Source organism: Sorex fumeus, unplaced genomic scaffold (genome assembly GCF_029834395.1).
Source record: "Sorex fumeus unplaced genomic scaffold, SorFum_2.1 ptg000034l, whole genome shotgun sequence".
In the NCBI taxonomy this organism is placed as follows: domain Eukaryota; kingdom Metazoa; phylum Chordata; class Mammalia; order Eulipotyphla; family Soricidae; genus Sorex; species Sorex fumeus.
In genome coordinates this window covers 9,268,384-9,409,290 of record NW_026606091.1, presented here as the reverse complement: position 1 = coordinate 9,409,290, position 140,907 = coordinate 9,268,384, and the positions used below count along the sequence as shown (strand labels likewise).

Below are 140,907 nucleotides of genomic sequence, written 5' to 3'. Positions count from 1 at the left end.
TTGTTCTCATACTTTTACCAGTGTACACTGGATTCTTTAGGCTATGTGATCTGTGGGTTTTTTTGCAGAAAAAAAAAAAACATGGGGATTGAACTCAGACCCTTGTACAAGCTCAACATGTGCTCTACCACTTGAACTGCTCCCTGTATTTCTACATTCTTTGACATCAAAGGTCTCTGCTTCAGGGCCAGAGAGCTGACTCAAAGGGTCAGAGCACATGTTTTGCATGCAGTACTCCCATGTACAATCCCCAGCATCCCATAATCCCCCAGAGCACTCAGGGAGTGATCCCAAAAAAGAAAAAAAAAACTCTAATATTTTATATGACAAATAATTGATATTACCACACTGTCACTGTCCTCCCGTTGTTCATCGATTTGCTCGAGCGGGCCCAGTAACGTCTCCATTGTGAGACTTTTTGTTACTGTGTTTGGCATATTGAATACTCTTGGTAGCTTGCCAGGCTCTCCAAGAGGGGTGGAGGAATCGAACACTGGTCAGCCGGGCTGGTTGCGTGCAAGGCAAATGCCCTACCGCTGTGCTATCACTCCAGCCCTGATATTACCACACAAAAAAAAATTTCTTAGGGTCCTCAATAATGTTTAAGTAGATAGGAGAAATCATCAGACTAGAAAAGCTGATAGCTACTTAAAAAAATAGTCTCAGTTGGGTCAGAGTAAAGGGTGTTTGCCTAGCACATGGCTGACTCAGGTTCAATCCCTAGCACCATATATGGTCCCCCAAGCACCACCAGGAGTGATCCTGAGCACAGAGTCAGGAGTAAGCTCTGAGTATTGCTGGGTATGGCCCGAAAAAGCAAAAAAAAAAAAAAAAAAAAAAAAGATGGTCTTCGGTCTGGAGTGATAGCACAGCAGTAGGTAAAGCACTTGTCTTGCCTGTTTTGATCCCCAGGATTCCATATGTTTCCTAGACCCCTGCCAGGAGTAATCCTAGAGCACAAAGCCAGGAGTAAGCTCTGAGTACCACTTAGTGTGGCCCAAAGACAAGAAAAATGCTCTCAATAAAACTATTTGAACTTTTCTGTTTTAAACCACAGAGAATTTTACATGCTTATCAAATGAGTGCTTTTAGACTTAGACACAAGAGTTCAGCAATCAGAAGCACACATCTTGCATGTGTGCAGAGACCTAAGTTCAAACTCTGTCTAACCCCCAAATCATCAACAGCTGTAAGACTGGAAGGTCCCAGCACTGAACTGTTTGGCCCAGTTCACTGAGTATCATTATCAAAGTGTCCTTGGGACCCCCTGAGCACTGTTTGGGAGGCCAAAATATAAAATTTTAAATTAAATTTATAAAATGTAGTAAATAAAAACGCATTGTTACATCATCCTTGCAAATGAAAAGAGAAATTTGGGGATGGAGAGATAGTATAGGGGTTAAGGTACTGCTTTGCACATGGCTAACTTTGGTTGATTCCAGACACTACATTTGATCCCCAGAACACCACCAGGAATAAGCCTGAACACTTCTGAGTGTGGCCCAAACCCCTCACCCCTATCCCAAAAGGAAAATATAAAAAAGATGTAAGAATGCCTATCACTTCTTCACACTCAGATTTTTCTCTTCTTCTGAATCATGTTTCAGGCACCTAGCCATTGGTACCCTCATATCCCTGATCCCTGTGCACTGGTGATGCAGCATTTCCTAATAGTATCCCAGTACCATTTGCTTCCAAGCCACTGTCTCCTTCCTCTTGCACACATTTCCATTGCAAGCACTTTCCGGATGTTATCTGAAGGTGTCAATGGAAGGTTTTTAGACAAGCAGCATACGGTTCTTTTCCAGATGGTTTTGAATATGATTTGTTGACAGAAGTCAATGGAGATTACAGTTGCCAAGTCATTCTTCCAGAAATAACCACCAAGTTTGTGCATGTTCAGACCATGACAAAACAACTCTCCAGCACGAGACCAAAAACAATGATAAAATATCATCCATTGTAAGATGCATCTGGACTTAAGAGATGTTATAATGCAACAAAACAGTGTTTAGTCTTGGCATCAGTAAAAGACGGAACTCACTGGATCTAATTCATTCTTCTTATCTGCTAAGGGAATGGTGGGGCACTGCTCAAGCTGAGGCCTTGGGTGTATAGCTTAAAGAGCACAAACTCCAGTCCTCTAAAGACACAGTAGTAGCATTCTTGTGTTCAAATATAACTGTGTTATATTTGAAAAACTAAAAGTATAACTGTGCTCAAATATCCCTGGTTTTTAAAAATACTTAACTTTTATATTTTATTTTTATTTAATTTATATTGTGTTACAACATTGTTTCAGGTATGCATCGTTGAACGTGTGTATGTATACTATTAATGCTAAACATCCAATTTCATCCTTCACCACACAGTGTGCCCTTTGTCCTTTCCTTGTAATAGCCAATAATGCTCTTATGGGCCAAATATTGTGTGTGTGTGTGTGTGTGTGTGTGTGTGTGTCTGTGTGTGTGCGCGCACATGCTTCATTTGATCCATCTGTTTGTTTCTCTACTTAACATAGGTAAGTGAAATCATACAAGTGTTTGTCATTTTTGGTTTTCTTTTTTCTTTTTTTGCTTTTTGGGTCATACCTGGTGATGCACAGGGGTTACTCCTGGCTCTGCACTCAGGATTTACTCCTGGCGGTGCTCAGGGGACAATATGGGATGCTGGGAATCGAACCTGGGTCGGCCACGTGCAAGGCAAACACCCTACCCGCTGTGCTATCTCTCCAGCCCTCTGTTTGTTTGTTTTTTTTGGTTTGTTTTTTTCTTTTTGGGTCACACCCGGCAATACACAGGGGTTACTCCTGGCTCATGCACTCAGGAATTGCTCCTGGCAGTGCTCAGGGGACCATATGGGATGCTGGGAATTGAACCCGGGTCGGCCACGTGCAAGGCAAGCGCCCTACCCGCTGTGCTATCGCTCCGGCCCCAAGTGTTTGTCATTCATAATTATTTAACATTAGGGCTGGAGCGATAGCACAGTGGTAGGGCGTTCGCCTTACAAGCGGCCAACATGGCCGACCCGAGTTCGATTCCTCCGCCCCTCTCGGAGAGCTCGGCAAGCTACCGAGAGTATTCGATATGCCAGACACAGTAACAACAAAGTCTCCAATGGAGACGTTACTGGGCCCGCTCGAGCAAATCGACGATCAACGGGAGGGCCTTTACCTTTTATTTAACATTGGGATCTCTCATAGCAGTCAACCGCAGAGCTGGTTTCTTTAAGTTTGTTTTTGTTTAGGAGCCACACCCAGCAGTGCTCAGGGCCTGTTCCTGGCTCTGTGCTCAGGAGTGGCTCTGGCCGTGCTTAAGGGACCTTCTGTGGAGCCAGGGATCAAATTGTAATTGGCCGAATATACAAGGCAAGGGTCTTAACTACTAGGCTATCTCTCTGGCTCCCAAAGTGGTTTCGATCAGTAGTGTGGTGGCTCAAAACCTTGTTATCTGGTATGAACAGAGCTGAGAGGCCAGTGGATGAGTGGACATGGTGAGAGCGGACAGCAGCGAACTGTTGAATCCTAGTGATGCGTTGACATGTGCTGTTCTGGCCTAAATAGTGGTACAGATCTAAGAAAGAACAAGTTTGGAGGAACCATTCTCATGGGAAATCAGGATGTCTATTTTCTTTTTTTCTTTTACATAATTCATGGTTATGTTTATTAGGCCTAAGTAAATATCTGACAACCAATATCCAGTTTAACTGGTTCCACGAGTGGAAATCAAGTTACAAAATATTGGGGGCAGGGGATGGAGGAAAGGAGGGAGAAGGGGGTGGCATGCACCTGTGTAAATGCACCTGTGAAGCAAAAAGTGCACGCTCGACAATAAAAGCTTTCCGTATTTTTCAATCAGTCGCATTTTTCCAGGCAGATTTGTTTAAAGCTTCTTATGTAGGCTGGTGACTCTCAAAGTGGAGGTTCCCAGAGAAGCAGCAGCATCGTCACCTAGGAATGTGTTAGAAACGCACCTTCTCCATCCATCCCTCAGACTGTGGAATCAGAAGCCCTAGGAGCAGGGTCCAGAGCAGGCAGCCAGAGCCCTTATTGTAGCCTGTATGTGGAAGATGTGTCCAGATGCTCTGTACATATTACTGTATGCTTTGCTTCTCTGAAAAGCCAAATTTGAGCTCAGAATGCAGCTGCCATCAAGGAAAAGAGGGAGAGGAGAGTTGAGAGAGGAACTCCTCCTTTTCCCCTAGGAAACCTGGGGCCTGGGGTCTGGCCTCTTCTGCAGCAGAGAGGCAAGCAAGAAAAGTGAGCAAAAAATTGTTTTCTCTTTAAACCTATGATTAAAATATCCAGATGTACAAAAGGAAAAAAGGAAAAGGAAAAAGTGCTTACCATAGAGGCAGTCTGAGGAGAAGGAGGAAAACTAGGGACATTGGTGGAGGTATTGGTGTTAGAACTTTGCACACCTGAAACCCAATCATGAATAACTTTACAATTCGAGCGAATTAAATAAAAAATAAAATAAAACTTTAAAGTACATGAAATCAAATCTCCAGACTTAGAATGGTAGGAGATGGCTGTAGGAAGCAGAGCCTCATCAGAGAAACTACTAAAAGAGCACTGCCAAATGCAGAATTGAGAACCTCTCTCCTTGACAGACAGGCAGAAATGGCCTGCAGTGTCCTCAGGGAACTTCAGGAGTCTCCTCTCCTTTCTCTCATCCAGGGAAACCACAGGCTGGATTAGGACTAGGAGGTCAATGGAAGGAAGTAGATTCTGGCTGGAAGTTTTCGAAACACTTTGCATAGGCTTGAAGTGCATGGAACTCGGGAACTTGTTAACATGTGTTCTGAGTGCTGCTTCTGGATACTGAAGGCTCGGCTTTGTTTGATAACTAGCTGGCAAAGAACTAGCAGAGATTTCAACACCAGTTTTGTGTGAGGTTCTGTATTAAGGGTGAGGTAATAAAGACAAAACTGTTTACATGGGTGGAAGAGGTGGCTGGGAGGGGTCCTTGGCACACTGGTAGTGGGAAACATGCACTCTGCTGATGGGTGTGGTCTGGGAATGATGTCTGCATCAAAAATGTGACTGACAGGAGTGCCTGAATGATAGCACAGCAGGCAGGGTGTTGCCTTGCACGCAGCCAACCCAGGTTCAGTCCCCTATATTCCATATAATCCCTGAATCCCAGCCAGAAATGATTGCTGAATGCAGAGCCAGGATTAAGCCCTGAGCATCGCTAGGTGTGCCCCCCACACACACACCAAAAAAAGTATAATTAATGGTATTGTAAATTCCCAGTGCTTCAGTAAAAATGGTATATAAGAAGCTGTTCTATATTCTGATTGTAATAATTACGTGACTGTATGAGCTTATGAAACCTCAATACTGCATACTCTAAAAGTGCCAATCTGCTAAATGTAAATATTCCTTAAGTTACTAAATGAAAATTAAAAATAAGCCACAAAAGAGAGCACTTTTGTTTAAAGTCAGCCTGAAGTATTACACGGAAGAATACCAGAGATTTTCTTTGAAATATCTGAGATTTGGGGCTGGAGAGCTAATGCAACAGATAGGGTGCTTATTCTTTGTGTTTTTAATTTTTAATTTTTTGATTGAATCACCATGAGGTAGAGCATTACGAAGCTGCTCATGATTGGGTTTCAGTCATACAGTTCCAATACCCATCCCTTCACCAGTGGACATTTCCTACCACTAGTGTCCCCAGTTTCCCTTCCATCCCCCCCAGCCACTTTTCTTCTCTCTGTTTGTCTCTGTCTGTCTGTCTCCATCTCTCTGTCTGTCTCTGTCTGTCTCTGTCTCTCTGTCTCTCTGTCTCTTTCTCTCTTTCTCTCTCTCCCCCTTCCTCCCTCTCTCCCCTCTCCTTTGGGGCATTGTGGTTTGCAACACAGATACTGAAAGGTTATCATACATATCCCTTTACCTATTTTCAACACTCAGTTTTTATCCAGCATGTATATTTCCAGCTATTACTGTCATACTGGTCCCTTCTCTATCTTACCTATCCTCTGCCCCCTGCACACACACACAAGGTAGATTCCAACCACTGACCCATCCACCTGCTCCCTATTTTCCTTGGCCTTGGATATTAGTCTCATACCTTTTTTTTTTAAATATAAAGATTGCTTGTTTTGCACATGACCAACCCAGGTTCAATGGCCCGTATCCCATATGGGTCCCCAAGCCTGACTTTACATTCAGGAATAATTCCTGAGTGCAGAGCAAGGAGTGACCCCTGAGTACTGCCTGTGTGGTGTGTCTTTCTCCCAACCTCCCACCCCCCACAAAAATCTGATATTTGCCCTGGTGGTGGTTTGAGTATATAGATGGAACAACATTGCCCTTAAGTGGCTCATTGTTGGGACTAGGTGACAAGTACAGTCAATACAACTCTCTAATTTGCATATGCTTAAATATTCCATAATTTGGGGGCTTGTGAGACAGCATAGCAGGTAGGGCACTTGCCTTGCACATGGCTGACCCTACTTCAATCCCGGGCATTTCATATGGTTCCTTGGCCCCACCAAGAATAATTCCTGATGGCAGAGCCAGCAGTAACCTCTGAGCATCACGATGTGTGGCCCAAAACCCCAAAATAAAATGAAACATTCTGTATTTTAGTGAATGTTTTATTCACTAAAATAAAATTATAAAGTATCATAAAATAAGTTGATTCCCGAAAAACAACCGCATAGCAAAGAGCACCTGAAAGATAGCTGGAGACTGAATCTAGAGAGTTTGACTTTTTTTTTTTGGCAGGGCAACCAGTGTTGCACAGTGGTTACTCCTGGCTTGTGCATTCAGAAATGACTCCTGGCAGTGCCAGGAGACCATATGGGATGTTGGGAATCAAACCCGGGTTGGTCACGTGCAAGGCAAATGTCCTACCCGCTGTGCTCCAGCCCCTGGAGGGCTTGACTTTTAGCAGTGGTTGCACTTAAAGAGAGCACCAAATAAAGGGTATTGTGAGGACCCTTCCAGGGTGGGAGAAGCATGCTAAAAGTAGTCTGTAGACCAAACATGATTGCCACTCAATGCCTCTCTGGCAAAACACAGTACCCAAAAGAAGAGAGAGAGAACAAGGGGGAATACCCTGCCACAGAGGCAGGGTGGGATGGGGGGGATGGGGGGTGGGAGGGATGCTGGGACCCGTGGTGGTGGATGATGGGCACTGGTGGAGGGATGGGTACTTGATCATTGTATAACTGAAACCCAAGCACAAAATTTGTAAGTCTATAACTGTACCTCATGGTGTTTCACTAAAAACAAAAAATAATAAAAACAAATAAATAAATTACTGTGAACAACTTAAAAAAAAAAAAAAGAAGCTCTGGTCCAGCCCAAGAGAGAGTATAGCAGGTATGGCACTTGCTTTGCATGTATTTGACCTAGATTTGATCCCCTGTACTGCATATGGTTCCCTGAGCACCACCAGGAATAATCCCTTAGTACAGAGTAAACCCTGAGCACATCTGGGTATGACCACCCCTCCGCCAAAAATAAAAATTTTAAAAATAATAATAAAATTCTGTTACCTGTCTCTTTCACTCGAGAGAGAACAGCTCAGGTGGAAACTGTGCTCTCTCTTTTGCCTAGGGAGTGTGGCTGATTAACACGCTAACTCTCAGCAACCTGGGTGGGGTCCAGGTGGCCATAGCCTCTCTGGAATCAGGAAGCTAGAAAGGGCAGAGACTGGTCAGTGACATGCCCTGCAATCCAAAGCTCTGTGGGGCAGAACTGTGGTCTGAGGGAACCATTCCTGGCACTGTGGAGATGTCACACCCACTGGAGGGGCTGTATCACAGTGACACATAAGCTGCCTTCACTCCGCCCTCTCTCGGCCTCTCAAAGACCAAGCCATGCTGTAGGGAAATGAAAAGAGTGAGAGTTGGGAGGAAGGAGAGTTTGGGGTAAACTCTGAATTAGGGACAAATGACATTTTTTTTTTTTGGAGAAGAAAGATATTCAGGGGCCACAGCGACAGTACAGTGGTTAGGGTGCTTGTCTTGCATGTGACTGACTTGGGTTCAACCCCCAGCACCCCATATGGTCCACCAACCACCAGGAGTAGTTACTGAGCGCAGAGCCAAGTATAAGTCCTGAGCACTGCTGGATGTACCCCCACCCCAACCCCCACAAAGAAGAAGAAAGAAAGGTAATCAAGCAAAGAGCTTAAAGATGGTTTTTACACACAGGATGTTTATATGAAAGGGCCTGGAGCAAAGATGGGACAAGAGAGTAGGGGTGCAGGGAGAAGAGCAGACTTAAATGTGAAGGAAAGAGGACACAGGAAATGAGATGCTGAAGGGGAGGGAAGATGTGGGATTTAAAACCAAAGATAATGGGGTCGATAGTATAGCAGGTAGGGCATTTGCCTTGCCCAAACACATGCAGCCGACTTGTGTTTGATCCCTGGAATCGCATATGGTACCCAAACTCTACCAGGAGTAATTCCTGAGTGCAGAACCAGGAGTAACCCCTAAGCATCAGCAGGTGGTGATCCAAAAAAACCAACCTCCCCTCCCCAAAACCCAAAACTCCAGATGTTGCCATCGAGCCGTCTACTTGGAGAGAAGGGATAGGAGGAAGTAGACACCAATTGCTTTGTCTGCCTTGGGTTCCCTTTCTTTTCTGAAATCCTTTGCAGTGTCTGTGATGGAGACTTGTCCACCTACCACCTTGCCCTTCCCTAACTCCAGTTAGATGGTTACCATAGCAATAGACACAGTACTACACTGTGACTCAACTCTTTGGCTAGAGTTCATTGATAGAGGAGTGGGTTATGACCAGAGAGGGGCCATATGAATATATCATTGGGAATTTGGAATCAGTACTGAGTTTGGGCCAGAGAGATTGTATAATGGGCAAGGCAAGTGTCTTGTAAGCAGCTAACCCAGGTTCAATCCCAGCACTGCATATGATCAGCAAGTGCAGCTAGGATAAGATGCAGGTGTGGATCCCAAACAAACAAAAAATGTAATTTTGCTCTTGTGATTCCATCACTCAATCTGGTTGCCGGAGGGAGCAGAGATATAAACATAGGCATTGCTGACTGGCGATGTGTTCTACCAGGATGGAGAAGCACATTAACTTGTCAACAGTGCAAGAGAATTACAAAGTGTCCGAAGAGAGATAAATCGATAAGGAAGTCTAAATGGCTGGGGGCTAGAGAGACATCATAGTCCCTGGTCTTTTAGTAAAATATTTTTTTTGCTTCAGCTAGATTGATTGAATTGAGGTTTTGTGCTCAAAACCAAATGTCCTCAGCCAAAGCGATAGTACAGAGGGTACTATCTTGCCTTGCATGCAGCTGACCCAGGTTTGATCTTTGGCACCCCTTATGGTCTCTCGAGCAGAGCCAGGAGTAATTTCTGAGAGCAGAGCCAGAAGTAACCCTTTAGCATCAATAACCCCTGAGCAGCACTGGGTGTGGGCCCAAAACAAACAAACAAAACCCAACTGTCCTAACGGAACTCTATACTAAGAAAGAACTCTATAGTAAGAACTCTATACTAAGAGAATTTAGAGAGAATATTTGAATACCTGGATGAATTTTCAGGATTAAGAAGAATTCAAGGGGCTGGAGCAATAGCACAGAAGGTAGGGCATTTGCCTTGCACGTGGCCAACCTGGGTTCGATTCCCAGCATCCCATATGGTCCCCTGAGCACCGCCAGGAGTAATTCCTGAGTGCGTGAACCAGAAGTAACCCCTGTGCAATGCTGGGTGTGACCCCTAAAAAAAGCAAAAAAAAAAAAAGAATTCAAACAGTTTGTACTTCTGAAAGAAGACAAAATTATCAGCTATAACAAAAGGTCCAGTTCTAAAGTCAAGGAAAAGATAGAGATCTATAAGAAAATCATTAGGTCTTTGTTTTTGTGTTTTTACTAAATTCCCTAATCACATCGGCTGGAGGAAAGAATCCAAAATTAGGTGGAGATGGTCATTACCAAGCAGGCAGTGGGCACTAAGAGGAACCACAAATCTTTAATCTTTCCCATCAGCTGTGCAGCCTGAGGAACAAATAACACAGGAACTCCAGTACATTTCTTCCTCCTCTGAAGTGTGGAGATACGATGAGATTTAATCCTACAAATATTTGTGGGTTCTCCAAAAGAACAGACACGCCCATCACAGGAACTCAAGTTTCCTTTCACATGAAAAACTCTCTAGTGCATTTTAGGATAAGCTTTTCACAGAAGCCCCAAGCCAAAACTGTGTAATCTCTGGCACCACATGGCCGAATAGCGCAGCGTCTTTGGGCCCTCTCACTGAACCACAGGTCCAGCTGGCTGAGAACTGTACCACTCAGGAGGCCACCCCATCCCCACAAACTAATAAAAACTAAAAGGTCCGAAAATGTGTGTGTATAATTTATATTATTAATATTAATAATATTAGTTATACACACAGTGACTTATACTAGTCAGGTATAAGAAAAGTTGAAGTCTTGTCATCTGTAGAAAGAAACATGACTGGAACTAAAGGAGTTCATGATAAGGGAAACAAATCAGAAGGAGAAAGACAAACGTTAGATGATCTCATGTCAGGGGGTGTAAAGAATTAAATCACTACGGTAGACAAAGCAAATGAAGAAAAGAAAGATTCTATGTACTCTTGACCACTGAAGTAAGCTGAGATTTTTTTCTTCCTCCATTCCTTCCTTTGTGTGTGTGTGTGTGTGTGTGTGTGTGTGTCATACTCAGTGATGCTCAGAGGTTGAGGTTACTCCTGGCTCTGCTCTCAGAAATTACTTCTAGCTGTGCTTGGGGGACAACCTGGGATGCCAGGGATAGAACCTGGGTCAGTTGTGTGCAAGGCAAATGCCCTACCCTCTGTACTATCTCTCTGGTCCCTACCTTCCTTCTTTTCATTTTTCTTCCTTATTTTTTTTGCAATGTTGTATTTGTTGTTGTTCACAATAATTCATTACATTCAATATTCTAACACCAATCACACCACCATTATTTCAAATTTTCCCATCACCACCCAAGCCTACCCCCAAGCATGTCCTAAATAATTTATTTTGTATTGCTTGTTATACACACACACACACACACACACATATGTGATACATATATTTGATTGGTATAAAATTGACTACCTTCTATTTTACACTCCATCAAACGTGGTAGGCTACTCTTGGTACATCAGTGGTCTAGAGCACGAGATGTCACACAGCGGCAAATGCAGCCACGCACTCCATGAATTCTAAAATTTTAAATAGGGTGATAGAGTTGATGCAGTTAATTTTTTTTCTTTTTTGGGTCACACCCAGCGATGCACAGGGGTTACTCCTGGCTCTTCACTCAGGAATTACTCCTGGCGGTGCTCAGGTGACCATATGGGATGCTGGGAATCAAACCTGGGTCAGCTGCGTGCAAGGCAAACGCCCTACCTGTTGTGCTATCGCTCCAGCTCTGATGCAGTTAAATTTTTAACTGGATGGTGACTTTGGAATGAAGAGGTATTTCTGCAGCTTGTGGCTCTCTTTGTTTGCGAGTCTCTAGATCATGGCCGTTAATGAGGTTATATGGTGCCAGACTCATGACTGCCAGGCACCTGGAAGAACAGTGAGATGGGCAGAGGTTGCCCATTACCTACTCCATGAGAGCCTGAAGATGTCTCCTCCCTTCTTTTTATTTCTTTTTTTCTCTTTCTTTTTTTATTTTGGGTTTTGAGCCACAACCAATGATGCTCAGGAGTTACTCCAGGTTCTGCACTCAGGAATTATTCCTGGCAGTTGCTGGAGGGACCATATGGGATGCTGGGAATCAAATTGATATCTGCTGCATGCAAGGCAAACAACCCTAGGACTATACTATCACCACAGGTCCACTGTTTTGTTGTTTTGTTTTGTGCTACACCCAGTAGTTCTCAGGTCTTACTTCTGGCTCTGCACTCCCTTTTGGCAGGTTTGGGTGACCATGTGAGATGCCAAGGATCAAACCTGGATCAATCTCATGAAAGGCAAACGCCCTACCCACTGAATTATCACTCCAGACCCCAAATTTCTATTTTTCAGTGTTTGCTTTGAAAAATTCTGGGCTGCCTTAAACATTTAGGTTTTTTTTTTTTTTTTTTTTTTTTTTTTTTGCTTTTTGGGTCACACCCGGCAATGCTCAGGGGTTATTTCTGGCTCGTGCACTCAGGAATTACTCCTGGCGGTGCTCGGGGGACCATATGGGATGCTGGGAATTGAACCCGGGTCGGTTGATGCAATACACCCTACCCACTGTGCTATCGCTCCAGCCCCATGCCTTAAACATTTAAAGGATTAATATAATTAACACTTTTACACTCTTTACTAATTTCATAATTTGCTAATAATTTTTATATTGTTCCTACTTTTCCTTTCATGTATGTGGAGAGTTGTCTCAGCATGGTTGTGGCTGGTTTCAGAGGTCTTCGGCTGCCGGGGCTCTGCTCGGGGCGGGGAGGGAAACTCAACCCAGCACCCTCCAAAGGGCGCTGGCGAGGACAGCCAGGCGCAGGGGGCAGAAGACTCTGCGCTGTTCTCTTCTGGGAGCTCGGTTTTATAGTCTCTGGGTCTTGGCTGTTGATGGAATTACATGGCGCCGGGGGGTGGGGGTGGGGGGAGCGGGGCAGTCCCGGGGCTGAGATCTCCAAACTTGCTTGGATTGGGGCTGAGAATTCTCCACCCAGATCATCCATCTTCCAGTAGGCAGGGGTTATACCCACCAACTGCCTCCCCCACCCCCAGCGCTGTATAATCCCATCAATGGCCAAGACCCAGAGATTATAAAACCCAGCTCCCAGAAGCTAGACATCTTATTATCTCATTATTGCTTTGGACAACCTGGCAGGCTACCGAATGTAACCTGCCCACACGGCAGAGTCTGGCAAACTCCCCGTGGCAAATGCCAAATACCAGTAACAATGATGGGTCTCATTCTCCTAACCCTGAAAGATCCTTGAATGTGGCACTTTTTAGAATCTCAGGGCTAGGGCGAAGGAGATGTTACTGGGGCCTGCTCGAGGCAATCGATGAACAACAGGATGATCGTGATCATGATCGTGAGGAAAACAATAATATGAAGGGTAAGAGTGACTGACATTATAGCAGGTAGGGCACTTATCTTGCACATGGCCGTCCCGAGTTTGATTCCTGGCATCCCTATCTGGTTCCCTGAGCCCACCAGAAGTGACTTTTGAGTGAAAAGTGAGGAGTAAGCCCTGAGCACCACCAGGTGTGGCCTAAAAACCAAAAGCAAAAAAGAAAAATACCAAAAACCAGAACAATAATATTAAAGGATATTTACACTGGTATGTTCATCGAAGCATTATTCACAATACCCAAAATAGTGTATCTAAATGTCTATTGATAGATGCATTTATTTACATATAAATCTATACATGCATATGTATACACTTAATTGAGTATTAAATCAGCTCTTAAAAAATGAATTATTCCTTTTGTAATAACATGAGTGAAGCGTGAGTCAGGAAGTAGAAGACAATTGCTGGACGACTTCACACATATGTGCAATATAAATAACCAAAAATAGAGACTGAAGCTATAAGACAGTAGGTTGGGCATTTCCTTGCACGTGGCCAATCCAGTATCGATCCCCAGAATCCCATATGGTCCCCTGGTCCCCTGAGCATCCCCAGAAGTAATTCCTGAGTGCAGAGCCAGGAGTAATCTTTAACCCCTGTGCATCACATCACCGGGTGTGACCCTAAATAAACAAATAAATAAATCACTGTCACTGTCACTGTCCTCCCATTGTTCATCGATTTGCCCGAGCGGGTTCAGTAACGTCTCCATTGTGACACTTGTTACTGTGTTTGGCATATGGAATACGTCATGGGTAGCTTGCCAGGCTTTGCCTTGCGGGCAAGATACTCTCAGTAGCTTGCCAGACTCTCCAAGAGCAGGGAGGAATCGAACCTGGGTCAGCCAGGTTGGACGCGCAAGGCAAATGCCCTCCCAGCTGTGCTCAAACCCAAATAAATAAATAAAAAAATAAACAAACTCAGATATAAGTCCTACTCTGAAAAGTATGGTCACCATATTTCCCCTGGAAAGAAAGGGAAATGAGGATAGGAGGAATGGGTAGAGTGGATCATTTGGATGATTAAGTGGGGGATTATTTAGTTGTCTTTTTTTTTTGTATTTTTGCTTTGAGGCCATATCCAACAATGCTTAGGGGTTACACCTGGCAATCAGTAATTACTTTTGGTGGTGTTTAGGGAACCAGATGGAATGTCAGGGACCGAGGCAGGGTTATTCGCATATAAGGCAAGCACCTTACCCACTGTACTACAGCTCCAGCCACTAAATCTTTGATGATGGGTGTGGCAGGGCTTATACACTTAAAGGTATAAAATTGTCTATGAAATTATATAGTTTAGCATTAATGATAAATACACAAAATTTCTTTAATTACATTTTAAATGTTTAAATACAAATTAAGTACATTTTTTTAAATAAGCATCAAGAAAAAATAGAGACTTGAAGCATAGTTATAGGCATTACTTTGTGGCGATAACCATCATTTTTTAATAAAAATTATCAGAGCTTTAAAAAAAATAGCACACAAGAGCTAAGAGACAGTTCAACAGACTCAGTTCATGCTTTTAATGCTGGAGGTACAGGTTCAATACCCAGTCCAGTACAACAAAGCCCTCTGAATACCACAGCAACCCCTGAGCACAAAGCTGGGAGTAGCACAGCACCCAACCCCTGCCAAGTGTGGTCCCAAAATCAAACTTTTTTTTAAAAAGGTGCAATACTCAAGATATACCAAATGGTCAATTGTTCAATTGTAAGATAACATTGGTTTGTCCTTTCTCCCTTGCCAAAGGGAGTTTAGGTTTATCGGGTATACCCATCACAGTGCTCTCAAGTCACTCCCATTCCTTTGTTTATCTGTAACCTCTTCTCTGTGCTCTCCTCCCCAACCAACCAGTTAATCACCTTTTTCCCTAATCAGATTCTATTAACTTGTAAGATCAGATCCTTCTAAGGACACTGAACTTGTATTATAAGTTAAATATTGCTTTTCTCCTTCTCTTATGTCTTTTGCATAGTTTACTTTAAAGCAATGTACTTTTTGTATGGACACAGGAAGACAGTTAATAGTAAGCTTTTGTAACTTGGGAGTTAATTGAGTCCGAATAATATTCACTCCTGGGCATCTGCTTTCTCTACTTAAACCTCAGTTGCCCTTAGTTCCTAGTACCCCAAAAGCAGGGTCCTGACGAGGAACCGAATGGACCTAGGACAAGCTGTGAGCTACCCTGGCATTGAAATGGGCCAGGCCAAAGTGCCACAATACTCAGCTATAAGTCAAGAGCATGGTCATGGACAAACTCTGTCATGCCCCAAAAGAGGTAACTGAGTAAGGACCCTGCTGGGGTTAGGGAGACCACTGAGGACTGTGGTCTGGAATATATAGAGGGATATCCTCAGGAAGAACCAAACTTTAAGCTTGATATATCTCTTACTGTGCTCATACAAAATGACATTGCTAGAAATATTAGAAGTAAATTTACTACAACTATTTGAGGGGATTACTAGCTGAGGAAAGAAAAAAGCAACACACCCTGGATGGAATCCCACCCTTGAGCGGATCTTCTAGTAATCTGGAGTAATCTCCTTAGATGAGATTTTGTCCTTTAATTAATCTCCTGGAGGAATGTCCTTACCTCTCTTTGTTGATTTGTTAATGTTCAACCCCACCTTTGTATCCCCACCCTACATGATTTCTATATAAACTTAGGTTGTAAGAGTGGGTGGGGGAACCCAGTGAGAGAGAAGCAGAAGGAGAATCAGAGGAGAATGGAGGGGAGATTGGAATAAACTGCAATTGATACCGAACCAGCCTGGCCCTCATTCCTTCCTTCACTTACCCATCACCATCAGCCTCCTCTGGGTGGGGGAAGCAGAGACTGGAGACCACCGAACACGGGCGGCGAGAGAGATAGAGTGCCACTGCTCTTTAGTAAATACACAGTCAATAAACAGGGAAAAACAAATCAAAATCAAATACCATAATTTCACACCCACTAGGACATCTATAATTAAAAAAAAAAAGAAAAGAAACAAAGAAACATGGCCAGCACCATTTCAATCCCTAGTATCTCTTGTACCCTGAGCTCTGCTGGGGGTAACCTGAGAGCATCATCAGCTGGGGTTCATGCCCCCAAAAGAAAAGAATGATCGTCGATTTGCTCGAGCGGGCCCAGTAACGTCTCCATTGGAGACTTTGTTGTTACTGTGTCTGGCATATCGAATTCTCGGTAGCTTGCCGGGCTCTCCGAGAGGGGCGGAGGAATCGAACTCGGGTCGGCCATGTTGGCCGCTTGTAAGGCGAACGCCCTACCCGCTGTGCTAGAGAAGATAAAACAGATGTCTAGAAACTGAAGTGGTAATAAAGTGCATAAGGTGCTTGCCTTACATGCAAATGACCCAGGTTCGATCCCCATATAGCACCCCATATGGTCCTCTGAACCCCACCAGGAGTGATCTCTGAGCACAGAACCAGAAATAAATCCTAAGCACCATAAGCTATGGTCCAAAAAACAAAAATAAATAAGTGAATGAATAAATGTTTACAGGGAGTGAAGGAATTTGAGCCCTCACTGCCAGGGGGAATGTGCTATTGCTATAAAACAATTTGGTGATTTCCCCAAGGAGTTAAATTTGGTAATTTCTTGGGGAATTACCAAATGACCCTGCAATTTCACTCATAGATATACACCCAATATAACTGAAAACAGGTACTCAAGCACACTTGCACTACACATAATAATACAAATTAAAAAAAAATAGGGGCTGGCTGGAGCAATAGCACAGCAATTTGGGTGTTTGCCTTGCATGCGGCCAACCTGGGTTCGATTCCCAACATCCCATACCGTCCCCTGAGTACCGCCAGGGGTAATTTCTGAGTGCAGAGCCAGAAGTAACCCCTGTGCATCACCAGGTGTGACCCAAAAAGCAAAACAAAACTAAAAAAAAATATATATACATATATGTGTACGTATGTATGGATATACATATTAAATGAATTAGTAAAAATTGTGGTTTATATATAACCATCTTATTCAACCATAAAAGTTAAGTATTAAACATTGGGTAGGGCTCTTGCCTGGCCTGTGGCTTAAGGGGATTCATTTCCTAGCACAGCATTTGGTCCTCCAGCCCCACCAGGAGTGATAATCTGAATGCAGACCCTGGAGTAATCCCTGAGCACGTATTTGTGTGGATCTAAAATCAAAAGTAATAATAATAAAATAAAGAACTATTGATACATTACACTGGGAATGAACTTGAAAAGCATTAGATGTTAGATACCAAATGTTACATGATTCCACAGATATGAAATATCAAAACTCCTTAAATCCATAGAGAGGAACACAGATTGGTAGTAGTTTTCAAGGGTGGTATAATAAGTACGGAGAACAACTGCCTGCTGGGGACCATATTTCCTTTTTGGTTATGGAACTAACTAAAGGTAGTGGCTGCATAACGTTATGAAGTAGTAAATGCTGCTGAACTACTCTTTTAAGATATTAATTTTAGGGTCAGAGAGAAGGATTAAGGAACTTTCCTCCTATGTAGTTAACTCTGTTATGATCTCTGGTCAATGCTCTCCTAAGCAGTTTGATTTGCCTCCACCCCAAGATTAATTTTATATGTCAACTTCATCTCAGTACAAATGGAAATACATAGGTTTTATAAATATATAATTTTGTGGTTGGAGAGAGAGTACAGTTTATGGATAAGGCACTTGCCTTGCACCCACTCACCCAGGTTTGATTCCTGGCATTCCATAGTCCCCTGACCACCACCAGGAGTGATTCCTGAGTGCAGAGCCAGGAGTTATTCTGGGTATTGCCAGGCATGGCCCAAAAACCAAATAAATAAATAACATTTAAAAATACACAATTTTTACAATACTGCATTAATGTCAGCTGATTAAAAAAAGATTTATATTTTAACTTGACATGGGAAACAAACCTTAATTCAAAAGACTGATATTAAAATGAAGGCATGGCCAGAGAGATGGTTAATGCATTGGAACCCAGGTTTTATATGCAGGGACCCTGATTCAATACACAGCCTGCATGGTGAAGAAGCACTGTCCAAAGCAATCCCATTCAACACCCATATGGTGAAGTTTCTGAGCACTGCCTTCAAGCATTTCAAAGAAATAATGTAATAATCCTGAAAAGCAAAATTAGTTTTTGCTAAGACAGACTTTTAATTTTTCTTTTCTCCTTTCTCTCTCTCTCTTTCCCTTTCTTTTTTTTTGTCTTTGGTATACACCCATGAGTGCTCAGAACTTTCAGGGATTACTACTGAAAAAGTACTCAGGAGACCACATGGAATGCCTGAAATCAACCTGGGTCAGGTAAGTGCAAGGCAAGGGGCTTACCTGCTATATTCTCTCCAGTCCCCTAGTTTTTTTTAGGAAACAAACAGCAGAAACTATATCTGTCGCTGACAAAATCGCTCCTTCAACGAAGGAAGTGACTGATTGTTGTTTTTAGAGTTAGATTGCCTGGGTTTCCCAAGAAACTGTTTTGGAGGACTATTAAATACAATCTATTTTTTTCCTACCCTATTAAGTGTTGCATCATAGTTGATTCAAGATTTGTCGAAAATAAATTCACTTATTAACACCTCTGCTAGTTGGAGCTACACTACCACACTCCAGCACACCAAGTCATAGTAGAGCTTGGTTATAAGCACCCATATAATCCCTAAACACTAAGCACTTAAATCCCATGCACTTGGCTGCATCCTGAATATATCATAGTGAAGTTAAGATATAAGTCCTGGCCCAATTTATCCATTTAATAAAGGAGACAAACCATAAACAAATTACATCTCATGATTACTAACATAAGGAAAATGTCCTATACTAAAAAGTCATGAGATGCTCTTGGACAACGTAGTGAGGAAAGGCTTTTCCGGAAGTCTCATCCCTGAAAGATCTGCAGGGTGATGGGTGAATATGGAATCGGAGAGTTTGTGAAGCCTGGGAAAAGGAGATTGAAAAGTTTTTTAATGTGCATTTCCAGAGAAAAGGTGATGTGATTTTGCTTTTTAAAAAGACTTGCGGGTTAAAAAACAGAGACTTTTCAGAGGTGAGATAGTAAGGCATCGAGGCCGGGTGGGATAATTTTTTGTTTTGTTTTATTGCATTACAAATGGAGATGCTCAGAGATTACTCTGGGCGGTGTTGTGCACCACGAGTGATACCAAGGATCGATCCAGGTCAACCAAACGGCGAGGTTTTTTGTTTTGTTTTCTTTTCTTTTGGGGCCACACCTGGCAATGCGGTGCTCGGGGAACCATATGGGACGTTGAGAATCGAACCCGGATCGGTCGCGGGCAAGGCAGATGCCCTACCCGCGGTGCTATCGCTCCGGCTCCAAATGCAGTGTTGACCTTGCCTCAAGCCGTCCTACCGTCTCTCCGGCCCTAACGGTTTGGTTTTGAGGGCCGCGCGACAGGACAGCTTAAGGTGCAATATTGTGGCAGAACAACGAGGATTGCTGGAGGGTCAGAGGAGCGTCCGGTACTTGGGACAGAGTCAGGCTTTCAGACGGCGAACGGCCAAAACCAGAACAGGACTGTGCCCCAAAGCGGGTGTTTCTGGAAGCCTGAACACGGATCAAAGCTGACGCAGGCAGTCCTTGTTTGGTACCGTCCTATACAAAGTCCTGGACCGAACGGGATTCCGCCCCGACAAGGAATGGGCGAGAAAAAATAAGCGGTGAAAGGCCCAAGTCTTAGAAATAAACCAGAGGGGCTGGCAGCAGACGCCTCCAGAAACCGGCGATTAAGCCCAGTCGAAATCTACCTCGTCGGCGCCTATTGGTCCCAGCACCGGAAATCCCGCCCAGACACCCTCCCTCACTTCCGCTACCTGAGACGTCCGCTCCTCTCGCGAGAACTGGGAGAGTCTATGAGTCCTGAGCTAAGCGGAAGTGGGGCCTCTTTTTCGTGGCGGATGAGGTGTTGGGCTGTCTGAACATGAAGGTAGGAATGGTGGCGAACATCTGACTAGGCTTTATCCAGCCCTAGACCTCGCCGCTTCGCTCTCTAGAGTTCTTATCTAGGTGGAGAAGGGTCTGAGGCAGGAGGGCACTCGTTCTTCGGGGGCAGGAACAGCTCGGTTAGAGGGGATGGCGGGCGATTGCGGCTCGAGTCGGGCCGGGCCGGGAGCGCCATCGTGGCGTCCTAGCGCCGCGCGGGGACTTGGAAGGCCGTCGGTGCGCCTGGGCAGCGCCTCGTTTGGGCTCGCCCCGACAGGGTGACTGGCTGCAGAGTGCTCTCGACCCCGGAGGAGGGATTTCTCGGAGCTTGGAGTCAAAGACGAGCCCCGGATTTAGCGCGCCGCTTCTTGCGCGTTTAGTGTGCGCACACACGTGTTTGGAGGAGTAAGATCGAGCTCGGCCTTCCTAGTCATTGGTGTAGTGGAATTAGCATTATTGTAGGTCGCTTTTGTCGTCTTTATTACCTGTATTCTCATAAGACTACCCGCCCCACCGTGTCTCCCCATTTCGATCTTAGCTGAACATCTCTTACCCAGCCACTGGCTGCCAGAAACTCATTGAAGTCGACGATGAACGCAAACTTCGTACCTTCTACGAGAAGCGGATGGCAACCGAAGTTGCTGCTGACGCTCTGGGAGAGGAATGGAAGGTAACGTCGGACTTCCCGAGTTGAATTAATTGCGGCTCGTCTAGAGGGACGGCAAACAAATAGCAAAAAAATAAGGGAAAAAAAAAAACGCTCCTGGGAGTTGAGTTGTCGCGGGGCCCCCCACGGCTGACCTTGAGCTGAGTTTTTCCGGAAGGGCGAAGACTTGGCTGTCACGGCTTCTTGGTCCTACAGTCTCCAAAGGGTAACTCGATCGTGCCGCGGGCGGTTTATTGCTGGCTGCCCAGTTTTAGAGCCGCGTCTCTTCTCCAGTCACACAAGTTTAAAATTGATAACGGAGCAGGGCTTGGCCCTTTGAACTCGGGGAAAACTGGGACTACAGTCTTGTGACCTGAGTTTGTAAGCGGGTCGGGCGTTCCCCCTTGCATTGCAGTTCCGCCCCCCGGATTGGATCCTGGCACCCTCTATTGCCCCCTCCTCAACCCCCCAATGCCTGCCAGGAGTATACGCTGAGCATCACCGGCGTGGGACTCCAGAGCAGAAAGAAAGTTCCAAATTGCTCTTAACTCGTTGAATTGAGGGGCCTCTCAGGGAAAGGGCTGCCCTCATGGTTCCTGTGTGATGGTTTTCCCTGCAGGGCTACGTGGTCCGGATCAGCGGCGGGAATGATAAGCAAGGCTTCCCCATGAAGCAGGGGGTCTTGACCCACGGCCGGGTCCGACTGCTGCTGAGTAAGGGGCATTCCTGTTATAGACCACGGAGGACCGGAGAAAGAAAGCGCAAATCTGTGCGTGGTTGCATTGTGGATGCCAATTTGAGCGTTCTCAACTTGGTCATTGTAAAGAAAGGTGAGACTTCCCCTGGGTTCTTGTTGAGTTTGTTGACTAAAAGCTGATTGACCGAGGGGGGTCTCCCCCCACTTAGATTGGGCATGGTTTGACAAAACAACGTTTCCTTAACGATGCAAGGGTTAATCTAGAGTGCTTGATATTTTTCTAAGGGGAGAAGGATATTCCTGGACTCACTGATACCACTGTGCCTCGGCGTCTGGGGCCCAAAAGAGCGAGCAGAATCCGCAAGCTTTTCAATCTTTCTAAAGAAGATGATGTTCGCCAGTATGTTGTGAAGAAGCCCCTAAATAAAGAAGGTGGGAGCCTATCGTGGTTTATAACGTACATGTAATGTCTTGCTATCCGTGTAAGTTGAATATTAGATTGTGTGACCATTTGAAGGAAAAAAGTGTTCAAGACAGAAGAGGGTGTGTATGTATAGTGATGAGTTTTGTATTCCGTGCCTAAGAAATGTATTTTTTTCTTGCTTTTTTTTTTTGAGTCACACCTGGCATGCACAAGGGTTACTCCTGGCTTTGCACTCAGGAATTACTCCTGGCAGTGCTGCGGGGACCATATGGGATGCTGGGAATTGAACCCGGGTCGGCCTCATGCAAGGCAAATGCCCTACCTGCTATGCTCTTGCTCCAGCCCCAAGAGATTGTATTTTTAATTTCATTGAATCACGGTGAGATACAAAGTTGTTTATGATTGGGTTTCAGTTATTTGGTACATTTCCCACCACCAATGTCCCCAGTTCCCCTCCCATGCCCCTCACATCCCCACAAAATACTTCTAATGGAAGGAAATTTAAATGTGTGAGGAGAGGTGCTAAAGAGAGAACACAGGCTTCTCTGGTCCCCCTGCCTCCTTTTTTTTGGCCACAGCTGGTAATGCTTAGGGCTTACTCCTGTACTCTGGCTCAAAGGTGTCATTTTGGGAGTGTTGAATATGCTGTATAGACTAATAACCTCATGAGACTGCTTAAGAAATCGGCAACTGCTTACCCAAGGATTATCATCTTTTGTGGCAGTTGATAGATGGGGAATGGGACAGCACACCATCTCTGAAGGATCATCCCTCTCTGGGTTCTCCATTGGGGTATAGGATCAAATCCGGGCTAGCCATGCACTTAATTCACCGTGCTATATCTTTTGCCCTGATGTATATACCGGGACATCAATTTGTGGCAAGGGGAAAATGAGAGAAAAAGTTGGGAGTATGACTTGACATTAATCGTAAGGAATATAAATGTATTTATGTTGATACCTGAACTATTGGTATGGTTTAATGATCTGATCTACAGGCACAAAGCATAATTACAAGGTAAAAACAGGCGCATCAGAGATAGCTGTTACTTTTCCTTATATTTTGATGATGCTTAAACTGCTGGCAGCTTAAATTATAGAATAATTCGTTTGATTTGAAAAACCTGACATAAACGATTGCTTTCATTGACACCGTTAACTTGATTGGAGTTTTCATCTGTTTAGTGTTGGTAGTGTTTTAAAAATGGAGAAACAGTGCCTAGTGACCTAGATAACTGATAATTGCCTATGAATTCTTAGGTAAGAAACCTAGGACCAAAGCACCCAAGATTCAGCGTCTTGTTACTCCACGTGTTCTGCAACACAAACGCCGACGCATTGCACTGAAGAAACAGCGCACCAAGAAAAACAAGGAAGAGGCTGCAGAGTACGCTAAACTGCTGGCGAAGAGAATGAAGGTAACTAAGATGGTTAGGTTGGGAGGGTCAGACTTTGGACTTTCATTTTCTTAACAAAGACAAGCTTGAATATTTCTTGTTTGATTTATTTAGGAGGCAAAAGAGAAACGCCAGGAGCAGATTGCCAAGAGACGCAGGCTGTCGTCTTTGAGAGCTTCTACCTCCAAGTCTGAATCCAGTCAAAAATGAGTTTTCTGAGCAGTGAATAAATAAGACAAGACAAAACTTTCACTGAAAGATTTGTTTATTATAAACCCCAATCTAATGACGAGTAAAGTCTGAGAGATATTTTGGTTTAGATATGTGCTGCGACATGAACAGATGACCATGGTATTTCTTTTTTTTGCTTTTTTGGGTCACACCCAGCGATGCACAGGGGTTACTCCTGGTTCATGCACTCAGAAATTACTCCTGGCTCCTGGCTGTGCTTGGGGGACCATATGGGATGCTGGGAATCGAACCCGGGTCGGCTGCGTGCAAGGCAAACGCCCTACCCGCTGTGCTATCACTCCAGCCCCCGACCATGATATTTCTTTGAGGGTGAATTTATAGGTGGCTTAGGAAAGGTCCTGAAATGGCAACAAGGTAAAGGGCAGTAATTAATGGACTTTTTTTTTTTTTGGCCTTTTGGGTCACACCCAGCGATGTTCAGGGGGTCACTCCTGGCTCTACACTAAGGAATTACTCCTGGCAGTGTTTGGGGGACTATATGGGATGCTGGGGATCGAACCTGGGTCGGCCACGTGCAGTTCAAACGCTTTACCCGCTCTGCTATCGTTCTGGCCCAGTGGACTACTTTTTTAAATGTATTCCTTGGGGGTGGTCTTGAATCCACACCCAACACTTTTGGGGTCACCTGATATGTGTATTCCCCGTTTGACTTTTGGGGAGGTTTTTTTTTTTTCCTTTTTAAGTAAAAACCAGTTTTATTTGAAGGTTTCTTGAAGGGGGAGAGAGGAAGAGAAGGCTAGAGTAATGTGCTCAAGAGAACATGGGGGTGGGGGGCTTTGGTTTAGGGCCAATACTCTTGATGCTGGCGGTGCTTGGGATCATATGGGATGCTAGGGATCCAGCAGGTACAAGGCAGGTAAAATTTTTCTTAGAGGTGTCAGCACAATTCACGCTGTGAAGTAATGAAATGGAACAAAATGGGGCTGGAGAATAAAGTATAGGTGCTTGCCTTCTATGCTGCCTACCAGTCCAAATCCTGGGTACCGCAGAAGATCCTTAGCTGGTCTAGGAGTGATTACTGAGCACAGCTAGCTGTGGCACTAAAACAAAAACTAGACAAGTAAAAAATAAAGTTTGACAATTTGGAGGGGCGCGGGAGCAAGGTATATTATACAAGCAACTCTTGGGTTTGGGCCACACCTGGCTTTGACTTAGGAATTATCCTGGGGATTCTCCTACGACCATACAAGGATGCAGGGCATCTAACCTGGATCAGCCAAGGTAAGCACCTTAATCTCTGTACCATTGCTCCAACCCCAAATACAAGAGGCTTGCACTCTACTGCTGAGCTGTAGGCTGGGCCTGACAGGCCATGTTTTAATTAGTATGTAAATAGTGTAGATTGGTATTTCAATTCCAGTGAGCATGTAGATGCTGAGGCAAAAAAATTCTACTATAAATGTTACCTGCCTCACCAGGCTTATGACATGCTCAGGAGGGAACAGGGCCAAATGAAGTACTATGTCATTTGAGCCAAATCCTTGGCAACAAACCTTTGAAGAGCCCACACATTCCATAGTAGCCCTAGCACTTCTGATTGTGTTCTAGAAATTCAAACAAGTTGGTGTCCTGTATTAACAGCTGTCACCTGAGGCTGACCAGGGATGGAATTTGTAGTTTCACCAGTTAAGTGCGAGTTTGACAGTGTACAAAAATGAAGTAAATCTAACTAGAATAATTTTGATTTTTTAAAAAAAATTTATTAGTGAGACATCATGAGGTATAGTTGTAGACTTACAAATTTTTGTGTTTGGGTTTAAAGGTTTTATTTTGGGTTGGGCTGTGGTCTAGGGTATACTTAGCAGTGCCCAGGCATTACCATCAATTGTGCTGCAGGGGGTAGGTAGTAATATGTGGTATGAAGGATTGGATCTGGGTTGGCCTTGTTCAGCCTTACTGTATTGTACTGTTCTGCTCTCAATTTGATTTTGGGATGGAAAATGGGAATTCCAGGAGGGAAAAGTTTCATGGAGCCTATTATAAAATTTAGACCTCCAGAGCCGGTCTAAAGGAATGCTAAGCAATCTGGAGTAAATTGCTTTTAGAAGTTGTGGGTTTAAGTTTCATATAGTTGGAAAATGGGAATAGTTTACATCTCCAGTCAGTTTTTCCAAGCCTAATTGATAGTAAGAGCAGTTGGAGCACTTTCCTTGCACCTGGCTGACCAGGATTGATCTCAGGACAACACAATTCTTTATTTCTTGAGCATTATCAGGGATGGTTCCAGCTCCAACTCACCAATCAGAAAACTGATTAAACTGCTGTATCTCATGAGTTTAAAAAATAACACAAGGACAGTTTCTTTTAATTCTTCAGTTTTTATATGCAAGATAATTCCAAACTTTTCAGGAATGAATGTTAAATATTAAAAGTAGTACCAAGTCTTAAATTGCAAAAATATATACTCTGAGACAGTGCAAAAGATCCATTTTGAAGGTACTGAGGATTGTACATAATTTCTGACAAGTTCTTTTTCATTTAGTACTTTCACAAATTGAACACAGAATTCTGCATAGGTCAGCTTAACCCTGAAATGTTGATATTTCATTTTATTTTAAAAAGACCAAGAAGAGAAATTTGTGCTGTTAACTGTACCACTAGGAATATTTTTTTCCTTAACTGATTCAGTTACCTACATAATAGCTAAAAGGTCACACAAATGGATTTTAAACCATGCAAAAAGTTAAGGCAAACTTAACTGTTCCTAAAGGATACTTTGAAAAAAAGGCATGATAAATGTCAGTGAGGCATGTGAGGTCATGATTTTCTTCAACCTACTGGCAACAAAGTTCAAAGCTTTAAAGTTTTAAGACAATTGATTAAATCTAAGAAACTATTTACAAATGCACATTTATACTTATAAGCATACACATCTATTATACAAGAATAAAACTTCTGTGTACAGTGCAAGTTTATCCCACAGGTTTTTAAAAGTGACCAAAAAACGATATGTGTACCTAAACAAGTAGGTTCCAATTTCATAAATTATGAAGCTGGTTTACTTACAACAATGATTGGCTCATTCCAATTTTAAAGCTATTACAAATTAGCATGGTTTTGGGAAGAGGAAGCGTAACTAGATATTCAAGATATAATCTATTATGCAAGGTGTAGGGTGAAAATATATATTAAGTTTAAAGTCAGAGGCAAGGCAATGGTCATCAGACTTTAAAGTAATTTTGAAATTAATGACTACAAACAAGGTTCAGTAGTAGTCATTTAATAGACCCCTTTTAGAAAATTGTATTGCAACATGCAACCTAAGAAATTTAATAAATATATTGTCATGGCTGTAATATACACATACCTAAACAGCCACACATATATGTACATATACACACATGCACAAGACGTAATTGCTCATAATTGATAAAATTTCATTCGGTTTGGAATCAGGCAAATTTACATCAATTTTGCCTTTTCCCAAATCAGTTTCTAGTATAAACAAAATGCCAAGAATGAACATGGCTTCTCATCAAACTACCAACAAATACTGAGAAATCAAGAGTTTTTAGCAGAGGCAGTTTTACAGTTCATAAATTAAAAGTGTTCAACATCAATAAACTGGGGCATTTTAATGGCATTTTTACATTATGAGATGATTCAGTGTGAATTACATTTCATTATATATTGTCCAAAGAACTGCCTAACTTTCCTCAAATCTTAGGATTTAGAAAAAAAAAACACAGATGGATGTTTCCAAAATGAATCTAATTCCTTCAGCTTAGTGTCAAATTTCTAGTGACTTTCTTATTCAAATGAGAGGTGCTCCAAAACACTTCCTGCACCATTCCACACTGACAGTTGGTGGGGCATCAATTTTCTGCAACCTATCAAGAATCTCTGATGACAGACTGTTGTATGCAACTCCATATTCATTGTCAAAAGCCTCTGAAAAACAAAAATGCAGTTGTTATTGTTAATAAAACAAAGCCATGTATTATTAAATGGTAGATTAACATTTCATGTTTTACTGCTAATTAAAATAAGTCTTTATAAAGGCAAATATTTACCCAGGGCTGTTAATTTTTTAATTAGAAAATAAACTCAAGAATCTCCTTTATAAACCAACTTACCAATATTAATATTCTCTCAAGAATCCCCTTTATAAACCAACTTACCAATATCAATATTCTCTCTTCCAAGAGACACTAATGACAAGAAGAGGATCTCCCTGTATAAACTCCTATAAAACAAATATTTTAAAACTTAAATGAATAAAGGACATAAATATCCATATAAAACCTCTTTAATACGGTACCCAAATACTAAGTTTTGTTTATGTATCCAAGTGTATTACTGGTGTTTCATACTGCAGTTAGAAGTTAGGTCACTTTTTGGGGAAGCTGGATGAAGGGTACAACAAACTTGTTTGTTTAGGGGTCATAACTTACTCCTGGCTCTATGCTCAGGGGTCACTCCTGACAGGCTTGGGAGACCATATGGGGTGCCGGGGATCGAACCCGGGTCTGTCACAAGCAAGGAAAAAGGCCTATCTGCCTTTCTAATTTATACAATTTATCTTCCCAGCCCCTACAACAAAGTGTTTACAACTATTACAGCACATTCCTGCACATTCCTATTTCAAATTAAACTTAGAAGGCATAAAGCTTCATACTAAAAATGATCAAAATGACTTTGAACTTTTTGATAAATCATATAAGCAACATGGAATTGCCTTAACTTCAATTTCTAATTAAAAACTATGGAAACCAAACCTTTTTCTGGGGAAATGAACGGGACGACACACTGGTTGTTCTCAGGGATCACGCCTGGTATGTTCAGGGGACTATATGGAGTGCTGGGAATTGAAGCAGGGGCTGCCACATTCAAGGCAAGTGTCTTAGCTGTTGTACTATACCTTCCTGGCCCCAAAAGGTCCAGAAAATATGACATCTGACAAAATATAAGATAAATTTCTAGGTAAATTAGGAGTCTAAAATCACAGGCTACAAGTATATGAATTTGGCCTGTGAATACTAAAAAAAAAAAAAAAGTCACAAGTGAAACCTTAAAAATGACTTGCATGGCTCAGTTTAAAATCAGAGTGAGAATCGGGGCAGAGCAATAGTACAGCGGGTAGGGGTTTTGCCTTGCAGTGGATCCAGGTTCTATCCCCTAGTACGCCATATGGTCCTCTGAACTCGCCACTAGTGATCCCTGAGTGCAGAGCTAGGAGTAAACCTGAGTACCACCGGATGTGGCCCCCAAACAAAAAGATTAATGCTAATCCTGATATTTCATCCACCTTTCTTTAGAGGCGTCAGAAGAAGTATCATTCATTGTCCAATAATCCTTTCCAGCCCTTAAACAATAGGTACTTCTTAGATTGTGAGTCATCGTTTCTTCAACTGTTGATATTATAGGAGGATCCATCCATTTTCATCATCAATTCCTGGCTATCATTCTTAAAATTATCTTCAAAGATGTCCTGAGTGGAGAAACTTAAGGACCTTGGAAAAACTGCTGCTGGTCCATAGTCCCCGTTTTTAAAGCTTCCACGAAAAATTCACTTATGCTGAGATGGGGTGAGCATTTATGCAAGCATGTAAGAGGGGTGAGAAAGCTCCGTATCCTTAGAATTCACTGCTTCCATCATGTATTTAATATTATTTTTTCACATCTTTATGTATGGAGTGCTGGGAATTTAATCAAGAATTGCAAACATGCAAGGCATACATTCTTTTTTTAAATACAAGTTTTTGGTATTTTTTTTGCTTTTTGGGTCAGACCCGGTGACGCACAGGGGTTACTCCTGGCTCTGCACTCAGGAATTACCCCTGGCGGTGCTCAGGGGACCATATGGGATGCTGGGAATTGAACCTGGGTCGGCTGCGTACAAGGTAAACGCCCTACCCGCTGTGCTATTGCTCCAAGCCCCCAAAAATATTTTTATGTGACATAAGGAAAGATGTATTAATGCTACCAAATCTGAGTAAGTAGTACATATATAAATCATTATTATTATTATTATTATTTTTGCTTTTTGGGTCACACCCGGCGATGCACAGGGGTTACTCCTGGCTCTGTGCCCAGGAATTACCCCTGGCGGTGCTCAGGGGACCAGATGGGATGCTGGGAATTGAACTCGAGTCGGCTGCATGCAAGGCAAACGCCCTACCCGCTGTGCTATTGCTCCAGCTCCAAATCATTGTTAATTTTATAAACTTTTAATGCACGGCAGAAATGTTTCCCAAAGACTCAGTATATTTTTGACATCAATGAATTGCACTGTAGCACTGTCCTCCCATTGTTCATCGATTTGCTCGAGCGAGCACCAGTTACGTCTCCATTGTGAGACTTGTTGTTATAGTTTTTGGCATATTGAATACGTCACGGGGAGCTTGCCAGGCTTTGCCGTGTGGGCGGGATACTCTCGGAAGCTTGCTGGACTCTCTGAGAGGGGCAGAGGAATCAAACCCGGGTCGGCCATGTGCAAGGCAAACGCGCAACCCGCTGTGCTATCGCTCTAGCTCACAATAGAGGTCTTCTTTAAAAACATATTTTTAGAAGCACGAATTTTGAGTAGCAACAAGCAAAAAAAAAAGTGTTATTACCTTTGCCTTTTCATGTCTGGCTTCATTTTCTGTGAAAGAAGATTGATAGGTTTAAGAACATCATTATGTTGAATACTTTGCCTGATGGATTCAACTAAAGTGCTTGTTGCTTGTTGTTCCTCTGACAGAAGAGTCAATTTCTTTTCAGAATCTAAAAAGAAAATAGAAATTAACAACATGCTTAACCACCCTAATTACTGAAGACATTTACCTCCCAGCTTTGTAGCATTTTTTAGTTTTCTATTCAACATCTTACTATGTGGCAATGTGGCCTGATAAAACTCATCATTCCTGCTGTCTTCTAATAGGAGAGGCCAATCCCACTGCCCTTCCCTAATTTGCAGCTTTCTGCTTCAACCTAGGAGGTGACTGCTTGCATCCCAGCAGTTATTCTGGAACCATGAAGCAATCTTTAGTGATTGTAAAACAGAAGGATCCAGGGTCCCTGATGACAGAGGCAACACTTGCTTGTCCTGGAATGTCTGCTTCATAAGTTCTCCATCTCTTTACTTGTTCAGGCTTCTGTTACTTTGTTTAAGTATACCAGGAAAAAAAATCCTAATTGATAAGGATTATTATCCTGAACTAGAATTTTTAAAACCAATCATTTATATGGATTTCATAGATTACAAAAGAATTGCAGTGGCATCCTAGAGTTGAATCACCAATGCTAAAAATAAACCTTCAGAAGCCATGGAAATAGCTTAAAGGGATGGAACACATGCCCTGCAAGCTCAAAGCCCCAAGTTCAATTCTCATTATCCTATAACAACTAAAGGATCACATGGCCCCCTGCGCACTGCCAGGTGTAGCCCTGGTGGGCCCCTAGCATCAGCGGAGTAGACTCAATGGCCCAGAATCATTGTACTACTAGATCTACTCATTGTTTGGATCCCTCTTAGAAATATATTTTAAATATAAAAGACTGAGGGAGCCAGAGCAATAGTACAGTGTGAAGGGAATTTACCCTGTACATCGTTGACCCAGGTTTGACCCCTGACACCCCAGATGGTCAAGCCACCAGGAGTGATTTCTGAGTGCAGGAGTAACACATGAGCACAGCCAGATGGGGCCCAAAAACCAAAATAAGCAAACCAAAACAAATCAAACAAAACAAAACCCCAAAAAACCCAATATACTGATATATACTGACATTTTATATATACATATAGTATTGAAAATAAAATCATATTCCTTGAGAGCGATAATCATATAATTCAAACCATGATCACATATCAATATATACAAATCACTCTTGTATTAGTATTAAGAATCCACTCTTAAAATACTCAGCCAAATTGCTATTTGAAAGAAAAATCACATGCACAAAAACAAATCCTCTTCAATTCAGAGACCTAACTCAGTTAAGCAGGTCAGTATATAGCAAAACTATCTGAACCGAAAAGAAATCTAAAGAGGTGAAAAAAAATTTTTTTCAAACAAAGCAGAATACTTTCTCTCTTTAATTAATTTTTCCCCTCAGTGGTCTCCTCTTCCTTATGGCTGAAGAGTATTCTACTATGCACAATAAAAGTATGGGTTATTTTTAGTTTGATTCCTTCATGCCTTTAATTCTATTTTACTTACTGAAATTCCTCCAGGAGATATAGAGAGGTTCTCCTGGTTCCTGATGAAGGTTGACATTATCCCATAACAACTGAATATATACAAGTTTGCTATCCTGGGACAGTGATGACAGAGGAAGCTAAAAGAGATTAAGGGAGATTATTAGTATCACCAGCATAACAACTTCCAATGGACTCAGTAAAGTCTGTATGTATAAAAGGATGGGTTTCTTCAAAATTCTTTGGGTTGAGAAGAGAGCTCAAAGAGCTGGAGCTTATCCCTAGCCGGCATGTGGCTCTAGGTTTGATCCCTGGCCCCATGTGAATTCTCTAGCACCACTGAGTGTAGTCCTGGTGACCTCCCAGCACTTCAGTTCTGAAAAAATTCTGGAGATAAAACATTAGCTAAAAATCTTAATTTTTATCTACTGGGAGGCTAGAGATGTATGATACAGTGGGTAAGTCTTCTTCCTGGAACTCAACCAGCCTAGGTTCAATCTCCAGCATCCCATTTGTTCTCCTGAGCCCACCAGGAGTAATTCTTGAGTGCAGTGCCAGGAGTAACCCCTGAGCATAGCTGGGTGTGGTTCAAAAACAAACAAAATATTGTAATTTTTATTTATTGAGAATGGTTTTCAATTTAAGAAAAAAGTGGGTTTTGCCGGGCTTTTTTTGTTTGTTTGTTTTGGGCCAATCCCAGCTGTGCTCAGTGCTTATGACTGGCTCTGAGCTCAGGGATCACTCCAGGTAGGGTTTGGGAGGACGATATGTAGTGTTGAGGATTGAAGCCAGATAAGCAGGTATCACCCACCGTACTATCTTTCTGACTCCTGGAAAGGTTTCTCATTCTGAACTGAAGTGCTGGAATGGCTACCAGGCAACTGGTACAATGCTCACACGACAGGTTACCCACAATCATATCAAATTTATTTTTTGCTTTTGGGTCATACCTGGCGATGCACAGGGATTACTCCTGGCTTTGCACTCAGGAATCCTGGCGGTGCTCGGGGGACCTTATGGGATGCTGGGGTTCGAACCTGGGACAGTCGTGTGCAAGGCAAATGCCCTACCTGCTGTACTAGATAGCTTCAGCCCCACCATCACATCAAATGTTAAGGTAAAAGAAAGTGCAATGGTCTCTACTTCCTTGTATTACCATTTAAATTAGCCTTTCCAGCCATTTTTCCCCCCCTGCTTGCCAGAACGTGAGACAACTTGTAGGCAGTACCTGCTATTATGAATCAGGTATAGAAATGGGGAATGGAGGTCATGTGCAACTGAGCAAAGCAAACTAAAAAATCGGAAGGATCTCCTCAGATGCCGTACAGTGACCACCTCTGAACCTAAACAGTTCAAGTGAGAGAAAACCACTGTACTTTTTTAGTTAAGTCATGACTGTAACTTTTTGTTATTTGAAATAATGCCTTATCCTAACAAAGCCAATATATTGAAGTATAGAAGATATCCTACCTGCACACCTCCATTACAATGTTCAGATGATAGAATAAGTCCTGGCAAGTTACTTGGAAGATCCAAACGTCTGAAATACCAAACAAGGTTCCAGAAAATGATTGGGTGCTGATTGATGAAAGAGGATGTATGAATCACCTGGTCACCTTCATTTTCTAGCAAAGACTCAAGTTCTTTACGAAGCACTAGTGGACTCAAGTAAGGCACAGAAACAGGGGGAGGATTTGGTCTTTTTCCTAAAGGATCCTTTAAGGAAAAAAAAAGTGAATATTATCTATTTAATTATGCATTTTTATGAGTACTTCTCATTGAGATTATATCCTCTATTCTTTCCAAATCAGTTATTTTAGGGTTTTTGACAGATGTAGTTGATGCAGTGTAATAAAAACATAAAAAAAAAAGTACTTGGGGTTACAAATGTGTTTCAGAGGTAGAACACATGCTTTACACATATGAGGCACTGGACTCAATCCCTGGCACTTAGAAAAATAAAATACTAGAACTTTACAAGAAAAATTACATTTAACCTCATCAAAAATGGGGAGAGGAAATTAACAGAAACGTCCTTAAAGAAGAAATTCAAATGGCCAAAAGACATTACTAATCATCAGGGAAATGCAAATCAAAATAATGAAGTATCATCTCACACCACAGAAGACTGACACTATCAAGAAAAACAAGAACAACTACAGCTGGCATGAATGTGGGGAAAAAGGGATTCTCATCCATTGCGGGTAGGAATGCTGACTGGTCACGCCTTTTTAGAAAGGGCATACCTCAAAAAATCTAGAAATTGGGCTTCCGTATGACCCAGCAATAATACTTCTGGGAACATACTCTGTAGAGCCAAAAACACACAGCAGAAACACCATCTGCACTTCTATGTTCATTGCAGCACTCTTTACAATAGCCAGAATTTGGAAAAAACCCAAGTGTCCAAGAACAGATGACCGGTTAAATAAACTATTTAACCAGGTACCAGGTATGCGGGTTCCAGCACTGAATCTCCAGGCTGCATGGCAGCAGAAGACCTGGGCTCTCCCTCCCCCCTCCCCGCCCACCTAGCAGACTGGCTGTCATGCCTACAACTTGCCTCCGGGATCCATCTTAGCACACCAACAGCCCTGGTCCAGAGACACAGCAGTAAGTCCTGGAAGATCTCTCAGGGCCCCATACTGGGCCAATTTCACCAGGGCACCCCAACGGAGCAGGTGCAGTCTCCCCACCTACTCCGGATGGAATCCCAGGGACCAAGAGCTTCCACAAGCATGGCTCAGGTGTGTGGGTTCCAGGACTAAATCCCAGGCAGAGGACCTGGGCTGTCCCTCCCCGGGTCCCTGCCCTCCCAGCAGACTGGCTGTCATGCCCATGTTGGGTGCTATCTTAGCACACCAACATCCCTAGCCCAGAGACTCCCAACTAAATCCCAAAATGGATTAGTGCCATACAGAGATGTCTCTGGAACGCAACCATTTATTATCTAGAAATTTACATTTACAATTGTGGCTGTGCATGCTCTCATGATATTTAAAACGAGCAATGGAAAATAAATTATCTAGCATCTGCCCTAGGCAGATAGGCTTGAGTGGTGGTGGAAAATTTTGAGCAAAACATAATGCCCAAAATTAGAGACAGTACTGGGGAAACTGTTTGCCATACAGGTAGGGTGAGGACTGGGATGTGGGGTGGAGGGGTGTATACAGATGGGGATACTGGGGACACTGGTGGTGGAAAATGTGCACCGGTGGAGGGATGGGTGTTCCATCACTGTATGGCTGAATCTCAAACACAAAAGCTTTGTAACTCTATCTCACGGTGATATAATTAAAACAAGTAATGTGGAGTTCATATCCAATTCAATGAGCTTAATCAATGGCTGAACAAACAGCAGTACTCCTACATTACTAAAAAACAAAACAAAACAAAAAACCTATGGTAGACCTACACAATGGAACACTGCACAGCCACAGGTAAAATGAAGTCGAAATTTGCATATAAATGTATGGACATGCACTGTCAGCAAGCACTATGCTCCTATTGTTCATCAATTTGCTCGAGCGGGCACCAGTAACGTCTCCATTGTGAGACTTGTTACTGTTTTTGGCATATCGAATACACCATGGGAGCTTGCCAGGCTTTGCCATGCAGGCGGGATACTCTCGGTAGCTTGCCGGGCCCTCTGAGAGGGATGGAGGAATTGAACCCGGGTTGGCCACGTGCAAGGCAATCGCCCTACCCGCTGTGCTATCACTCCAACCCAAATGTATGGACATAAATGTAAATATTTATCCTACCATTCTAGCATAAACTGGGTTATTAGAAAACTAAAATGACATGAGGAAAGATATATTCCATAACAGATATACGCTTAATAGATACATTGCAGTAAGAAATGATAGAATTAATCATTTGAAAGTTTCAAATGAATTCGATTTAAGCACTGATGCATCAATAGTTAAATCATCACAAACACCGATGATGTCTCCTATTAGAGAAACAAAAGACCGCCCGGGTGAAGCAGTCTTCTAAAAATAAGCAAAGAGGGACCAGAGCAATAGTACAGTGGGTAGGGCACTTGCATTGCACAAAGCAGAGCCACGTTCGATTTCTGGCATCCCATATATTCCCCAACCCGACTAGGAGTGATTACTGAGTGTAGAGTCAGAAATAAGCCCTGAGCACTGTCAGGTGTGACTCCAAAACAAACAGCAAAGAAAGGAAGAGCATAACATAAAATATAAAAAACTGACCAAGCTTCTCTTAGATACAATAACCACTTCATAGTTACAAACAACAATTAACTTTCAAGGATAAAAAGGAGAGTCTATAGATTATAAGTTATTAGAAACAAAAATAACCAGATCAAGCAACTGCAATCAATTTTTAGATAACTGGGAATCTAAACAGACTGAATAAATACTGTTATTTTGTCTTTGGTTTGAAAATGATATTGTCTCTTTAAGACTCTTTTATTTTTTATTATTTGGGGGGACGTACACTTGGCAATGCTCAAGGGTTACTCCTGGCTCTGCGCTCAGGAATCACTCCTGGAGGGCTCAGGGAACCATATGGGATTGCTAGGGATCAAACCTGGGTTGACGACTTGTAAGGCAAGCACCTGCCTGTACTATCTCCCCGACTTATAATTCTTTATTTTTTGAGATGTAATCTAAAATATTTACCAAAAAAAAATACAGAGTTAAAAATATGTTTCAAAATAGTATAAGAAAATAAAGAAAAGGAGTGAAAAAAGGAATCATTCAAAAGTAGAGTTCATGCCATACAAGTCTGAGGGTTCGGGATTCAATCCCTGAACTTCAAAAAAGGGAACAATTAGTCAATAGAATAAAAAAGGAAAAGAAGGGGAAAATAAAAATTTTAAAAGGAAAGCAAGAATGAAAAAAAATTCTATAAAAGTAAATGAAGGTACACAAAGAGCATGGTCATAAATTGAAAATCACAGATGCTAGATGACAGGTCAAAGGAATTCATTGTATTCTTTCTGCTTATTCTTGTATATATTTGGAATTCTGAAAAGCTGTTAATAAAAAGAAGACCAGTATTTATGTCAATAAGCCTACCTAAAGAATATAAACTAGTTCAATAAATATTTACATGAATATATAGTACTAATATAATGATATTACATACCACAACTTCTTGAAGACTATTGGGAAGACTAACTGTTGAAATGCCATGAAACGGTCGCTGGGCAAAGTCAATATTCTGCAAGGGCCCTCCTACACTGTGACTTCGAGTAAGAGACACATTCCGCTTTGACAAATTATTAGGCGCAGATGAAATTTTCATAGTTTGGACATCTCCACTGATTTTCTTTATTTCATCACTTAAAAACATAAAGAAGAAATACTATGCTCAGACTGAAGAACAACCAAAATCTACAGAGCTGGAATATTTTCTAAAATGAAGTGAATTTTACTTAATCTATTTTAGAGTCAAGTATTTATTGCCTTGTAAGAATAAATTTTCTTCATACACTTTTTATAAACTAGTCAAAAGAAGACAAGAGTGAATGTCTGGTGGGAGGAGGATCTGGCAAATAACAGTTATTATTTTTGAAAGATAAGTGTTTACTCAAGTGCTTTATTCAAACATTTTTTTATTAAATAAATCATCTAGAAGAATACTGCATGCAAATAGTTATGTATTTATCACAAGCATTTAATCTCTATCAGATTACAGTCTACTTAAACATAGAAACTAGATCTTATTTACTTAAAAGTTATTTTTTAATGAATGTTTGGTGTCAAGGATCAACCCCAGATACATGCAAAGCATGTGTTCTGGCACTGAACTATACTGCTGTCTCCAGATCTCATTCACTGTACTTTCAGTGCGTTAAGGATGGGTTTTTTTTTTTTTTTTTTGCTTTTTGGGTCACACCCAGCAATGCTCAGGGGTTACTCCTGGCTCATGCACTCAGGAATTACTCCTGGCGATGCTCGGGGGACCATATGGGATGCTGGGAATTGAACCAGGGTCAGCCATGTTGGCTGCGTGCAAGGCAAATGCCCTACCCGCTGTGCTGTCGCTCCAGCCCCAACATTAAGGATGTTTATGCAGATACAGGCTCTCAATAAATGTTCACAATAAAGATGTCTCTGGAAACTCGCAATGACAACAATAGGGAAAATTATACTGCCAAGAAATCGTGTTTTTTTGCAAAAGGTAAAGGTAAAGGTAAAGGCCCTCCCGTTGTTCATCGATTTGCTCGAACGGGCCCCGTAACGTCTCCATTGGAGACTTTGTTGTTACTGTGTTTGGCATATCGAATACGTCACAGGGAGCTTGCCAAAACATTAAAGGGTTTCAAAAGTGATTCATCATCAATTTTTTTGTTTGTTTGGTCATATCAAGCAGCTGTTTGTTTGGTTTCTGGGCCACATCAAGCAACTCAGGGCGTACTCCTGACTCTGTGCTCATGGATCACAGTCACTCCTGGTGGTCTCCAGGGACGATATGGGGTACCGGGATTGAATCTGGATTGGCAGCATGCAAGGTAAGCATCCTATCTGCTGTACTATTGCTCTGTCCCCTCTTCAACAATTATTTAAACAATATCTGTTGGCAAAAATTGGGGCGGTGGGGAGAGGTTGCACACATATCAAGCAGTGTTCAGGGCCTCCTACTAGCTCTGACTTGGGAATTGCTTTTCACTGAGCTTGGGGCACCAGGCAGATCAAACCTGAGCCTCCTCCGTGCAAAGCATACGTTCAGTCAGATGAGTTCTATTTCTGGCTCAAGATAAAAATTTGTTAAGTGGCAGAACTGATTCCTCCGTGAGTCAGGTTGTTTAAAAGATAGGACATTTTACAATAATAATTTGTATTATTCTGGATAACCTTGTAAAATTAACTCTGTAATCTAGGGTACCTTGATTCAACTGCAGAGCTTGTTTCTTCAGTTATGGTCTGGTTAAATTTTGGGAAATCCATAAAGTTGATCAAGTCAGGTTCTGCTGAACTGGACACAGGCTTATGCTCCAAAGGTTCACTTGCCAATGGGATGCTTCCACTTTGTAAACTATCACCAGAGGTACTTGGTTTCAGGAAAAAGCTAGATAGGAGCAGAAGGAAAAAAATGCTTTAAAAAAATCACACAGTCCTACAAATTTCAACAAGTTTAGAATCATCTTATAGTATAGCAGTGACAATGAATCATACAATTCATATGTAATATATTGCCTACTTCAAACACGCATATACTTCTACTCTCGTTCTTTCTCCTCTCTCTTACTCCCAGACTTTTCAAACGAAAATGTCTTGAGGAGGTTATTATAGTTCAAATGAAGACCTTTTCTGCTTATGAGAAAGATTTTTAAAAAGCTATGATGATAAAATGCACACGGAGTTAAAAAATTAAGAGCAGGGGCTAGAACAACAGTACACTGGGTAGGGTGCTTGCAGCTGATTCAGGTTTAAGCCTTGGCACCCTATTTGGACACCCAAGCACCACCAGGAGTATTCTCTACGCACAGAGCTAGGAGTAACCCTTGAATACCATTGGGTGTGACCCCCCCAAAACAAAACAAAAATTTAATAATCTCTCTCTAAGGAATTATCAGCAAGAATATTTACCAACTGTCATCTATATGTGGATGACAGGATGACAGGATTTTATACATACTTATATATACATACATATAAAACATCTTAAAAAACACTAAGAAACAAATTCAGTAAACTTGCAGGGTCCAAAATCAGTGTGCAAAAATGTGTTGCAGTTTTATACAACAACAACAATAGGAGAAACACTAAGAATAAAATTCCATTTAAAATTCTGTCACTGTCATTGTCCTTCCGTTGTTCATGGATTTGCTAAAGCAGGCACTAGTAACATCTCACAACAAATTGTGAGACTTGTTGTGAGACTTGTTACTGTTTTTGGAATATCGAATACGCCACAGGGAGCTTGCCAGGCTCTGCCATGTGGGCGGGATATTCTCGGTAGCTTGCAGGCTCTCTGAGAGGGGCGGAGGAATTGAATTTGGGTCGGCTGCGTGCAAAGCAGAAGTCCTACCCGCTGTGCTCTCGCTCCATCAATCAAAAATGAATAAAGTACCTGAGAATAAATTTAATGATAGAGGCAAACAAACTGTACAGTAAAAACTATAACACAGAGATGAAAGAAATAAAGATGATACAACAAACTGAAAGATATTCTGTGGTCAGGGGTTCAAAAGGTTAATATTGTTGAAATGTCTGTCTTATTACAGATTCAATGAAATCCCTACCAAAATCCCAAAGCAGGGTTAACAAACAATTCTACAATTTGTATGGTACCAGCAAAGATATCAAATAACAAAATATTTTAACAAAGAATAACAAAAGCAGGACTCACACTCCCTCACTTAAACTTATACTACGAAGCCAAAGTAATCGATAATAGTTCAGTTCTTTAAAGCCAGTCACAGTGATATCTTTTGGATCTGGCTTCAAAGGAAGGGAAACAAAGGCAAGAATATAGCAGACTACATCAAAAGTGAAGGAAACCACAACATGTAAAGACAAGTCAACTGACTAGGAGAAGGTAAATGCATATGTTCCCAAAAATATTAGTAATCAAGATATCTAAAGATATCATACAATCAATAACATTTTCCTTATCAGCCAGGAAGATAGCTCATGGGCTGGTGAACAGGCTTTATGTAACACAGGGTATACTTACTAACAGAAAAGACTCTAATTCACTAGTATTCAGAAAAAGTACTTGAAATACCATTTAACAGAATGGAGTTTTTTGAAAGTGAAAATACAACGAAATGAGAATTTGTAGGCACTGCTACTGGCAATATAGCTTCTTGTGGGAATGTAAACCTGTAAGGCAATTTTTCAGAGATTACTGAAGTCATGCCTGAAAGCGACTCCATGAGGTTACAAAAACTATTTTTAGTGAGACTATTTTTCTGAAAAAAAATTACCTCACATCCCCCTATGGAGTCATTCATTTCACACTATACCTTATCATTGCAGAAATATATATATATAATATATATATATATTTTAATTTGGGGAAGGGTAATACCTGAAGGTGTTCAGGGGCTACTCCCAGTTCAGTACTCAGAATTAATTCCTGACTGGGCTTGGGGAACAAGCAGTGCTAAGGATCAAACTCAGGCCTCCTATGAGCAATGCATGCACTCAGACATTGTGCAAGCTCTCTGGGGCCTATTTTCTATTCATACACTGAAAGTGAAGGAGAGACAGAACAGAGAAGTCTGAAATTTAATATAAACGTTAACTCATCCTCTAGGCATCTTATTTTTTGTGGGCACTAGCTTCTTAAAGGAGCTTTACAATACTAACCTCGCAGAGCCTCTGAGGTCTTTAAATTCTATATTGAGAAGAGGCAAGAAGTTGCTTTTACAGAATGGACAAGTTGTATTCAGATTTGAATCATCTGCCATCCAGCCAGCCATAATCTCTTCATCATAAACTAAAGCTTCACAAGCTCTGCACTGTGAACAACTTGACATCAAAACCTAGAAAAGCAGAAAAGTACAGATACTGAGACCCTCCACAGTGAAAATTAAATCCCAATAGATCACTCTTTTGAGATATTTAATAGATTCTGTTGATTAGATTTGGAACTAATAGTTCAGATACTTTATAAGGAAGTATTACCAGTTTATAGTCTTGATTACATAAACCATTTAGCCAATTCAACCAAATGACTTACGTTAATATTCTTTCAACTTGGTTATTATAGGATTGCTATATGCCATTTTGAAATACAAAGATAATTGCAGCTGCTTTTATCATGGATGGGATATAGAACTTTTACCTCCATGGCGCAATTCTGATAGATGCTAGACATGCTGGTGTTTTGAGAAGAACCATGGTCTGATTTTTCAAAGTCCTGTCCTTTTATGCCTCTTGGAAATGGAACTTCGCCTAGAAAGAAATAAAACATAATAAAGTTTTCTGGAAACGCATACTGAAGAATTTAGGGGAGAAGTGTTCCAAAGTCTACAGTTGATTTTCAAATAGGACAATCATAAAAATGTAAGTATGTAGTAGAAATATATAGCTAAAAAATAACACTAGTTAAGATAAGGAGATGGTTCAAAGAACTGGAGCACATGCTCTGCATGGCCCCTTGAATATCACTGTTGAGTGGTAAGTGCTCACAAGAACTGTGCCAGGAAAGGCCCCCAGCACCACTGGGAGTAACACTGTAGACTGTCCTCCCATTGTTCATCCATTTGCTTGAGCAGGCACCTGTAACGTCTCACAACAAATTGTGAGACTTCTTGTTACTGTTTTTGGCATATCCAATATGTCACGGTAGCTTGCCAGGCTTTTGACGTGCGGGCGAGATACTCTCGGTAGCTTGCCGGGCTCTCCAAGAGGGGCGGAGGAAATCAAACCCGGGTCGGCCACGTTCAAGGCAAATGCCCTACCCGCTGCGCTATCACTCCAGCACCACTGGGAGTAATCCCTCCAAAAACAGTATTAAGTATGGTGAATTGCTCACTACATGATCCTTTCAAACTTTTTAGAACATTTGAATTTTTTGTAATTTTTTTCATAATAAAAGTTGAAAAAATATGAATGGGGTCACAATTTTTCAATCGTGCTATGTGAGCTAATGACCTTAAAAATAAAAAATATAGTGCTAAACTATTTTGATGATATAGTGTAGGGATCTCAACAACTAGTACAAATCTGATTCACCTATCGATTGTGTTAAAAACCAAAACAAAACACAGTCCTAAAGTTTATCTCTAGGGTTTGAATATTTGTATTTATTTTAAAACAAAATCCATGCACAATTTTAATGCACACAATACTCTGAGAAGTAATGATATAATTGCCAAATGTGTACAAAAATAAACTTGAGCGATTATTACAGAATTGTAGATCTTATAAAAGTGGCAGTATTGGTAAGGCCATATTAAATATCCGTTAATCTAGGGATAAAGGACTTATTCTGTCTATAGTTAGAGGAAGGAAAAGGTCTCTACACACAAATTTTAAAAATGAAAGTCTTTCCCTTACCTGTTAAGTAATGCAGTTTTCCTACATCTCCACTGCTGCTGCTACTGCCAAGGCTTGTGTTGCTCTGGTTAAGTTCACTGGGGACCAGTCCTGAAAGACTTGTGTTAGATGACATGTTTTCCCCCAAAATATGGTCTTCAAGGCCAGCAGGGAAGCTGTAATCTCTATTAGTTTCCTCCTTTATAATAGAAAATAATAAAAATACAACAAATTTAAGTAGTACCTTTTCAACAGGAATATGTTCACTCTACCCTTTATTGAGCGATAGCACAGCAGTAGGGCGTTTGCCTTGCACGCAGCCAACATGGCCGACCCGAGTTCGATTCCTCCGCCCCTCTCGGAGAGCCCAGCAAGCTACCGAGAGTATCTCGCCCGCACGCCAGAGCCTGGCAAGCTCCCCGTGAAGTATTCGATATGCCAAACACAGTAACAACAAAGTCTCCAATGGAGACGTTACTGGGCCCGCTCGAGCAAATCGATGAACAACGGGAGGGCCTTTACCTTTTACCTTTACCCTTTATTGAATTAAATTTCTCTCTCTCTCTCTCTCACTCTCTCTCTCTCTCTCTCTCTTTTGCTTTTTGGGTCACACCCGGCGATGCACATGGATTACCCTGGCTCTGCACTCAGGAATTGCTCCTGATGGTGCTCAGGGAACCGTATGGGATGCTGGGAATCAAACCTGGGTTGTCAAGGGCAAGGCAAATGCCCTACCTGCTGTGCTATCACTCCAGTCCCTAAATTTCTTTCTCCTTAAGTTATTCCCATGTTTTTCAAAATTGTATACTCTTTCTTCTGTTATTTAGATTTTCCCCTTCATATTCAAGTAATGACCCAATACTTTAAGATTATGTGTGCCTCTGGTATTTACTAGGGTGAGGGGTATCTCTCAATATTTATTATCATCTAATGAAGAAACTCGAAGAGTTCATTTTCTCCGGTGGAATCAGGGATAGCAGCAGAATTGATAGGAATCAGCCAGCCAGGGCCAGCGAGATGGCACAGAGATTACAGTCCTTGCCTTGTATGTGGGTAACCATAGTTAGAAAAGGTTCCCCGAGCACTGCCAGCACTGGTCTTTGAGCAGAGACAGAATAAGTCCTGAGAAACACCTGGTATGGCCACAAAACAAAAAACTGAAAAAAAAAAAAATTGACAGACAAACTAATCTCACCTCTCCATTAGTTAATTAGGCATTTGACACTGTAGAAATTATTTAACTTCACTAACTTCTAATCATATCAACTAAAAACATGGATATTATGAGGTCATCAAAATAAGGTTAAAGTTCTATGAATTTTGGTTAGCAACATGATTTTGTTTTGTCTCTGGGTTACACCCCCCAGTGCTCAGGGCTTACACCTGGTTCTGTGTTCAGGGATCACTCCGGGGAGCATATGTAGTGAGCACACTGACTCGGGTCATAGCATGCAAAGCAAGCGCCTTACCCACTGTCCTATCCTCTTTGGCTCATTAGCAACATGGTTTTTCAGAAAAGTCACCATTACCACTGAGGAACAAGACATGACTAAAAGTTTCAAACACTGCAGATCTTAGTCAACTAAATAAGACTGCTCATACTTTAGACAGAAAACACTTCAACAACCAATTTCCTTTTAATTTTCTGCTTTAAATATTATATTAATGGTTGTAAAACCAGGTTAAGTGATATAAAATTAAATACAGATACACAGAACAGTATATAAAAACAATCCTGTGGTGTTCAAGGGTTGCTCCAGGAGGAATTTCTAAGTCAAGATGGAACTATGTGATGGCAGGGATTGAACCAGAGTTTGCAGTATGCAAGGCAAAGTGCCGTAACTATCGCTCTGGTCCAACTCTGTAAATTCTTTAAAACAAAGTGCAGTTAACTTATAATACACATCCTTTAATTGTTTACCTGTAGAATTAAATTGTCCCTTCAATGATACACGAGTCTTAAATTATCCTACTTTTCCCCCTGTGTCTATATATCTGACTCAGAACTTTAGCATTATGAAAAGATACTTTGAATGATACATGTTCTAAGGTTTGAAGTACATTTTTCTCTCAGATAAGCATTCTGCCACTATGTCATTTCAAAGAACCTAAATTTTCAAATTTAAGTATCAAAATCCACTTAGATTCTACTTTGCTTTGCCATTTCTGGAAAGCATCCACTAGAATCTCCACCAAGACATTGCTCCCTTCTTTGTTACAATAATGGTGAAAGGCACTGGACACTACAGTCAATCTCCCAGGTTGATTTAAATTTTAACTGTCACTCATAAATTGATAATAATTAATAATCTGCTAAGGTATTTATCCTCACTGAAATCTCAACTATCTCATCTATAAAATGGGGATAAATATAGAGCCAATTCACGAGGCTGCTACGAAAGTTAAATAAGTATGTGTACACATACATTCAGAAATCAAAGCAGATGTGTAACTCACAATAACATAGTACTATAATAAAAGCAGCAAACACTCATAGCTATCTTTACTACTAAAGTCACTGTCGCTGTCCTCCTGTTGTTCATCGATTCGCTCAAGCAGGCCCAGTAACGTCTCCATTGTGAGACTTGTTACTGTGTTTGGCATATCGAATACGTCAGTACCACCCAGATCACATTATTTGAACACAAAGGGGAAATTTCAAATGTTTTACAAAACATATGAGCAAAATTTCTCCATTAAAAAAATTTCTCCAAAAAAAATTATTATTTTTATTGAAAGTTCTAATGAAAACCCTGAAATGCTGCCCTACCAAGAGAACTGTATCTGCCAACTGGGGCATGAGGGCTGGGCATGGCACGTGGATGGTGAAAAGGGACCTAGGTTCAGTGGTAGAGATACTGGCAATCTTGTGGTGGGCATGGTACAGTAGTTTTATAAATCTAAAATAATATTAATACCTTCATAAACCATAATACTTCAATAAAAAGATATAATGTCTAATTTATCTTTATAATACTTTTAAAGGAATAATTTTTGATATATAGTATAAAAGCTATGGATTAAACTGCAGTATGACTTCTATGTATATTATACTGCATAATATATGAGATGAGAAAATATTACTAAAAAATAAAGTTATGCAAATCTAACATGGCATTATTAAACATTAACCATTAGTGTTTTAAAGAAAGTCAATTTAAACTATGGGATCACAGAATGGCACTGTTATTTCTTCATTAATAATTTACTTACATGTATGTTCTAGTTATTTATAGAAGCAGAGTACCATTTTATAATATAAAAACCAGAGACAAAGGGACTACCCAACAAGCTTAGCACAGGTTTTGCATGCAGAGGTCTGGGTTTGATACCTGACACCCTGTGGTTCCTTGAGCACTGTAGGGTATGGCTCAAATATCAAAAAATTAAAATAATGAAAACCACAGTTGTAAGAAATATCTAAACAAATACTACAAACGAACACTCAGAAATCAATTAGGACATACAATAAAGTGTTCCTACCTCATCATCTGAATAGCTGTAGGCAGATGCTACAGCGACCCACATCTTACTGGCGACTGTTGCTGCTTGTTTCATACCAGATTTCAGCACATCCATCTTGGGGCCCGAGAGTATATTATCCAGCTTTAAACCCGTGGTAAAAGAGTTTACCACAGAGCCTAATGAGCCATGTGGTGAAGAACGCACAAGTGCTGACAGAGACCCTGAACGATCCTTGTGAGCGCGCGAGGGAGTGTGCTGCTTAAAACGCCCCGTGAACGTTTTAGACCTGGACACCGAGGGGGAAGGCTTTTCACTTTCAGGACTCTCCTGTGTTGGTGGACCAGGATCTAAAGGTAGACTTGATCTCCTGTCTACAGCTTGCACAAACTCAGCAGTAGGACTAGAATCTCTGTTCTCCTCTCTGTGCAATTCCACACTAGACGGTTTGTTGCCTACAGGGCTCTTTAGCTTCATATAGCTTTCAATTTCATCAGCCAGATTACGTGCAATAACTGGAGAAAATTTATCTTCAGGGTCAGATTTTTCTCCTAAACATTCAGTAGCTAAAAGAGACAAAGGATCTAGTCCAGTCTCAACATCTTCCCTCTCGACAGCTTTAGCAACACCATATAAACTACCTCTCTTATTCGACTGATCTTTGGATTCAGTCTTTAAGTCTATGGACTGATTACTGCTACTATTACTTTGCAGACTGTCATATGTATCCTTTGTCACCGATGTTTTCACTTCACTGTCATCAATAGCAGCCTCAAGAGGCTCTTGGCTTTCCTCCAGCATCTCTAACATGGCAGATCTGTGCTCGGACTCCCATAAGCTTTCCGACACACGAGTCCTGGAATCAGCCAGATGAGAGCTAACACCCTCAAAGCTATGGGTTCTTGCCATATGAAGTGGAGAAGTCTTGGGACACAAGGCTGCTGTGAGGATCTTGGCATCTGCTCCCATCATGATAGCCATTTCACTGGAGTTCAAATCCAAACTACTCTTCTTCAGCAACATTCCTGCTCGACTTTCAGAACTAAAACTACAACTCCTCTCTGGGAAATGTTTTTGTCTTTTTTCTCCCTTATCACCATTCTTCTTGAGATTAGTGACTTCACCAGGCACTACTTCTTCAACTGGATCTTGAGTAGAAAACAGCACATTCGACGTACTAGCTAAAAGGGAAATTATAATATTAAAAACAGATCTTTAGGGCCTGGAGTGATAGTACAGCAGTAGGGTACTTGCCTTGCATGTAGTCAACCCAAGTTTGATCCCCAGAATCCCACATGTCCCTCAAACTCTATAGTCAGGAGTAATTCCTAAATACAAACCCAGGAGTTTTAGGTGTGGCTCAAAATACAAAAAACACCAAAAAGAAAAAAAATGGATCCTTATTTTTCCCATGTAGCACTGTACTCCCCTTGTTCATCGATTTGCTCGAACGGGCACCAGTATTGTCTCCACTGTGAGACTTCTTGTTACTATTTTTGGCATATTGTCATGGGGAGCTTGCCAGGCTGTGCCGTGCGGGTGGGATACTCTCGGTTGCTTGCCAGGCTCTCCGAGGGATGGAGGAATCAAACCTGGGTCGGCCACGTGCAAGGCAAACGCCCTACCTGCTGTGCTATTGCTTCAGCCCATGTATCTCTTATAAAAATGTTTCTTTTGAAAATAATACATACTGAATAGAAGAGACAAAAAAAACTCAAAAAGTATTATGAAGGTATATAGAAAAAAAGTTTTTTTTTAATTTCTAAAAAAACATATTTAACTTTTCCTTCCAAAGATAATTAAAAAAAATGGTGGGGAACACTCAGCTGTGCTCAGGGTTTATTCCTGGCTCTGCACTCAGGGATCACTGCTGATGGTTCTCAGGAGACCATATGGGTTACTAGGGATCAAAATGGAACTGGCAAGCACCCCAACCACTATACTATCCCTCCAGCCACAAAGTTAACATTTTATGTAAAATCTTTCCTCTTATCCTCTATGTATAAGCACACATATTAAGACAAAAAAAAACTGTCTTTTGATCTTCTATCAACAGAAAAATAAATATACATATGGCTTTTTTAAGTCACACCCAGCAATGCTCAGAGGGTACTCCTGGCTCTGCACTCAGGCACTACTCCTGGCAGTGCTTGGGGATTGAACCTGGGAGTACACTTAAACAGAAACATTTTCTTCTATCAAGTCTTCCACATCTCTAACTCAGTATTTGCCCAGGAATGTACTCGACACTGAGAATGAAAGAATTACCTATCTGCAATAGCCAGAAACTTTCGTCCCAATGTAAAATAATTCACTAAGTGGTGTGCTTAGACTAAGCAAATTCTAAACATGACAAAAATCTCAGTAGCTAAAAAAACTTTCAGATACAGTTATTCCTTCAACAAACATCTAAATGTCTACTAGCACCCACTATGCAAGATGCTAGGAACATAATGTTGAGTAGCACAGACATGATACCTGCCCTCTGATAGGTTAGGTTTCTTTAATAAGTAAAATAAAATTATGCCAATTGCTATAGGAACCTGCCCCAGCTTTAGGGAAAGCAACAGTCATCTACTCTGTTTGGTAAGTACCCATAAAAAAACCGCAAACTTCCAAATAGATTTTATTTATTTATTTTTTTGCTTTTTGGGTCACACCCAGCGATGCTCAGGGGTTACTCCTGGCGGTGGTTGGGGGACCATCTGGGGTGCTGGGACTTGAACCTGCCGCGTGCAAGGCAAACGCCCTACCCGCTGTGCTATTGTTCTAGCCCCCCAAATGGATTTTAAGGTCCTATTTTAGTCTTCCAAATTATGGTACCAACTAACAATCATAATCATACCAGTTAATAGCAGCATTTAGCATTTAATCAGAGAAATTAAAGTACACTACTATACAACTTTGAAAATTTTCCTGCATTGAAATGTTTTACCAATATATAAGAAACAGACCTTTGCAAATTTACTAGTCCTCCTAAGATTTCCATCTATTTTTGTTTGTTCGCTTGTTTTTTTTTTGTTTGTTGGGGAGCCACACCCAGTGGTACTCAGAGTTTACTCCTGGCTCTGTGATCAGGGATCACTCCCGATGGGTTTGAGATGGGATGCTGGGATCTGGGCAAATGCCCAACCTGCTTCATTATTGTTTCAGCCCCCATCCAGAAATTTAGTGGTATGTTTTGTTAAACTTTCAAGCAACTCTATTTCATATAGAAGTATAAGCCCCATTACTACACCCTTTTAACTTAGCTAAATAAATTTTCCAAGCTCAAGATGAAAGATGAGTAAAAAAGGAAAAGAAATACCAGTCTTTAGTTCATGTTATTTTTTTTTTTTAAAAAAGAACCATGATAAAGAAGATTCTGCCTTCATTTTTTTCCCTTCTTTTTTTAAAAAGTCTGCTTGGTAGCTATAAAGTATATGTTTTAAGTATACGTAAAATACACTTAAAAAAAACCTTTAGGGACCAGAGTGATAGTGTAGTGGGGAAGTTGTTTGCTTTGCACACAGCTGACCCAGGTTTGATCCCTGGCATCCCATAAGGACCCCTGAGCACCGCCAGGAGTAATTCCTGTGTGCAGGGCCAGAGTAACCCCTGAGCATTGCCAGGTGTGACCTAAAAAGCCAAATATAAATAATTTTTAAAAAATCCCTTTAGTTCCACTTTTTGAGTATAATGCAAAATACATAATAAAATTTATTATTGCAAATACAAGACATATAAGACTAGGAATAAGGAGTATTTCTATAAGAAGCTGAACAGAGACCTACAGAACTGTGCTTATTATGGGCAAGGGTATAGAAGTGGGTGGTATTGGCAGGGGACTCTTAGACAGTGGTGGTGGTAAGTGAACACTCTGGTGGAGAGTATGGTGTTGGAATGTTGTATGCACAAAACCCTATCATCAATATTGTAAACCACAGTACTTCAAGGGGAAAAAAAGGCAGATAAGCCAGGCCAGGAGAGAAAGGGCTAGTGCACACACTTCTGTGTAGAAAGCCTGGTTGATCCTGGGCACCTATGGTTCTCTACACATTACGCTAGGAGTGGGCAGAGAGTACTTCTTTGTGTGGCCTGCCAAGCTAACAAATAAACATATTTGAACAGCAGCCTGTTCACTAAGGTTTTATATAAATTTCTTCATTCTGGGTTTTATTTTTCAGAACTAGAGTAATATATGTGTTAAAACATTTCTGAACTATAAAACTTAACAAATGAACTAGTGACTGCCATAGTTTAAAAAAACAAATCTTCACTGAAAAGAATAATTTTTTAAAAAAATTTTAACAATTTAACTTCTATGGAGTCATACAATGGATACATTAGAGACATTGGAGAAGTGAAGTGTAGCTACTATTAATGAAGGGCCATGGATACAGGCAAATTTCAGACCTCTGAAAATCAGACCTCTAAAGATCATATACTTAAGACATATACTTTATAGGTTAAGTATATAATCATATATATACATATACACATACTTGAGAGACTTACAATGTAATTGGAACTAGTAAATTCAATTCAAGTATTCATATACAACACAACCATTTATTAAAAACTTAATCACAGGGGCCAGAGTGATAGTACAGTTGGTAGGGTACCTGCCTTGCACTTAGCCGACCTGGATTTGATCCCCAGCATCACGTATGCCCTCCCAAGCACCACCAGAAATGACCCCTGAGCTCAGAGCTAAGAGTAAGTCCTGAGCACCACTAGGAGTGACCCAAAAACCAAACAAACAAACAAACAAACAAACAAAAAACCCCAAAACCAAAACCAAAAACCCCAACCCTTAATTCCAAGGGGCCAGTGATGCTGCTTAATGATAGAGTATAAGACTTGTTTTACAGGGGGGATCTGGGTTCAACTCCCAATAAGGCAAACAAAAAACCTCAATCACATATAAGAAATGATTCAGGATACCCGCAATAATTACACCAAAACTGGGGCTGGAGAGATCGTATAGTGGGTGCTCACCTCATGGCAAACCTAGGTTTGATCCCGGAGACCCCCTAAAGTCCCCTGAGCCCCACCAGGAGTTACACTTTGAACAGAGTCAGGAGTAAGCCCTGAACACCACCAGGTGGGTGCCCTTCACCAAAAAAAAAAAAAAAAAGAAAAAAAAAAGAAAAATTAAAAAGGCGGGGGGAGAACCAAAATTAAAAACCCATTAATGTGTCTGTGTAGGGCCTAAGTAATATGAACCTTTTAATCCATTTTTTTCTTCAGTGACAGAAAATTAGTCAGGCTGCCCCATGCTAACCCACTGGAATTCAGTCACATCACTGCCATTATGTTTCTGATAAGGTGAGAAGTACTAAGGTTCTTTCTGCTACAAACTGCAAACAGATTTGACAACAAAACAAGAAGTGTCTTGCATATAACAAATAAGCACACTAAGTACCACTCCCTTAAAAAATTAAGTATCTTTTAAAAACAACTATTTAATTTTTTTCTTTAGGATTCCAACTTACTTCCAGCTCTTTAGCACATACATCACAATTAAAACAACAATGTTGTGTTTAGAGACACATGTATAACTGAACAAAATATATTTTAAATAATTTATAGCCAATATGGAAAAACTCACCAATGCTACTTTTCCTGCTGCTGATATCAAAAATACCAGATGGGACCTTCACGATGCTGCTGCCCCAGCCGGGAGGTTCAGCAGGGCTGTGTAGCTCCTCCCGAGACTGTGAATGCTTCACTACTGTAGCAGGGATGTCACACGGTTCTGAACAAAAGAGTCATGATCATTCCACTCGTACCAATGTGAAAGAGAAACTACACATTGATTCATATTTTTGTTTATTTTTCTTCAAATAAGGATGAGTACATGATGTGTAAATACATGCTTTATTACTGTTATCTGATTATTCTGTCTTAAATCTTGCTAGTACGGGAGATCATCTTATTATTATATAGTCAAAATACTATAACTCTATGTTTCCATAAAGTGAGTACTATAAATCTCATCTATACCTCAATAAATCCCATCAAAATGCATACACACACATACACATACACAGGAAAAGTCACACAATTTAATCTACAATCAAATATATCCACAAATAGTTAAAGATCATCTAATAAAAGAGCATTTTAACTTTATTTTTACAGTGTTGGGAGGAGTAAACCCAGGACCTACATATGTGAGGAATGTGCTTGACCACTGAGCCATATTCATGATCCTAAAAGAGCATTTTAAAATAAAAGAGGTGGAGGGACAGAGTGATAGTACAGCAGGTAGGGCATTTGCCCTGCATATGACCATCAGGGTTCAATCCCTGGCATCCCATATGGCGCCCCAATGCATCACAAGGAGTAACTCTTGAGTGCAGGGCCAGGAGTAACCTCTGAGTATCTACAGGTATGACCCAAAAAGCCAAACAATTAAAGTAAATTAAAAGGGGTAGAAAATCTGGCCCAGTGGTAAAGAACACGGCCTTTTACTTGCTTTTAGCAATCCCCATTCTCCCACCCCTGCCCCGTAACCGGCACTGCAAAATAAAGGTGACACAATACAAGTGTGATTACTGAAAATTTAGTCTTTTTCTGTTACAAAATAGCTATCTAATTGATTTAATACTGAAATGGGTTACTCTTTCCTCAGAAATTGAAAACTTACCTACAGAGGTTCTAAAGATCTTTTAACATTCTAAAATTCAGACACTATCTCTCCTTATCTCATAATCTCAGATCTTACAAGTTTAGGAATTATAATCAAAATTACAAATACTTAATACCAGGAAATAAATATCAATACTTAACCTGTTTGGTCTTTTGTTTTAGTTATCAGTTCTCGTGCTACTTGATCTTCAGGCATGTGAATTTCTGTATCATCTTTTATAAGTTCATCTTTAGACCCGTAGCCTTGGTCAGACTGACCACCTGTTAAAAAGAATGCAGAATTTTGTTCACACATATTTATTACCTACCTATATAAAATGTCAAGAGAAAATTTCAATGGTCTATACAATAAAGTTTAAAAAAAAGGAATAAAAGAAGGCTCATGAAACACACGGAACATTTTAAAGCAAAGATAAGCAAAGAAGAGCTGAAAGAGACAACACACCTGCAAACCACTGCACATCTAGAAGCAGAAAATGAATCAACAGATTTAAGTAATGTGTTTGAAAATTCTTTTGGAGGTCTACAAAATGATCAAAGTAATAATAAAACAAACATATAGACATTATATGTGCAAATAATCACAGGGGAAAAAAACGAGACACTAAAACTATTACTGATAAGGAGTGGGTAGGGTAGAAAGAAGAGAGGGCACTTTTGTCTATATGCCTTCTTACATTGATTTTTTTAAAATTTGGAAATACATTAACATATACATAACTGAAAATTAAATCAACAAAACTGAGGGGGAAGATGAATAGTAACTAAAAACAAAACCAAAAGGTGCAAAGCTGAAATCAAACAAAATTTACTGTTCTTTTTTTTTTGGGCTCACACCCGACAATGCTCAGGGGTAACTCTTGGCTCATGCGCTCAGGAATTACTCCTGGTGGTGCTCAGGGGACCATATAGAATGCTGGGAATCAAACCTGGGTCGGCTGCATGCAAGACCCTACCCGCTGTGCTATAGCTCCAGTCCCACTTTTTGTTGTTTTGTTTTGTTCTGGGGGATCACACCCAACAACGCTCAGGGATTACTCCAGGCTCTGTGCTCAGTGGCATAGCTTAGGGAACTATATATGGAGCTAGGGATTGAATTTGGGCTGGTCTTCCCACCCACTGTACTACTGCTCTGAACCTGAAACATATTCTATTTTGTGTGAATAATATAACTATACTGAAAGGACTAGAGGAGGACTAATCCAAGTAACTTTTAAACAATTATTTTGACTCTATATTCTAAGCGTGATAGGTAACAGCCAAATCCTAAACTCCTTAGGCTTTTTTCTCTAACAGGGAAAGGGTTATAACAATTGTGTATGTATTTTATTTGTAGTGTAGGACCGACAGACAATAAAACTATTGTCTATTTGTTTAAACAAATGATTAAATGTGTTGATGATGGGAACCATGTTCCTCACTTTGGAAGAAAGGAGACTGGTTTTCTCTTTTCAAAAAGGAGATTTTGTTTGGGGCTGGGGGATGGGTGGGAGATCCACACCCTGTGGAATTGGGGATTCCAGCCTGGATGAGCTGTAATAAAGGGAAGCACCTTAACCTCTGAACTAGCCCTCTGACCACCAAAGGATATTGGTTGTAAAGATATAAAAGTTAATAAAGTAAAATCTATAGAGCTGATTTGGAATTTAAGGTATTTATACAATATGTAGTTTTTTTCCTAGCTCTTTGGAAAAAGCCCAGAAGCAGGAAACAAACCTGTATTTCAGCTAATTGTTGGTAAAATCTATTTACCAGTGAAAGGAATCAGAGTCAGGTATACTTTGTTATATAAGAAAGAAGTTCTCAAAAAATATAACTGGTATATGTGTAATGGACACACACTATAATATAATATATAAATGTGGAAGGAGACAGAGCTGGTAAAAATCACTAATTTATTTATTTGGGAGGACACACGCAGTGCTAAAATCACCATTTCATGGCTATCACAGTAGAGGTTGGTTCAGAGATATATACTGTCAATGGAAAAGGTCAATAGAAAGGAAAATATTGTTAAATGGTATTGGGAAACTTAACAGCCACAAGTAAAAAGGAATAAAACTGCACCAGCAATAGATACTATCCCAAAATGTCAATGCAAAATGAATTAAAGACTTTTAAATATCACAAAATACATAAATGAAAACACAGGTAAGATGTTCCTTGTTCCCTGACATAGGACTGAAGGATGTCTCTGTGGAATACTGATTCCAAAGGGAAAAGAAACAAAAGCCAAATCAAATAAATGGGATTATATCAAATTAGAAAGTTTCTGCATGGCGAAAGAAACGAATATCAAGGGATTAATGCCCAAAACATATAAAAAAAAACTCATAAAACTCAATAAAAAATAGACCATGCAATTAAAAAAAATTAACAACATACCTAAACAGGCACTTCTCCAAAGAATACATACACGTGCCCAACAGGCATATGAAGTGATGCTCAATCTCATTATTATTAAGGAAATTCATATTGAAACAAAAAGGTATCACCTCACAACTATGATACTGGCTATTGCTCAAAGACACACATATTAGAGAAGATGTGGAAAGTAAGGGAATCCTTCATCACTGATGGTGGGATGTAAATTACTACAGTTATTCTGCAAAGCATTATTGAAAATCCTCAAAAAATTTTGAAAAAACAGAAATTACATGGAATCCAACTACCACTTGTTGGTATTTTCCCAAAGATGGAAAATTTTAAGATATAGGGTATATGCACCCCATATTCATTGCAGCATTATATATAATAGCCAAGAACTAAGTTGAGAGATGATTGAACAAAGATGCAGTGTCTGTGTGTATATGTGTATATTCCTTTGTGACACACACAAAGGAACACTACTCAGCTATAAGATTAAACCCTGACATTTGCAATAATGTAAACAGACTGAAGATATTAAGTATAGTGAAATAAATCAGAGAAAGATAAACACTGTATTATTTCATTCCTATGTAGTACTTAGAGAAACTAAATGAGTGAAATGAAGCTTCTAGTATACTGAAGCAAATTCGCGGTTACCAGAAGAGAAAACAGAAGAATGAATAAATCAGGTAGGTAAAGGGGGTCAACTGTATGCTGAAGAATGGAATTGGATTTTTAGTTGTAAACTTAGTATATCCATGTAAATGTGTGTGTGAGGGAAAACAAACAGGGGGAACCAGCTTCTCCGGACTGGAAAAGCACACAAACAAAATATACAGAGCACGCAAGCAAGATACATGTTCAAGGAAGAATACAGGCTTGAAGAGCAAGCCCCGCATGTCTTTCAGGAGGAACTTTCATACAATTTTTCCAAATGGCATTTTTGCAGCTGACAATGGTTCAATACCCGGCACCTCTTATGGCCTGCAAGCACTATGAGGAGTAATTCCTGAGTGCAGAGCCAGAAGGAACCCCTGGGCATTGTCATATGTGAGCCCCAAACAAACAAAAAAAGAGACAAAGAAAATCTGACAAACTGTGTCAGGCTAAAAGGGGACTAAAATAAGAGCAATGAGTACCACAGAGAACATTATAAATATTTTCAAATCAACAAACTTGAAAAGGGAAGTGTCAAAGTCAGAATACATCAATAAAATAGTATATTAATATTTTTCCTGGATTTGGTAACTATACTGGCTACTTTATAGAAAACATCCCTGACATATTAAGAGGTAAAGAGTTGAATAAAACCCCTATTTTCACATGATTTATAAAAACAAATAGTACATGTACAGAAAGTAAATAAAGCAAAGGTAGTAAACTGAAAATGAATGAATCTAGATAAATATCAACTGTTTGCTCTACAATTCTTGTAAACTTTTTCAAGTCTGAGCTTATAGCAAACCCTCCCCACACCCTCAACCCGCCACCAACTTGCCTGCTTTCTGGGCCACACCTGGTTATGCTCAGCTGTTTCTCCTGGCTCTGTGCTCAGGAATTAATTCCTGGCAGTTCTTGGGGGACAATATGGAATGCCAAGGATCAAAGATTAAGTTTTTTTTTTAAAGCCTATTCAGCTTTAAAAATCTAAATTAGGGGCTGGAGCAATAGCACAGTGGGTAGGGCATTTGCCTTGCATGCGGCTGACCCGGGTTCGATTCCCAGCATCCCATATGGTCCCATGAGCACCGTCAGGGGTGATTCCTGAGTGCATAGCCAGGAGTAACCCCTGTGCATTGCTGGGTGCCAAAAAGCCAAACAAAACAAAACAAAACAAAACCTAAATTAAAGTTAATTATTGGAAATCATTATAAAGGGCATTAATAAAAAAGACATTAGAAGTATACGTATAGTGCCTTCTACTTTTTAATCACTTACTATAACACCACTCAAACTTTAAATGTGACATTAAAAAAAGAAGTAAACAACTTTCAATACTGCATTTCAGATGCTTTTTTTATTGGCCCTTTCAGAAAGTCTGGTAAAACATTATGATGCCATGAAATGGACACTTGAGTGGGAGGAATAGTGTATACCGATTAAGCCCAGATATACCACCCAACAAGCTAAGTGGCTCAGTATCAGGTACCAAGAGATTCTACAGATAATCCTTAATGAAAGTAGGCTCTAAGTCTCCAAAATATCAAATGACACTACAAAAACTTTACAGAGACATATAACCACTGTAATTCAGGTTTACTTTAGCCATGTAAAATGCTACTGAAAAGCAGCACATGTGTGAAAAAAGATGTAAAGATTCTCTAACAATTGGAATCTTTATGCTAAATAGGAGATCATTTTTTACTTTAACAAAATAAATTGCCAATATAATGAGATAACTTTAAAAGTACAGAGGAATACAAATGTTTACTTTTTATTGTATTCATTGTGAAATAATTTCAGTGTATTATTTTCCTTGGTTTTTCATAAATGAAATACATTTCTTCTTCAAATATTAATAAAGCAAGAAGACATAAAAATAAGGTGGTTTTAAAATAAAAGTCTCACCAAAAATCTTGGCTGAACTACATTTACTTACAAACAAGCTAATTTATAGTCCTCTATTGCTGACTTTCAATAATTCATATTAGAGACAGTAGAGTGGATAGATGCTTGTTTGCATGCAGCAAAGCCGGGTTCAACCCTCAGCATCCTATATGATCAGCCCCCTGAGCACCTCCAGGAATAATTCCTGGGTACAGAGTGATGAGTAACCCCTGAGCATCACTGAGAGTGGCCAAAAACAAGAAACAAAAAATTCATACTCATACTTTAATGTTTCTATAAATACCAGGATAGATTTTTAGAAAGAACTCTACAAACCAATCTTAACAAGCAAAAAATCACACAAATACACTGCATTTAGGAAATAATAATCATATAAAAATTAAAATCACACAACATTTTGTACACAGAATAATGTATCCAGTGAATGGCTGGGAGCAAAGGTGGACAAAACATTGGCTCTAGAGTACAGAAACAAAAATGTCAAGGAAAGAGAGAAATGGAAGTGAGACGAAACAATAGTGAGCTGGAAGTAACACCGGGCAATCAGAAGCCTAGGCCCCTCTACGGTTCAGAGGCAAATTATCTGTATATACCTAAGCTATTAAGCTCCAATACTACCTAAAGCACTATATACACAGGTTACATAACTAAATTAAAAAGCATAGCTGTCGAGGAGTCTGGTTGTGGGGTGAGAGGAAATCTGGGGTAAGCAGTGGAGGAATGGAGATATGGGGTGGTAGATTTGGAAGTGGGAATATTATATGGCCAAGAACCTATTATAAGTAAATCACAGTGTCTAAGTCAAAAGTAAATTAAAAACAAAAACTTAGAGCACCGAATCTTTAATGCCCATGAAACTATCTGACATAATGATGCTATGACAGCATTAAAATAAGATTTGACATTATGTATTTTTAAAACATAGTACAGTTTCAAGTAAGGTAAATATACTTTACAAATCAGCTACAGAATGTTCACCTAGATAATTTCAGAAACCATGTATGATTACCTTTATCCAAAGAAAAAAGCCAAGAAAACTAAAATTGTTTTCCACCTGTAATGACACTAAAACAGTCTCCTCCCCCCAACCCTTTGAATGTTAGCGACTTTAACCTAAAATAAACGGGAAATTACCTGAGGTAGTTAACATTCAAGAGTAGAATTAATGCACACGTGTATCCATAGCTTCACGTCATATAAGTCTGTCTGCAACCCACACCATGACAGCCAAGGACAAATGCAGCACCAAGAACAGCACAGAGCAAAAAGCAGAACAACAAAGAGCAGAGAAAAGGAAACTTCAGTCATTGAGACAAGTTCATCAGATGCAGCACAGGAATTAGACTCAGAATTTTCTTTAAAGAAAAGTTTGAAATATTAACAATAACAAAAATAACAAAAAGGAAAAAACAATACAAGAAGAAGGATGTGCAATACATATGCATCTCTTCAATGTGTCACTTTAGCCTTAATTTTCCCCCTGCCTTTTGGAACCATACCTGGCAGTACTAGAGATGCTCCAGGTGGTGCTCAGGGACCATACTGGATGGAAAATAGGATTACCCATGCCAAGGATGTGCTCCAGCCCTTCACACCATTTCCTAAGCAACGCCCCCCAACCCCACCCCATAGCCATGTGCCACTTTAATGATGCTTATTTCCAACTTCAGAAGACTTCTCAGATTTCATTTTAAAGGTTAGCTGTGAAGGCTACAGAGAGGGGGAGGGGAATGGGATGGGACAGGGGTGTCAGGTGGCACCAAAGCCACTCCTAGTAGTACTGGGAGACACATGCCAGGGATCAAACTCAGTCTCTGCTGAGTCATATGCTTGGACTGTCAGGTTTTTTGAAGTATCACTTAAAATGATAAATGTAAAGAAGGCTTTAAATCACGGTGTGCTTTTTTTTGGTTTGAGGGCTACTCTCACGTTTATGCTTGGTGGTACCCAGGAGACCAAAGGACAGAATCCAGGTCTCCTACATGCAAAGCATACATTCCACCCCTTTGGGCTCTCTTTTTGACCTCTGCATGGAGTGTCTTATTTTCCTTCAAAATACACAGATATTCACACATATGTTTAATAAGTATTTTCACTCAATAAAAACTATTTACTAGCTGTTCCAATGATATTAAATTCCATAGTTTACAATTCCTAACAATTACATACTTTTACAAATGATGAACAAAGAAGAGCCATGCTAGAGCCTTGTGTGCAAGCATTCCAAATTTTACTTTATTTAATTGATTGTGTTTATTTGGCTTTTTGGGTCACATCCGGTGATGCTCAGGGATTACTCTGGCTCTGCACTCAGGACTTAGTCCTGGTGGTGCTTGGGGTACCATATGGGATGCTGGGGCTCAAACCTGGGTCGGCCACGTGCAAGGCAAATGCCCTACATGCTGCACTTGATCCGGCTCCCCAAAGTTTATTTTATACTATGGGAAATACAAAGTGATCTATAATCAGGTGTAATTTCTTCCTTTACATAGTATAGTTTTAAAATACTCATACTGCACAAACTCGAGAAGAGAGAGCAAAAGCGTTAAAAAAAAAAGAACGAAAGAAAGAAAGAAAGAAAGAAAGAATAAAAGAAAGACAGACAGACAACATAAGAGTAAGTGAAAGGCCAGCAAAATCCAAGCTTTATACCTGTACTTGAGTGATTGTCGGTGGAATCAACACTGATTAAATCTCTGACGAAGACTGTGTGCTCGCCATTGTTAGCATCAGTAGCACTATCCATGCTACCATGGCTCATCGTGTCCCCATCACTTCCACCTGTGGAATTCTGTGGCACTAAAGATAAGAACAACAGCAGCTCAATAACTCACATACTGATAACCTCTGAAACAAAACACAGACCACTCTCAGATCATTTACGGTTTCAGAATATGTTCTAAAATTTTTGAGAAAAAATAATTTGTACTACAGTAATTTCTGTCTTTAGTTACATAAAAAAAGTATCTGCCAAAATTTCATTTAAGTTCTCTACATCATATAATTTAAAAAATTATATGCCTATAAAGCTTACAGTTCACCAAGATAGTATCTTTTTAGTATGTATGTATTACCTGATGATGAAGAGACCTGTGACTTTTGCATAGTCTTTTTAAGTGGCTGCCTAAATTGTGCCAAGCCACGGATGACATTCCGCACCTTCGTCCATAAGAAAATACCACTGCGGGTACTGCTAGGCCAAGGGCTCTCCAAAACTACCTAAGTAGAATTAAGATCAAAAACACTGCTTATTAAAATATTTAATTTTTAAAAATACATAAATATGTTATATAATTATACCCCCAAACCTCTAAGTATCATGTGTAATAAACAAAAGTTATCAAAATTATCAAACTGGGGGGGGGGGTCAGAGTGATAGTACAGATGGTAGGACGTTTGCCTAGCACAAGGCCAACCCGGGTTTGATCTCTGGCATCCCATATGGTCCCCCGAGCACCCAGCACCCCATATGGTCCCCCAAGTAAGGCCAGGAGTAATTTCTGAGTTTAGAACCAGGAGTAAACCCTGAGCATCACCGTGTGGGATCCCCCCTCAAAAAAATTTAAAAAATATCAAACTTGGGGTAGGAGAGATAATACAGTGGACAGGGGATTTGCCTTGGATGCTACTGACCCAGGTTTCGATCCCCAGCATTCCATCTTGTCACCCAAGCCCCACCAGGAGTGATCACTGAATGCAGAGCCATGAGTAAGCCCTGAGCATAACCAGGAATGGCTCCCAAACAAAGTATCAAACTTAATAATCAGTATATATTGCTAATGACAATCACACTTACCTTATTATAATAGCCATAAGTAATAGCATTTGGTTTTATCTTTGCAGTCTTCATTTCAAATAAGACTCTCACTGCTAAAACAGGATGACTCCAAAGTCCACAAAGCTGCATTACTACTCGATAGCACACCTAACAGAAAATAACACCAAGGCATGAGTAGTTAGCATAGTACTCTGTTAGTGACATTTAGAGATATATAACTTAATTTTTTTGTTTTGTTTTGCTTTTTGGGGGGGCAATACCCAGTGGTACTCAGTGATCACTCCTGGCAAGGCTTAGAGGCCATAAGGGATTCCAGAGATTGATCTCAGGCTGGGCATGTGCAAGGCAAATGCCTAGCCCAATATAAAACTCTCTCTCTCTTAATTCAATTCTTAAAGTTATTTTCTCCTCTGCTCTGATTTGAGTCTTAGTACTTAAAAAAAATCTACTATTCATTAGGTTGAGAGACAGTTCAAGTGGTAGAGTATATGCTTAACATCTGCAAGTTCCTGAGTTTGATCCTTTACACTAGATGACACACTTCCCAGCAGTAGCTGAGTCTGGTCCTCACTAGAAATAAACCTATTATACATTAATAAAAGTACCAACATTATTATTAACTACTTCACATATTCCATTTGTTTTAATGATTAAATTTACATAAGAAAATGACTATTACTCGTCACTGTTTGGAAAGAATTAGTTTTTAATAAAAAAACCTAAAGTTTTGATAATTTCATTTTGTTATAACAAGCAATATAAAGTAAATTATTCTGGGCCTCCTAAAGGGCCAGGCAGGAGACTGGGACACTGGTGGGGGGAAGGGCACATTGGTAGTGAGATCAGTGTTGGACACTGAATGCCTGCAACAACTATAATAAGAACCACCTTGTAAGCCTCAGTGTTTAATAAAGTTTAAATTTATTTTTGTTTTTTGTTCCTTGCTTTTTGGGTCACACCCAGTACTGCACAGGGGTTATTCTTGGCTCGTACACTCAGAAATTATTCCTGGCGGTGCTCAGGGGACCATACGGAATGCTGAAAACTGAACCTGGGTCGGCTGCATGCAAGGCAAACGCCCTACCCACTGTGCTATCGCTCTAGCCCCTAAAGTTTAAATTAAAAAAAAAATTAGCTTCTTTCCCAATCTTATTTTATATTCTAAAATATTAAGTGTAGCAATTCTAGATGCCTACATAACAATATCAACAACAAAATAATGTTAAGTTCGTGTTTTCAAAAAGAAGTTAAACATGCTATAAGAATATTAGCAAATTCTCTTCTGAGAAAACTTTTCATTAGGGAAAACTAGACTTGATTGTTAGAAAACAAGTAAAACATTAGGAACTCCTAAAAGCTAAATCTCTCATACAAGGACAGTAGAAACCATGAAGCAGTACCTCATGGATCCCAGGCGGAGATGAGTCGGTTACAGGATTAGTGACAAGGCAGCTACAGATGAATTTTAACTAAAGTAACTATACATAAAGAAGATATTCTTCTTGTTTTTGGGCCACACCTGGCAGTGCTTAGGCGTTACTCCTGGTTCACACTTAGGAATTACTCCTGGTGGTGCTTGCAGGGCAATATGGAATGACAGGAATCAAACCCAGGTTGGCTACACGCAGGGCAAATGTACTCTAACTCCAGCCCCATAGAAAATACTCTTCTTGGGACTCATAAGACATGCTCTGTTTATGATAAAGTTGGTTAACAACTGTGATTATAAAGCCAAGATTCTTTATCTATCAAGGAGAAAGTAAGAATATCTGAGAAAGAATGTCCAGAACAGAAGAAATGACATAAGAAAAGGGATCTGAAGAAGCAGAAGATCATAAAGATGAGTATTGGAGGAATGGAGATTGTAATTTAGGAGTAAGAGGAGATCAGAAACTATAGAAGCAACTTAAAAAATGGCTAGGTGGGGGCTGGAGCGATAGCACAGCGGGGAGGGTGTTTGTCTTGCACGCAGCCGACCCGGGTTCGATTCCCAGCATCCCACAGGGTCCCCTGAGTACCGCCAGGAGTGATTCCTGAGCATCGCCGGGTGTGACCCAAAAAGCAAAAAAAAAAAAAAAAAGCTAGGTGAAATAAGCATCAGTAAACAATGTGAATTAGAAATACCTAAAAAGGGGACTTGAGAGATGCCTCTTGTGCTCTCTCTCCAGCCCCAAGAAACTTCTTAAATAACAAAATTGTTATGCCATCTTATTACAACTGTATGAGGGACGTCATCTGTATTCTTTTACATTTAATTTTTTTAATCATTTCTTGGGGTGCCACTCCTGGCTCAATGCTGAGGGGCAACAATACAGCAGGTAGGACACTTGTTTTTTATGTAGCCTACCCAGATTCAATCCTTGGCATCTCTTATGGTCCACAGGCCCCACCAGGAGTTTTCTGAGTGCCAAGCCAGAAGTAGCTCCTGAACATCGCTGGGTGTGGTCACACACATATACACACATACACACAAAATAAACTGAAGTAAATTTACACAGATTTTTTCCCCCTTTTCTGTTGTGGGGGTTATACCCAGAGGTGCTTGGTGGCCATGCTGTACTGGGGGTGAAATCTAAGGCACTGCATATGCAAGATATGCGCTGCTCTAGCCCTGAGAGCTGGAGTTTGCCTGGGCCACCCAGCAGTGCGCAGGGACCATGTGGTGCCAGAGACTGAACTATGGTAGGCCATAGGCAAGGTATGTGCTTTAACCACTATCCTCTCTCCCATCCCCACTGTATATTGTTACTGAGATTTAAATTTGTCTCTAAGTATCACTTACAGTTACTTTAACAGCAAAAAGAATGCTTGGGGGCGGGAGAGATGAAAGGCTAAATAAATGACTTTCTTAAACACTGACTAGATAATGTTTCTCTGGATGATTCTAAGATTAAGAGAGAATGCACTCAAAACGTTTATCGTTCACTGAGTACTTACTATGTATCAGGTAATATTCTAGGCACTTTACAGAGATGAAACTAATTTAACCTTTGAGTTAGCCTTAAAGGAAGGTACTATTATTATCTACATCAGTAGGATAATTTTATTCTCCAGGGGATATTAAGCAATATATACAGACATTAAGCATTTTTAGTTATTATGGGAGGATTTTTGGTTACTAGCTGATACTGTCACCTAGTGGGTAAAAGCGAGAGAGCCTGCGAAACACCCTAAAATGTACAGGATAGGCCCTGATACCAAATAATGATATTGGGTAAATGATCAATAGTGTCAGAGTTGAAAAACTCAGACCTGCGTTTTCAAATCTATAATATAAAACAGACAGATTAAAACTCACCATAGGACACTGACTCAGAAGTGGAGTCAGACAGTTATTCTCTATATTCTTCATAAGTTAATTAAGAACAAAATTAAATCAGCCAGAGGCAGAGTATGTCTTTCATATATTTGAGAGTTCAGTCCACCGCACACATGTACAAGCAAAGAATTTATAAAGAAGTAAATACTATTAAGGTTATTTTCTATTTATCAGGGCAGACTATCTGCTCTAAGTTAAGGAAATCTCTGCTCCTGGGGCTAGAGAGATAGCACTGCCAGAGGTGATTCCTGAGTGCAGAGCCAGGAGTAACCCCCGAGAATTGCCAGGTATAAGCACCCCCCAAAATAAAAATTTAAAGGAAAGTAAGAGTTAAAAAGAATAAGAAAAAAAAAGAAATCTCTGCTCCATTCCCAAGGAGCATATTTTGGGGAAAGGTGGTGGTGATCAGGAGGGATCAAACCCTGGGTCCCATACACGCAAAGGATATACTCTACCTCTGAGCTCTTCCACTGGCCCAAAAGAGTAATTTTCAAAAAAATTATATATATTTTTTAAAAAAGCACTAACTCTATGAGGCAGAAATAGTTTTACCTTTCCTGTTTAATGAAAATACCTGGGGACACTAGTGCAACTAAGATACAAATTTTCTTTAAAAATAAAAGTCAAGTTCACCTTAATAACAATAACTGAATTTGTTATACTTGCCTCATCTAGTGGATCCACATCTGTTTTCCTCATCTTAGTAAGTACATCATATGCCTGCTGAAGTGCTCTGACCTTAGGATGAGAAACTTTAACATAGGCTGGGAGACAAATAAACCATAAACTGTAACAATGACTGAAGAGACACTTGGCCCATTGTGGTGGATTTGTATAACATCTCTTTGCCAACTTATGAGCTGTTCGTATCTCCTAAAAAGAGAATAAATAAAATGTTATGGATTCACTGAAACTCATTAAAATTAGGGAAGGAACTGAGAGGGGAAATGAAAAGGAAATGTTACTATAATATTTTACCCTAAAACAGAGGAATTCATAGTTTTACTGTTGTGGGTGACTTTTGACTCAGTGTCACAGAGTTCCTACAACAATCATCCTACAGAAAGAACATTTTATACTACAACTATTAGCAAAAATGAGACTCTAATAGATTAGAAATTTCTTAGAAGTAGAAACCATTCATCTTTTTCTAACATAATCACTAAATCAAGAGCCCTTCACAAAGGTTTGGTGGCTGAAAGAGATTTAATTATTTGTAGTCTAGTTCTTCAATGTCAGTTTCACAGTTAAAAAGTCTAAGATGCTGGAAGATATTTTCTGCTAAGATTTCTATTCTGCCCTCCCTCACCAGAGTCGTTCACCAACAGATTCCTAAAAAGACCCTTTTCTTTGCAAATCTCATAAAATGAAAAAGACTAAGTACTTTAAAAGTCATGCTTTCTACCTGTGTTTTTCTTTCTGGTTTAGGTAGAATAAGGAAGGGACCAAAATCACCTGCTGGATTCTATCAAACCATAAGTTAATTCCAGGAAACTAAAGGGACTCCCAGAATATCACACTGCTATGGTTGTCCTGCAGGTGGAAATCCTCTGCAGGGCAGTGCTATAAAAGAAAGGATAATTTTGCACTATTTTTTTTATTGGCTCCACTTCTATGAACCTTGAAGACAAATCTGAAAATACCGTACCTTCTTATTCTTCCAGCACAGCTAGAAAAGAAATCTGATGCTAATGAGACTTAAGGAGGTAGCAAAGTTCTCCCATTAAAAACAACATTAAGGGCCCAAAGGAATAGTGTACCTGCCTTGCAACCTTCTAAGCGTGTGGTCCTGAGTTTAAATCCCTGGGTCTCTTTGGTGACAGGTGTAAATCTGGTACCTCTGCTATTTGAGGCTGACAACCTTGCAGTCTTTGATCCTTGGAGCTGCAGTGATCTTTAATTACACGGCAGTCAGGTGTAGGCAAGCACTACAAAAAGAGCATGACCCCTGCAGAGCACTGTACTTAAAAAAATGTGTGAGCATCATATCCAGGTCTGATGAATGTGTGTGAGCTCACAGTGACCCCCAGCAAGCAGCACCACTGGGACTTGTGTGCCTCAATACAGACGTAAATCTCTTTCTTCCCAAGGAGTCTCTTAAGGCATAAACATAAGCATCCCCAAACTGCAGTTTCATTATTTTAAGAAGGGTTTCAAGACAGCAAATTAATTAACATTACAGTGCATCTTCAAGTGGTTGCTGTAGCAGGTGTTAAGAACATTTGGCCAGTAGGTGAAACTATGGTCTATCCCTGGTACATGATAGACAGTCATGAATGCTTCTCATGGCTGCCCAGGTCCTGTCTTCTGTGTGGCTTGCAAATTATGTTATACGTATCCAAATGACCCTTGGCAGAAAAAAGGTTCTCCACTTTAGCTGTAGGTGATCATTCTTAGCCATGAGCTATATATCACACATATATTTTTAACATTATTAGATAAAGAATAGCTGACCTGTTTCGTTCTCTTAGCCATGAGAGCTGGACTGTTTGTAATGCTATTCCCAGCAGGGTGTCGACTAAAACGAAGTTTTAACTCCTGTGGTCTGTCAAAAAGCTTAAGGTCCAGCCTTGGAAAGTACTTGTAACTAAAAACAAGCAAACATCAAAAACAGAATAGAAGCTTCAAAATATATTAACTATTCATATTCTGGTATTTGTTAATATTTTTATGCCTCAAGTAGTAACATTATTTCCTAAAATCCTTATACAGAATTTCCCAAAAAACATTTATGATGAGGGGCCAGAGACAGCATAGCAGGTAGGGCACTTGCAGCTAATCTGTGATCCCTGGTATCCCAAATGGTACCCTGAGCACCACCAAGAGTAATTCTTAAGTGCAGAGCCAGGAGAAACTCAAGCATCACCAGGTGTGGTTCAAAAGCAAAAACAAAACAAAACAAAAAGTATGATGATATACTTATAAGATACAAATAATTCCTACATAGAAATTTTGATTTTTTTATATTTTGATTTGTTTGATATTTAAAAATATTCTTTAGGAACAGTTCATGCCTTGAATAAATGAGGCCTCATTCTAATCCTGATGCTAGCAGTTGCCTGCATCCTCAGCCCAACCCTCCACCCAGCAAAGAAATACATATATAGATATGTATATATATATATGTATGTATATATACACACACACACACACACACATACATATGTCCACACTTTGATACATTTTAAAGTGCTACTTCATAAAACAATCTTGCTTTGATATCTTAAAGGAAGTATTTTTTAAATTTTAGGGATAATTAAATAATTATTATGTTAGCCTATTATTATTGCTGTTATTAAATATTCAACCCACGTCTGCATGTGGCAAGACAAGGGCCTTAAATCCTGAAGTATCTCTCCAGCCCATACATGAAAATTTTCTTTTTCAGAAATGAAGTTTTTAAAAGGCTAAATTATGGCTAAATGCTTAACACACAGTAATCAACACCCGGCTTCACCTCCTCATGCAGCTGTCCAATTCTAAAATCATAATACTTGGTGACATCTCCATAGAACAGTCATAGCTATTAGTTCACTGAAAAAATTTAGAAGATGACCTCCACAAATGAATAAAATACATTATCTACTTATAATCAAAAATAAAATAAAGATGCATGCAAACAGTTGTTTAGAAAACTGCTGCTACCTGAACTTTGGGGACAGATCCTTCTCATCATCAGGTGGTGGCTCTGGTGGCATTATGAACACAGTATGCTCACTTTTCTGTGAATCATCTAGCTCTATTAATTTGGTATCTTCTGCTGAATCAAAATCAACCTGAAAGTAATTATTTCTTCCAATTACTTTATGTTTAAGTAAAATGATTCTAAATTTAGACTTGAAATTAAAAAAAAAAATACCTTATCTGCTTTTTCTGTGCCTTTATCAGGGAACAACTAGAAAAGAAAAAATTTCTTAGTAAAAACACATATACAGATTTAAGAGATTTTTATCTCAAATTTCTACTTGAAAATTAGTTTTTAATGCCAAGCAGACACAAAACACTTTATAGTATATTTTGATGGTTCAATATTATTAGGCTTAAGTATAATTCTTCTCCAATGGCTACTAGAACAGAAAAAATTAATTTTAATTTTGTAAATTCCTCCCCCAAAAGATAATTGATACACTGATACCAAGGAGAATTTGGCTTCTCAAATAAAATTTTTCATTATTATTAAATTCATTTTATAATACACTCTGCATTAGTGATTATGTTCTAAACTTCTCTAATTCAAAGATGTCAGATCATCAATTTTGTAAGAAAACAAAATAGTAGTTTAAATCACATCTCTGGATATTGAACAGAAGCCTTCTAAGACAGCGTTCTTTAACTTTTTCACAACTGTGGACTGGCACCTGTCTGTAAACCAGTCCATGAGCCAGCAGTTATAATCAAGGTGGTAGACCTGCACCACTTTGCAGACCAGTGGTTGGAAAATGCTGTTTTAATGCATAAAAATCATGATAATCCCTAAAAATTACAATGCCACAATATTCTATAATTTTTGAACACAATCTCAAATGTTATATATGATTTGCTTTTCACTGTCAGTTCCAAGATCCATGTAGAAAATATAAGAACTCTATAAAAAAGGAAAAATGAATAGTTACTGTTGAGAAACAACTTATATTTCTTTAAGATGGGTTAGTAGAACTTTACAGTTTAACATATTTCTAAATATCCTTTGTTAGGACAAAAGAAATATATTACCAAAAGTACTTGGGAATATATCTCTTTTTTTTTTCTTTTTGGGTCACACCTGGAGATGCACAGGGGGTTACTCCTGGCTCATGCACTCAGGAATTACTCCTGGCGGTGCTCAGGGGACCATATGGGATGTTGGGAATCGAACCCGGGTCGGCTGCATGCAAGGCAAACGCCCTACCCTCTGTACTATCACTCTAGCCACTTGGAAATATATCAAAAAATTAGATTTCCATTACACAAAAAAATATAAAATGTACCATTAAATTTTATTTTGTTCATCTGAATAAAAAATAAAAAGATTCCACGGTATTATTCTTAGTTTTTAATAGTGAGAACTCTAAAATAAGCTGATTATTTTTAGTTTTTAATAGTGAAAACTCTAAAGTAAGCTGATTGAAAGAGAAAAATGAGTTTTGCATGGTAGATACTAGATACCACAAAAGGAAAAGATTCTTCTACTACCCTGAGATTCATACAACACTAACAAGCACATACACATACCCCTGTGTTGTCTCCCTCAGATAATCTTGGATTAATAATAATGATAATTCAGGCCTTCAAGATGTGACTCAGTGGTAGGATATCAACCTTGCTGCCACAAGGTTAGGAATTTAATCCCTGGAACTGGTCTTATACCGAGTACAATCTGGGGGACGTCCTGCACAATAGTGAGCAATCCTTGGCACACCACAACCAGTGTGTAACTCCCAGGGAGCACTGGACCTAGTAAGTGTGGGAGTACTACAACCTAATGTGCAGCCTCTAGAGCACCAGAACTGAATGAGTAAATCTCTGACCTCTACCACCACCACCACAACAAGAGAAGGGAAGAGAGAAGGCAGGAAAAATAATGATAACTATGATTATTAAAGTTTTTCCTTAACAATGATTTAGGACACACTTTTACCTTTTCTATGCAGTCATCAAAAAATGCCAATCCAGTATCTTTATCACTTACAAAACTACATTCTTCAATAAAACGAATAAAAATCTGTGTTTTGGTTAACAGAGTGTAGAATTTCGTATATGCACGATCTCGGCTTTTTAAAAATCCTGAAGCAAACAAAATTAAAATTAAATTCAAACCGTAAGTGGAACTGGATATTAAACATTACTTAAAATTTTATATATCCATTTACGAAAGTCTCCAGTATTGACATTCTTGTATCCAAGGTTCTTTTTCTGTGATTAAACCACAAAAAATAACATACCTTTAACCTTTTCATTGAAATATGAATGTCCTAAAAGGAAACTCTAGCCCTCCAACTTTCAAGCAGAAATTTCGCTGATACACTCATAATTTTCATAGGAGAAAAATCAATGTTCACCCTCTGCAAAGCGACCAAATATTCCTGTAATTTTTTTTATATAAATCTCTTCTCTTCATGAAGATTTAAGAATATGACTATTCCCACCTAATAATCATTATCTTCTTTGACTTCAAGGCTCCTCTCTCCATTCACAGAAGACCACAACATCTAATTCAAAATACTCTTACCTCTCCAACTTCTACCATCATTATTCTTTGATACCCTTGGCACAAACACATTCCTATAGCACAAATATGCACAGTAAACACATTCGATGATCTACGATCTATATCACCAAAATCTACAGTCACAGGCCCCCTGGCTTTTTCATGCTTGCATTCGAAACTGCTCTGCCTCCAATATTTCTAATTTACATATTACTCTCTGACCATTACCTATATTCGATTTGCTCAATGACATCCAACCAAGATGTTTTGTTTTGGGGCCATTTGGTATTTTTGGTTGAATCAAAATGAACCTGAAAGCAACAAATGGTGCTCAGGATTTATTTCTGATTTACTCCTGGCTCTGTGCTCAGGGATCACTCCTGGCAGTACTCAGGGCAATATAAGGGGTGCCAGGGGTTAAACCCGAGTCAGCCACACGCAAGGCGAATGGCCTACCAACTGTACTATCACTCCAGCCCTCAACCAAGATGTTTTTGATTTGGCAGGAAAGGTGGAAGCAGGCTCACTGAAACCCACTTTCATGTTCTACTACTCTCTTCTGTCTTCACTTTTCTTCCTACCCACTTTTAACTCTGTGTCCACCATTTCAATTACTTTCTTGCCAATGGTCTCAAATCTTATGCCTTGTGGTCCTTTTGTCAAACTGAGAATTAGTATAATCTTAGAAGAATGCATTGTCTTTCTCTGGACCTACACCAATGTGCAAATCCCTCCCATTTTTTATGCGTAAAAGTTTCACAAGCTGGATCAGACCATTTACACATCCATCCCTGACAGCAAACCCTACTATATTCAATAAATTGTTAAGGAATCTTTTAAATCCCTACTGTATCGAAGAATTATGTAAAATTGAGGAAACACCTAAAAACCCCATCACCAGTTTATAATCCAATTAAGTAACTGATTATATAGTGCTGTAAATATAAGCAAACATGTTTAATACGTCATAACTAAAGACCTTCGTTTTCAGCTTTCTTAGGGGAAAATATGGGGCTTCAAAATTAAACAAGAGACAGAGAGGGAGAACACCAGTTAAGGCGCTTGCTTTGCACAAGGTCAACCCGAGTTTGATTCCCGGTCCCATTTAGTGCCCTGAACCTGCCAGGAGTGATCACTGAGCACAGAACCAGAAGTAAGCCTTGAGCACTGTCCAGTGTGGGCCCAAAACTCAAAAATAAGAACTAAAATAAAACAATAAAAGAAATTATATTTATGGGGGAAGAGAGAGAACTGAACAAGCTGAGCATATATGAAGTCTGGATAAATTCCAAGCACCACTGAATCCTGTCAGGAGCAATCCGGATCCCATGAACCCTGCCAGAAGCGATCCCCAACCCCTTTCAGTGCAAAGCTGGGAACAGGTTCTGAGTAAAGTTCATTACATCTTATCTATGTATGTATGTATGCATGCATATTATTCAGAGGGTGGACGGGGAATTAGGTCATGCCTGTTGCTGCTCAGGGGTCATTCCTAGTGGTGCTCAGGGGACCATATTAGGGTGCCTAGGATGTAATGCAAAGCAAGCGCCGTACCAATTCTCTGACCTCAAAGTTCATTACATTTTAGTGTAAATTTCTATGAATCTACTGAGTGATTCGGGGGAGAGGGGGAAGTAACATCAAATACAAAACATTTTTCATTTCAATAAACCTGCATATTTCAATGTCCTTACCTTGTCGGTCAAACAATGAATCAGCAGCCGTGGCTTTATTTGAAGGAGCCTCTGTAATTGGTTTGAGGTATGTTCTATATCCTTTTAATATGGATGCCATAAAGCGTAAAAACGCCTCTTGGATTTCCATCTCAAGTTGCGTCATCTTCTTTTGCCAAGAAAAGTCTGCTTCGATTGGAGTCATCTCAACTGCTGAACCCTCCTGGGTTTTTCGATGAACTAATAAATGTAGAAGAAAAAATTGGCATTAATTACAAAATTTTATATATCTGACTCAACAATTAAATAGACAAATAAAGTCCATCAGTTCCTGGAACTCCTCTCACTCTTAAGTGAAAATAAATATAAATGAACCAGACTTGGGGAAATAGATCAAAGTGCTGGAGCTCTTGCTTTGCTTTGGGAGTTCCAAGCTCAACGTCAGGCACTAATGGGTTCCCTGAGCACCACCAGTAGTGACATACACAAACATAATTTAAAAAGTAAAGGTGAGGGGCTGGAGAGATAGCACAGCGAGTAGGGTGTTTGCCTTGCACGCGGCTGACCCGGGTTTGATTCCCAGCATCCCATATGGTTCCCTGAGCACCACCAGGGGTAACTCCTGAATACAGAGCCAAGAGTAACCCCTGTGCATCACCAGGTATGACCCAAAAAGCAAAAAAAAAAAAAAAAAAAGTAAAGGTGAGCTGGAGAAATAGTACAGGGAATATGGTGCTTGCTTTGCTTATACTATTGGGTGGACAACCCAATTACGATCCCAGGCTCCACGTATGATCCCCTAAGCACCACCAGGAGTGATCTCTGAATACACAGCCTGGAATGTCTTTTTTTTTTTTTGCTTTTGGACTTATGTCTGTCCCTGTGCTCAGGGATCACACTAGAAGGTGCTCAGGGGACTATAGAGTGTGCCAGGATTGAATTTGAAAGAGCTGCATGTAAGGCAAATACCCTACCCGCTCTACCACTGTTATGGCCCCACCAGAAGTAAGCCTTCAGCACAGCCAGGTGTGAGCCAAACCCACTTACCCTCCAACCCTGCAAAAAGTAGAAAAATCATTGGCAGGAGTTAATAACAGAAAAACAGAACACAGAATATAGGCTCCAAATAAAATCATGAACCTCAAAAATTAATTACTATCAGATTTTTGTTATATGAGACTCCTTATTACGCAGAACAAGGTGATTTTTCTTGGGAAAGGGAGATAACTAAAAATGGTAGAAGACAACCTGGCATTTGTGAGACCAGGGAATCAATCCCCAGACTATCTCACTCTTAAAAGAAAATAAATATAAATGAACCAGACTTGGGGAGATACCTCTCAACACTAGCTGGATACGGAACTGGTGGCCCGCAGGCACCAGCAGGCGCCAGCACAAAACCTTCAGGCCTGCACTATCAATAGCACTTGCTAGACCAAGTTCTACTGGAAGGAGCCCCCACCCATTTCCCTGCCAAGTACCCCCAAGGAGAGGTCCCTATCATTGAAAAAAATCAAGAATTTTCTCATATACACCTTTCCGTTAAAAATAATTCTTGGTCAGCTGGAGAAATTTTTGTGCCTTACCCTTGGGTAGGGCACTTGTCTTGCACACAGCAGACTCAATCTCCACCTCTCCATTGGTTCCCTGACCCCTACCAGGAATGTTCCTGAGCCCAGACTCAGGAGTAGAATGTGAGCACACTGGGTGTGCTGCTCACCCCCAACCAAAAAAATCCAAGACAAAACAAAAAATCCTTTGCCAGGATATAGGATATAGCTCAGCAGTCAAGCGCATGCTTCACATGTGTGAGATTCTGGACACCTGTCCTCATAATTACCTGTAGACAGCTGGGGATACAATTTCTTCAAGGTGCTGAGTAGATTTTTACATGGCTTTTTGGGAAGTTGTTTCCAGTTCATACTCTTCTTTTCATCTGATCTATTAAATAAATGTATAATGATATGTATTATGTTTTTACGAGTTACAATGAATACAAAAATAGGAAATAGTTAGATTCTCTTCTAATGTCAATCAACCTCAAATGTTGTTATCTCACCATAACCTTCAATATGGACTTTCAATGTAGGTGTTCCAAATATAATAGTGAAGGCTTGCTTCAAAAGCTACATTTCAGAATAAGTATCAAACCAAATGGACTTCATGCTTTAAACTACCTATTGGAAGGCTTCTGAGACTTTGCGTTCCAAAATAAAGGGGATTAGAGTAGAAATAAGAATTTGGGTTGAAGAAAAAAGCTCAGAGTTAGAGCTGATGTGGCTCCATATGGTCCCTTTAGCATCATGCGATTGACCCTGAGCACTGTGCCAGGAAGAGCCCAATAAGGACAGGGGAAGGATATTTTGTTAACTCAGTTCTAAAACTGATCTAAACAAAAAATCCTATGAGAAAGAAAAGATGGTTCCCAAAATACAAAGACAGTCTACAGAATGGGAAAGGATATTCGCCGAATACACATCTGACAAGGGGTTGATATCCAGGATATACAAAATACTGGTTGAACTCCACAAGAAGAAAACATCCAACCCCATCAAAAAATGGGGCAATGAAATGAACAGAAACTTTCTCAAAGAAGAAATCTCAAAAAAGCACATGAGAAAATGCTCTACATCATTAATCATCAGGGAGATGCAGATCAAAACCACAATGAGATACCATCTCACACCTCAGAGACTGGCCCACATTCAAAAGAACAAAAGCAACCGATGCTGGCGTGGATGTGGCGAGAAAGGGACACTCCTTCACTGTTGGTGGGAATGCCGACTGGTTCAGCCCTTTTGGAAAACAGTATGGACGTTTCTCAAAAAATTAGAAATTGAGCTCCCATTTGACCCAGCAATACCACTCCTGGGAATATATCCCAGAGTGGCAAAAAAGTATAGTCGAAGTGACATCTGCAATTGTTTGTTCATTGCAGCACTCTTTACAATAGCCAGAAACTGGAAGAAACCTGAGTGCCCAAGAACAGATGACTGGTTAAAGAAACTTTGGTACATCTACACAATGGAGTACTATGTAGCTCTTAGAAAAGATGAAGTCATGAAATTTACATACAAGTGGTACAATATGGAAAGTATCATGCTAAGCGAAATGAGTCAGAAAGAGAGGGATAGACATAGAAAGATTGCATTCATCTGGGGGATATAAAGCAACAAAATTAATACCCAAGAATAGCTGAGATCAACACCAGGAGGATTACTCCATAGCTTAGAGGCCAGCCGGGTATTCTAGGGGAAAGGGCAGTTCAGATAGAGAAAGGAGCACCAAATGAGGGGTGTTTGGAGGATCCTCCCAGGAGGGGAAATGCATGTTGAAAGTAGACTATGTACTGAACATGTTTGCCACTCAATGCCTCTTTTGCAGACCACAACACCCAAAAGGAGAGAGAGAACAAAAGGGAATGCCCTGCCACAGAGGCAAAGTGGGATGGGGGGGATGGGGGTGGGAGGGATATTATCCATGGTGGTGGAAAATGGGCACTGGTGGAGGGATGGGTACTTGATCATTGTATAATTGAAACCCAAGCACAAAAATTTGTAAATCTACAACTGTACCTCATGGTGTTTCACTAATAAAAATGAAAGAAAGAAAGAAAGAAAGAAAGAAAGAAAGAAAGAAAGAAAGAAAGAAAAGATGGTTCCAAGGTCTGGAGCCCAATGTAGCAGCCACAAGTTCAGTCCCCAGCAACACGTAAGATCCTGGGTGTCTCCTCAACCTCCAATAACAGAAACAAAATCATACACCCCATGTGTAAACCTACCATCCAATTATGAAGCTCTAAAGTCAATTAGATCCTCATTTACAAAAATCATCAGAAAGGAAAAAAAACACATATTTCCCTATAAAATCAGCTAGTTCTACTCTGAGGCTATATGCAAGATTACAGAATTGGGATAAATAAAAAATTGTACCTCTAAGAACATCCATATGGGGAAATTTAGACAATGGTACCAAACAATGATCAAACAACTGAATTTTTGTTACCCTTTATCAGATTAAAATATGGTAAAATGGACCTCAGATATAGTATAGGGTTTCGGGCACACATGTGCCCAAACCCAGTTGGATCAGCAGCAGCAAACTGAACCCTTGCCTTTCACTCCATTCCCTGCCTAGCCAGGTACAGCCATGCAGGTCTCAGAGTACCACTGGATAGAGATAGCGTTGCTGGCCCCCAAACACTACCAGGGTAACTCCGGTAATACCAAACACAGCAGGGTTCTAACACCACCACATCCTCAGCCCCAGTATTAAATTTCCAGCCCTGATGATCAAAAATTGCCAGGAACAGCTCCCAGAACACCATTTGGGAGCCCCCCCCATCCTATTTCTCAAAAAATGTAGCATCTGGAAATAAGTGCTGAATCATCTTGGATTCTTAATTTAAAAATCCTTAAAGATGCACTAGAGAGAGTACAGGATATTTGTCTTTGTTTGCTGTCAATCCAGGTTGGATCCCCAGCACCACAGAAAGTCCTGCAAGCTCTGCCAGGAGTGATCCCTGAGCACAGAGCTAGGAGTAAGCAATACTGGGTGTGCTCCCCCCAATCCGTGTCCCCCCCTCACAAAGTCCTATAAACAGCTTTTATCTTTAAGAAGCAGAATCACTGAATCAGAGTTATATACATTTGAAATGCTGACATTCATTATTAATTATCCTCTAAAGAGGCTGCGTTCAAGTCACTGTCACTGTCCTCCCATTGTTCATCAATTTGCTCTGGCGGGCCCAGTAACGTCTCCATTGTGACAATTGTTACTGTGTCTGGCATATCGAATACATCATGGGTAGCTGGCCAGGCTCTCCGAGAGGGGTGGAGGAATGAACTCGGGTCGGCCGGCCGTGTCACCCGCAAGCAAGTCAAAAGCCCTAACTGCTGTGCTATTGTTCCAGCCCTTGAGTTCAAGTACATTCTTTTTTTTGTTGTTGTTTTGTGTTTTTGGGTCACACTTGGCAATGCTCAGGGGTTACTCCTGGCTTTGCACTCAGGAATTACTCCTGGCAGTGCTCAGGGGACCATATGGGAATGCTGGGAATCGAACCCGGTCGGCCACGTGCAAGGCAAACACCCTACCCGTTTTGCTATAGCTCCAGCTCCTCAAGTGCATTCTTAAAGACTGTTTCTTAAAAATAGCTGTATATTATTACAATGTTTTATTTCAGATTTTGTTGTCGTTGCTGTTGTTTTTGGGTTACACCTATCTGTGCTTAGTGCTTGCTTACTACTGGCTCTGCTCTCAAGGATCACTCCTGGCAGGGCTCAGGGATGCCAGGGATAGAACCTGGGTCACCTGTGTGCAAGGCAAACTCCTTGCCTGATGGAATATAGTTTTTTTCTGTTTTAGTATAGGTATCAGTCTATACTAAATTGTTACTAACTCAAACAGGTACATACATTTTTTAAAAGTTACATATGACTTTGGGCTGGAGCAATAGCACAGCGGGTATGGTGTTTGCCTTGCACACGGTCAGTCCCAGTTTGATTCCTTCGCCCCTCTCGGAGAGCCAGGCAAGCTACCGACAGTATCCTGCCTACACGGCAAAGCCTGGCAAACTACCCATGATGGATTCGATATGCCAAAAACAGTAACATGTCTCACAATGGAGACGTTACTGGTGCCCGCTTGAGCAAACTGATGAATAATGGGAGTGCTACAGTCAAACAACACAGCTTTACAGTGTTGGTAGGGATTTGATATAAAAGGAACCCTCAATTGGCTAGTTGGTAGAAATGCTGTCTTGTTTAGCATCTATAGAAAATATGAAGACATCTCAAGAAAGCAATAGAGTTTTCATTATGACTCAGCAATCCTACTTCTTGGCATCTAGCCCAAAGCACTCAAAAACTTAAAATGAAACATTCATATCTATGTTCATTGCTGTAGTAAGTTCAACTGCTAGGATATGGAAATAACTCAATGTCTAATGACAGATAAGTGGAGAGAGAATTTGTATTATATTGTGTGTGTATATGTACGTATGTGTGTGTGTGTGTGTGTGTGTATGTATACTACTACCACTCAACTACAAGCAAATATAAAATCTTGCAGTTTGCTGCAACTTGCATAGAACTGGCATATATAATTTTAAGTGAAATAAGTTGAGAGAAGAACAAGTTTTAGATGATCTCACTCATCTGTGGTTTACAGAGAAACCAAATAGAAATGACAAACCCTTGGCCCTGGATTACAAAAATGAGATTACCAAGGCGGAGGAGTGGGAGGGGGTAACCAAGCAGGCGGGAGGAGGGAAGAGGTGGACTAGAGTACCACAGACAGTGGTGGAGGATCTTGGGCGCCTGGTGATGGAGAATTACATGCAGTAGCTATATATATCAAAACCATAAACATCAACATTATTGTAACCATGTTATCTTAACTATAATTTTTTAAAAAATTAACACATTTCTAAATGCCTTCAATGAGCTATCACAGAAAAAAAAATTTTAAGAGTCAACTTACATATATAACATGTTTGTATCCAAGTCAATGCAAACAACATCTTGTGGTGGGTCATGAAGATCAAAATATCTTGAGTCAACTCCAACTATGAATGGTAAAGGTGCACTGAGCACTGCCGCCAGTGAAAGAGGACAAAGGGGAATATACGGGCATTGCCACTGAAACGGAAAGATCATCTGGGGAAAAAGTTTTTTAAAAATTAACCAAATTTTAAATTTGCAGCAAAGATTCTGTTATTAATAAATTACTTAAAAGTCTCATTTAAAAGCAATTAAACAATTTCTTTTATTTTAAATTTTGTTCTAAAAATTAAATGACGATAAGAAACCCTATAAAACTATAAAATCTTCGAGCATAAAGATTACCGAGCAATGTAAATGCTAATAGCTCTTAGTATGCTAATTCTTTTTTTAATGCCTATAGTAAATTCATAGTCCTATTATATGGAAAAAAATCAAAGATGAAAAGATGAGAGAAAAATCCCCCCAAATATAAAACAAGCTCATAAATTTTTATCTCTTGTGAGTTAGCCTTCAATTAATTCTCAAAATATCCATGACTAAAATCCAACTTTAAGAGCACCAATGATTTAAATTAAAAAAAAAAACAAAAAACAACTCCAGGGGCTGGAGCAATAGCACAGCGGGTAGGGCGTTTGCCTTGCACGCAGCCAACATGGCCGACACAGGTTCAATTCCCAGCATCTCATATGGTCCCCCGAGCACTGCCAGGAGTGATTCCTGAGTGCATGAGCCAGGAGTAACCCCTGAGCATTGCCGGGGGTGACCCCCCCAAAAAAACAAAAAAACAAACAACAACTCTGAATTAATGACCCTCTTGGTAATAAAACACTAGTCAACAAAAAATTTTCAATAAGAATGTTCTCACTACCTAAACATAAGATGATCTAACTTCAATAAATCCTGGCTTCTTAAAATACTAATCAGGAACATAGCTCAAGAATCTTTCACCAGCATTTTTCTCTAACATAAATGTATATGTAGTTTAAAAAGACAAATTTTAACAAAAAAAGGCAATTATAAAATTATATTAACATTTTATTCATTTGATAAATTTTTACTGATCTATGAAAATTCTCCCATCTTTTTTAAAGCCTTTATCAATTCTTTTTTTTTTCTTTTTTTTTCCCTTTATTTTATTTTATTTTTTTTAAAGTTGTAGATTTACAATTTTTTGTGCTTTGGTTTCAATTATACAATGATCAGATACCCATCCCTCCACCAGTGCCCATTTTCCATCACCATGAGCCTTGTGGACAGCAGGTATGAGCCGGGGGTGTGGGGGCGACTAAAACCTCATGGGAAGAGGGGCGTTCTGGTCCGTCCTTCACGCCCTACCGAGGTCACCAGTTGCCCCCCACGAGCGGCTCCCCAGCACGGCCACAGTCCCAGAAGCACAAGGACTTAATGCAGAACCCGGCAGCTTGGAGCAGAAAAGTGAAAGGACTATGCGTTAATCCAGGCCATCAAGTCTGCCGGAGGGGAAAGGGTGTTGCCCCATTCGCCCTCTCTTCTCTGGAAAGAAGGATGGCGGCCGCATGGGAGCCTTGTGGACAGCAGGTATGAGCTGGGGGTATGGGGGCGACTAAAACCTCATGGGAAGGGGGGCGTTCCAGTCCGTCCTTCACGCCCTACTGAGGTCACCAGTCACCCCTCACGAGCGGCTCTCCAGCACGGCCACGGCCCCAGAAGCACAAGGACTTAATGCAGAACCCAGCAGCTTGGAGCAGAAAAGTGAACGGACTATGCGTTGATCCAGCCCATCAAGTCTGCCGGAGGGGAAAGGGTGTTGCCCCATTCGCCCTCTCCTCTCTGGAAAGAAAGATGGCGGCCACATGGGAGCCTTGTGGACAGCAGGTATGAGCCGGGAGTGTGGGGGCGACTGAAACCTCATGGGAAGGGGGGCGTTCCGGTCCGTCCTTCACGCCCTTCCGAGGTCACCAGTTGCCCCCCACGAGCGGCTCTCCAGCATGGCCACAGCCCCAGAAGCACAAGGGCTTAATGCAGAACCCAGCAGCTTGGAGCAGAAAAGTGAACGGACTATGCATTGATCCAGGCCATCAAGTCTGCCGGAGGGGAAAGGGTGTTGCCCCATTCGCCCTCTCCTCTCTGGAAAGAAAGATGGCGGCCACATGGGAGCCTTGTGGACAGCAGGTATGAGCCAGGAGTGTGGGGGCGACTAAAACCTCATGGGAAGGGGGGCGTTCTGGTCCGTCCTTCACGCCCTACCGAGGTCACCAGTTGCCCCCCACGAGCGGCTCTCCAGCACAGCCACGGCCCCAGAAGCACAAGGACTTAATGCAGAACCCAGCAGCTTGGAGCAGAAAAGTGAACGGACTATGCATTGATCCAGGCCATCAAGTCTGCCGGAGGGGAAAGGGTGTTGCCCCATTCGCCCTCTCCTCTCTGGAAAGAAAGATGGCGGCCACATGGGAGCCTTGTGGACAGCAGGTATGAGCCACGAGTGTGGGGGCGACTAAAACCTCATGGGAAGGGGGGCATTTCCGTCTGCCCTTCACGCCCTACCGAGGCCACCAGTTGCCCCCACGAGCGGCTCTCCAGCACGGCCACAGCCCCAGAAGCACAATGACCTAATGCAGAACCCAGCAGCTTGGAGCAGAAAAGTGAAAGGACTATGCGTTAATCCAGGCAATCATTTCTGCCCAGAGGGGAAAGGGTGTTGCTCCCTTCCGCCCTCCTCCCTCTGGAAAGAAAGATGGCGGCCACATGGGAGCCTTGTGGACAGCAGGTATGAGCCGGGGGTGTGGGGGCGACTAAAACCTCATGGGAAGGGGGGCATTCTGGTCCGTCCTTCACGCCCTACCGAGGTCACCAGTTGCCCCCCGCGAGCGGCTCTCCAGCACGGCCACGGCCCCGGCCCCAGAAGCACAAGGACTTAATGCAGAACCCAGCAGCTTGGAGCAGAAAAGTGAACGGACTATGCATTGATCCAGGCCATCAAGTCTGCCGGAGGGGAAAGGGTGTTGCCCCATTCGCCCTCTCCTCTCTGGAAAGAAAGATGGCGGCCACATGGGAGCCTTGTGGACAGCAGGTATGAGCCGCAAGTGTGGGGGCGACTAGAACCTCATGGGAAGGGGGGCGTTTCGCTCCGCCCTTCACGCCCTACCGAGGCCACCGGTTGCCCCCCGCGAGCGGCTCTCCAGCACGGCCACGACTCCAGAACACAGAAACCAATTTCTTAACTATCTGACTTTCAGTAGAAATACTTCCAGGGTCAATAGGTAAAAGAGCAGAAACTCAAAACCAACATTTAATTCTTGAACCCAGCCGTAGAAAGCAAATCACTTCACAATGCTTTTTCAGCATGTCTGATTTGGGGGGGGGGGGGGTAAACTCTAAATAATAGTGGTGAATCTTTTATTGAAACAATGAATCTAATCAAAGCAGATAGAGTGTTAACTAGAATTCATCTGCCTCACAGGGATGGGGAGGGGTGGGGGGTGGGGTTTTATTGGGGTTCTTCATGGTAAAAAATAAGTATTGGTAAAGGGAAATGTGTTTGATATTTGCATGACTGAGACATAAACCTGAAAGCTTTGTAACCTTTCCCACAGTGATTCAATAAATAAAAAAAAATTAAAAAAAAATAAATAAATAAAGTTGTAGATTTACAATTTTTTGTGCTTTGGTTTCAATTATACAATGATCAGATACCCATCCCTCCACCAGTGCCCATTTTCCACCACCATGGATAATATCCCTCCCACCCCCATCCCCCCATCCCTCCTGTCTCTGTGGCAGGGCAATCCCCTGTGTTCTCTCTCTCCTTTTGGGTGTTGTGGTCTGCAAAAGAGGCATTGAGTGGCAAACATGTTCAGTCCATAGTCTACTTTCTACATGCATCTCCCCTCCTGGGAGGATCCTCCAAACATCCTTTATTTGGTAAGCCTTTATCAATTCTTAAGTTATTCTTCATTACTCACACCCCAAAGAAACACTTAGAGCACTTAGCAACTCTGACAGTTATGCACAGCGGGTGGGGCATTTGCCTTCCATTTGGCCTATCCGGATGATCCAGGTTCGATTCCTCCACCCCTCTCGGAGAGCCTGCCAAGCTACCGAGAGTATCTCGCCTGCATGGCAAAGCCTGGCAAGCTACCCATGACGTATTCAATATGCCAAACACAGTAACAAGTCTCACAATGAAGACGTTACTGGGCCACTCGAGCAAAACAATGAACAATGGAAGGACAGACAGAGCAGACAGACAGTGCTATTAGAACAACTTATTTTTCATCATTCATATATCAAGTAATTAAAAATATGTGCTGAGCACTGCTCTTGATGATAGTTATAAGAGTAAATAAGATCCCTGCAACACATAACATTTGTAATCCAGAATAAGAACAAAGTTTTCTGGTTTAAGAGTCATATATCTTGGTCATAATGTTTGTTTTGGGGTCACATCTGGCAGTTTGAGAGCTACTCCTAATTTGGTGCTCAGGGGGTCATGATGTAGTGGTGGGGCGGAACTAAGAGCTCCCACATGTAAAGCATGTACACTAACCTTTGAGCTATCATCATGGATTAAAATGATCATAGGAGGGACCGGGAATGACAGTATAGTGGGTAGGGAATTTGCCTTGCATGCGGCTGATCTGGGTTCAATCACCGGCATCCCATATGATCCCCAAGCACCGCTAGGAGTAATTCCTGAGTGCAGAGCCAGGAGTAACCCCTGAGCATTGGCTGGGTTTGATAATCATTATTCCAAATATGACAGCCTTGTTTTTGTGCAATTAGAGCCACTTTCTTAAAATACTTGTTTTATCCATTTTTGCTTTTGGGTCTTTGATAATTTTTGATAAGAAAATCATTCTTTTTGAAAGAACAAAACTATATATAATATACAAATATTCTTAATTCATTCTTTTGGATTGGGGCCACACCTAGCAGTCCTCAGGACTTACTCCTGGCTCTGTGTTCAGGAAATATTCTTAGCAGTGCTTGAGGGACCAAGAGTGGCGCTATGAATTTAATCCGGGTTGTCCACATCACTAAGTCAATTCACTAAGTCCCTGGCCCCATTCACCATTCTTTTTAATGTTCTCTTTAAACACCATATTAACAAACACCAAATCCTCCTTTATTAGTTATTTTGCATGCTATTCAGACAGTTCTCTACCATTGGGTATATATAGTTTATGCAATGTTGTATTTCATGAGATGTGATGTTTCTGTTCTTGATTGTGTCGCTAAAATCAAGAAGCCTCAAAGCCTCAAAAGGACAGAATTAAACATCAACATTTTAGAGGAAAGAATATTCAAATGGGAACTTCCTAAAACTGCTAATTTAAATATTTTCATATTACTTTTAATTTTACATGGAATAAAACATAGAAAATTGATATATAATGAAGACAGCTATCCCTATAAGCCATCATAAGTTTTTTGTTCTAGCAATATTTCCTTCACCAGATATTAAGATCATTAAGACATATTCTTTTGTTGGTTTAACTATTTATTAAGTGCTTACTTTGTGTTATTATACTGTTATATGCTGAGAAGAGCAGTTTTTTTTTTTAAACTTTTTGGGTTACACCCAGTGATGCTCAGAGGTTATTCCTGGCTCTGTACTCAGGAATTGCTCCTGGCAGTGCCCGGGGGACCACATGGGATGCCAGGGATCGAACCCAGGTTGGCCTCATGCAAGGCAAACGCCCTACCCACTGCGCTATTGCTCTGGCCCATAATAGAGTTTTAAAAAATTTAAAAGACAATGTTCTTACCTCCATTAGTTATATTCTTAAATGCAAGAGGGAAGAGAGGAAAGTCAACTATTCAAAATTAAACAAAGTGTATAGGGAACATCATGGAATAATAGAAAAGTGGAACTTTTATACCAGGACCAATCAAGCCCTCTAAATTTAGATCTCAAATTTCAATGAGAATCAAAAGTATTTAAATATTGTGGAAAATGAATTTACTTCGTATTTTGGAGGGTGGGAGGTGAAGGCCACATCTGCAATGGTCAGAGATTACTCCTGGCTCTGTGTTCAGATCGTTCCTGGCAATGCTCAGGGTACCATTTGCGGTGCGGGGGACGGAACCTAAGCTGGCCATTTGAGATAGGTGTCTTAGCCCCTGTACTATCTTTCTGGGATCTGATTTAATTTTTATGGATATTTTACCAAACGCTGAGTCTCTATAAATTATCCAATTTTATCATGACTTAGAATTGACTATGCCACTGGCTCACAATCATTGAAGGTTAAAACTGAGGAAGTTAATTTTAAAATTCATTTGTATGACTTTAGGACAATTGAAGCTGGCCAGAACTTCTCATAGAATAAGTGTCAATCAGAATTTTTACTATTATGCAGTCATGTAGATTCTGATAAATTATAAAAAATTGAAACTTTTAAATTTCACCATTTTTTCTTTATAAGTACTATTTCTTTTTGCCACACAATTATATTGATGTTCAACTTTTACTGGCAATTTCCAAGCTGCTTCCATTAAAAGATACTTCCCTTTAGAGTAAAAAATTCTCAACAGTCCATACTAAAGAAAAATTCTATACTTACAGCTACAACAGCTTCAGCAACTCCAGTCAACACAGCTGGCCTAAGAGAATGCAACAGAATCTTACTCTCAAGTAAAACAAAGAGCAGCAGTGTTGCACAATTCTCAGGACCCAAATTCATTAACAAGGTGCTAAAGTTGGCTCCACTAGAAAAAGAAAGAAAAGAGATGATAAGGAACCATTCCATGAAAATAGTGAAAATATTAAGATTTTATTTTTCTTGTCAAATTATTCCCTACATATTAATACACTGAGACTCTAATGTCTATTTTAAGCCTTTAGTTATTAGTGAAAAGTAGCTACTCAAATAAAATAAGAGATTCAAACTATTCTTCAGTAAAAAAGAGTATTTTGTTCTTAAGGTATTTCCCTTTTTTGCTTTGTGCTGGGCGATACCCAGTGGTGTTTGGGTAGCAGAACAAAGGCAGCAGAACTAAGGTACCATGTGGTACTGGGTATCAAATCCAGGATGCACTCCAGGGTATCAAATCCAAACCATACACTCCAGTTATCTGATCCAACTCCCAGCCCCAAGGTTTTTTTAAAATTTTTAAAATTTTAAATTTTTAAAATTTAAATTTTTAAAATTAATTCCACTATCTTTCCAGCTATCAAAGTTAGAAACAGTATGGCTATCCTTTATATAGTTTGTGAAATTAACACATAGCTTCTTAATCCAAATCCTTAAAATGTTTTTAAGTATCTGTTCCAAGTGAATAAATACATCATTTTAGATTACAGTTAGTTACCTTAGTGGCAAAGGTGTAGAAACTGGCTGCGATAATATTAAGGCATCATGGACTGACAGCTTAAAAAAAAAAAAATCCAGTCAATTTTAAAACCTAAATATACAGAACTGAAGTATCAAAAATGCAAAATAGCTTAAGACGCAGACTGATAATATTTTGGAAAGACAAAGATATAATAAATAGCTATATTTGTTCAGAGTTACTCTACCACTCTTTTTTTTTTCCTTTTGCAGTAACGGGGACTAGAGATAGGGCTCATACATGTGTCTTAAGAGTCATATGCTCAGTTCCCAGTATGGAAGAAAATCATGAAGGACTCCCAAGTGCTATTCACAAGACCTGGGGGTGCTTAAGGGCTATTCCTGGGGTTACACAGAGGACCAAGTGGTGTCAGGGATCCAACCCAAGACTCCTACACAAAAACCAGTTTTATCTCTCCAGTCCCGAATGTATTGTTCCCGTTTCAAGGAAATAAATAATCCAACTGAATTATGATTCAGGTAACTTTTTTTTTTGCGTTTTGGGTCACACCCAGCGATGCTCAGGGGTTACTCCTAGCTCTGCACTAGGAATTACTCCTGGCAGTGCTTGGGGGACCATACGGGATGCCGGGGATCGAACCCGGGTCGGCCACACGCAAGGCACGTGTCCTACCCGCTGTACTATCGCTCTGGCCCAGATTCAGGTAACTCTTTATAATTGCTGTTTAAATATAATAAAATCACTTTATAAAAGCATCAAGTTTCCACACCAGTAAGTACCTGGCAGTTACTTAATATATAACAATTGTACTGACGTACATTCAATATTAACATTTGATATAATGCCGCAATATCATATACAATGTTGGTAGCATCTTTAAAAAAAAATTTAACGGGAGCTGGAGAGATAGTACAGTGGGTAGGGCATTTGCCTTGCATGCGGCCGACCCGGGTTCGATTCCCAGCATCCCATATGGTCCCCTGAGCACAGCCAGGAGTGATTTCTGAGTGCAGAGCCAGGAGTAACCCCTGTGCATTGCCGGGTGTGACCCAAAAAGAAAAAAAAAATTAAGCTGCTTGCTCCTACGGATCTGAGTTCTAATACTATTAATGGTTCAGGATGAGAGTATATAAATGGAAAGCAAAGCATTTAGTAACATATCTGATACTATTCCCACACAATCAATGAATTCATGTCTTGAACAAGCTATTTCTCTGTTGTGTCTATTGATCCTACATGGTAATTTGAGCATGTTAGAATGTATAAAGGCATATAGGTCTGCCGCTAAACTCAAAAAAAAGAAACTGGTCCTTTTGCACAGATTGTTTGAAGAACCCTAGGTAAGATGACTTACCCTTCCAATTACAGCTCATTCCCTACTTAATATTTGTTACTTACTTTGATGTTAAGAATGTACCAATAATTTAATTCTGGTCTTTATTAAAATTAGGTAAATTCTATATATGGTCTAATTATAATAAAGCATGAATCCAAGGATTATAATTATCCAATTATAAGCAACCAAAATTTAAAAAGTAGGGCTGGAGCGATAGCACAGCGGGTAGGGCATTCGCCTTACACACGGCCAACATGGCCGACCCAAGTTCGATTCCTCCGCCCCTCTCGGAGAGCCCGGCAAGCTACCGAGAGTATTCGATATGCCAGACACAGTAACAACAAAGTCTCCAATGGAGACGTTACTGGGCCCGCTCGAGCAAATCGATGATCAACGGGAGGGCCTTTACCTTTACCTTTTAAATAAATCCAACCAAACAGCATAAAGGTGCTCATACTTAAGATATAAAATACAGGAAACTCAAGAGCCTGCTGAATGCATACTGCTCCACCTAAAACCCAGAGGCCCATAGGATCTACTCTTTAATGACTTGAATGAACATATGCAGAGATCCCCTCAAATATACTCTTTTTTGCTTACCTGTACAAGGATTCTTGGTCTTTGTGGTGAAGGAAAAGGGATGTTTTGCATAAAATGTGAAATGTGCCTAGAAAAAAATTTGAAATAAAGATTACAACTGCTTTTCTAAAATGTTTCACAGATTTTATCGAATCTTAAAAAAACCTAAAAAAAATCTTAAAAATATATAAAATCTTTAATATATCCCATTGTCATTAAGTGGTATATAAATAAAAGGTTTTCATAAAGAACGCCAATTTTTATTGAACCAGTTACCATTGCCAGAAGGGAACAAATGTGATATATGAATAATGTAGAATTTAATCCTAATTATGAACTTGATATTAAATATTAATATGGTTCTCTTTTTATAATCTTGGGCAAACCACTAACCCTACTTTTCTACCTGTAAATAATATTCCCTAAAGTTTTGAGTTCTTAGGAGTCACTAAAATACAAATTATTACCTTACATAAAAAAACATCACATAACAAACCTTAATTTTTTGAAAGGTCACTAGTTAATTATGAACATTAAATTTCACTTCAAAGAAAGTTAATCTGCAGTTGAAAGTTAAAATTAGAACATGAAGCGTTAGATAAGCATTCTAGGTACAAAAAATCCAGTCAGGGTTATTTCTCTATCAAATAGCAGTGCTTATGCAGACATTCATCTATTCTTTTTATTTTGTGGGGACAGGGGAGTATTGGAGATTAAGCATAAATATTCTTCACGGTCATGGTCCTCCCGTTGTTCGTCGATTTGTTCAAGCGGGCCCAGTAACGTCTACATCATGAGACTTGTTGTTACTGTGTTTGGCATATTGAATACGTCACGGGGAGCTTGCCAGGCTTTGCCGTGCAGGTGAGATACTCTCGGTAGCTTGCCAGGCTCTCTGAGAGGGGCGGAGGAATATTCTTGTTAAGCATAAATATTCTGTCACTGAACTAGTCCCGTTAGTCCTCAGAGTACTGCTTTTTGTTGGAGGGAGAGGAGGGGTGCTGGGGATTAAACTTGGAGCCTCATACAGGCAAGGAAAATGTTCTACGCTGAGCCATATTCCTACAATAGTACTACTTTGGAAAGCTGATATTTAAACAGCATTATTTTAATACTAACAGATAATTACTCCATCTTATCCACTAAAGTAGTATGTTTCACTGATATTATTTCTGCTATCAAATTTTTGAAATTAAAAAAAATCTGTTTATATATTCTATAATACCTTTTCACAAAGCTCTTGACAGCTCTTGGTTAGTAAAATAAAATAAAGGCCCTCCCGTTGATCATCGATTTGCTCGAGCGGGCCCAGTAACATCTCCATTGGAGACTTTGTTGTTACTGTGTCTGGCATATCGAATACGTCACGGGTAGCTTGCCAGGCTCTGCCGTGCGGGCGAGATACTCTTGGTTAGTAAGAACCAAAAATATTTCTAATAAAAAAAATTTAAAACCATAATAGGTCAGAAAGATGAGTTTTGTTTTAAAAAAAAAGGGTAACTTCATATACATTTCTCTTGATTTCCGTGGCGATAGGAACTACAAATCAAAAAGGGAAACAAGTAGAATTCTGTCAATACTTAAATCAAAACTTCACTTTTAACATTAATTAACTCTATACCTTGATTTAAGTAAGTCCATAGTTAGAATATGAAAAAAACATTTGTATGGCTGGAATATGTATGTGTAATAACGCAATCTTTTCTCTAAGTTAATACAGAATGAACAGAAAAACACAAGTACAATATATGTGAGGAGTTCCTTCTGCTGAATTCTTAAAAAAAGTTTTTTTGGCTAACATTAATGCCACTCTATAATATAAAATTCACAATTATTCAAGTGAAGAAGGGAGCAAGGGAAATATAGGATTACTGTGACTCTTTTCCTTTCAACTGTATTGCTAAAAAGTTTGGATACGTGCTAAATAAAATCACAAGGCAAGGAACAAATACAAAATGATCTCTCTCTGTGTTGAGCTTAAAGATATACAGCAAGGATGCAACAAAGGGCCAAAGGCAATGCAACAGGAAAACTGATCCACACAACTGAGTTTATGGAAGAAAGAGCTGAAAGGGAGGGGCATTGGGGTACTTGCAGGAGGGAGGTGGGTACACTGGTGATGGGTGGGATACTGGAATCACGCATTAAAGAAACCATCATTAACAGTATTGGAAATCACAGAATCTTGGCTAACTTTTCAAAAAGCTGGGATACACAATGAAATGAACATATTATACCCCATTTTCCCATCAGACAGCTTTCTAAATCATTATACATACTTTTCAATAGGAAGAGGATGTGGTCCAGACACAGAAAGTTTGTAGATAAACATGAGAAACTTTCTAAAAGCTTCAAAAAAAGGCCAGTGTGAGAGTAAACAAATGCATTTGTTTGAATTGATAGATTTGGAGACTACTTTTCTCTCCACAGGTGTCAAAAGGCCCAGCTGCATAAGCTGTTTCTCTGTTAGAAGTTCCCGAGAGTAGGGTTCATAAAACTGGATGGCAGCTCCATATACCTACATAATAAAAATATTTTGTTAGAAAATTGCATTAAATTTTTAAATTTTTGTTAATTTATTAAAATTTTATTAATTTTTTTTTTTTTTTTGCTTTTTAGGTTATACCTGGCGATGCACAGGGGTTGCTCCTGGCTCTGCACTCAGGAGTTACTCCTGGCAATGTTCAGGGGACCATATGGGATGCTGGGAATCAAACCTGGGTTGGCTGTGTGCAAGGTCTACCCGCTGTGCTATCGCTCCAGCCCCTAAATTTTATTAAATTATTCTTCTTTCCTTTTAGTCTACCAAGAAACATTTGCTCAGAGTTCATAGACAGCTAAGTGAAAGAATGGTAGAGCTGGCCACGGTAAACATTTGGGCAACTTCTCCAAAACTTAAAGTTATCTATTTAGGTAAAGGTAAAGGCCCTCCCGTTGTTCATCGATTTGCTTGAGCGGGCCCAGTAACGTCTCCATCATGAAACTTGTTGTTACTGTGTTTGGCATATCGAGTACATCATGGGGAGCTTGCCAGGCTCTGCTGTGAGGGCGAGATACTCTCGGTAGCTTGCCGGGCTCTCCGAGAGGGGCGGAGGAATCGAACTCGGGTTGGCCATGTTGGCTGCGTGCAAGACAAACGCCCTATTGCTGTGCTATCGCTCCAGCCCTAAAAGTTATCTATTTACAATTTATAAATTTTATTCCTAGATACATACCTCTCAACTTAGAACTCAAGATATTGCTAGATCAATATTCATAGTGGTGTTTTATTGATAATGCCCAGAAGGTGGAAACCCAAATGTCCATCAACATTTCCTATTCAGATAAATAGAAAAACAAAATGTCTGGGGCTGGCATGATAATACAGTGAGTAGGGTGCTTGTTTTGCATGTGGGCAACCTGGGTTTGATCCCCGGCAATCCATATGGTTCCCCAAGCCCACCAGGAGTAAGTATTGAATGCAGAGCCAGGAGAAATCTCGGAGCATCACCAGGTGTGACCCCATACTCTACCAAAAAAAAAAAACCCCAAAAAAACAAAAAGAAAAACAAAATGTGGCACACATGTAATACAAAATGTAAATTCATCCTTAGAAAGGAAGAAGATTCAGATAAATACTGAAACAGAACTAATGTTGAAAACATTGTGCTAAGTGAAATAAACAAGACACAAAAGGACAAATAAGTGATTCCACTTATGAAAATACAAGTATTTAGTAAATAAAATAGAGGTTATCAAGGATTATGGGTAGGTGCGGGGGAAGCTTCTTTTCAGAATATTGAGAAAGTTATGGATACGCATAGTGGGAACTTTTATAAATCTTGTAACTAGTCACCAAATAGAGATCCATCATAGTTACCCATTTATCAATATCAATATTAATCCTTATCTTCCCAGATCCAACAATCACAGATGCAATTATTTTTAAATTAACTCAAAAGATTTTAACAAGCAACAGGTAAAAACACTAATATGACTTTGGTGTTCTTTACACGTTAAAGTGAATTTAGTAACTATTATGTATTTAAAGATGTTAAATTCCCATTTATACTTAATGCTTTCAATACAGAAAACATAAATGATGATTACGTTAAAGCATTTAGGTGTGTGCTACTCAGTTATAATAAAGATCTTCTTCCAGTATATAACTATTTTCCTTGGAGGGCAATACCCAGTGGTGTTTAGAGACTCCAGGCACCAAACCTGGAGTCCTGAATACGTCCTGGCCTTTTAAGCAGAAACTGTTCTCTCTCTTTTTTTTTTTACCCCCTGGGGTTAAGGAGGTTGGAGCCACACTGGGTGGTAGTCTGGGGGCTACTCTTGGCTCAGTGTTGGTGTCAGAAGACTTTCTGGTGCCAGGGATTAACCCTGGATTAGCTCCATGCAAGGCAGGCACCCTATTTCTCAGGCCCATAAAATGTATTTTTGATCTAAAGATTCAATTTCCTACAAATCCTGGAAAACTCTGAACCAATCATCAACTTCTACATAAAGCAAAATATACCTTTTCAGCTGAAGAACCAGTCAGGACAAAAGTTGAAAAAACTGGAAGTGGGTATTTGGTTTGAGGATCCCAACATTCAATAGTAGCTCCCATAGGAAGGCAGAAGAGGGGTACAGATTCTGAAAGTGGAAATGATTCGTAGTCATCTTCTGGATATCTAAAAATTAAACCTTTGGAAAAAGGAAAACAAGGATAAATCTTTTTTAAGTTACATTTTCATAAGCTACGTATGATACAGGGCATTCTGAAGGCAAATTTCATGGGACTATTTATATATAAAGCTAAAAAAATAATTTTTCTCTTGCCATATTTGAAAGTAAAATTAGCCTTTATTTTTTACCAAAAACTTATAGTTCACTGAAACATTAAAATGTATTAGATACACAAAATAAAACTATTTAACAGGATCAACAATCTTAATGTCTTATTGTCTACACACTGCCAAGCTCTCCCAAACTCTCAGATAATGGAATGGAGCATAAAGAAATATTTACCAACCATTTCAGTTAGTCCTCAGTAAGAAATTCAGGAAAAGGATAAATGTTATGAAGTATTACTAAGGCAACAGAAACTGTTACCGCCCCTAAACTCATCTTAAAAGAGAAGCAGCGTAAAAGGCATGCAGCATAGAAAGTACCCAAGGCAGAAGCCCCTGCTACTAGTAAGGAGACAATGTAAGAGCAAGCCAGGGGCACTCAAGAAGCATAACTGAGTCCCATCAGAATAAAGTAGCTAAATGGCAGCAATTCATTAGTCTCAGGTTAGCTCTAATATGCAGGACCACCTCTACGTTAAATGTTTGAAAACAAGCATCAGAATTTTGAGTGGAAATTCAGTCACCAAAATTCTGTATTCTAGAAAATGTGTCTCGTATCAATTACCTGGATACTTTCACAAAGCTTGTTCCCATATTTTAAAGTGAAACTTTCTACTCACTAAAACTATAAAATACATTACAGTATTAGTACTGTATAAAGAATACCAAAAGTATCACATCTCTACTACCTCTACTTTGATATTAAATTACTGATTACTGTGAATGTCTTTATGAAGAACAAGATTTTTCACATATGACTTGCCTGACTTCCCTGAAGTAAACCTTTACTCCAAAAACTCTGCATGATCAAAAATTAACTGACAGTGTTTCTTCTCACAAAGAAGTATTCCAGTATCTCTTTTATTTACAACTGGAGCATACCTGTATTTTCAGTTTTTATCCCACCATACCAGTGGGATGAAGAGGTCACACTTATATCTTTACAGCCCTTGACACTTTACTGTGCAGTAAGAATGTGGCGATAGATTTCTCAAACACTTCATGGCAGAAAAGTTTCTCAGGCCCTCCTCTCCTCCATATAGCTGATTCTTTGCAACAAGGAAGAAAGGAAGCAAGTCCACCTTTCATGACATGTAACATGTGGTTTCAAATCAGACACACAGAGATAAGAGAAGGAAATATAAGAAGTAAAGATGCAGTTTGACACCTTTCTGATTGCCAAAATATAAAAGGTGAGAAAGTAAACAGTTTTCCATTGAATTGTTAAATCGATTAGTGTGGATTAAAGGCTTGAATGTTTATATATGCTTGCTTGAGATGAAAACATTTAATTAACATATTCTTGTGTGTTGGGCAATAACAATACATCTTATAGGTTATAATTTACTTAAGAAAACATATCTTTACATGCTGAAGCTATAGATAATTCCATTTATAAATAGATCAATTTCACAAGTAAGAAAGCATATAAGAACTCCTCTAACCAAAGACTGGTGTATACCAGTACTACTAACTGAAGGAGAGAAGTTTCTTTAACTTACTTACCAGCTTTATATGCTATTGCATTAGAAGCAGGCACAGACTTCTTATAACATAGAAACACACTGGAACCCCACTGTAAAACACAAATGAGGTTAAAAAAAAAGACAAAAAGAAATTGATTTTGTTGAAGTGAATGTCTTCTAAAACATCTCTTTATTCAATACTGACATTTCCTCCCAAACATATAATCATCTAATCTTTGATAAAGGGGCAAGAAAAGTAAAATGGAGCAGGGAAAGCCTCTTCAATAAACTGTGCTGGCAAAATTGGACGGCTACATGCAAAACAGTGGGCTCAGATCTCTGCCTAACACCATGCAAAAAAAGTAAGATCAAAATGGATTTATGACCTCAACATCAGACCAGAATCCATAATGTTTATTGAAGACAAAGTCGGCAAAACTCTCCATGATATTGAAGCTAATGGTATCTTCAAAGATGTCACGCCACTGGCCGAGCAAGTGAAAACAGAGATAGACAAATGGGACTATCTTAAACTAAGAAGCTTCTGCACCTCAAAAGAAACAGTGACCAAAATACAAAGACAGCCTACAGAATGGGAAAGGATATTCACCAAGTACACATCCGACAAGGGGTTGATATCAAGGATATACAAGGTACTGGTTAAACTCCACAAGAAGAAATCACCCAACGCCATCAAAAAATGGGGTGAGGAAATGAACAGAAACTTTCGCAAAGAAGAAATTCGAATGGCAAAAAGGCACATGAGAAAATGCTCTACATCACTAATCATCAGAGAGATGCAGATCAAAACCACAATGAGATATCATTTCACACCACAGGGACTGGCCCACATCCACAAGAACAAAAGCAACCAATGCTGGCGCGGATGTGGCGAGAAAGGGACCCTCCTTCACTGCTGGTGGGAATGCCAGCTGGTCCAACCCTTTTGGAAAACAGTATGGACGACTCTCAAAAAATTAGAATTTAATCTGCCATTTGACCCAGCTATAGCACTCCTGGGAATATATCCCAGAGAGGCAAAAAGGTATAGTCGAAGTGACATCTGCAATTGTTTGTTCATTGCAGCACTCTTTACAATAGCCAGAATCTGGAAAAAACCTGAGTGCCCAAGAACAGATGACTGGTTAAAGAAACTTTGGTACATTTACACAATGGAGTACTATGTAGCTGTTAGAAAAGATGAAGTTATGAAATTTACATACAAGTGGTACTACATGGAAAGTATCATGTTAAGCGAAATGAGTCAGAAAGAGCAGGATAGACACAGAAAGATTGCATTCATCTGGGGAACATAAAGCAACAAAAAGGGAGACTAACACCCAGGAATGGCTGAGATTAGTACCAGGAATTTTGCTCCATGAATGGAAGGCCAGCCACACATTCTAGGTGAAAAGGAAGCTCAGATAGAGAAGAGAGCACCAAATGAAGGGTGTTGTGAGGACCCTCCCAGGGTGGGAGAAGCATGTTAAAAGTAGTCTATAGACCAAACATGATTGCCACTCAATGCCTCTCTTGCAAAACACAGTACCCAAAAGAAGAGAGAGAGAACAAGGGGGAATACCCTGCCACAGAGCCAGGATGGGACGGGGGGGAGGGGGGGGATGCTGGGACCCGTGGTGATGGATGACGGGCACTGGTGGAGGGATGGGCACTTGATCATTGTATAACTGAAACCCAAGCACAAAATTTGTAAGCCTATAACTGTACCTCATGGTGTTTCACTAATAAAAAAAAATCTCTTTATTCAAAGGAGTTGATTTAAAACATGTTAATCTACTGTACTAAAAAACCAGCAAACCATTAATAAGACATCAAACAAAAACAAACAAACTGTCCTCCTGTTGTTCATCGATTTGCTCGAGCAGGCCCAGTAACGTCTCCATTTTGAGACTTGTTATTGTGTTTGGCAAATCAAATACATCACGGGCAGCTTGCCAGGCTTTGCCGTGCGGGCGAGATATTCTCGGTAGCTTGCCTGGCTCTCCGAGAGGGGCGGAGGAATCGTACTTGGGTGGCCGTGTCGGCTGCATGCAAGGCAAACACCCTACCACTGTGCTATCACTCCACATACAAAAATAATATAAAGTATAAAAAAAAAACTACCAAAAGAAAAGAAGTCGATGTACCTTGAACTCTTTTATTTATTTTAAATATATATTTATTTTTTGGGCTGGAGTGATAGCACAGTGGGTAGGGCGTTTGCCTTCCATGTGGCTGACCTGGGTTCGATTCCCAGCATCCCATATGGTCCCCTGAGCATCACCAGGAATAATTCCTGCATGCAGAGTCAAGAGTAGCCCCTGTGCATCGCCAAGTGTGACCCAAAAAACAATAAGTAAGTAAAAATATATTTATATTTTTACTGTATATAAATACATATTTATATACTATATATAAATATAAGTATATATATTTTTAATTGTATCACTGTGAGATACAGTTAAGTTATTCTTGATTGGGTTTCAGTCAGACAATGTTTCAATACCCATCTGTTTATCAGAGTACATTTCCCACCACCAATGTCCCCAGTTTCCCTCCCAAACCCCTGCAAAGTATTTGGTACTGGAAGATATCATGTTGAGTGAAGTAGACCAGGAGAAAACAAACAGGATGATCTCACTTATCTGTGGTATACTGAATACTGGATGAGGAAATCTACTGTAGTAAAGGGAGGTATACCTAGGTTACCCTTTAACCCAATGTTTAAAGAGGAGGAGGACAGGAAAGGAAAGAAACCAACAGGAGAATAAGAGAACAGGAAGTAATGGGTGAATAGACACCAGAGTCTCAGTTATATTGGTGATATGGGTAAGCAGTACAGCCATACAGCCAAAACTCAACAAAACTGAAAACATGAAATCTAAGCTGCAACCACTGAAATTCTGTAATGTTCCTGTCAAGTTGACAGGCAATCGTTAGGTAAAGGACTGGGGTGGGGAGGAATTATGGGAACACTGTTGGAGGGAAGTTGACACTGGGAGTGGGATTGCTGTTGAAATATTATTTGTCTAAAACTTAAAAAAAAACTGAGGACAACTTTTAAAGCTTAAAATTCTGTAACCACCCAAAGACTTGCCTCTATTTGAGACACAGCACAAGGGAGAGTGGACACAGGAATCAAAGTTAGGGAATAATGAATGGGTCACTATCAAGCTATAAAGTCCTTACCTGCAGAGGCAAACCTGTCTTAAACAAGAGTCAGGGGTATATCAGTCATCTCTGCCTGAACCACATTTCAGTTAACATTAGTTAGCTGATCTAGAGATACTTTTCTTTTTTTCTTTTTTTCTTTTTTTTAAATTTTTATTGGTGAAACACCATGAGGTACAGTTGTAGATTTACAAATTTTTGTGCTTGGGTTTCGATTATACAATGATCAAATACCCATCCCTCCACCAGTGCCCATTTTCCACCACCATGGATCCCAGTATCCCTCCCACACCCATCCCCTCAACTAGAGAGACTTTTCAAAATGAATTTGACCCAATGAATTCAGTCTCATAAAGCTATAAATCAAATGTATCTGTTCAACTGTCTTCTTTAGAGCACTTTTTAAAAATAAGCAAAACTATAATATTTTAAATAAATATGCCAACAATTCCTGTAGCTATCCTTGAAGATACTATTAAAATTAAAAAGCTAATATGACTGGTATATTAATGTATCCTAGAGAATATTATACCCCCTTTCCCTCAAAAGAGGCTTTTAACTATCAATTTTCCAGACGGAATTATCCTAAATCACCAGATTTTTAAAGATTTTTTTAAATTATCATGAATCATAAAAATCAGAGCTAAAATATAACAAGAATCATGAAAACATAAATTGAGCGTACATTACATGCCAAATAATTAAGAGATATTATTCTCCTTGGTTTTCAACTAAAACTTTGAAAACTAAACAACTTTAATCTTACCATTCCACAATTTAAGTTTTTGTCAACTTTGCAGAAAGTATGAGGAGGGGTTTCTCCTTTACTGGTGACAATAACACAGATATCAGTTACAGCCAAGGAATTCTGGGGTCGAACTGGAGGAGCCCTTCGATAAGTGATAAAGATTCTTTGCGAAGTGGTTGAACTATTGTTGACATTGGCACAGCGACCATAAGGTGTAGCTTGGATCACTTCACATCCTGGAATAAGTCTTTCTTTCCCTTCATATAATACTCTGTATGGGAAGAAGAGAATAAATACATGAATAGATAAATCAGAGTATGTCAGGTTAATGTTTAAAGGGGGAAAAAACACATTTTGGTCTTCCTACTATTTCCTAAGTCTTAATTACAAAGCATTAAAATTACTTTGAACAACAGGTAGGGCACTTGTCTTGTATATGGAGGACCCTGGTTTAATCCCTGGTACCCTATATGGTCCCTTGAGTACCACCAGGAGTGATCACCGAAAACAGAGCCAGGAATAACAATAATTTGACATGTGCTCAAAAACAAAACAGGATCCCAAAATTTGATTTTTTAAAAAATAAGAAACATTAAAAACAAGTTGAGACAACAACATAAACATCCTTGAGTCAATTCCTGGTTTTATCAAATATTTCCACGTTTTCACAAAATAAATTTAAAAAAATATTCATTTGAACCTACTAAACACTGTTTAAGGAAATAAGAAATGAGCTAATAAAAGGATACCTTATGATTATGCATAAGAATATATAGTTTCAACAAATATCAATATTCACTGAAAGTTATCTATAGATCAATCTCCTCTTCCTCCTCCTCCTTCATCTCAGTAGCAAGGATCAAATCAATGGCCTCAAATATGCAAGTCAAGTTCTCTGCGTCTACCATGTGGTACATCTCCACGTGATCAATGCAATGCCTATCTAAATCCTAGCTGCCTTTTTGTTTTTTCAATATTCAACAATCAGATCTAAAATTTATACGGAAATGCAAGGGACTCGGACTCCATTAAACCCAAAATAATCTAGAAAAAAGAAAGTTGAAGGACACATACACACCCTCCCAATTCAATAGTTAGCAGAAATCTACAGCCACCAGTACAGTGTGATACTGATAGAGGGATAAACATGCAGACTAGTGGAATGAAATGCAAAGACTAGAATTAACTCCTTACATTCACATTCAACTCATTTCCACAAGCATGTTGGGGCAATTTAATGGGAAAAGAACAGCCTTTCTACAAGTGGTGCTGGAAAACTGCATATAGAAATGCAGAATAAAATTAAACTCCTTCTTTAAACCACACACAAAGAAGTCTAAAAATGAATTAAATAAATGTAATAGCTAAAACAGGAAGGAAGGAAGGAAGGAAGGAAGGAAGGAAGGAAGGAAGGAAGGAAGGAAGGAAGGGTGGGTGAAAGGGAGGAAGGGAGAAAGGGGGAAGGGAGGAAGGGAGGGAGGGAGGGAGGGAGGGAGCGATATGCAAATGAATCCAAAAGCACAAGGTCAACATACCATCATTAGGGAACTGCAAATTAAAATATAGGAAACTGCAAATTAAAATAATGAGAAGGGCCAGAGTAACAACAGGCTGAAGAAAATATTTTGCATGCAGATAACACAGTTTCAATAAAGGACACCACACAGTCCCCCAAGCACTACCAGAAGTAGCCTTTGAGCACTAATGGGTGAGACCCAAAGACAATCAAAAAAAAAAAAAAACACTTTCATATCCACTGTGATGACTTTCTTTAAAAAAAAAAGTATTAAGTGCTAGTAATATAAAGAAATTAAAATCCTTATGCATTTCTAAAAGAAATAGTTCTTTTTAAGGGGGGTATTGGATGACAAGTATGCAGTGTTCAATGGCTACTCATGACTTTTTGCTCAGGAGTGAACCTCTGAAATTAATCAGGGGACCATATGTAGTGTTGGGTATTTAAACTAGTGCTGGTGGGATGCAAGAAAAGCATCTTAACCCCTAAATATTGTCTCTCCTGCCCTAAAAATCAGTTGTTTTTCTTTGTAAGTTTGATACTTCCTCAAAGGTTAAACATAGAGATTCCATGTGACCCAGGAATTCTACTCATAGATGTATAACCAAGAGAAATGAACACAGACATAAACACAACACTCTTAATGATGTTAAACAGCCAATTAAACAAACAGCCAAAATGTGAAAATAATCAAATGTCATCAACTAATAAATGGATATATAAAGTGTGGAGTGATCATAATATAACAATCTCATTCAACAATGAAAATGAAGGGCTTTTAAATACAGTTGAGTGGTAGATCTCCTGCCTTGCAGAGATGAGACTGCAAATTTGATCGCCACTGCTGAATGTCATCCCTGTGGCAATGCTACTTCGGGCTCTCTCCTCAGGAGTGACTGCTGTTTCTGATCCCTGGTGCCCACAAAAGTGTGACACCTCAGGCATATGTAACCAAATGTGTGTCTGGCACAGCAACCAAAGTATGTAAACTCTGCTGAGCACTACAACCAAATGCAAGCACCACAATCAAAACAATTAGAAAGGAAGAAGGAAAAAAAAATAAAAAGAGAATGCGGGGACAGTTCAGTAACAAGTGCCTGCCTTGCAAGTTTGAGGCCTCAAGTTCTATTTCCAGTGCGATTCTGAGTACAATCATGGCCCCTCCGTTTATCTGGAGATTCTAGCTCCACAAAGGAGTGCGCAACTAGTCTCCAGCATGCAGCCAGGAGTGTATACGCAACACAATTAAAGTGTGCAACCCCTGGACAAGCACTATGAGTAAACATGCACATGCATTATCACGCTGTGCAGCACATGTTTTGCACAGACTCTCAGGTTCAATCTTGGACACCACACAGTCCACTGAGCACCACCAGAAGCAACCTTTGAGTGGCCATAGAAGCACTAAAACTAGAATTTGCTCAAGCACCACAACAAAATGAATGCAGCCCCCAAAGCACCCAACAGGAGCATACCCCCAATAATCATCGTAATCAGTTTGCCGGGCCTCATAACCAAGCACGTGTGTGAACCCAGACCACGAATGTAAATGCAAATAATGAAATCATACTAATACCAAAAGGAAACCTAGCATGTCTAGAAAAGCATAAGTATGCGCCAAATCTAGAAGCAATGAAAGAGGGTGAGAAGGCTCCATAAGATAAACTCATTACATGACACAAAATTCCTAAGACTGATTAAAAAACGTATCACCGCCTTCTCCAGATGAAATCCCAGTGACCATGAGCTTCTACAAGCAGGGCTCTGGCGTGCGGGTACCAGGACTTTTTTCCGAACTGCAATGGGGCCGCACCTGCTCCCAGGCAACCTCTGATTCTGGAAGTCATGCCCACAACCCACTCCCAGTGCCATCTTACAGCACAAAGCAGCGAAGAAAAAAACCAGTTGGAGGGCCCCACAGCTCCCGGAGAATTCTCCGGGCCCATCCAGAGCCAATATCACTGGGAAGTCCCAGATGGGGTAGGTGCTGTGTCCCCGCCTTCTCCAGATGGAATCCCGGTGACCATGAGCTTCTACAAGCAGGGCTCTGGCATGCGGGTACCAGGACTATTTTCCGAACCACGTGACTGCGTAAGCCGTATATGACATTTCCTGATATGCAAAGTGATCAATGGAAAGTAAGTGATCTAGCATTTGTCCCTGAAAATCAGGCTTGAGTGGTGGTGGGAAAATCGGAGGAAAAAAAAAATAATGTCCAACCGAAATACATCTGGACTCTGTATTTAACTATGGTGCTATGCTGCCCTGGGAGGGGAAGGGTGTCTTTCCCTCTGCCTGTCCCCCTTTGAAGCAGCAACATGGTGGCCTGCATCTTTTAGAGCCTAATGAACAGCCAGGCATGAGACTGCATTGACAAGGCATGTGGGGCTTCATGGGATGGGGGTGGAATCGGCCCTGCTCCCCGCCATGACAATGCTCCAGGCTGCTATCCTCAAACACCTCCTCCGGCTTCTGACCGACCATGATCCCAGAGGCACACATACCAATCTTGGAACCAATCTTGGGCTTCTGGCAGTAATCCCTCTAGGTTTATTACTAAAATATCAGAAATCTAAATTCATGTGGCCACTATTGTGGCCACACGACACCTATGCTCTTCATAATCAGTAATAGAAAACAAATTTTCTAATAATGTTTGTGGCAGGTCTGAGTATTAGGGAAAATTCCAAATAACAATGTTGGGTCTTTTGTCGTAATATTGAATGTGATCAACGGGGAGAGAGAGGAGAGAGAGAGAGAGAGAGAGAGAGAGAGAGAGAGAGAGAGAGAGAGAGTAAAGTGGAAGTCTGCCACATAGGCGGGGGTGGGGGGTATACTGGGGTTCTTGGTGGTGGAAAATGTGCACTGGTGAAGGGACGGGTGTTTGATCATTGTATGACTGACCAAGATTTGAACTGAAAGGCGTTGTGACTGTTCTCATGGAGATTCAATAAATAAATAATTTTTTTAAAAAGTGAAAAAAAAAGTATCACAGAACCCAGAGAAATAATACAGTGGCCTATAGTGCCTGCCTTGCAAGCCCTGGTCATGAGTTCAGGTCACTAATGTCAATTCACGAGCCAAATTTAATCCTAGGAGCTCTGCTGCTAGAGTGGAACAGTCTGCTGCCAAGTCTCCCCAGTGCTGCAAGTTCTTTCAAGCTACACCACAGCCGGATATGTTTAAGCACCACAAAAGGGTATAGCCCCTGGAGAGCTTCAAGGGCAGGAGGAGGGATGGGGGGGTGGGGCAAATGCATGAGCTCCAGTGGGCTCTGGAGAGCACTACAGCCAGAATGCTCAGGCATCAAGTTCGGGCACTGCTTATGTATCCATGACTCCCAACAAGTACATGTGCAAGCACCACAACTCCACGACTGCACATTGTGATGAGCACCAGAGCCTAATATGCAACCTCCTGTAAGCACCACAGTTAAATGTGTGAGCACTGCACTCAGTCACCACCACATCGTCAACCATGAAGAGAAAAGGGAATAGGGAGATGGAAATAAAAATATTAACATGCATGCTTAACCATTTAAAAACTAATCTGAGGGAACACAGAGACAGCTCAATTGGATGAGTGTATATTGAGCAGAGCCAGGAATAAGCCCTAAACACTGCTGGGTGTAGCTCAATGCCACCCTCCAAAAAGAACAAATATGTAACAATATATGTACAAAGTTATTCCCAAATATTCTGGTAACAGAGGAAGGCTGAAAAGAACTCAAATGTGTAATTGTATGTCAACAGAGTTGAAAACAGTTGAGTAAAAGAGCAAAGCACACACAAGTAAGCACTACATAGCTATTGAAAAAAAAAAAAAGAAAGTTCCCCATCCAATTGCTGAGTGCATGCTTTACCTGCAAGAGACCAGGGTTTGCTGGGCTGGAGCAATAGCACAGCGGGTAGGGCGTATGCCTTGAATGTGGCCAACCCGGGTTCAATTCCCAGCATCCCATATGGTCCCCCGAGCACACCGAGCACCAGGGGTAATTCCTGAGTGCAGAGCCAGGAGTAACCTCTGTGCATCACTGGGTGTGACCCAAAAAGCCAAAAAACCAAAAAAAATTTTTTTTAAAAGTCCAGGGTTTGCTGGATGGCAACATGCAAAAAACTGGGCTCAGATCTCTGCCTAACACCATGTACAAAAGTAAGATTAAAATGGATTAAAGAAGCTGGGTGCAACCCAAAAAGAAAAAAAATGTATATATGTCGAAACTTAGCGCATTCTAGATACGTCCCGATGGCCAGCAGTGCGGAACATCTTCCCTCAAGCTTACCGTTTCTAAGCGTCACTTCTCTAGAGAAACACTCATTCAGAATTTCTGTCCCTTACTGGGCATATTGGTGGAGGGAAGGTCACACTGATGGTTGCTGGAACACTAAATACTTGAAACAACTGTATAATGAACAACTTTGTAAAACACGGTGTTTTGAATAAAAACTAATTTAAAATAAAAAAAAATGGATTAAAGACCTCAACATCAGACCGGAATCCATAAGGTACATTGAAGACAAAGTTGGCAAAACCTTCCATGACATTGAAGTTCTTCCAAGATGTCACACCACTGGCCAAGCAAGTGAAAACAGATAGACAAATGGGACTATCTTAAACTAAAAAGCTTCTGCGCCTCCAAAGAAACAGTGACCAAAATACAAAGACAGTCTACAGAATGAGAAAGGATATTCGCCAAATACACATCTGACAAGGGGTTGATATCAAGAATATACAAAGTACTGGTTGAACTCCACAAGAAGAAAACATCCTATCCCATCAAAAAATGGGGCAACGAAAAGAAACTTTCTCAAAGAAAAAATCCGAATGGTTAAAAGGCACATGAGAAAATGCTCTACATCATTAATCATCAGGGAGATGCACATCAAAACCACAATGAGATATCATTTCACACCACAGAGACTGGCCCACATCCAAAAGAACAAAAGCAACCGGTGCTGGCGCGGATGTGGCGAGAAAGGGACCTTCCTTCACTGCTGGTGGGAATGCCGACTGGTTCAGCCCTTCTGGAAAACAGTACGGACGATTCTCAAAAAACTAGAAATTGAGCTCCCATTTGACCCAGCAATTCCACTCCTGGAAATATATCCCAGAGAGGCAAAAAAAGTATAGTCGAAGTGACATCTGCAGTTGTCTGTTCATTGCAGCACTGTTTCCAATAGCTAGAATCTGGAAAAAACCTGAGTGCCCAAGAACAGATGACTGGTTAAAGAAAGCTTGGTACATCTACACAGTGGAATACTATGCAGCTGTCAGAAAGGATGAAGTCGTGAAATTTACATACAAGTGGTACTACATGGAAAGTATCATGCTAAGTGAAATGAATCAGAAAGAGAGGGGTAGACATAGAAAGACTGCATTCATCTGGGGAACATAAAGTAACAAAATAGGAGACTAACACCCAAGAATAGCTGTGATAAATACAAGGAGGTTTACTCCATGGCTTGGAGGCCAGCCGCACACTCTAGGGATAAAGGCAGCTCAGATAGAGAAGGGAGCACCAAATAAAGGGTGCTGGGACGATCCGCCCAGGATGGAAGATGCATGCTGAAAGTAGACTATAGACCGAACACGATTGCCACCCAATGCCTCTTTTGCAAACCACAGCACCCAAAAGGAGAGAGAGAACAAAGGGGAATGCCCTGCCACAGAGGCAGGGTGGGATGGGAGGATGAGAGGGTGGGAAGGATATTGGGATTGGTGGGGGTGGAGAATGGACACTGGTGGAGGGATGGGTACTTGATCATTGTATAACTGAAACCCAAGCACAAAAATTTGTAAGTCTACAACTGTACCTCATGATGTTTCACTAACGATAAAAAAAAAATAAAGTCCAGGGTTTGATCTCTAGCACCATATGGAATGACCCCAAGAATGGGGCTGAGCACGGCCTCAAATCTCAAAAATGAAACTAAAATTAAAAAAAAAAAGAAACAAGATCTTTAGGACAACACATGGGGTAATTTCTAATATTAAGTTTAGAAAAAGCAAAAATAATACAGTTCCTACATTATTTAAGAAGAAATACACATAAAAAAATAAAATAAAAAAAGAAGAAATACACATACAAAGTTAAAAGGATAAATCAGAAACTAAATAAACTACAGGGGATGAGAGGGCATAAAATATGGAGAAAGAGTACAGAAATAAAGGCAACACTACTCCCTACTCTAAAAATATCTCTTTATGTGTTTGGCTCTCTAACAATATTTCCACATTAAAAGAAAAAATTTTAAACAACTGAAATATGTATCAAACAAACCTAGCTACACAGCAACGTGGTAATGTACACCTCATGGAAAAATTATTTTATGTCATTATTTTAACGTAGTACTTGTAAACAGGCTTAGTATTAATAATATCTTCATATCTTTGATAGTACTTATATGTAGATAAATAAGATACATTATTTGTGTAAAATTCTACCTCACAGAACAGGAAGAAAAGAATGCAAAGTTTAAGAAGATAACTCCCAGAACGACCACCAACTGGGAGCTCTTTGGCTCTGCTGCGGCAACATGGGAAGATGCCATCACTGATAACACTGACGAAGAATACGATCGAATGATTCAGCACCTCCATGATTGTGCGAGGAATGCCAAGAAAGAGATAACCACAAAAAAAAGTCTTTCTTCAAACACTCTTGAACTTACTCGCCAACGTGGCTTGGCACATGCCTTAGGCAACCACAAGCGAACATCCGAGCTGGCAAAACAGTGCAGAGAAGTGATCAAGGACGACCTCAAAGACAGGAGAGCAGCAGTGCTGGTAGATGCGGCAGAAGCCAGGAAAAGCATTCGTAATGCCCGCCTGTCCTTCACTAACTACAAGACCAAGATGACTGCCCTCCGATATCCTGATGGATCTATCACATCTTCCAGAAGGGCAATGGAGAAGATTATTCATGACTTCTACTCAGATCTCTTTAATAGCCATGTCCACTTGCTCACATACCAAATTCCACAGGATGGATATGTCGTTCCCAACGTTCTCCCTTCCGAAATCCAACACTCCATCTCGTCGGTAAAGAAACAAAGAGCACCTGGCCCAGACAAGGTCAGACCTGAACACCTGAAGAACTTACAGTCAGTACTCATCAATACGCTGGCTTGGCTCTTCACACGCTACCTGTCTGAATGCAAGGTTCCATCCCAATGGAAAACCAGCAGGACTGTACTACTATACAAGAAGGGAGACATCCACGACATTGGCAACTATCACCCAATCTGCCTATTGTCTGTCATCTACAAACTGTTCACTCGAGTCATCCTGAATAAGATTGACAGAACACTAGATGAAGGACATTCATGCGAACAAGCCGGTTCCGAAAAGGATTCAGCATCATCGACCATATCTACACGATAACCAAGCACACTGAGGTTTCTCAGGAGTTCAAGATGCCGAAGATGCCGCTTTGTCTAACGTTCATTGATTTAAAGAAGGCCTTTGATTCTGTTGAGATGGAAGCGGTCATAGAAGCCCTAGCCAATCAGGGAGTACAAACTCAATACATCAGGATCTTCCGTGAGCTGTATTGCGGATTCACTACCAGGATCTCACCATTCTACAAAGAAGTAATCATCCATGTCAAGAGAGGGGTTCGGCAGGGTGATACCATTTCACCAAAACTCTTCAGTGCCACCCTCGAGAACATCATGCGACAACTGGAATGGGAAGGAATGGGAGTGAAGATAGATGGTCCGCAACTACACCACCTCCGCTTTGCTGATGACATCGTTCTAATAAGACCAAACATCAGCCAAGTGGCACAAATGCTGACCGACTTCGACAGTGAGTGTGGAAAGGTAGGACTACAACTGAATCTCACAAAGACAATGTTCATGAGAAACAGTCTTGCTCCTGATGTTCCATTCACTCTCAACGGAACCACCATCTCCGAATGCAACAGTTATATATACCTAGGTCAAGAAATCAACATGATGAATGACCTGGCACCTGAGTTAAGCAGGAAGAAGAGAGCAGCTTGGAATGCCTTCAAGAGTGTTGAAGAAATTACTAAGAGGACAAAGAACCTCCAGCTCCGAGCATATCTCTTCGATTCCACTGTTCTTCCTGCATTAACATATACCTCAGAGACTTGGGCCCTATGAAAACAGGATGAGAACGCTATTGGGGTCTCTCAAAGAGGAATCGAAAGAGCTATGCTTGGAGTATCACGCTTCACTCAAATGAGAGATAGAATCCGGAGTTCCGATCTCCATCAACGCTCAAGAATCAGGGATGCTGTCTCATTGCCAAGGCATCAAAAATCAGATGGGCTGGACACATAATGAGGTTTAGAGACAACTGCTGGACTAGAGCCATTACTGACTGGATTCCATGGGACGTCAAAAGATCACGTGGACGCCCACCTACAAAATGGTCAGACTTCTTCGTCAAGACCCTGAATGATCGGTTTGAGGCTCTGCATGTTCCTAGAACGAGCAGATGCCATTGGGCTACACTAGCACGCAACAGGGATGAATGGAGATGCTACTGGAACCCGCTTGAGTAAATCAACGAGTAAGGGGGTATCAAGTGATCAAGTGATTTGTGATTTTGCAATCAAGATTTTTTTTGTGTAAGAAAAAATGATACAATTCAAAGTGAATTCTTAAAAATGTCTTTAATATTAAGTCTGACCTTAAAGAACTGATATAAACTTATAATTAAAATATACATATACTGTTATTAGTACTCCATTTCATAATTTTATTCTATCAAATATTTTCCTCTTATTCCCATTATTTTCAATCTTTCTGCACATTTATTTTTCTCCTTCAATATAATGATGCTGAATTATCACCTGAAAAAAGAGCTTAAAAAAAAAACCCCACCCTCATCATTGTATCCCTTTCTCTTCCACCAACTCCCTATCACAACTCAGGCATCCTTCATATCTCCTAAGGATTCTGTTAAATATAGATTGTAATTCAGTAAAATCTGTGCAGTACCTTAGATTCTGAATTTCTCATTTAGTTCTGTTTTGGGGTCATACCCAACAATGCTCAGGGCTTACTCCAGGCTCTGAGCTCAGGGATTACTCCTGGCAGGCTCAGGGGACAGTATGAGGTGCCAGGGATGGGAAACCTGCATCGCCACGTACAAGGCAAGCACCCCACCTGCCGTACTATCGCTCCAGCTGCAGATTCTGAATTTCTAATATCCTTTTAGACCCTATGTGCAAAACTGGTCCATGAACTACACTTTGAACAGCCAAGTCCCACAGCTATCCATTAATCTTGTCCATTAAGCTATTAAACTATTAATTAAATTACTCCATTAAAATCAAACTTTTGAAAAGAAACCTCTATTACTCCAACTTCTAATCAATTACTAAAACTTCTAATCTGACACGGTACCAAATAACTATCAGGTTGTAAAATTATAGTCCTAATTAAGGGTGCGGGGGAGGAGGAGAAGAGGAAATTGCCCAACGGGTGAAGTGCACACTTTTTGAGTCCTTGTGCAGAGAGGCTAAGGACTGAGTCTCAGCAACAAACAATTCCTAGAATAACACCAAGAGCTATCTGTGGAGAGTAGGCCCTCTCTTCCCACTGTCCCCCACACAGGACCTCTGAGTATGGTCTAAAAAATAATAGGGGCCAGAGAGAGTACAGCCAGTGCCCTGCACGCAGCAGCCTGGGTTCGACCCCATATGGTTCGAAGCATCACCAGGTTTTTTTTTTGAGTGCAGAACCAGGAGTAACCCCTGAGCATTGCCAGTGTGGCCCAAACCCCTTAAAGCAATCAAACAAACAAAAAGCTAAATAGGGCAGACAATGCTAAACAGGTGCAAGATAAAAGTCAGGTCCAGGCAGGGTTTTAGAAACAAACGTAATAAACACCTTCAGGCCAGTTTCGCAAGAGTGAAACAGTAGAATAGATAGGTAAATCAGGCAATGTTCAAATACAGCAGCTGATTCCTTTTCTTAATATCTAAATAACTATGATATTTATTATCATAAATAAATATGATATAATAGGCAGATAGTTCCAAAGGCCAGAGCACATTTTACATACAGGAGGTCTGCTTTCAGTTCCTAGCACCGCATTGGTGCCCGGAGCACAGCTGGCAGGGGTTACTGCCAAGTGTGACCCCAAACAAAACACAACAAAACAAAAACACCAAACACCTATCAATACCTGGGTAAGTGGCTCAGTGGCAGAGTACCTGCCTTGCCAAGCATCGCCTCACATACCCAGGGAGATGGCCAGCACTTCTGCTGTGATCCCTAGCCCCACACAAAAAAGTGCAATCCCCCACACACTGTAACCAAGCATGCGAGAGCATCACAACTAAAATGTGCAAGCCCTGAGCAGTCAGATATGGCCGCCAAACCAAAAAACTTTTTAAATACTTTCATTACAAGTAAATAAATCATAAAACTGAGCTGAAGTTCAGTGTATACATGCCCTGGTGAAGGTGCCAGAGTCTGACTTCCAGCCCATGAAGCAGAATGAAACAAAGCCACTGGACAGCTTTTTTAACTTACAAAAGGTGTTGTTTTTTTTTTTTAGCTTACAAAAGATTTTATAAGAACAGTCATTACAACCAATTTGTGAACATCCTTTAGATCATCCTATCTATCCAGAGAGATGGCCTCAAAATATTGTCATGTAACATGAAGGAACTGAGAAAGAAAATTGTGCTGCCATCATTGAAAGTTCAAAAAGTGCCTGTTTTGTGATGACACTCACACTACGAAGAGACTAGAAACAATGTGGAACCTGAAATTATCAAGAAAAAAACAATTTTGATGTTGTAAGCCCAGCTTGTCATATTATCAGATTGTTTAGTTAATTTAATTCATAGCTCCTGGATTCTAAATGTGATACATTACCAACGACAGCTTTTGTACATTACAAACTACAAATTCATGGTATTTGCCTTACTTGGTTTTGTTTTGTTTGGGAGGTTCAAGGGTCCTAATAATTCTCAGTCAGGTGGGCTGGCAGTTCAGTATATGAGCTGGAGGATGCCATGTTGCTGGAACCAGGGTTAGCTGCCTATAAGGCATAAGCCTAACCCTTGTACGTATTATCTCTCCAACCCAGCCTTATCTGAGCCAAAGTGGAGCATACCGACTTGAAGGCCTGTGGATTATTTTGGTCTTGTAAGAATCCATTTCTTTTAGAATGGTATTAGAACACAGTGGTATGCTAATTAACAATTATTCTCAAAATCATGTATTAACTATACTTATAAGTAAAAGAGAAAAACCCTAACATCTTTTATTATTGACCTAGAAAATAAATGATCAAGGTACATTAATTTCCTGGTACAATCTGAAAAAATCTGTTATGACATTGATTTTCATCTTAAAAAAAGAAAAAAAAGAAGCTCATGGACCTAAGTGATACTACCGTACATAGGGCATGTGCCTTGTACGCAGTGAACCATGATTCAATCTCCAGCACCCCCCTAAGTCCTACACAGTGATAGGAGTAAGCCATATGCCTTGCCAGGTGTGGCCCAAAAGCAACAACAAAAATATTTCTATTTTCATATAATTCTATATCATATGAGGGTCAGATTAATAATAAAAAGTATTTAAGGGGGGCTGGAACAATAGCACAGCAGGGAGGCCATTTGCCTTGCACACAGCCGACCTGGGTTCAATTCCCAGCATCCCATATGGTTCCCTGAGCATTGCCAGGGGTAATTCCTAAGTGCAAAGCCAGGAGTAACCCCTGTGCATCACCGAGTGTGACCCAAAAAGCAAAAAAAAAAAAAAAAAAAAAGTATTTAAGGAACTTTGGGTAGAAATTCAGGTCAAAGGGTATTAGATTTAAAGAAGTCATGAAGAAACAAGGACAGAGCTGAAATACCAAGTTAAATGAAGGCAGAAGAAGAAAAATAAACACAGGATGATCTCACTTAAGTGTATACAGAACATGAAGATGAGGGAATCCTAAAGAAAAAGAAAACCTGGGGCTGGAGTGATAGCACAAGCGGGTAGGGCATTTGCCTTGCACGTGGCCTGACCTGGGTTTGATCCCCAGCATCCCATATGGTCCCCTGAGCACGGCCAGGAGTAATTCCTGAGTGCAAAGCCAGGAGTAAACCCTGAGCATTGCTGGGTGTGGCCCAAAAAGCAAAAAAAAAAAAAAAAGGAAACCTAATGATTCAAGTACAATGCAGAGAATTTAGTAAGGGTAAACAAAGATACACATAACATCCTAAAGCAACAGGTAAAACTACCAAGGACTTCAGTTTTCCATTGAAAATTACCTATACACCTTAAATAAATGTTATTTTCATCAGTACTGCAAAATAAAGTAAGTAACATACCCAATGTCAGTAAGGGGTGGTTTATCTCTCCCTCTCTTATAACACAGGAAAAGTTCTGGGCTTTTCAGACTTCCATAGTTCAAGTTTGCTTGAAGAGCTGATGGAGTGGCTTCAACACAGGTATAACCTTCAGGGACTGTTTCCCCAGCTGATTTGATAATAACTGCAATATCTGTAATTGGAGCTTTAGGTCCAGTTGACTTAGTATCTAAACGATTTATCTCTTGATCCAAAAGAGTAGATGTATCAGTGAGACCTGCCACAACAAAGTAGTCGGTCACTCTTGGCCCTTTGTCTTCTATCATGGCTGCTATAATAGTTCCTAAAAGGAAGGAGAAAAGACATCAATTAAGTAGGACATCAATTTATCCTGATTTACTAGTATTAAAATACACCTGGAGTAAGCAGTATCAAAACAGCATACTTTCCAGTCAGTGGACTCACAACCAAACTATCATTCTGTAGAAAAGCCTGCTTTGCTACCAATCCTGTCCTTTTTTTTTTTTTTTTTTTTTTGCAGGCCATACCAAGTGATGCTCAGGGATTATTCCTGTCGGTGTTTGGGAGACCATATGGGATGCCAGGGATGGAACGTAGTTCAGCCACATGCAAAGCAAATGCTCTACCCGCTGTACTAGCTTTACAGCTCCAAACTTGTCAACTTTTACCTCCTACAAAATAGAAATTCAGGGGTCCAGACAGTACAGAGGTAAGGTCCTTGCCTTGCCTGCAGCTGACCCCAGTTCAAAGTTCAGACCCACATATGATCATGTGAGCACTACCAGAAGTAAACCCCTGAGTACAAAGAAACAGGAGCAATCTCTGAGTATTACTAGGTGTGACCCAAACTCCCACACAAAGTACAAGTTTATAGCACCAATTCATTCATAAGATGAATAGGATCTATTCGTCTGTCTAAGATTGGCACTAACAATCATACTGTAAGAGGTAGGCTTTGATGTTTCTCTTTCTGCAAAAAACACTTAGTGACTAATATTTAAAACCACTGAAAAAAATCATTTTCTTTTAAGTTAGAAAATTCCTAGAACTCAGTTTCAGATTTTTTTGGGGGGGGGTCATACCCAGCAATGCTCAGGGGTTACTTCTGGCTCGGCACTCAGGAATTACTCCTGGCACTGCTCGAGGTACCATATGGGGTGCCGGGGAATGAACCCGGATTGGTCGCGTGCAAGGCAAATGCCCTAACTACTGTACCATCACTCCAGCTCTAAGTTTCAGATTTAAACTAATAGAGTATGTACTGAATTAGTCAAGTTCTTACACAAAAGAATAAACTTTTGAAAACCACAACACCCAAAAGGAGAGAGAGAACAAAAGGGAATGCCCTGCCACAGAGGCAGGGTGAATGGGGGGTGGGAAGGATACTGGGACCCGTGGTGGTGGAAAATGGGCACTGGTGGAGGGATGGGTACTGGATCATTGTATAACTGAAACCCAAGCACAAAAATTTGTAAGTCTACAACTGTACCTCATGGTGTCTCACTAATAAAAATTAAAAAATAAATAAAAAATAAAGGAAGGTCATGGATGTGGCACCCCAGTCATATGCATGTCTCACAAGACCTGAGTTCAATACCTAGCACCACGAAGTTAATAAATAGAATAGCAATATAACTAAATCAATGTCTTAAACAGTGAATTTAGTAGTCCGCATCTTAAGAGACCTTATGTAAATACCGTGTAAAATACATAAATTGGGGAATCATTAAATATTTCATATATGGCTTTTTCTACACTGGAGAAGTTCACGTTCTCTCTTGAACATCTTGAGCACATATTTCCCTTCCTCTCCTCTCACGTCTATCTAATTTATTTCAATCAAACTCACTTCATTAAATAAAAATTTCATATGTAAATGCCAGGTGAAACATTAAAAACTATAACCAAAGAACACAGTTATATAAAATACTCAGTGAGAGACTTAGGTGCTGGGGCCGGAGTGTAATACAGCAGATAATGTGTTTGCCTTGCACATGGATGACCTGGGTTTGATTCCATATGGTTTCCTAAACAATACCAGGAGTGATTCCTGAATGCAGAATCAGGAACCCCTGAGCATCGAAGGGAGTGGCTCCCAAAAACAAATAAAAAAAACTTAGGTGCTGAGAGAGAGAGAGAGAGAGAGAGAGAGAGAGAGAGAGAGAGAGAGAGAACGTAACACGAGTCAAGACTTCTGTTATTTCTATTATCTTTTATTGCATGGGGGGGGGTGCCACACCTAGCACTGTTCAAGGGCTACTTCTGGGTTTATACTCAGGGGTTATTCCCATCAGTGCTCAAAAGACCATATAGTGGCAGAGATCAAATCCAAGACTCCTGCATGTAAAGCATGCACTAGGCCTATTAAGCTATGTCTCCGGCCCCAAGGCTCCTAGTATCTTTAAATTCAATAAAATAAAATTAATCTTCTGATGTTTAAATATTACCATGAACTTAATGTTTGTTTCGTTTCGCAGTACCAAAGATCAAATTTACCTATGCCCAGATTTCCCCATACCACCATAAATCCAAGTCTAGGTTTATGTGCTTTAAACAACCAACTTTATTGAGGTGTAGTTTACATACAATAAAATGTACACATTTGGTTAGTCTTCACAAATATATATGCTAGTGAAATCATTATTATACTCAAGATAATGAAAATATAGATCAACACCCAAGTGATTAACCAACCCTGACTTCCTGAAGTAAACATGACTTGAACTTTTATTTTTCTCATATGTTTTTAAATTCCACTTCCTAAAATTGCTTCAATATAGGTTAATGAAGAATATTATGCTATAGTTCTCTTACAGTACAGTTTATCTAGCTTAGTCATCAAGATAATGTTAGACTCACAAAATTGGAAACAACTTTCTTTCCAATTCTCTGAAAGTCTGTAATTGGTATTGTATCTTGAAATGGCATTATGTCCTGAAAAGTACAATATAATTCACCGGGCATGGTATTCTTAATAGGGGAATTGCTTTGGGGTGCGGGGCGGAACATCCAGAGCAGTGCTCAGGGGATGCACTGACTATTCCTGGATATACTTAGCATGACTCAAAGCTAAGTCCTGAGAACACAACGCCTCTCAGACCCTGGAGCTGCTGGGGACTAGCAGGACTACATACAGCTCTGCATCTAGGGCTACAACAGACAAAACCTTGGGGAGCATGTGATGCTAGGAATCTGACCAGGACTGCAATGCTGCACCCTGTGCCATCTCCCTAATCCTGATGGGTAAGTTGTTTTTACATTCCCAACTCTATGATGTTTTTATTAAAAAAAAATTTTACAGTGGCTGGTACTGAACCTAAAGACCTCACACAGCAGTGCTCTACTGCTGAGCTACATCAATGGCTCACTATTTTATTTTTATTTTATTTTAATCAAAGTGAGATGCAGTTACGAAGCTTATCATGAATGATGGGTAAGTTTTTAAGTACAAACGTGCAGAGCTATTCAGGTTACCAATTTCTTCTTAAGTAAACATTTGTAGATTATGTTGTAGTCCATTCAAGTTGCTGTAATAGACTAGACTGGCTGGCTTATCAACAACAGAAATTCTTTTTTCACCGAGACTGGAAAGTTCAAGACAAAGGCATTGGCAGATTCACACTGGTAAGAGCTAGTCCATCACATTAGTTAGGTTTCAACCGAAGAACAGGGGAAGGAAGAGCCAGGAACATGACTCAAGTAGCAGACCACACAAGCCTTGCATTTGCAAGGCCTGGATTTGATCCTTGGCACCACAAGGCTCTCCAGGGAATACACCTCATATACTTCAAGGGAGTGGTCCTATTACAATTTTAAAAAAAAGTAAAATTTAAGGCTTAAAGGAACAGTCCAGAGGCTTAGAGTACCTACATAGCAAGCATATGGTCACATGTTCAAACCCCAATATATCATATGCACAGAGAACCAGCCTGAGAACTCTGCTGGCAGTCTATGATTGCCAGGACAGAGGATTTCAGTCACACCAAAAACAAATGTGTTAGCAGCACAAAGAGGCAAGGCTCTTGGCAAGGACTACATACAGCTTATGACCACAACAAACCAAGCAAGTAGCACACCAAAACTGTGTGCCTCACTACAAGTCTAAATGTCTTGGAGCACACTGTGCAAGCACTGCAATTAAAATTAGTGTGCTGAACTCAATGAACACCACATCCCAGTATGCAGGCATTGCCTCCAGATGGGTAGTCCCTGGAGAGCATGAAAGCTAAAAAGGGCAAGTACCACAGCCAGGTATGTGTGCAAACCCCAAGCATCACAAGGGCAGCACCAACCAGGAGAGGGAAATTAAAATAATCCTTAAACTCTTAACTTTAATTAAATTTTAATAAGGGAGAATATCCATGAAGCCATTCCATCTACAGTAGTGTCTTTCAAATACTATTTTGTTTTAAATAAATTGCTTTGAACAGAGCTTTATTTATTTACTTTGATCTTTGGTTCACATCTAGCAAATACTCAGGGTTCACTCCTGGCTCTCTACTCAAGAATTACTCCAGGCAGTGCTCAAAGGACCATATGGGATGCTGGGACTAGAACCTGGGTCAGCTGCATGCAAGGCAAGCGCCTTACCCTTTGTACTATCTCTCCAGCTCCTATTTTTATCTAAATTGTCAATTTAATAGGCATGAAGTGATCCTTAAATACCCCTTGCTATGTTTGTGCATTTTTTGGTTTGTTTTGGGACCACACTCAGCTGTGCTCAGAACTTATCCTGGCTCAGCACTTCTCATGGACCTTAGGGGACCATTTAGAATGCCAAAGACAGAACATGGGTCAGCTACATGCAAGGCAAGCAATCAATCGCTGAACTGTTGCTCCAGACCCCCAAAAAACCTTTAAAAATAAGTATTTTTCTTTGATCAGTGGGCTATTTGAAAGTATATCTTTTTGTTTCCAAACTTTGTACTTAGAAATTTTCTGGGTATCATCTGTTTACTGATTTGTTTGGTGGCAACACCATGATTTGTGCTCAGGGGTCACTCGGAGGTATTCAGGGGATCGAGCAGTGTCAGGGTTCAGAAATAAGCCTTCAACATGCAAAGCAAATGCTCAGTTCATGAACCCATCTCTCCAGCCCTGATTATTGATTACTAACTTAATTACATGCTATTACAGATGTAATTAAAATGTACATCATTTTTATAGAAAATATGACCTGTATGATTTGAATTTTATATTTATTGAGACAGTTTTGTGCTACAGAATAGTCTATATTCTGTTGATAAACATAGATTCTTTAAAAAAAAATGTGTGCTCTGATTCTGGACAGAGGTTTCTACAAACTTGTCAAATAAGAGTTGTTCAAATACATTATATCCTTGCTAACTTTCTGTTGATCTATTCTTGCAATTAAGAGAATGGTGCTGAATCTGACTAAAACTACAGATTAGCCTATTTCTCTTTATGGTTCTATCAATTCCTCATGTATTTATTTATTGACTCCCCGCCCCCACATCCCTTTTGCAGTTGCTTTTTTCTCTGGCAAAATTCACCTATTTTTTTTTGAGACATTTAAAGTTTTGTAAAACCTTAGATACATAATTTAATAATTAGATTGTATTTGCCAACCACAGCTAATATAATCTTTCAGAACAATTTTATTTCACCTTACTGTTTAAAATGGAACGTTATTGTTTCTACGTGTAAGACTACACAATTCCTTTCACTGCAACAAAGAAAATTTTTTAAGCTTCAAAATTATCTGTGTGTTCCTTGGTGTTCCAAGAATGAAAAATTTGTTTTAACCACAAAGAAACTACAGTTTAATCAAAGTTATTTGCTACATTTAAACAATCTAAAATAAGGTCTTGGTTAACTGCATTTAGAAAATAATATCAGTATCAGTTACTCTGGTTGGGTCATGAACAACAAAATTGAAAAAGTTAAGTCATTTCAGATAAAATCCGTTCCTTTTTCAGAACACAAAGCAGTGTGATTCTCAGTTACACCTGTCATTGAAAGTTTTCTTAAAAAGGAGGGCAGTAAATAAGGATTGAAAATGCAAATGCCCAACGAGGTCAGGCACCAAGGAGGAGTCGTGGGAACTACAGAATGTGAGCAGTCACCTGAAGTCAGTCCTGGCTTGATCATTGCCAAATGGACTGGGTAAAATCAGAATTGTCTTTTTACCTTTGTAAACGTCAAAAATCAGGATTTGGGGGTGAATTTTCAAGTTTTTTAAAGAATTTTCGACGAATCCAATATTCTTAAAAATGAGTAAATTAAAGAAATATTATGACACTGATCAGAGAATTGAGGTTACAGACACAAAGTAGGCTAAAGGGTCCAAAACACCTACTGTAGGGATACTGGCACATCAATGGGTAGGTGTGTTGACGCTGTAGCAATAAAGTGCCAAACATTTACGCTCTTGGAAACCAGCATTACTTCAAAATAAACAAAAACCACACACAGGCACAGAGAGAATATAATCTTTAAAAACAGCAAAAGTCTAGACAACATTTTTTTGGTTTTGTTTTTGGGTCACACCTGCTAGTACTCAAGATGCTCAAAACACGCATCAACCTGAGCCTCCTGCACACTGAGCATGGACCAGCCCTTTGTGCTATCTACCCAGCAGAAGCCTTTTAAAAATACAAGCACACCTAAAAATATAATTTTAATGTATAACCGCATTAAAAAAATATATGAACCTGAGGCCAAATATACAGCTCAGTGGTAAAGCATATGTCTCAAACGTAGGAGACTCTGGGTTTGATCCCTAGAACCTTACACACCAACAAAAATTGACCTTGTTAAATCCTTAACCTCACCGTTAAAAATAGATGAACCAATGACGCTAGCTGTACATCAAACTGACACTACAAATGGCAAGGCACTTGCATGCTTACTTTGGATTGCTTTAGGAATGATCCTAGTTCAATGTGTGGCACTACATATGGTTCCCCGAGCACCACCAGGAGTAACCCGAGCATGGACAGGTGTGGTCCAAAACAAACAGAAAATACAACTACATAAAAGAAAAAGAATTCATCCAAACAGCATTTATACAGGGGCGGGAAACATAGTACAACGGGTAGGGTGCTTGCCCTGCCTGTGGTCGACTGGGGCTCGATTTCTGGCATTCCATACATGTCCCCTTGGTCTGCAAGGAGTGATCCCTGAGTGTAGAGCCAGCAATAACTCCTGAGCATTGCCAGATGTGGTCCAAAAACAAAAACAAAAACCATTTGAACAACTTAACAAGAACTAAAAAATAAAAAATCTAGTCTCTCTTAGAAGTCTTGTTTACATACCTTTATTGTAGCAATTCTGAAGTTACTCTGTATACTTTGTACTTCATAATTAAAGAACTGCTGAAAGGCAGAATTCATGCTATAAAGAAGATATAAATATGGGATGGAAGAAAAGAAGTAAGACTGTTTAGTACAACAGAATTAGAGGACCAGGGAAGTAGTTCAGCCTTCTACACGGCCAGTCAGGGTTCCACTCCCTTGAGCCTGGCAGGAGTGATCCCTGAGTGTGGAGCCAAGAATAAGTCCTGAGCACTGCAAGGTGTAGCCCCAAAACAAAACAAAAGCAACATGATTATAGGGACTTGGAGGAACAATCAGAGACATAGAGCACCTGCCTTACAAGCACATGATCGCAAGTTCAAATCCCAAGTATCACCCATGAGTTCAACATATTCCTGAAATCTTTGCCCTTTGAGCTTGGTAACTGCAGTCACCCTCAGCTGCATCACAGCCAGATATGTGTCAGCATGGAAAAAAAGGGGAAAAACTGTGTGAATTACCCTCACCCTCACACCCAGCAGCACCAAGGACAACTTCAAAACTGAGCCACACCATGGCCAGGAAGAAAGGTCTCTGTTGTGCACACATGCAAATGCCACAGAAACCCAGTGGAGCGCAACCATAACATGTCTGCCTCAACCATGAGTGGGGGATCCCAGCTCCCCCGCTCCCACGATGAGCACGGGTACAAGCACCACAACTAAAGAAGCGCACATTTCAGTGTGCACCATATCCAAGTGCACAAGCACCACGACCTAATGTCCAACCCCTGCAAGCACCAGAGAGGTGCAATACTGCAACAACATCAGCATTACTTCCCAGATACTCCATCAACAAAGGGAGGCAGGCAGAGGAGTCAAACACATGTCTTTTACTTTAAATATATGAGCAGTGGGAGCAGAGCGATCATACAACAGCTGGCTTGCAGCTGATCCATGTTCATCCCCAATATCCCATATGGTCCCCTGAACACCACCAGCAGTGATCCCTGAGCACAGAAAAAGAATGAGCCTACAGTGAGTTGGAAAGAGAATTCAGAAAGTAGAGATCAGACATGAAAAAGTGCTATACATGAGAAAGGTGTGAGAAAGAAAGTGTGTGCACATGAGAGAATGAAGATGTTATACAGCAAATTGGTTTATATTCTTACAAAATGATTCAGTAGGGTAAAAAGATGATGTAAGGAAAAGATAAATCCAGCAGTAAAAATAGGTGTGGGTTACAGCACAGGTGGGAAAAAGGGAAAAAAAAGCCACAGGAATTAAAATGAAAAAGCAAAACTGACAGGTAAATTTATAGCCAAGTGATACTTGTGCTGATAAATTTTTTTAGTTCATATGTTTGCTTGTATTATGCTGCTGGGGACTGAACCCAGGATCTTACACATGCACAGTATACGTTCTACAACAGTGACAAATCCCAGGCCCCAAGCAGCCATAAATTTAAATAAGACTTACGTAAACACTGTTGTTTTGTTTTTGCCATGCTGGAGATCAAACCCAAGACCTTACATATGCAAAGCCAAAGCTCTACATTGAGCAATCCAGCCTCTAAACTGCTGATTTTCCCCCTCCATACTCAGCTACTCAGATTTAAGAATACAGAGTCGGCAAAGAAATAAATTTAATCATGGCTGAAGTTTTGCCCCAATTATGATAAAGGAACAGAGAAGAGTGTTGCTAACTTGACATCACATAAGTGTACAGAACACTAGTAGGTATAAAAGTTTTAATTGGGGCCAGAGAGATTGTACAGCAGGTAAGAAACTTGCCTTAAACGCAGCTGACCCAGATTCAATCCCTGGCACCATAAATACCCCTTTAAGTACCACCAGGAATAAGCTCGGAGCACCACCAGGTGTGACCCAAAATCAAAAAATAGTGAATCAATCAAGGTAATTGGATAAGAAAAGGCACAACTCCCCCGCCAGGAGTTATCCTTGAGCAGAGTCAGAAGTAAAATCTGGAGCTCAACCAGGTATACCCCCCCCAAAAAAAGCAAAAATAAAATAAAGAAATTATTAAAAATAAAAATAAAGTTGGGAGTATGGTGCCGCCAACAGGTCCAACTGTACCTGTGAAGCGAGTGCATCAGCAGCCTGACGGCGCCTTCAGACTTCCAGATACCCCAAAATTGCTGCTGTCCCTTCGGCCATATCCCAAAAACTTGGGGCAAAGTTTACCAAGAAAGTAAATGGCCAAAAGTTAGGTATGTGGGAAACACACCCACAAACCACCTTCAGCTCACCTATATAATTGAAGGCATGGCCTCTTTGGTTCCTGATCTAACTGTTTCATGGCCATGATCCCAGAGACTCAGAAACAAATCTCGAAACCCAACAGCTTTTGGCAGAAATGTGTCCAGTCCCTGCAGTAGGTTACAGACGCTGGGCCACCCCAGGAGGGAAAGGGTGCTGTCCCTCCGCCTCCTCCCCCTTGGTGGTTCGGTGGCCACCATCTTCCAGAGGCCACTGGACAGTCAGGTTTGGGCCCACAGCAACGAGACATGTGGGGCCTCACGGGATTGGTGTGGAGCCAACCCTTTCCCTCCCACCCCAACAAGACCCCGAGTTGCCGCCCACAAATGGCCTCTCTGGCTCCTGATCAACCTACTTAATGGCCATGATCCCAGAGACTCAGAAACAAATCTCAAAACCCAACGGCTTTTGACAGAAATGCGTCCAGTCCCTGCAGTAGATTTACTGGCGCTGGGCCACCTCAGGTGGGAATAGGTTTCGTGCCTTGGCCTGTTCCCCCTGGTGGCCCATTGGCTGCCATCCTCCAGAGGCCACTGGACAGTCAGGTTTGGGCCCGCAGTGACGAGACACGCGGGGCCTCACGGGATGGGGGTGGAGCTGGCCCTTTCCTCCGCATCCCAACAAGACCCTGAGTCGCCACCTACTAACAGCCTCTCTGGGCTCCTGATCAAGCTGCTTTTAACGGCCATGATCCAAGAGACTCAGGAACAAATCTCGGAACCCAGCAGATTTTGGCAGAAATCCCTCCAGATTTAATTGTTAAAATTTTGGAATTTCAAAATCGCACGGCCACTGCTTCAGCCACGTTACATCTTATGTTATTCATAACCAGCAATAGAAAATAAATTGTCTACTGTTGCCTTTTCAGCAGATCTGAGTGTTGGGGTAATATCCCAAATAATAATGGTGGGTCTGGTATCAAAATATTGAATGTAATCAAAGTAGAGAGAGAGTAATGTGGAAATCATCTGCCCCACAGGTAGGTGGAGGGTGCGGGATGGGAGTATACTGGGGGTTTTGGGGATGGAGAATGGGCACTGGTGAAGGTACTGGTGTTTTATCATATGATCGAGACTTAAACCTGAAAGCTTTGTAACTGCTCTCACGGTGATTCAATAAATAAAATTATAAAAAATGAAAAAAAAATAAGAATAAAGGAAGAAATCTTCCTTTATGAGGGAGATGAAGGACAATGAGTAAGTGGTGTGGCCAATGGCTGAAAGGTCTAATGAAATCCAAGAAATGTCAGAATAAGGTGCCAAGGTATGTGAGCTGGCAAAAGAGGAAGTAGACATGAGAGTTAAATGCTTAAAATATTCTAAGTTCTAGGTCATGTGAGAAAGGCTACGGTAATAATATTTCTCTGCCCTCACTACACACCAGAGTCAGCAGAACTACTTTAAAAAAAAAAGTCACACCAATAAATATTTCTGAGGACAGCACTTACATATTTTTCTAGAAACAGAGACCCAACATAAGGCCTGACACATGCAAGTGCTCTACCACTGAGTCACACCAATGACCCTACTATCAATATTTTTAAATCAACCAGGAATAACATACAATTAGAATGAAGACTCAGTAGTCTCCTGTGCAATCACAGAAGTGGGTAGTTGAGGCAGGCAGGAAAAGAAATCTATAATCTGCAGTTCAAGAACTTTCGATCAAGTTTTCTTCCACTAATCACAATATAAATAAAACATGAGTTATGTTCAAAGAATTTTACACATATAAACTCTTAACACCCAACAAGGTAGAACAGTATTGTCATCTTCTTATAGATAAGAAAGAATAAAAGAGAATGATAGCATATTGAATTGAGAATCTTTTTTGGGGGGTGGGGGGGTTGCATCCATCAGTACTCAGAGCTTACTCCTGGCTCTGCACTCAGAGATCACCCCTTGCAGAGCTCAGAAGGATCATATGGGGTGCTCAGGATCAAACCCAAGTCCACTATGTGCAAAGGAACCATCCCACCTACTGTATTATTGCTCCAGTCCAAGAACTGAGAATCCTAAATTGTACATAAAGTAGCACTTTGTTTAAAGACAGACTAAGGACTAAGGATGTGGCTTAGTGGTAGAGTAAAGTAAAGTAAAGGCCCTCCCGTTGATCATCGATTTGCTCGAGCGGGCCCAGTAACGTCTCCATTGGAGACTTTGTTGTTGTTACTGTGTCTGGCATATCGAATACTCTCGGTAGCTTGCCGGGCTCTCCGAGAGGGGCGGAGGAATCGAACTCGGGTCGGCCATGTTGGCTGCGTGCAAGGCAAACGCCCTACCGCTGTGCTATCGCGAGTACTTGCCTCTTATATATGAGGACCTTGAATTCTGTTTCCAGCACAATAAAAACATAAAATCAAAGACATAAATAATAAAAGTAGGCTAAATTAAAGTTAGACTGTAAGCTAAAGAGGCCTATTCAGGGCCAGAGAGACAGTATAGGAGATAATGTGCTCAGCTTATATGCAGCAGACTTTGGTTGGGTCCCCTGAACCCCAACCCCATGTGGTCCACAAGCACTACCCAAAGTTATTCCCAAGCAGAGCCAGGAATAGCTCTTGAGGACTGCCAAATGTGTCCCAACCCCTCCCACCAAGATGCATATTATATACCCCAAGACAACTACTTAAAAAGAAAAATATCCTGTAGCTGATGAACCAATAAGGAGATTAAATAGAGTACTAAAATATACCAAATCCCACTGACACAAAGGTCGGACGAAACCAAAACCTATGTCTAAGACTGTGCATGTTTTAAATTTTACCAGTACAGTGTTATCACACCTTGCCTGACACTGAAAAGCCAGTATATCACCATCATAAGCCTTTTGCCTCTTCCCTCCATACTCCTAATCCCCTTTAGTGATTTCAATTCTAGGTAGGACAAATTAAAAATAGCAAGGTAATAGTGAAGATCTGATCACATCGATAATTTTACTAAAGCCAATGAAATGAAAACATGTCCACAAGAGGAGCTGGAGAGAGAGTACAGCAGGTAGAGCACTTGCCCTGCTTGCATCCAAACAAGGTTCAATCCCCGGTATCGCATATAGTCTTGCAGCTACACCAGACCTGACCCCTGAGTGCAGAGCCAGAAGTAAACCCCAAGCATTTCTGACTATGACCCCAAGAACCAACAATTTTCGTAGGAAGGCTTGACTAAGAAGCAGTAATAAACTGGTAGGCCCAACCAGAACCTCATCACCAGGCTCAAGCAAAACTGTGGAAACCAAAAATATTCAAATAAAATTTTTAAAGTTCTTAGAACTAAAAAGTAAATTTGGTAAGAGAACAGAATACAGCAAGGTCAAAATACACAAGAATTAACTGCATTTTTTATATACTTTAAACAGACAAGTGGAAAAACAAAATTAAAAACATAGCATCATTGTCGACAGAAACCATAAAAGAAAGCATAAAAGGCGTACGAGGTTTGACTGGAAAACCATAACCAAAATGCTAAAGAAAGAACGTAAAGAGGGCCAAGAAACAGATGAAAAGATATGTATATAGGAACCTTGGTTCTGATAATAGGCATTACTGCAAGTACTACTCCCAAGTACCACCGGAGTGTCCCCGCTCAGCAGCCAGGTAGGAGTATCACCACATCACAGCACCAATTCCTGCCCCCACAAAAAAAAACCCACAAACTTAGAGCCCTAAAAAATTAATAAATAAAACAAACACCCACAGGTATTAAAACACTCAAAATTCTAAGATGTCAATTCTTCCTATCAGGTTTTTAGTACAAACTGATACACTTATTCTATAAAGTAAATGAAAATACTAAAAATGTAGGACCAGAGACATAGCACAGAGGTTAAGGCACTAGCCTTGTATGTGGCTGATTCTGGTATGATCCCTACTGCCACTTGGTACTAGGCTGCTCAAGAAATGTCCCTGAGCACAAAGCAGAAGTTGGCCTCTGAGCACCACCAGCTGTACACCAAAACCAAACAAAAGAAAAGCAACTAAGAACATAAATAAGCAAAACAATTTAGAATAATAACACTGAAAATTAGAACTACCTGATTATACAATTTGCTATAAAGAAAATAAAACATTGGTATTAAGATAAACAAACAGATCAATGGCCTAGAAAAGAAAAGGGAAGGATGTAGGCGACAGAGGTAAAAACACTTTACAGAAAAACAAAGTATAGGCTAGAGCTCTAAGGAAGACTTCCTGAAATTAGCTGGTATAGCAGGTGTTCAGGTAAAATGACTACATGATTCGGCTTTCAAGAGGAAAATGTCTGTATTATAAAGCAGTTCAATTCTATCTACTTTTGTCTTTTTTTACCACTGCTGTTCACAATTTTCAAATCAATGCCTTCAAGACAGATAATGCGACATATTCCCATTCTGGGGCCAGTAACAACTCAAGCTGGTGTATGAAATTTCTTACTCAAAACTATGGGTGCAGGGCTGGAGCAATAGCCCAGCGGGTAATGTGTTTGCCTTGCACACGGCCGACCCATTTCAATTCCCAACATCCCATATGGTCCCCTGAGCACTGCCAGGAGTAATTCCTGAGTGAAGAGCCAGGAGGAACCTTGAACATTGCCAGGTATGACCCCCCCAAAAAAAAAGACTTATAGGGGCCCTCTATTTTCTCTACTCTTCAGAAGCCCATGTTCTCTCTTGAATAATTTTTCTTTCTTTTTTCCTTCCATCTCCCTTTTCCTTCCTTCCTTCCTTCCTTCTTCCTTCCTTCCTTCCTTTCTCTTCCTCCCTCCATTCTTATATTCCGAAAATAAAACAATTTTGCTTCCTAAAAAAAAAAAACTGATGAAGAATCTGCACCTCACACTGTTCTATCAATTCATTTTACATTATTTATCGAGCCAAAGACATTTATCAGCTTAAGATCATTAAATGGCTGTTTCTCACAAAGTTCAATCCTAATTTCTTATTTCACTTTGTTTTGGTAGGAGGACATGGCCCACACCTAACAGTGCTTGGGATAGGGGTGGGAGTCTCTCCTAGGGATGCTCAAGGGACCATGCGGTATTGTGATCAAATGGGCTCAGCTGCATGCAAGGCAACCACCTTAACCCAGTACTATCTCTTTGGCTTTTTATTTATTTATTCTTTGGGGGGGGGAGGGGATGGGGGAGCATAGGGCATATGCCCGAGCCACTCCTGGCTCTGTGCTCAAAGTCTTTGCTGAGAGTACTAGGGGGACTGCATGTGGTACCAGGAATGAACCTGGGTCAGCTGATGCAAGGCAACTTTCTGTAAGCAAATATATAGTTATAACTCTAGATTTAAAGTTTAACCTCTGTACTATCTCTCTGGTCCTCTTATTGGACTATCATGACCCTTTCTGACACAGCCTCATGACCTGAGAGAGAGTACAGTGGGTAGACCAATTACTTTGCATGTAAGAGATCCAAGTTCAATTGCTGGCATCCTATATGATCCCCTTATTCACCACCAGGAATGGTCCCCTCGGTCAAATACTAAACACAGGGCCAGAGCGATAGTACAGCGGGTAGGGCATCTGCCTTGCAGGAGGCTGACCTGGGTTCGATCCCCCATATCCTATATTGTCCCCCAAGCACCACTGCCAGGAGTAACTCCTGAAGGCAGAGTCAGGAGCAACCCCTGAGCATCGCTGGATGTAGCCCAAAAAGCAAAAACAAACAAAAAAAAAAGAAAGAAAGAAAAAAAAAGAAAAAAAGGAAATGCTAAACCTAAGTCCTGAGCACCACCAGGTGTGGCTACCCACCCCTCCCCCCATAAATGACACAGCCTCTACTGCCACACCAGGTAACTCCCTACTTCCCTCCAGATCAACCTTCACTAAATTACTTGCAGTTTTATAAATCCACCAAATTCTTTATGTTCTGCCTTTTGTACCGCTTGAGTTTTAAATCAAATATCTGCTTTGATGTAGACCAGTGTTTCTCAACCTTTTTCCGATTGTGGCCCCCTTCTGATCTATTTCCTTCCTGAAGCCTCCCAGTGAGCCCCCTGTTCTTTTGCCATTTATTTGATGTGATTTCACCTGTGGTCCCCTCGTAATATCCTGGAGGTCCACAGAGCCATATGGCCTAGTTGAGAAATGCTGATATAGACTATCTCTACTCCACACCAGTTAGATACTTCCCTCAGCTCCTCTAGAATCATTTGCTCTATTCCAGATGTCATATTGTAGTGATAGCGCTTATTTATAAAACTGTTTAGCCTAAGAGACTTTAATATTTAAACTGAATATTGCTCATCTTTTCATTCCCTGGCAAGAGCACAGGGCCTTAATATTTTCCATAATTAAAAAACATGGACATATCACTAATGCATTTAAGACTGAAGCATTCTTAAATTGAGATAAAAATGAACTGCAAGGCAAGGAGGAAAGAAGAAAGAATAAGGCACTTACTTGTCTTGCGTGTGGCCAATACCATACCAGTTTACACATGATCCCTAATATACACATGGTCCCCTGAGCACAGCCAGGACCCCGAGCACAGAACCAGGAGTCAAACCACAGCTATAACCCTCCCCCCCACCCCCCACTATCCAAAAAACTGAGCTCCCCGGGAGCAGGAGAAACAACTCAATAGGCTCTGTACATGACTTTTCAAGCAGGAGGTCTTGGCACCATATGGTCCCAGGAGCACTGCCAGGAGTGACCCCCTCACACATATGAATTGCAAATACACAGTTGAAATAGTAAATTCAAGGAACCACTTAAAATATTTCAAAGATTTGTTTTGAATGCTAAGAAAATGATTTCTATAAGTAAAACTATAGTTATAAATCTGGATATAAAATATTAGCTTTGGTTAAAAGAGTGCATTTAAAATAGAATGATCCATGGCCTTACTATGAAAAACAAGAATTCTTGGTTCTTCATTTTTTGGTATGATGCAGTTTAGTACTGGGAATCAAACCCTGGGTCTCATGTAAGCCGAGCATGCCCTTTACCACTGCTCTACATACTGGACCAAAAACCAAGTATATGACTTATACAGGGCAGGGATGTATAAGAACAGAGCGCATGCCTAACATGCATGAGACCTGGATTTAATCTCTGGCACTGAAATAAATGGGGAAAAAACAGGGAAAAGGAAAAAAAGATGAATATTACTTACATATGTTATTAGAACTCGCAACATGTCAGTAAGGAGCTCATACATTTATACTCTTATTTCTAGTCAATTAAAATCACATATGCATAGTTAAACACATTTTGTTTGTGGGGGCGGGTACACTGTACCAGGGTTCCCATGCAGAAAGCATGTGCTCCAGCCCTGTAAATCATCTCCCAGACTGGAAAAAAATTTTCATTTGTTTCAATTCTGCTCTCAATTAAATAGTATATTGTACAAATGATGCATTTCAGAGAAAGTAACTGAAAAAAAAAGTTTACCCTCTCCAAATTTAATTGGACTCTCTATCTTATTAGCAAAATGGCTTGACTAAAGCATGGGGAAGGGGTGTGCCTCTGGATCCAAGAGCCTTGCCTAGCTGACAGTTCGATGCCTGAGCCAGAGGATGCTGTGCTTCTCAAGCCCTGTGATACCAAGGATACCATGGCACCACATGACTACACACAGTGATGCTTGGAAGGACCACAAGGTGCCATGGTCCAGGGCATGCAAAGGAACATTTTGTAAACCAACTCCTGTGCTATATTCCTAGCCCCTTTATAGCAATATTTTAAGAGTAACAACAACAGGCAGGGGACGGGGGAAAGTAAGTAAAAATGAATTAGAAAAATTATGACTAAAACTAGTGGTAAAACAGCACTAGAACAAAATCATACACTCTATTGTATAAAATAAAAAAAACAAACAGTTGGTTACATGGCTTGTGGTACAGCACATGCCTGACATGTCTGAGGCTCTGGAGTTCGATGCCTGACAACACAAATGAATTAATGAATAAATAATGAAAGACTATTAAATGAAGTTAACCTCAGAATTATAAACAAGTATATCTAAGACTGAAAAATTATTCTAATATACAAAGATAAAAAGAACAAGAGCAAAACGTAAATATAAGATAGGTGAGAATAAAAAAGTTCCAAATCTTGAATTTCTTTTAATACTGCATTTTTCCCCATTACAAGTTAACAAGTACACATTAACTGTATTACATCTACCTTTATTTGTGTGTATACATATATAATGTAGTAAGTAGAAAAAATTAAGTTTATAAAATTCACAAAATAACTTTCTACAAAATAATAAGCTTTAAAATTCAAATAATAAAATTATCTGATTTTGGAACCTACTGCAATATAAAATGCTATGCTTAAAGACTTCCTTTACCTCACAACTGGACTATGTGAAGCTTTTTTGTTTTTAGTTTTGTTTGAAAGGGCCACACCCAGCTGTGCTCAGCACTTACTCCTGGCTCTGCACTCAAGGTTCACTCCTGACAGGTTCAAGGGACCATGTCGGATGTCAGGGATCAACCCCAGGTTGGCCGAGTGCAAAGCAAGCATCTTCCCACTGTACTATGACCTATTTTTCTTAAGTTCTAACTTTTAAAAGGAAATCCCCAATTTCAAGGAGGCATCCCATTACAAGTCCATCATATCAAGCTAACATTCTGAAAGAATAGGACATGGGTACCAGCACAATTTTAATTTGCGTATTAGGAAAACTTATTTGTCTTTACTAAGTTTCGACAAACATATTAGAAATTCAAATTACAAAAGAAATCCCATATTGCAACTCAGAAAGACCAAATAAGACAACCTGTCTCTGACTCAGCAGCTTTTTTTTTTTTTTACTTTACAACCTTTATATTGCAGGGATAGGACTGAAATCTAACTTAGAAACTGAGCAGCAAAGCCAATGCAAAATCAATATTTGTCTTGGCAGGAAACTCCAGAGAAAATGAGATGTTTTGATCTTAACTGGCAGATATATAAAGAGCAAAGGTACCTTGTTGAGTTATTATTTATTATGCAAAATACTATGCATAGCTACAAGCTAACTTCCACTGCCGATACTTGTTTCTTTATAGACAGCATCTCAACCAAATAACCTTCCAAGTCTGGCACATAATTGTTACAGCCTACACACCAGTACAGTTTCAAGTAATTTAAAACACTTGCCTTTTAATAAGATCAATCTTCATACACTAACTCCACTGCCAATTTTCTCAAGTTTATACTACACAATATTATGTTTACTTTCAACAACAGAATGCACCATTTAAGAAAATTATACAAGATTAAATTTACGAGGATATGTAAGTCCAACATTTTTAACGCCATAACTTTTCTGCTATCCAAATGAACACGTCTTAACAATACTACGCTTAGCAACATACTATGACCAAAGCCAACTGATAGGTGATCAGTTCACTAATATCAGTAATAAAAAAGTCAAATCCCTAATTCCAGCGAACCGTTTTTTGCAAAAACAGAATGAAAATGAAACAACAGTGGAGAGGTAAAAATGAACTGAGTTTGCCATTACTAGAAAAAGAGAATCAAAGCAAGGCCTATAAAGACGTAGGCACTTAGAGTCAGTAACTACAGGGAAGGCGCTTTGCCTTGCACGTGGCCCACCTGGGCTGAATCCCCGGCACCCCACATAATCACCAGAGCACGCCTAGGAGTGATACCAGAGCAGAGTCAGAAGCAAGCCCTGTGCATGGCCAGGTGTGACCCCAAAATCAACCAACAAACAAAAAGATAGGAAGCTTGTCTTCAGGAACACAAACCTAAATTCACTTCTGAATTCCGGGTTTCAAACCAAGAAGACGACTGACTTTAGGCAACCATACAAAGAACAAGACAGAAAACAAAGTAGACGGGCGGTGTTCACGGTTCTAGGGATCAATAAGCGTGGAACCTTCAATGCCCCGGCAAGAGATTTCCTTTGGCAAACCAATCGTTGCTCTTATCGTGCGGACACAGAAAGCCACAGAACGCTCTGGGTTGAAGAGAGCTGAGGTAACCACGATCCTTGCAAATCCAGTATTTGAGAACGCGGCGCCTCGGCACGAACATTCTTACCTATTTACCATTCTTACCTATTTACGAGAAACTTCACCTTCTAAAACCCCGAGCCCGACCGGAAGGGACGACCTCCCCCTGCACTAAATGGGCGTCTAGGGAGCCCTCGGGTTCGCACATCATTAAGCAGGCTCCGGGAATCAATTTCCCGGACGACAATAGCTTGACAATTTCTCCGCCGCGAAACACACAAGAGGGCTGTGGACTCGTTTACAGAAGATGACACTTTCCCTCACATTCGCACCGAGTAACTGTGGCAACTGCTCCACACTTTCCCGTGTGAAACAGACACTTGGGTGGTGGTGGTGGGGAGACTCGGGGGGGGGGTGCTATTTAAAATCTGGGTCATTCCTTTATTTGTTCTGATGAGGCACGGTCTTTGGGAGTCAAGAGGTCTACGCAGCAAAAAAAGAAAAAAAAAACAGACAAGGCGGCACATTTTCGAAGCAGAAAAGTTCACTGCAATTCACCCATTCCGTCACTCGGAGGTGAAGGGAAACCTGCCTTCCTAAAAGTTAACCCAACAAAGAAGTCCCGCCGAGCCGCCACCCGTACGGCAGGGGACGAAATGCCCACAATTCACCTGCGGCACGACCCAGGTCCCCCAAGACCTCGCCACACGCGCGCGCGCACACACACACGCACACACACTCTCTCTCTCTACCCCGAGACCCCTTCGAGACTCCCCACGACCCCAGTTCACCAACCCGGCTCAGTCGGAAGCTCCGATTCCAGCCCCCGCCCCACCTCGCCCCACCCCAGGACCCGTGGCCCCGAAGGCCCGGCCCTCCCACCCCCCCAATCAATCACCCCCCCCCCCAGTCCCCGGTCCGGACCCCTCCAGCGTCCCTGCAAAAAGTCGCTGAGAGGCGCACGGGTGGCGGGGCTCGGGGCACGGCCTCTCCCTCCGCAACACACACACACACACACACACAACCCCGCGGCCACCATCACACCCGCAGAACTCCGGGGACTCCCCGCCCCCCGGAAATTAGGCCGGGAAAGCCGGCCCGCGCCCCCCTCGGCCGCCGCGACCACCCCCTCACCCGCGCCACCCACCGCAGGCGGCTCAGGTCCTCGCGCGCGCGGCTACCTGCCCGGCGCCCTCCCAGTCCGCGGGGCCGCGCGCCACTTCCCGAGCCAGAGGCCCTCCCGCCGCACACGCTCACCTGCCGGCCGCCCGCTCCTCCGTCAGCGCCGCCCCCACTCGGCCCCTTCCCGGGGCATGAAAGCGCCGGCTTCGCGGCCTGGGCGCCTTCGGCGGCGCCGGGCGCGGGGAGGGTGGGGGGGGGGGGGAGGGGGGTGGACTTGCCGCGGCGGCCGCCGCCGCCTCCACCGCCAATCTGCGCCTGCGCGGCCTTCCGGGCTGGCCTTCGAGGGGCGCCGCTTGCACCGAGGGGTAACGGCCCCGAGCTGGAGTGGGCGCGGGGGAGGCCCGGCGGCGCGGCAAGGGCTTCGCCTAGGAGCTGGTCCCGGCGCGGCCGCCCAGGCGGCTGACGGCCATATTTCTGTTCCCTTTTTCTTTCCTTTCTTTCCTTTTTTTTTTCCTCCCCCCCCCACACTTCTTCCGCCCCTTTCCACAGAACAGCACTTTCCTCCCCCCCTCCCTCTCTCCCTTTCCTATTGCGGGGGCGGGTGGAAAGGGCGTGGGGGAGGGGCGGGGACGGGCGGGGGCGGGGCCGCGCCCAAGCTCCTCCCCCAGCGCCGCCGCCGCCACCGCGCGCACACATACACGCACATGCACAGAGACACAGAGACACACACAGATCCCGGCCGCGATTTCCTCACACGCACCACACACTAACACACACACTGCGGCCGCGCTCCCCAGCTGCAGCCCCTCTAGGCCGGAACCCCCGCCCTCAGCAGAGCCCCAGGCCCCAGGACGGGGACGCAGCTCAGCACCCCCTTCCTGCCGGGCTCGGGCTCGCGGCGGTGCAGCTTCTTCTTAACTGGCAGGTGGCGGCCGCCCCGCTCGTTTTTTATTTGTTTTTTTGTTTTTGTTTTTGTTTGTCCGAGGCTGGGAAAAGCGGCTCCGAGTGATTCCCGGCACTGCGAACCAGGAGATGAGGCAAGAAGTTTGCCTTCCCCGGGTGGGAAGTTGGAATTCCCCAGGCGAGGTTCGTGGGGTGGGGGCCTGGGGCGGAGGCGCTGCGCTGCGGGAGAGACCGGCCGACGGCCCGCCCTGCCCAAGTTTCTTCTGGCTGCAGCGCCCCTGGAGACCGCGCTCCCTGTCGCCGCCGCCGCCGCCGCCACCGCCACCGCCGCCGCGGCTGAGATTTGAGAATAGAAACTCCGAAAGTAGAAATCGCTGGTTGGAATTGGGAGGGGTGGGAGGTGGGGTTCTATTGGGGTTCACGGTTAAAAAATAAGTATTGGTAAAGGGAAATGTGTTTGATACTTACATGTCTGAGACCTAAACCCGAAAGCTCTGTAAATTTTCCCACAGTGATTCAATAAATAAATTATTAAAAAAAAATAAAGAAATCGCTGGTTTACCATCACCAGTGCTCTCTGCCTCCCAAGTGTAGCCGCCTTAGTCTACAGCAAGGCTGGAGAATCGATTCGCCTTAATGCATACTTTTTTTTTAAGGAAATTTTGAGTACTAGAGACCTCCCCAGCGATACTCTGCGTGATATTGGCCTACACCCCTTCTCCTCCCCCCCCAACACACACACCTGGGAGTGCTTTGGGGGGCCATGAGTCTAAGTGCAAGTTTGGCGCCTCTCCTTGCGAGGCAGGGGCTTCCCTCCACAGATAGACCTTAAGTCATACTTTGGGAGATGTTTTCAAAGTTGTTAGAGTAAAAAAAGAGGAAGAACTGGTTACTATGGAAGAAGCAAACAGTTGGAAACAAAACTTTGAGCTCCTTGACTTCTCCCCGCCTCCCACCCCTCACCAAATGGCCAGTGATTTCACAGGTTCTGTGGGCCGTAAAAGAACTAGAACTGCTGGACCTAGAGGAACTGTGCAGGACCCGCCTTGGAAGCATTCACGTCCCCAGTGTTCTGCATGTTGGAGCACGATCCTGGTGTTAGAGCCTGGCAGCCTTGCTGTCTGACATCCCTGGTACAGCAAGTGTTTCTGGCTGCGCCACAGGGATGAGACCCCTGGGGAGGACAGCCACTTAAAAGATCTTAGCGCACCACTGCCAGGAAGTGCTTCCTCTGGTGAGCACATGCTTGAACACCAGCAACCCGCAGCAAGCACTAGAACTATGACTTATGCTCATTGGGTAAGAGAGCCCCAGAAGCACCACAACTAAAGTAGTGCAAACCTCAGTGAGCACTGGGGCCAAGAGTGAGAACACCGCAGCCTGATGTGCAACACTGAGAACTTACAGCGAATGAGTCACAGCACCTGGTCACAGCACACAGGATCAACAAAGAAGATAAGGGAACTAGGGGAGGAAATAAAACACAAAAATTAGAACTGTTGAAAGAGTTATGCATATCAGATGAGTATACATTAATTACCATAATTTCCCCATGGATGACTTTCTCCTGTTTAATCTATTTCTTTTCCTAAAAGTGAGATTACTCAGAAGTGCCCTATTGGGCTTACTTGGTTTTTGCATATACGGTTGGATCTTTTACATTTTGTCGTCAACAGCAGAAACTAATTTCCTAACTACATTAGCAGTGAGAATGATTCAGTAGACATACACAGCAATAATGATAATAATAATAAAGCTTATTTAACAACAGTTTGAAGTCCCACTTTAGCCCAATGGAACCAACCAATCTTTGACCATGATAGCTGGGACAGAAATTTAAAAATCTTCTGAACTCATACCTCAAAGTGTAGTTAGTGTACTCCTTACCCTTCCTCAAGCACAAATTAATTTAAACAAGATGTTTTTACTGGGTACACTTTATTAACATTATAGACGAGAACTTTATCCTCTTTTTCTATTATTTTTTTTACACCTACAGCTTTTTCCAAAAGCCAGTATATTCCTTCCATTTATAGATTTACAGGTTTTTCTCAATTTGCAATATAGAATTGAAGAATTTCTTTACACATCCTTGCATGTATCAGGTTCTGGGCTTAATCGTCAATAGCAAAAATGCTTTAATTTAATTATATAATTTTCTTTGCTATATAAATTGCCCTATATAAACAGCATAGATCTTTATAGATCTTTATTGCCTTTTTTTTTTTGCTTTTTGGGTCACCCCGCGCGTTTCACAGGGGTTACTCCTGGCTCTGCACTCAGGAATCATTCCTTGCAGTGCTCAGGGGACCATATGGGATGCTGGGAATTGAACCCCGGTCGGCCGCGTGCAAGGCAAATGCCCTACCCGCTGTGCTATTGCTCCAGTCCCTTTATTGCCTTTCTACCCAAAATATCATTGAATGAATTTTTATGGGGCCTAAAAATTTTTTTTTATTGTATGTAAGTCTGGAAGTCCTTGATTCAGCAAGCTTAGAATTCTTAATAGGGCTGAGATAAATTTATTTATATTTAATAAATAAATATTTATATTAATAAATATTTGGCTGTCATTTACATTTTAATAAAAACTGTGGGAGGGAAGCTGGAAAACCCAGTAACAGTATAATTATTATTATCTTTATAGTATCCATTTCAGTTGAACGTAGATAGATATAAGAATACCATAGGACCAGAGTGATAGCGGGTAGGGCATTTGCCTTGCACAGGGCTGACCCAGGTTCAATCCCTGGCATCCCATATGGTCCTCCAAGCACAGCCAGGAGTAATTTATGAGTGCAGAGCCAGGAGTAACCCCTGAGCATCACTGAGTGTGACTCAAAAAAGAAAAAAAAGAAGAAGAAGAATGCCAGGTGAAATCACTGGATTTGGTAAAGAACAGAATAGAAAACATTCTGTTTTCTGGCATAGTGTAGATTTCTGTGGATTATTAATGCAAGAGTTGAATGTTAAAAACGTTCTTTAAATAAGCTGGATAGGGCCATAAGATACTTCAATGGGTTGAGAGCATGGAGAACAGGAGATCTGGGTTTAATCTCCATCACCACAGGCATGGCCACCTTCCCCCCCAAAATCATCTTATTGGCAGCCATCTTTATTGTCATTTTTTTAGTCTTTTCAGAAATACAGGAGGACCAAAGGGATAGTACAGCAGGCAGGTGATTGTCTTGCAAACTGCCAACCCAGGTTGGATCTCAGGCACCAGAGGTGATCTCCCAAGCCTCACCAAGAGTAATCCTTGAGGGGCTAGAGCAATAACACAGCAGGTAGGGCGTTTGCTTTGCACGTGGCCGACCCGGGTTCGATTCCCAGCATCCCATATGGTCCCCTGAGCACCGCCAGTAGTAATTTTTGAGTGAAGAGCCAGGAGTAACCCCTGTGCATTGCCAGGTGTGACCCAAAAAGCAAAAAAAAAAAAGAGTAATCCCTGAGTGCAGAGTCCTGATCACAGCTGAATGTGCCCCCACCCCCCAAAATGAAATTGAGTTAAAAAAAAAAAAGGATATGGGCTGGGGAGATTGCTCAGAGCATTGAGCTCATTTCTCATTCAGAAGTCCCGGATTTAACTGCTGGCACCTCGTGGTCTCCAGAACACTGACAGTGGTCCTTGAGCACCTCCAGGTATATTCTAAAACAGGAAAAAGCTAAAACTGAATTTAAAACATGGGGTTGAAAAGATAGTACAACAGATAGAGAGCTTGGCTTGCATGCCTCCAAACCAGGTTTGATCCTTGACACCCCCATATGGTCCTACAAGCCCCACTAGGAGTGCTCTCTGAGTGCAAGTGCTAAGCACTGCTGGGTGTGGCCCAAAAGAAACAAAAACAATTTTTTGTTTTTGTTTTTTTTGTTTGTTTGTTTTGCTTTTTGGGTCACACTCGGCAATGCACAGGGGCTACTCCTGGATCACGCACTCAGGAATTACTCCTGGCCGTGCTCAGGGGACCATATGGAATGCCGGGTCAGCCACGTGCAAGCCAAATATCCTACCTGCTGTGCTATTGCTCCAGCCCCAAAATAAAAACAATTTAAGGGCTAGGAATATGACTCAGCCATAGAGCACTTACTTTCCTGATGTGTGTGAGGTTCTGGGTTCAATTCCCAGCATCATCCAAAAAGGAAAGAAGGGGGGGGGGGTGAGAAAAATATGAGCTGGTGAGATGGCTAGATGGACTGAATATATGCTTGGATCAGGGAGACCCCAGGTTGATCCTAACACCACATGGTCCCCTGGGAACCACTAGGTGTGGTCACCCTTCAAAAAAATAAAAAACCTTATAGACCACTTTTTTTTTACAAATATAGCTTTTATGCTGATTTTATTTTATTGTACTTTAGGTAACACGGTTACTATAGTATAAATTTTTGTAATTTTGATAAACAAAACCAATGTACTGTGGACTGGAAAGATAATACAGCAGGTAAAGAACATGACATGAAGGCAGCCAGCTTTAGTACTATGTCTGCATCCCTTAGGATCCCCCAACCCTTGCCAGGAGTGATCCCTTAGTTTGAAGTCAGGAGTAAGCCCTGAGCACTGCTGGGTGTCGCCCAACCAAAACAAAAATAAATTAATTCACCATCACCAAAATGATAAGACCGTCCATCACTTGCCCTGTGTCATCCTTAGTATGGACCACTTTTTACAGGATCATTCAAAGAACCGTATACTTTTATACTTCTCTCAGAGGATACTACCAGCTCAGTGCTCATTGGTGACTCCCAGTGGTGCTCAGGGGACCGTGTAGCACCTAGAATTGAACCTAGGGATAGTTCAGCTCTCTTCCCAGCGTCTATCTTCTTTATATATACTTAACTCCATGTTTTAACAGAAATATTAAAGTCTAGTAGTTTGGGAGCCAGAGAGATAGTACAGTAAATAGAGTGTTTGCGTTTTACACAGCCAACCCTTGTTCAATTCCCAGCAGCCCATATAGTCCCCTGAACCTCACCAAGAGTGAGCCCTGAAAGCGGAGATAGGAGTAAGCCCTGAGCACTGCCAGATACAGCTCCCACTCCCAATTTTTTTAAGTCTAGTAATTTGATTTTTGTCATTTTTTAAAATAAATTTTATATACACTGCAACTATCGCCGGATCTGCCTATTGTCTGTCATCTACAAGTTGTTCACTCGAGTCATCCTAAATAGGATTGGCAGAACACTAGATGAAGGACAACCATGCAAGCAAGCCGGGTTCCACAAAGGATTCAGCACCATCGACCATATCCACACGATAACCAAGCTCATTGAGGTTTCTCAGGAGTTCAAGATGCCGCTCTGTCTAATGTTCATTGATTTAAAGAAGGCCTTTGATTCTGTTGAGACGGAAGCGGTCATTGAAGCCCTAGCCAATCAGGGCATTCAAGCCCAATACATCAGGATCCTCCGTGAGCTGTATTGCGGATTCACTACCAGGGTCTCACCATTCTACAAAGAAGTGATCGTTGATGTCAAGAGAGGGGTGCGGCAGGGTGATACCATTTCACCAAAACTCTTCAGTGCCACCCTCGAGAACATCATGCGACGACTGGAATGGGAAGGAATGGGAGTGAAGATAGATGGTCGGCAACTACACCACCTCCGCTTTGCTGATGACATTGTTTTAATAACACCAAACATCAGCCAAGCGGCACAAATGCTGGCCAACTTTGACCGTGAGTGTGGAAAGGTAGGACTACAGCCGAATCTTACGAAGACAATGTTTATGAGAAACAGCCTCGTTCCTGATGCCCCATTCATTCTCAAAGTAACGACCATCTCCGAATGCAACAGCTATGTGTACCTAGGTTGAGAAGTCAACATGACAAATGACCTGGCACCCGAGCTGCGCAGGAGGAAGAGAGCGGCTTGGAACGCCTTCAAGAACGTCGAAGAAATAGCTAAGAGGACGAAGAACCTCCGGCTCCGGGCACATCTCTTTGATTCCACTGTTCTTCCTGCATTAACATATGCCTCAGAGACCTGGGCCCTATGCAAACAGGATGAGAACACTATTCAGGTCTCCCAAAGAAGAATTGAAAGAGCTATGCTTGGAATATCACGTTTCACTCAAATGAGAGAAAGAATCTGGAGTTCCGACCTCTGTCGACAATCAAGAATCAGGAACACTGTCTTGTTTGCCAAGGTGTCAAAAATCAGATGGACTGGTCAAGTAATGAGATTTAAAGACGACCGCTGGACTAGAGCTGTTACTGACTGGATTCCACGGGATGTCAAAAGACCACGTGGCCGCCCACCTACCACATGGTCAGACTTCTTTGTCAAGATCATGAACGATCGGTTTGAGGCTCTTCATGTTCCCAGAGCGAACAGGTGCCATTGGGCTATACTAGCACGTAACAGGGACAAATGGAGACGTTACTGGTGCCCGCTCGAGCAAATCGACGACTAACGGGAAGTTAAGTGATTAAGTGATTCATGTTATGTTCTTGTTCAGGTCCCTGGTACCTAGCAGAGTAACCAATATATTATATTATAGGCTCTCAAAAGTTTTAGCTATAAAGCACAATGCTCAAAAGGAGAGAGAGGGGGCTGGAGAGATAGCACAGTGGGTAGGGCGTTTGCCTTGCACGCGGCCGTCCCGGGTTCGATTCCCAGCATCCCAGCACCGCAAGGAGTAACTCCTGAGTGCAGAGCCAGGAGTAACCCCTGTGCATCTCCAGGTGTGACCCAAAAAGCAAAAAAAAAAAAAATTTAAAAAATGCTAAAAAGAAAAGGAGAGAGAGAGAGAGAGAGAGAGAGAGAGAGAGAAGAAAAGCACCTGTCATAGAGGCAGGCGGGGGGGGGGGGGCGTTGTAAGAGGTGATGGAAGGGAACCTGGGGAAACTGGTGCTGAGGAATGTACACCGGTGAAAGAATGTGTGTTGGAATACTGTATGACTGAAACCTGATTATTTAGCTGTTCACTGAAACCTGAACAGATTTGTAAGAGTCTATCTTAGTGATTCAATAAAAAAAAATAAATATTATATTTTTGCTACATAACTGAACAAATAATCATCCTATCATTACCTCATTTTCTCTTACATTTTCTCTTAGACAAGTTACTTAGCCTTTTCTTAAAAGGGGTAGAATGATAGTCACATGAGGTAATATTTATTCATTCACAATAAGTTACAAATTATCTGATAACCAACATCTACCACGTGTGATAAACAGCTCCTTATTGTAGCTGCAACAACCATTCCTACTTCCTGCTTTTTTTTAAAAAA

At 40.9% G+C, this 140,907-nt stretch overlaps 2 protein-coding genes across 2 annotated transcripts; one reads left to right on the top strand and one right to left on the bottom strand.

Moving 5' to 3' along the window:
* Window positions 1–19,919: 19,919 nt before the first annotated feature.
* Window positions 19,920–23,462, top strand: RPS6 (ribosomal protein S6). The gene is made up of 6 exons (XM_056117185.1): window positions 19,920–19,996; window positions 20,531–20,662; window positions 21,258–21,468; window positions 21,621–21,767; window positions 23,019–23,176; window positions 23,270–23,462. Exons 1-6 carry the CDS (start codon window positions 19,991–19,993, stop codon window positions 23,363–23,365), a joined length of 750 nt encoding a protein of 249 aa, XP_055973160.1. The 5' UTR covers window positions 19,920–19,990; the 3' UTR covers window positions 23,366–23,462.
* Window positions 23,463–25,711: 2,249 nt separating this feature from the next.
* DENND4C (DENN domain containing 4C) lies at window positions 25,712–133,325 on the bottom strand. Its single transcript, XM_056117098.1, has 33 exons — window positions 132,908–133,325; window positions 112,220–112,541; window positions 98,409–98,661; window positions 94,512–94,581; window positions 92,690–92,859; window positions 90,465–90,703; window positions 88,207–88,273; window positions 86,289–86,347; window positions 85,541–85,685; window positions 78,973–79,148; window positions 74,333–74,433; window positions 72,514–72,732; window positions 70,250–70,395; window positions 68,492–68,527; window positions 68,278–68,408; window positions 67,087–67,219; window positions 65,299–65,505; window positions 61,332–61,460; window positions 60,610–60,754; window positions 60,188–60,334; window positions 52,739–52,858; window positions 51,555–51,701; window positions 45,983–47,142; window positions 42,521–42,698; window positions 41,304–41,413; window positions 40,826–41,001; window positions 38,394–38,576; window positions 36,651–36,846; window positions 33,000–33,245; window positions 31,552–31,669; window positions 29,965–30,115; window positions 27,529–27,593; window positions 25,712–27,298 (listed from the first exon to the last, which is right to left on the bottom strand). The coding sequence occupies exons 2-33, from the start codon at window positions 112,522–112,524 to the stop codon at window positions 27,162–27,164; spliced, it is 5,865 nt and encodes a 1,954-aa protein (XP_055973073.1). The 5' UTR covers window positions 112,525–112,541; window positions 132,908–133,325; the 3' UTR covers window positions 25,712–27,161.
* Between the last annotated feature and the right edge of the window lie 7,582 nt (window positions 133,326–140,907).

Bases quoted from the DNA above. Each gene is read 5' to 3' on its own strand.
- DENND4C (XM_056117098.1), bottom strand. From the start codon at position 112,524: ATGATAGAAGACAAAGGGCCAAGAGTGACCGACTACTTTGTTGTGGCA. The intron at 65,506-67,086 runs GTCAGCTATTCT...TTCTCTTTTTAG, and splicing joins TGGCTAAGAGAACGAAACAG to GAGATACGAACAGCTCATAA. The intron at 52,859-60,187 runs GTATAAAGCTTG...TCTTTTTAACAG, and splicing joins CGACAATCACTCAAGTACAG to GTGGTCAGTCTGACCAAGGC.
- RPS6 (XM_056117185.1), top strand. The intron at 20,663-21,257 runs GTAACGTCGGAC...TTTTCCCTGCAG, and splicing joins CTCTGGGAGAGGAATGGAAG to GGCTACGTGGTCCGGATCAG. The intron at 21,469-21,620 runs GTGAGACTTCCC...TATTTTTCTAAG, and splicing joins CTTGGTCATTGTAAAGAAAG to GGGAGAAGGATATTCCTGGA.